This window comes from Sceloporus occidentalis, unplaced genomic scaffold (genome assembly GCF_023333645.1).
Source record: "Sceloporus occidentalis isolate IW3139 unplaced genomic scaffold, rSceOcc1.0.p SCAF_333, whole genome shotgun sequence".
Classification (NCBI taxonomy): domain Eukaryota; kingdom Metazoa; phylum Chordata; class Lepidosauria; order Squamata; family Phrynosomatidae; genus Sceloporus; species Sceloporus occidentalis.
In genome coordinates this window covers 452,168-596,346 of record NW_028317313.1, presented here as the reverse complement: position 1 = coordinate 596,346, position 144,179 = coordinate 452,168, and the positions used below count along the sequence as shown (strand labels likewise).

Sequence of the window (144,179 nt, the reverse complement as noted above, 5' to 3'; positions counted from 1 at the left end):
AGGGTGCTTGATTTTGAGAACCCTGCATCATTCAGCAGGCATGGAGTGTTCTCAGCTAAAGAGCCAACAGGTACAAAATCAATCTCTAAATCACGAGGTAATGTGTTACTTTCCAACAATGGCATTGGAACATCTTGTTCACAAACAGACCCTAGGGCACCTCTGTCGGGTGGAAATTCCAAACTTGGAAAAGAGCACAAAGACTCACCTTCACTCCACACATCTATATCATCCTCTCCAAACCCATTTTCCTCTAAACATGGTTTATACCAAAATCCGTCTTTGGCATTTTGATCGGTAACAGTTTCAGGATCTTGGACTTGACGATTTGCCTGTCCAACCGTTTTATGAGGACTGATAGTTTGTCGTCGAAGAGACACTACAGGCTCTTTTCTTAGTTTACAGCACTGGCCGTCACGTGGACTCTGGAAACGGGAGCAATCGTTACACCTTCTGTAATTATGGAGGACGATACGCACATCTTTCAAAAGAGTCCCCTCTGGCACTGCTACCTTCATTGGCAAAACTGGATTTATGCCACTAGAGGGCGAGTACCTCAATGAATTAACATAATAAGTTTGGGAACGAGGAAAAACAGGCGAGGACCCAAGTCTTAGAAAAAGAGCTGTGTTTCTGCTGTTTGTTGGACTCTTTTTCAGGCTGGGTGATCGCCTTGTTTTGGAGCCTGGAAAACAAACATAAATTTCAAATACTTATGTGTAGAATTCAAGAAGCAGACAGTACGCAACACAAGAGACATCATAGATATAGTCAAATAAATAAAATAAATACATTTACAGTAATTTCTATTTGCTATTAAAAAGGCCTAATAAAACAAGAATATATTAAGAATGCACACTGTACAAGAGTGACAGAAAACTTAATATTTAAGACGAGCATCTTTCATTGCATAAGGGGCAGATGGTGGTAGACTGAGGGAGAGATTTGAGAACATTCTGCTTTATAGAAAGGGTATATACTGTGAATAGACTTTCCAGTCATAGAAGTACAAAAAAAAAAACACCACTGTAACTAAGGTGATAGAAATTTACAGAGTAAAAAGGGTAAGCAATTGCCTAAAGACTTGCTACTGCACAAGAAGTTATGCTGGCAATTATCAAGAGAGCCCCATCAGCATGAAATGTAGACAAAGGAAAACAACAATAAATATTCCATTAGGATAGATAACAGAAGTGGTGGACAACAATGCTAAATCAAGTTGCTATATACACACACACAAAAATAAAACAAATGAAAAAAGCCTGTGAACTAACCGTGGTGGCTCTTTTGTCGCCCAGCACCATGTAGATTTGGTTTGCAATTGCACTTTCTCAACCTTTGCAAACGGCCATCAGTCTCTCTGAACTGGTATTTCTCCAATGAGGTAGATTCAGGCTGATTTTTCTGCAACTTAAAAGCCCCCTCACCTTTTCTGCAAGAAAAACATTCCAAGACCAATATAAATAAGTCTGAACACACAAGTGGAGGCAACCGTGACATTTATACATTCAAACCAGCAGATGTTTCAAGTGTACATTTCCCTCATGAGCTACTGTGAACAATGGGATCGCCCTCTAAAAATTCACACACATGAGGTTAAAGGGTCACATTAAAGATTGCGTCCCATGTAAAATATTCTGCTTCACCATATAATATAGTAAATGTAGCTTTGTATCAACAAAATGTCCCTTTAAGTGCAGAACAGCAGCACACAAATGGTTAACCCAGAGGAAGACTCACCTCTCACATGTGCAGCATTCACACAATTCATTCTTTTCTCCAAAAAAGCTGTCTCCATAGAAGCATGTAATTTCTTCATCTGGCTTAATGTCCCTGAGAACTTTCACGCAAGCAGTGTTTCGCTCTGTTGGCACAAACTAAACAGAAAGTTTAGCTCCTGTTTTCGTCCAGAAACCCAACAGTTTCTTAAATGGACATTCCAGCATACGATAGTCGAGAGGTCTCGAAATTTACATAGTGTTCCCCTTGCAAATGCATGTTGCCAGAAACCTCATACATTTGCACCTTTTACACACACACACTTCTTTTCAGGAGTTGTGTTCAGGCCAAAAAACACCCATAGTGCACATGCACAAGAAGCACGCCAATTGATTCAAAAGGGAGCTCTTTCACACCACTGATTGGTGGACGATACTGCTTGGAGCAGCCAAAGATAGCTTTTACAGTGGGGTTGCTCATGATCAGAAGATCTCCATAACAACCCATGATCCCAACTCCACCAAAATCAGAACACATCGGAGGTATGCATAAACATGGTGTACAGGGCTGTACAAGGTAGTATTTTGGAAAGCATCCCCAAGGGGAATTGTCCCAAGAGACGTATCCATCAACAAAAGGTGCAAGGTGTTATAAAACATTAACTACATCAATGAAAAATTAAGGCTGACAAGATAAAACCTACTCAGAGAATCACACAAGTCTATTATATATAAGGCATTGGAAAAAGTATGGGTTACCTTGCAGTTCGGCCGACAGTCTTCAGTGATCCATAACAAATGGAAAGCCAAATAAAATAGAAAGGGAAAAATAGAATGTAAATGCTTTTAATAAAGGGAAAGTCAGCTATTTTTGAGCAGATTGAATGTAAATTCATAATATATTTAGCACAGTTTGTTTGATCAAAACAGTACCATATTTGCTCGATACAACAAGGTTTGTTTTAAGCAAATGCTCTAAAATATATTCCTTGTCTTATATTCAAGGTCAGCTTATAATCAGACCTAAAATAGAGGTCTGACTATAAGAAGACTAAGATCCAGATCCCGTGCAGTGCTGCAGGGGACCTCGATCCTTCCCTCTAGCAGCCAGTGGAGATATGCAACCTCCGCTGCTGCCGGCACTTCCTCTGGGGCTTCGATGAGGGGGTTAAAAGGCTTATAGGGGGTGTATAAAGCATATCTGGGGCAGAGTGGCAAATAGGGGGTTAAAGAGCATATCTGTGAGGCAGAGTAGCATATAGGGGGCTATAAGGCATTTCTATGGGGCACACTGCATAATGGGGGGGGGGCAGGTTGACAAAAGTTTTTATTAAATATGAAAATAGTTAACATGTGAATATTTTGCCTAAATATTCACCTTTGGGGGGGGGGGTCATCTTATAATTGAGCAAATACGGTATATATATATATATATATATATATATATATACACATACACACAGCACGTGTAGAAGACAGATGGTAGTAAGATGATGGAGCTTGAGTGCTGTAGTCAGTTAGAGTAGGTTCTACCATGTATGGGCAATATTGGAATATTCCTAGTCATATCAGACCATTCATGTAATATACTACCATTCGAAAGATGATCCTCTTACAGTTGTCACGTGATCAGAAACACATCCTATTCCTAGTACTCAGGCCTAACGTGAGTATATGTATAGGGAACAAAACAAAACATGGATTTCTTACTAAACCTATTAGTTTTTTGTGATCACTTACCATGATTGATGAAAGCAGCAGGCCCTAACCAGAGCTGTGCGCATCTCTTTCGAGTGGAGTACATGACACTGAAGTCATTATCACCAAAACGAAGGAGGCTTTCATCTGCTTTGGGTAGTTCGGCAATACACCCAACAAGCAGTTCAATTTTTTCATTCTTTGTCCTAAAGAAAAACAAAGTGAAAGAAACCCCTACGGTCAAAAAGGGCTTTCGACAAATTCACTGACAGGCTCCAACTTGTAGTGACAAACAAGTCAGGCGTGACAACCTCACAAGATGTACATTTTGCTTATGGAAATACATAACATGACAAAATTAGAATATAAAGACAGCAAACAGAGCTCAAACAGCCAAAAGTTTGGTTTCACCCCTTCGTGACAATGGTTGATTTCATTTTTGGTACCCTTCGTGACAAAGGCCATTTTAACATTCCTGCGGTGCTCATGTTTAGCTGTGATTTTCATCTCATATTTACTGAACCCTGGTTTTGTTTGTTTGTTTTAAGGACAAGACATTTTTTGCTTTTTCCACACACACACACACAACCATTTTACTTCATGTATGAATTTATAACTCCTGGTATATGCCACTGTCACACAGCACCCCAATATGTGTTTAGCAACATCCCCCCCCCCCCAGTACAGTGAAACCATGCATAGGTTTGCCTAGCTATTTGGGAGCAAAAGGGACCCATTTGGGGCATGTGCATTTTTACAATCGGATTTTAGACCTATGGTCATCCTTGCTTGTGTGAATTCCTGTTCTAGCCAGGATCCACATCAAAAGCAACCAGGACATGTTCTAGAGTATCATCCTCTCTAGACAAAGTAGACTGAGTGGATCAATATCTGACAAGAAATAAAAAATATAAAAAAAACACCAAAGGTATATAACAGATTTACCATGACTTTGTAGATACTACTTTGCCTCCATTGCTTTCCTGTGAATAACGATTACAGGAAAGTATCATAAAGCCACTTTCCGGGAGGAACATCCGCAGATAGCGGAATATCTGAAAATGAAACAAAAACACTTGATGAGAAGGAAGTAGCTAGTTCATTTCCAAAAAGGTATTTGCAACTTGTGTTATGTCACACTTTATAGTTGGATTCTAGTGACAAAAAGATACAATTCCTGAAAAGGCTTATTTGCCCAGGAGAATGCCAGAGGCGCCCATCAACACAGCTGAGGTTGCACGTATCAAAGGGCTTCGGCCCACGTCCAGCACCAGGAGAGAATATATACACAGATAAAATAAAAACTAAAAAACCCCAACAGCGCAACATTGCAAGGAGTAGGTCAGGACACGTAAGAGACGCACCGCAGCAGCAGCCAGCAAAACCCTGTGATAAAGTAAATAAAGATAAACAAAATAAAAACAAAACAAACAACAAAGTAGCTCACATGAGCCACACGACCTGCATGGCGAGAGTAGCAAAGTCCCCCAAGGTGCAGGGCACCATAGCGGCGACTGCAGCTATCGAAAAAAGGCAGGCACGTAGGCATACAAGCTGAAGCGGTCGGGTCGAGGAGGCACGGTGCTCGACAGTTAATCCTCCCGCCGTGAGTTCCGGGCGTGCTCCGCTGCGTCACGGCCCTCGGTCGACGGTCTCCACGCTGGGGCAGCCCCAGGCCCGGGTCCCTGTCAAAACAGTCCTCCGCTTCGACAGACGGTAAATCCAGTGCGTGCAGAAAAGGTGCAACATCAGCAGGAGTCCGGACCGTGGCGGTAGCGGCACCTCCGCGCGCCGTCAAGGTAAACGGAAATCCCCATCTGTAGGCGATCTGGTGGTCTTGTAGGATCGCAGCAACTGGTCGAAGCGCCCGTCAAGCCTGGAGCGTAAACCGAGAAAGTTCCTGGAAAAGGGAAACCTGGTGTCCCTCAAAGGACCAGGACCGACGGGCTCGTGCCGCCCGCATGATTTCCTCCTTGAGAGCAAAACTGTGCAGACAGCAGATGATGTCCCAAGGAGGGCCACCCGGTATCGTAGGGCCCTGTGAGCCCAGTCAAGCTTGATGGGTTTTCTCCCAGCATCAGCGAGAACAGGCGGTCCAGTAGGCCCTTGAGATCTTCAGGGTGCTCGCCCTCGGGCATACCCCGCACGCGGATGTTAGAACGTCAACCCCTGTTATCCAAGTCCTCCAGGTGGTAGAACAGAGTGGCGAGCTGGGAGGAACAGGAGCGTTGAACTGTGGAGAGTTGGCGATCCACCTCGCGAACCCTGGTTTCGGCAGAGGTGACCCTCGCGTCCAGTCTCGAGAGATCCGCCCGCAGCGCCGTGACCTCAGCCCGGACGGTTTCCTTTACCTCAGTCACGAGGAGGCTAAAGTCATCCTTGGTTGGGAGCGAAGACGCCAGTCCCTGGCGGAGGGCTCGGGGCACTTTTGAGATAAGCCCTCGTCTGAGGCCTGTGAGCACGTGGAGGCCCACGCCATTTCTGGTTCCTCTGGCTGCGAGTGTAGCAGGGCCAGGGTGTGGAAATATTCCCAGAGGGACGCCGCAGGAGGCTTGCTGCTGGTCCCTGGGGTACCAGGGTCCAACGGGGTCTTTTTATTTCTGCCCATATCAGGCTTAGCAGGTGCAATGCGCAGATGTAAAGACCGGGTGGTGAGGAGCTCACAAATTAAGCAGCCATCTTCCTTGGCAGGCTAACCACGCCCCCTTAAAGTAGCTTTCAGTTGTAATATGAAAGACATTTTTAAAATGCGCCATCATTTCTGTAATAAAGCAGGGCTGTCAGGGTTACTTCGGTGAGAACACCTGCTTGTTACTGGTTTTCTTAAGCATTAAAAACAGAGCTTCTTAACATTTGCATAGCGTATTTATCTGACCCTTACAGACCTTATGCTGTCAGGTAACATTCCCCTTACACTATATTAGCTGCTCTGGTGCAAAAGTTGTAGGACATAAAATGGCAAATTGGTTCTAATTTTGAAAAATGACTACTCCCTTAGCAGGTCACCTGCGTGGTATTGCACCTAGGGGGTTATACTTATTGGCTAATACAATGACTAGTTAAGTGTGTAATTCTATATCAAAATAGATTTGATGGAACAGAGAAAAGATCCTACACAGTGAAGTAGCTTACATGCGTCTTAAGTGCGAGTTCTTGCTGTTTTGTACGGTTGTGGAAGTATTGTTTGGCCCAATCTCCCATCGTAAGCAGTCGAAATGCTTCATCCAGGTCCTTTTTCTTACGGAATGTTTGGAGTGCTTCACGCAAATGATGTTGCCTCCTTATAGAAGGCATTGGACTGCAAAAGTGAGAAGCACAAATGGCAAGGATTACAACAAATACAAAATAAAACAAAACAAAAAATGCATCCACGAAGCAAGCGCTACATACACTTTAATCCTAACAGCAGACAGATTTTTGCCTCCTGGGGTTTTCTGGTTATGAAAGTGGGACACTGGAATTAGCCCGTTAATGTAATTGACAATAACCCAGCCACTTCTGCAGATTATGTTTACTTTCTCATTAAAAAGCACCAACGGTTTTTTCCGGGGGTTTGAAGAATTTTTTCGGTAAAATATGCATTGCAGTAAACCAATCACAGTGAGTTTCTCCTGAAGATGATGATTTGGCCTTAAATAACGGATGGTTAAGGAGAGGAGGTTATGTTCAAAAAACCTTATTAACTATGCATTGTGTTTCCATGCCGCGGCCGTGCACCGGGGTATGAAATGGTATCCTGGAACTCTGCCCTAAAACACGATGTGGCTCGAGCAAGAAAGCACTGGTAGTGCTCTAGCCAGAATTTAAACATATAAGGTTTTAAAATGCATGTATGGTATTTCTTCTCCAGCTTCCAACATAACCATCTAATAACAGGACAGCCTCAGTGGAGTCCTGCTAAAAGCGTATGTTCTTTAAAAGAACCTTAAAGGGGAACTCCCACAACATGCTATTAGTAGTTATAATTTCAAAAATATTGTGATGTTTACTAGTTTTGAATAATTTTGTTTTCAGACAGCCACAAGTTAACAATTTAGGCATACGCTAGAATAATGGACTTTCACCCAGCTGGATACGCTAAATAATAAAAGTTTATGGAGGAACAGACTTCATTAGCATTGCCATGAAGAATCAGCTCAGTGTCATGTTCGAGCAAGGAAATTCACCCAAAATGACTGACAGTGGTCTGCAGATGAAGGAGGTTTACTGGATCAAAATGAGATCAAAGCAAGTCTTTTTTTTTTTTATACAGCACTGTATATTTTATGCTAAATGAGAAAAATGTATGTTTTCCATAGGATTGTTGCATTAAATTGTAGAGCACCTGAAATACGCCTCCCTGGTTCATATCTGACACGGGGAACTCGTGGCCGACGTCTACAAAAACCAGCAACACACTTTTGCACATACACAGGGAAAGAAACTCACCTAATTTTCATTTTGTGGGTTCTGAACCCCAAATATGGGTCAAGCACCAAACTAGTCGCCAAATCGTCATTTTCACAGAGCTCGATTGCCGTCACTCGATTGAAACTCATAGTATTATCAAGCCTTGTTTCATACTGTTCTCGCCTAAACAAAATGGAACAACAAATATTATAATATTCAGAAGTATTACAATAATTATGTACCATAACAAACCAGGGTTGTCCAAGTTTTCTGCAGTGGGCCACTTCAGCAGAATTGTATATGTGCGAGGGCCACACTCATTTTTCACTGTGAGAAAATATGGCCTTTAATAAGAAGATATGCAGATTAAAAAAGTAAATGAAACAAAACCTTTACTTTTCCTCTCACTGATTTCTGGCCCTAGAAAGGTTTGTGACTACAAATTCAGGATAATTAAAAATGAAATACTTCAATTTATTCTAGGGATGCACCAAAATGAACATTCTGGACCAAAACATTCACGGTTCACTTAGCCAAAACCGAAAGACCCCCCACCTTTAAAAATTAAAAAAAACCTCACATTTTTAATAAAAGTAGGTAACACCACAATTGGACAAAAAAAATTAGCAATATGACTTGGCATGATAGGAGTGTGATTGCTGTTAGCAATCACACTCCTATCATACCCAGGCAGCCAGTAAATGCTGGTACAGGGTCGCTGTAAGTGATGCATAGACCCCATACTGCTGGCAGCATCAATACACAAGGGGGGCAGCTAGCTAGGTTTCAGCATGTACTGGATGACTTGGTATGATAGGAGTGTGATTGCTAACAGCAATCAGTCCCATCATGCCTAGGTTCCAGCACTTACACATCCATGCTATCACACACTCATTCACAGATTAATTCCCTCAATCACGCATACTCATTCAAACACCCTCCCCACCCCCTTACCTGCACTGCAGCTCCTCGATACCACTCAGACTTCAGCAGAGGGCGCGGCCTCCCTCTGCGTTCTCTGGTACTGCACAGAGGAAGCAGGACTGGAGCAGAGTCATGTGATGTCACCTGGACTCTGCTAGGTTCCGCTTCCTCTATGCAGTACAGAAGACCCTCCCACAGGTAAGTAGCAGGGCTCGAGGTGCGGCCCGCGCATGATCGGTTGCCCTGGCTGCCGATCTTATGCGGGCCGCACCTCGAGGGCCACATTTGGCCCGTGGGCCGCATGTTGGACGCCCCTGACAAACTTAACAAAATTGCAGCACAAACTCTTATAGGTCACAGTTTTATGCAATATCTTCATCTTGGTTAGCCTAACTCCACCATTTTTTATTTCTAGGATCAGATAAAAAATACATTTTCAATACTATAATGTTTTCAGACAACCACGTATTCTCCTCCTTTGCGATCTTAGCCCATTCTACTAGACAAACATCATACTGACTGTGGGAAACAGAACGGCTCTGTTTTAACCCCTTCAGGACCGGCGTTTGTCTTCAACCGTCAGCTGAAGACCGCAGTTTTTATTTTTAATATCTTAATTCCGTGCTCGTGATTCGCTTCAACGCAATCGAGGGGGGGGGGGGGGGGGGCGGCTGCTACGGATCAGTAGCAGCCGCCCCTCGCGATCCCAGCTTTCATAACGACGCTGGATCGCGCATCATCGATGACGTACCTGGTACGTCCCAGTCTGGCAGTGACCTTTGACCAGGAAGTACCAGGTACGTCCGGGTCTTGAAGGGGTTAATCACCCTGGTGAACACTGACTCATAGTCTATAGAGGAAAGGACTTCATTAGCATTGGCAAAGAATCTGCTCAGAACGATGGTGTAGGAAAAGTCACCCAAAATGTCACATGACTGACAACGGCAGCCTCCAGGCCAGCAGATAAAAAGGTTTATTGGAACAAAAGGAGAAAACCAGGTTTTGGTCAATGCCGACCAATACTATACCATAACATATCCAGCACTGGCAGTTATGCTCAAGGAGAAAATTATTTTCCCACGGGACTCCCACTTTAGGATTAAATACAGATTCCTCCTCAGTATCAATTCCCAAAGCTATACCAACAGGGCACAGTGTGCTCAACAGCTATTCTAAATCATTTCTTCACCACAAACCCACCTCAGAATGGAACCTTAAGAATTTAATGTTAAAATCCTTGCAGAAATTAACTAACCGTTGCTAATATCCTAATGAATAAGCAAAGTAAGCAAAGTAAGTGTCTTAAGACAAATGGTTTCAGAAATTTATACCAACACCAGCCTAACAGCTGAAGAAACTAATCAATGTCTGGAGAGCCCTTTGCAACCTTGGAACACACTTACCCTTTACTGAATTTCACACGTTTGTGTAAAACATTGTTTCGGCGTTGCTTATAAGTAGCGACAGATATACGTAGATTTAGTTGTATCCATTTACGTGTAACATTAAAAACACCTACACTGACAACCGCCGACCCACCCAAGCCTTGTTGGATGTTTGTCTGCTGCCTTTCACCTACAGAATCATGTATGCTCTTATACTCTGGGGCCTGAATTAAAGATACTCACTACACACAGCTCATTAGAAATAGCACTATGGGCTACTATGCCATGTTTACACCTGCTGCTGCAGCGGGCTTCTCCAGGGATGAAGTCAGAGGTCTACACAGGAAACGGTTTACACCTTAATGCTGGAAAGCCTTGTTCAGTGAACTTGGGCTCATTTGCATTGTTATCGAGTAGCATTAGCTGGCACCTAGAATATCAAACTAATGTAAAATTGCCTGTGGGGTTGTGTATGTATGTGTAATATATATATTTCTGTAGTAGCTGACTGTGTATGTGTGATATATATATATATATATAATGAGACACACACACACCAATGACTGGGTCTCCAGCATCTTCAGTAAGCCTTTGCACTGGGAATTCACTTGGTCACTGTTTGAAAAGCGCAACCGGTGATCTCCTAGAAAGGTTGTTGCACATGTAAGGTCGCCCACATCAACTACAACTTTCAACCAATATTACCTGTAGCGACCAGTGTCAGGCAGCTGCTGCTAAGGCAAATAAAATCATGGGGTGCATCAAAAGGGGCATAGATGCCCACGACAAGGAAATAATTCTACCACTGTACAAGTCACTAGTCAGACCACACATGGAATACTGTGTACAGTACTGGGCACCAGTGTACAAGAAAGATATAGTGGAGCTGGAGAGGGTTCAAAGACGGGCAACCAGAGTAATAAGGGGAATGGGAGGACTACAGTACCCAGAAAGATTATCAAAATTAGGGTTATTTAGTTTGGAAGAAAAAAAACCCAAAAAACTGGTGGGGGACTTAATAACTATGTATAAATATATAAGGGGGCAGTACAGAGATCACTCCCAGGACTGTATCTATAACAAGGGGACATCCTCTACGGTTGGAGGAAAGAAGGTTTCTACACCAGCACAGACGGGGGTTCTTTACAGTAAGAGCGGTGAGATTATGGAACTCTCTGCCAGAGGAAGTGGTAATGGTAAACTCAATAAAAGAGTTCAAAAGGAGCCTGGACGTGTTTCTTGAAAGCAATAATATTACAAGTTATGGATATTAGATTAATAGGGACAGAACGTTGATCCAGGGATTTATTCTGATTGCCATATTTGGAAGGAATTTTCCCCCTGGTATGGGGCAATTGGCATCTGCTTCAAAAGGGTTTTTTGCCTTCCTCTGGATCAACACAGTAGGGACACAATATGTATATAGGTTGAACTTAATGGACTTTGGTCTTTTTTCAACCTTATGAACTATGTTACTATGTTACATGAAAACAAAACACAGTATTTTTGCTACACAATGTGGACATGTTGCAGATATCCTGAGATAAGCACACACACACACACACACACACACACATTATTTTTAAACAAATACCGGGACCCACCTATGCACCTCTGAATTTGATGGCAGATCAGACCCATTCAGCCATCTAGTCTGCCCGTCTTCCCAGCGTAAAGACTCAGACCCTAATCAGTCCTTGGTCTTTGATTCAGGATAGCTTTACACCTATCCCATGCACATCTAAAACCTCACTGTTGGCCTTTACCACACACACTGGGAGACTCTTCCACTTATCCACCACCCTCTCAGTAGAGTAAAATTAGATTAAGAGGACTGTTCAACATGATAGCTTTGGGGGTATAAATTTGTACATCTAACAAGGTCTGACCAGATTTACAATGGGATTTACATGAGATTTGTGAATACACAAGCTGCTTTCCTAACACTATTAACCCTTTAACACAAAAGGTCTTAACTAATGCTTCTGCAAATAAAAAAACCCAAATCACCATAACTACCAAAAAATGCTATAAACAGAATGTAACTACGGATGGGGAAGAGGGACATTTGAATAAAGGGGTTCAGTGCATAGTGCATGTTTTTAATTCATGCCACAGAAAAGCAGTACAGTGCTACAGAATACGTTGGTGCTATATAAATCAATACATAATTCTAGCATCTCAGATTACTGCTAAATTAGCAACACCAGACTCATTAGGAGCCTACTATACAATTTATTACTTATCCAACTATTTCAAAAAGCTCATCAATGAGATTGCCTATAGAATACTTTAAATATTAGAAATGAACACTCATTCATAAAACACATGTATTAAGATAGACAAAAAAAAAAGCCCTTCACCACACACACACACACACACAGTGTATTTGTAATTACAACATACACACAATCTAGGAGGAGCGACACCACAGTGTATAAGGCCTGGAAAACGAGCTCATTTACATAGACGGGCAACAAACACGCACATAAAGTGACTTATTAAGCCACAGGAAGCAGGCGATTTAAAATAAGAATTTTAGAGCCGTAAAGTAAACACCTTATATACGCGGTGACGGTTGAGAGGATTTGTGAGGGGAAAGGCCTTTTCCAAAGGGAAATATGAATATATTACGAAAATCCCACCTTTTAAACAGCTCCTTTATGGGGGTTCCGCTAAAGAACAAACCATAATGGCGGCCGCACGATAACCCGACTGGAAGTGCTGGTGACATCAAGACTCACGTGGGAATATTAGCCAATCCGAGCGGAGCTGCTAACAGCCAATGGCAGGCGTAACCAAAGCAGGCCGAGACGTTCCATTGGGCGGGGTCAGTTTGCCGGACAGCAACAGAGTTTAGGTAGCAAAGCAAGCGCCGGAAGTGCTTGCAGTTACATTAAAGAGGTAATATATTGCAGTCTGCGAGATGTAATTATAATATATATACACATATTTATATTTATTTTGAGATAAATATGGATAATAAGAGGATTCTGGTGCCAAGAAAAAGTGGTGTTATCCCCATAACTACTGCCACTTTACATTAGTTACCATTTCAATCTATGCACCAGCAATTACTTTTTTGACACACATTTCCTATAGTTGCATTCAGTGCAGAAAAACTATATGGGTAGGAAGAATGTATAGACCAAATTTGTCTGTTATTCTGATAAAACAGTATGCCTTATGTCTCTGCTCCCCGGATGCCCCAGTTCAGAAAGTATAAGTGTATCGCGGGGTTCTCCAGCTCTAAAATGTACAGCAATGCATATGTAAACAAGGTTAGAAAGAATAACTATAATTCTATGTAGTTTTTTTTTTTTAATGTATTGTGTAAATAAAATAAAGTATTCCTCTAAATGCAATAGTCTGTTACATAAATACCTATCACAAATGGAAGCCCTGCACAAGATCTCAAAGGAATTACAAGAAATTTTGCACACTGATGAAAAACTTGAAATGTATAGTGAAGAGCACCATTCACAGGCCAACTGCAAATGGCACCTCTCCCTGCCAACGAAAGAGATGCGAGACCCGAGTACACATCCGTCCCACAGATGAAATACAGATACCAAGCTCACACTTACACCACAGAATCAATGGCTGCTTTATGTGCAAATCATCTAATGTGGCGTACCTCATCATGTGTGCTAGATGCCCCACAGTGATGTACGTGGGGGAAACAGGCCAAGCATTACACAAACTGTTTAATTCCCACATACATACCATCAAACAGAAATAAACAGATACACCTGTTGGAGAACATTTCTGTCAGCCTGGACACAACATTCGGGATGTGAAACTGTCAGTACTGACAGGGAGAGAAAAATATGGGAGGTCAAACTAATATACAGTTTCAATACCCTACTCACTGGCCTCAATAGAGACAGATAATTCATCTCCCATTATAACATTACAAACCATTAATCCTCTTTGTTAACGTGTGAATTGTGCTTTTGTATTTAGAAAAGTCTGCGTTGCTTCATTAATGCCCGAGGAAGGGTCCTAACAACTTGATCTCGAAAGCTCGCAATTAAACTCTCAGCCAATAAATGGTATCATTTTAACTATACTTTTCTCATAAATACCCATCAACAGCATAGGGACCAAGAAGATCAGTCTTTCCTGCTAACATCAGCTATGGAGGGAAAGAACGGGCTGCATATCCCAATTGGATGAGCATGCAGCCTCAGACCGGCATGCCGGGCAAACGCAGATCTGCTATTCTAGCGTGAAGATACAAACATAGCATGCAACTGCACACTGCACATATACAGCAACAAAAGAAAAACCTTGCCTGTCCGGCACTTACTATACAAAGGATGTCCCTCACTACCAGCGGGAGAGCTTCTCTCTGCCAACTTAACATAATATGTCCAGCAACCTTTACTCACATGTCTCCCCCACAGACAGGCTTTCTGTGTCCTCAGCCAGAGAACTACCTGCCCTCCTGGCTTCCCTTTTATATCCGCCCTCTCATTCACCTAAATTAATCACCTAGCAGGTGGAAGACTCAGGTGTTACTTCACATAGGAAAGGAATCTAGGAGAAACATACCTCCCTTCCACCACCAATCCTACCTGAATGTCACACATTTTAGACATAAAGCTATCCTCACTATGGGAACAGACCAAGGACAGAGAGTGGTTTTAACCCCTTACATCGGGAATCTGCTGTCAAATTCTATGTTTCTATCAGGAGAAAAAAGGAACACAACTCTATATAAAGCTGAGTGACAACCTAATAAGATGTGACCTGGTACCTTTTTTCTAGTTGTGAATAAAGTGACCTAAAACATAAATAAAGCCAATAACACTGAAATTGACAATTTTGTTGTTGGTAGATGTTCATTTTTTTAAATTTAATAGATTAATCAAAGGTATCAAGAAACTTAATTATAAATTGCCACTTAGAAGCCATAGTTATTAATCATTTATCTTAACATCGGGATAAAAGGCCTTTTTTCATACACTGTAACATGCCGGTTACATAACATAGCGCCAGTTGCCAGGGCAACATCATCTACCCAAAATGTCATGTGCTATTCTGACATGCATAACAAATCAATAGGCCTGCTTGTTGTGTTTCATGTTCAATGATGAATTAACCAATAAAGTAAATATTAATAATAGGTAGATGTATCACACAATTTTGTACAATTAAATGTGTACAGATATGGGCAGTAGATGCTTATACGTGTCCTATATATATATAATATATGTACACAAGCATCTGACAATCCTAAATCAAACATCCTATTGAGCAGTTTAATTAATAAACCAGTGTAATGTGCTTATAATTTAAAATAAGCATTATGGGTTGGTTAAGTAGAAGTGAGATGATTAAATAGAAGTGAGATGAGCAGAAAATGTTTGTCACCATCTACCATAAATCTAATCCTTAACTTTTAAACTAACTGTGAGCATGTATAACATAAAAATGATGGGCTGTGAAACATGGAAGGTGGAGAGGTCAGTTCTTTTATGTAATGCTTACCAGTAGTTAGTAGTAGTAGTAGTACTAGTAGTATCGTTTATTTATTTTGATAGTTTAAGGGGACACTCTAGTGTCACAAACAGCCTCCTAAACAATGAATGCTATTAAAGTGTAAGCTGCAGAGCTGCGGTGGAATCCCTTATCCTTGCTCTGACATTTTGTGCCGGGGATTGGTGTGGGAGGTGCGATATAATAAAGAAAGGGTTAAAGAAAAACTCGGATGTCCACCATTGTATGCTGACTCTTGAAATGTTAAATGGATTAACTGCCAATGAGACCTAAATTTGAAAAGTACTGGACAGCCTCCAGGTACTTGATGGGAAAGTGTATAATTCAATGTAGTATAGTACACAGAAAATTACCTATAATATATTGAAAATAAACTGACCCTTCATCAATAAACAATAATGAATTAAGCTTATAGAAAAATGGGGGTTCAACAATTCATGAATGTGAGTCAAGTTATTGTGAATAACCCAATACAGACATTAAAGTTCAGCACCATGGAGAGAGGATTCTGTTACTTACTGTGAGTCAGAACTACGTGGACGTTAATTCACTTGAGAATGACTTAAATAACACAGTAAGGACTTGTTAAATTTGGATTTACATATTACCAAATCCTCACAAAGTTTCCAAAAGCCCATTCAACTTACTTCGTACCACATGTGTTAGCCGTACGGATTTCCACGAGCCATTCTCAAAACGATAGATATTGTGCCTTACCTTCCACAGCTCCCCCAATAAACTGCCATCATAAGCACAAGACTCATCTGCAATTTGGGACTTTTGGTTACGGACATTATGCACTTTTTGATGAATCCAAAGTCTAGGTGTTTGTGAATTGAGAAGGCTTCATGTTTGTGAACATACTACATCCAATAGAATCATTGCTTATCATATTCTAAATCTTTGGTCTTTCATAGAACTTTGTATTTACTAGACTTGGGCACCAGGGGGCTCTTCGTGTTCGTCTTCGTCTTCGGGGGGAAAAAAACCTTCGTATTCCGTGAATATTCGCCCGTTCCTGTCTTCTCTTCGGCCGAATATTCGCGGACATTCTTTGTGCTCGTTTAATCTTCGTTTCCTTCCCGGTTGCCTAGCAGGGGTTAATACGGGGTTAACAACACATCGGAGCAGCAGCAGCTGCCGTGAAGGAACGTGTGTGCAACTCTATTGGTCGTTTCGGCAGGGGGCTGGTCTGGCATCAACTAGTGAATTGCAGAACGCACTTCATTCGTTAATGGCAGGCCAGCCCCCTGCCGAAACGACCAATAGAGTTGCACACACGTACTGAGGTGTACTGTACACAAAATGACCTAGAGACAAATGCTCCAAGGAACTTGGCCTCCGTTTATCATACACAGTCACACATCCATAGATGTTTAATAAAAGAATAGGGATTATTTTACATTTTTAAATTGATTTTGGACCACTTGTAATACATGCCTAACATTTGCTACCTATTCACAATGGCATACTTTGCAACAACCCAACTTTTACTGGACAGGACTGGAAAAAAGCAGGACTGTCCACCAAAATCTTGGGTGTGTTGGCAGGTATGCGGATGGAAAAATGTTGGACAAGAACTAAAAAATAGCTTAGGGTTAATGTACGGTTATGTTTAAGATTAGTAGCAGTGCACTGGTTTGGTTAAAGATGTATTATGTCTAAATAATAATTTAATTTTAATTTTAATGGGTTTTAAAAAATTAAGGGGTTTATTTAAATGTATTTTAAAGTTAGATTTATTATTTAGTACTTTATTATATTTATTTAATGTTTATACTAGTGCTACCTACCGAGCTATAACTACCAACGTGTATTTGCATACCTAGATAGCTAAATTAGATGGGACAGGACTGGAAAAAAGCAGGACTGTCCCTGAAAAAGTTGGGTCTGTTGGCAGGTATGTGGATGGAAAAATGTTATAGTATGAAGTGTGAGTTATAGCGTTAATGCTAGTGAGTGTAGAAGTGAAGGCCAGGACAAATAACAAGAGGAAAGGTCCTTGTGATTTGTGCATTGTACGTGTATGTGTTATGTGTGTTATGTGTGTTGTCACTGTGTGTTATATGTGTTGTGTGTTATGTGTTATGTCACTGTGTTATTTGTGTTATTGTGTGTGTTATGTTTGGTTGGTTGGTTGTGTATCAGAAGGAAAATAATGAAATGGAAATGGAAAAGGAAATGGAAAAGGCGAATGAGTGGGCAATTGGCGACCCACTCACCTGTTTCACCCCAGAGCAAAGCATCCAAACACTGTCAGTCCTAGACGTTTGGCAGCGGACTTCCAGAGCTCAGACACAAGGCCCTAGCGTAAGCTGGCCACTCCGGCGGAGGTAGCAGGTGTTGCCACACCGCAAACAGACGCAGCCAGGGGGGAGAAACTGCCCTTACCATTAGGGACATTTGAGGCATGACACTAGCCAGGAAGCAAACTGGCATTGAAGAGACGCTGGCACCACCAGCAGCAGCAGCAGAATTGGGAAAGGCGAATGAGTGGGCAATTGGCGACCCACTCACCTGTTTCACCCCAGGGCAAAGCACCCAAGCACTGTCAGTCTTAGACGTTTGGCAGCAGACTTCCAGAGCTCAGACACAAGGCCCTAGCGTAAGCTGGCTACACTGGCGGAGGTAGCAGGCGTTGCCACACCGCAGCAAGTGCAACCAGGCGGGAGAAACTGCCCTTACCATTAGGGACATTTGAGGCATGACACTAGCCAGGAAGCGAACTGGCAAAAGATACTGGCACCACCACCAGCAGCAGCGTTGGAAACGGAAAAAGGTGAATGAGTGGGCAATTGACGACCCGCTCACCTGTTTCACCCCAGGGCAAAGCATCCGAAGACTGTCAGTCCTTGGCGTTTGGGAGCGGACTTCCAGAACTCAGACACTAGGCCCTAGCGGAAATTGGCTATACCGGCGGAGGTAGCAGGCATTGCCACACCGCAGCAAGTGCAACCAGGGGGAGAAACTACCCTCTCCATTAGGGACATTTGAGGCATGATTTCAGCCAGGAAGCGAACTGGCAAAAGATACTGGCACCACCACCAGCAGCAGCGTTGGAAACGGAAAAAGGTGAATGAGTGGGCAATTGACGACCCGCTCACCTGTTTCACCCCAGGGCAAAGCATCCGAAGACTGTCAGTCCTTGGCGTTTGGGAGCGGACTTCCAGAACTCAGACACTAGGCCCTAGCGGAAATTGGCTATACCGGCGGAGGTAGCAGGCATTGCCACACCGCAGCAAGTGCAACCAGGGGGAGAAACTACCCTCTCCATTAGGGACATTTGAGGCATGATTTCAGCCAGGAAGCAAACTGGCAAAAGATACTGGCACCACCACCAGCAGCAGCGTTGGAAACGGAAAAAGGTGAATGAGTGGGCAATTGACGACCCGCTCACCTGTTTCACCCCAGGGCAAAGCATCCGAAGACTGTCAGTCCTTGGCGTTTGGGAGCGGACTTCCAGAACTCAGACACTAGGCCCTAGCGTAAATTGGCTACACCGGCGGAGGTAGCAGGCATTGCCACACCGCAGCAAGTGCAACCAGGGGGAGAAACTACCCTCTCCATTATGGACATTTGAGGCATGATTTCAGCCAGGAAGCGAACTGGCAAAAGATGCTGGCACCACCACCAGCAGCAGCGTTGGAAAAGGAAAAAGGTGAATGAGTGGGCAATTGACGACCCGCTCACCTGTTTCACCCCAGGGCAAAGCATGAAAGTCTGTCAGTCCACGGCGTTTGGGAGCGGACTTCCAGAACTCAGACACTAGGCCCTAGCGTAAATTGGCTACACCGGCGGAGGTAGCAGACGTTGCCACACCACAAACACGTGCAACCAGGGGGAGAAACTACCTTAAACATTACAGAGAAAAAAAATTAACTTTCCAAGCTAAGAGCTGGGTAACCCAACTTGGGCAGATTGAATTTAAGAAAGGCAATCTCCTCCATCAGATGAGGTGCCATGCGTGAGCGCTGTGGACTCAGTATGTTTCCAGTCATAGAAAACACGCGCTCACTTTGAACAGTGGTTGGCGGACATGATAGTAGCTGCTGCGCAACCCATGAGAGTGCAGGCCACACACTCTTCTTTTCATCCCAGTAGCTAAGAGGATCAACATTAGGCGCAGAAGGAACTTCACAGAGGTAAAGTTTGACCATTTCAGCAGCACTACTCTCCTTTCTGCTGCTAGCTCTGTCAGATGGTCCAACTATACTCCCAAGTGCCTCTTCCCAAAACGCAGCTGCTCCACTCAGCTGTGTTGTGCTGCTTGTGGCACTGCTGATGATGCTGCTGCTAGGAGTAGCAGACCACATCATCTCTTCCTCCTCCTGCACCTCTCCCTCCTCGGACAGCATTCCCATTTTACGCTGCCAGTCACGCACCTTGTTGACCAATTGCTCCCGGTAGCTACTGAGAACATTAAATTTCAAAGCTAGCTTTCCCTTAGTTCTTGGATCGCAAAGGCACGCTAGCATCATTTCGGGACTCTCTTCCATTCGTTTGCGAAGGTGTACTTTTAGCAGATCCTTCAGCTTCCTGGCTATGGCTGCTACGTCAGGATGTAGAGTGCCACCTTGAACAGCCTCACGGTTTCCAAGGAACACATCCATCTTGCTGCCTAGATGGGAGAACACTGGGATTACCTGGGCCAGACTGGCAGTGTTTGAGCTTAAATTTTCTGTGGCATCCCTGAATGGTTTAAGGACTGCCACTAGCTGGGCGATCACTGTCCAATCCTCCCTATTCAATGGAGAGGTAATCCCAATATTGTGCTCTGAGGCAAGATTATGGATTGCCCTCTGCTGCTCCAAAATCCCCTCCAGCATGTCTAACGTGGAGTTCCACCGTGTACTGACATCCTGGCGTAGGCAGTGTACGGGAAGACCTGACCTCTCTTGCTCTTCCCTCAAAAGTTGGCTAGCCTTAACACTATGGTGAAAGTGCCCAGCGATCTTTCTGCAGCGGGACAGAACTACTGCTGCCACATTAGTTCCTTCTGACATTGCTGCCTTCACTACAAGATGGATGATGTGGGCTGCACAGCGCACACCAACAATATGACCATCTCGCAGCGCTTTCACCATATTGGCACCTCCGTCAGTTACCACAAAACCAACTTCAACATTGGTGCCCGCCTCTGCTCCCACCCAAAGGCTAAACATTTTCCTCATTGCATGCAGAATATTTTGGGAAGTGTGCTTTTCATCCATCACTTCTGCATGGAGAAGGAAAGATCGGTAGCCTGCTGCAGCAGCTTCCTTAGACACACCGGGCTGCCACCAGTGTGCTGTCAAAGAAAGAAAGGCATGCTGGCCGCTAGGTGCACTCCACAAATCTGTAGTGAAATGAACAGACTGACCAGCAGCCTTGGAAAGCTCCTCTTTCACTGCTGCAACACAGGACCGATACAACGAGGGGACAATGTTCCTGCTGAAAGTGGAACGTGACGGAACTGTATATTGTGGAGCCACAGCCGCCATCAATTGTTTGAAAGGCTCCCCTTCGATCATAGAGAAGGATGCCCCTCCAACAGCAATGAACTGACCAATCAGTCGCGTTACTTTATTGGCCTGCTGTTTGGGCATTGACCTTTTGGATTGGAATGCCACAAATTGTTCCAGGGTGGGCTGGACATGCAGTGCTCCAACCTGCCTTGGTCTCTGGCTGCCAGCACTAGCTGCTGCTGCTGCTGCTGCTATTGACTCAGAAGAAGAAGCTGTTGGGGTTTTTCCACGGCCACCAGCTATGCTGCCTGCACTAAGTTTTACTTCTGCATCTTTCCCCAATAGCACAGCGTTGTGTTGAGTGCTGAGGTGATGCTTCATGCTAGCACTGGTAAAATGGCCAGACACTTTCCCTCTGCTTATTAGCTTCCCACAATGTTTGCACTTTCCATAGCACCCTTCTTCAACATTTTCAAAGTGCTCCCAAATTGGGGCGCGCATAGCCTTGGAGTGTGCCTTGGGTGCTGCTCCTACTGCTCGGGGTGGATGAACAGATGCAGAACTAGTGGTGGTGGGACTGGTGGTAACAGTACTGGCCATAGTGGGACTGCTAAATGCTTTAGATTTGCTAGGTTTTGCTGCTGTATTTCCCTACAAAGGAATGAGATCGCTTTTGTTTGGGACCCCTCTGAGTCTTGCTGCTAATTTGGCTCTGCTTGGTACCTTGCATGCTGCTTGTGGATGGGGAAGATGCTGCTTGGGGCAAAAGGCACTTCTTTTTAGTCACTGGGCTGGTACTACTTGTGCTACCCTTTAACTTTGAACGTGCTTCTGGTGCTTTAGGCTTTCCGTAAAAAACCATAGAGCTTGTGGGCCTAGCCGCACTACTACTGCCTGCTTTTGGTGCCTTTCCTTTACTTGATGATCCTTCAAGCAATGCTTCCCCAAATGATAAGCGAGAGCTTGGCCTACTTGGCCGACTAGACTGACGCAAAGGCTGCATCTTAGAACTGGTGGTGGTGCTGGTGGTGGTGGTGGTGGTAGATGGAGCTTGTCCCTCCTTAGTCCCAAAAGGAGGATCCATTTCAAATTTTGTGTTGTGTGTGTAGTGTAGTGTTTAAAAAAACTATAAAAAAAAAAAAAAAAAAGGAAAAACAAATTAAAGACAAAAAAATTAGAGGAAGTTCTCTTCAGTGCTACTGCTTAAAAAGTAAAACTATGCACTACTGCACTGTGCTGTTGTGTGCAATCTGGCAAAGTGCTAAAGTTATTTAAATTATTAACTCAAGATTAACTATTTAATAACTAGCAGTATTTTATTTTTAATTTGAATTTACACGGGCCTAAGAGCTTAGCCTACTACTATGCTAGCCTAAAGCTATATTTCCTTACTATAAGTCTACCTCTAGGCAGACGCTCTCAAACCCACTAAGCTAAAGTGAGGTTAAATCAGATTCAGTATGATTTATTAATTAATATATTTTATTTTAATTAATATATTATATAATATTAATAGATTAGAAATAATTTACTTATATATTATGTATTATAGATAGAAGAATATAGATTATGAATTAGAATTTAGAATTAGAATTACTTATATTATAGATTATGAATTAGAATTTATATTGTTATATATTATTTATAATATATTATAGATTAAGATTAAAGAAGATTAGAATTATTTGAGTACTACAGCTAGTAGCTTGAAGTTTTGCTTAGTACAGCTCGTCACAGTCAATTTTTCTTGAAAAGAATTAGAAATAAAATAAAATGTCACAGCAAAACAGTTAGCTTCACTGCTTGCTGAACAAAAACACACATTACTTATGCGGCTGCACTCACTAGCCCAACAAGTTCACGTCACTGATGGACTGAGGTGAGCAAAACACTAAGGGTACTTTTAATAAAATTGAAATAAAATGTAAAATAAATGAGAAAATCTTTGCAAAACAGTTAATGTCACTGCTTGCTGATCAAAAAAAACCACAGCACTTATGCGGCTGCACTCACTAGCCCAACAAGTTCACTTCACTGATGGACTGAGGTGAGCAAAACAAATGAAATAAAATGAAAGATTATTAATTAAGAAAAATTGACTTGGTCTCTTGCTGTTGCTAAAACAAAGCACTATAGAGCTGCAGCACCAGTACTAATAAGATTAGCTAAACTATACGCTAGTAGTAATTAATTAATATTATTACTTTTATTTAAAGCTAATTTAATTAACTATTAAGATAAGAAAGAATTATAGAATTATTGATATTACTGATTTTAGATTAGACACTAGTAGATGTCTTGAATGTCTACAGTACACTCTACACTAGTATACTATTACATAACTGACAAATATATATATAATTTTATAATGAATTCAATTATTAATTATATTAATTAATATTACTGATTTTAAATTAGACACTAGTAGATGAATGTCTACAGTACACTCTACACTAGTATACTATAGTATATATATATATATGACTGACAAATATATATATATATAATATTATAATGAACTATTAAATTATAGACTCTATTAAATTATTATTTATAAATTCTATTTAATTTATTTAAGCAGGACAGGCAGTAGGCACTAGTGCCAGCCCAGGGCAAGGGCACCCCAGTGCCACTGAGACACTGGGTGCACTGTCAACTCAACAGCACTTACACTACAGTTGATGACAAATTAAATAAAATAAAATAAAAATTAATCAAATTATTATTATTAATTATATTAAGTAGCACTGAAGTGAGGATGAAGTACACTGTGAGAAATGGCAGGCTAAGGCTTACCAGTCTCACACAGAACAGAACAATCTCTCTCTGTAACGCTCGGATGCAGCACAGCAGTGTTGCCAAAGCAGTCACAGCGAAAAATCAATGGATCTCTCAGGCAAGCTCTGGTCTTATAAAGGCGCCTTCAGAATTCAAAAAACAGCAGCACAGGCATTGGACGAGACCCTTAGCGTGACGTCACAAGAGTGAGCTGATTGGACAGATGAGATCAGCTCACTCCTGTTTGAAATTTTGGCGGCTGCGCGGCAAAAACGAAGACGATCACGAAGAATCTTCGATTCTTCGTGGCTGTGAGTCTTCTTCTTCGCCTACGTTTTGCCGGCACTGTATTCTCTTCGGCGTGTCTTCGGAACGAACAAAAAAACGGCCTCTTCGTGCTCCTTTTCATGTTCGCCCGAAGACGAATGCGCAAGTCTAGTATTTACCCTTATCCAAAGAACTGTAATTTGGGCTATTTGACAATTGATTAGATGACACACATAAATACATGATTGGATTACTTCAGAGGATTGTAAAATTACTGAGTTAATTAAGGACTATGCTATTTTTGTCTCAGCAACTTTTCATTCACTCCAGATGGAACAATCATAGGATATAGATCTATTTCCCAAGTGAGATTCCTAACAAATAACCCTAATAATTAGTTTGTAACAATCATCAACATGTGCTTCTGAACAACCATCCCCAAGCCTCCCAAAAGCACAGAACAATACCAGGAAATTGTACAAGATATACCAATGCTGTCTATACCATAATACTGCCTCATCAGATCAAGCATGAATACATGCTTTTGGCTAAGATCAAGTGAGTACCTGTGAGAGAGGCAAAGCTCTGGCCTTAAGGCTGGGAATAGCATCAGAAATCGGGGGGTGTTATAGCAGCCCCTAGCATGGATTTGCTGGGGCACACGGCACTGTGATGGGTGTGCAGGGGTGCACTTTTGTATCACTTTGCATGGGTTGGTAAGCATGTTGCACTTTTTATATACCCACCCTTAAATTGCCCTGGCTTATGGCTGGTGGTGGAGGGTGAATTTTTTAACTTACCAGCCATTGGCACCAACACCTTTCAGTTTTTTTCAGATTCAGAGCACATATGATTTCAGGTTTCGGACGAGTTAAGCATCATTGGGTCGGCTGAAGCTACATTGAAGCTGAGCCCCCGAAGACTCAGTCCAGTTTTGGTAGGGGGAAGGGTGAGTGCCTCCTGGCCCCCACTCCATTTTGTACGGGAGGACGGGAAGACTTCAGTGGATCTCCTCTCGGAGATAGCCTAGAAGATTTGGCCTACCCAAGGCTTCTGTCTGGGTGGGAAGGAAGGGGCTGCATATCCCTTTGGGGAGTGCAGCTTCAGAAGACGAAGATTGGGAACTCGGGTCCACTGTGGCTTCACAGTTTGGATCACCGTATCACCTTCTTCACTTTGATTTGTGCACCGTTGTAGAAGACAGAAGAGCATGACCTCAGGCTCTCATAAAAAAAATAAAAAAATAAAAAGGAATACATAATAAAGCCACAAAGCGAGCTCACTATTGGATCGTCACTGTCAAGCACTGGCAGGCGAGGATGTGGGAACATGTTTCCGACACAGTTTGCAGCTGTACTGTCTTAGACTGGCTTTAGAATGAAGAAGGTAGGCAGGAGAAGTCAGCATCAGAATGTGAGTGACGGTTCTTGACCTAGATAGACCATAAGAGAATGATTATTATGTAAACCATATTTTTTTAGAAGTGAGTTTCAGATCACCATTTATTTACACGCAAAAAGAAAAAGCAACTTTGCCGGCCTTTTAAGCATGCTTTCTGCATACGCTCTGGGGTGCCGACATTAAAGTCAAAAGTCAAACCTTGTGTAGAGCCCAGAAGACATATATAAATAAGTCTAACACACCATAGAAAATGGAAATTAGTACCTTGTATGGACTGTAACATTAAAAGCAGCCACAATGGTACTTAGATGTTAAATGATATGCCATCACATAAAAAGTTACATAGATTTATTTATTACTTCACTAGTCACCAATCAAATAGTTTCACTTTCCTCAAGAGAATTGACACATAAATGTAATTATGTTTTTAAAACTCAACAATATCGGTGGACACATTGTATTAGCTTCAAACAGGGCCGGACTGGGACTGAAAAGCAGCCCTGGAAAAATTTGGAGACCAGCCCCATATAGTTTATCTCACGGTGAAGCTCTTCTACCCACACGCACCCCTTATACATACCCGCGTCACACTATTCGCCATTCTTTTTATCTCATTATTTGTCACTCTGCATCCAGAAATGCCTTATACCCCTATATGCCACTCTGGCATATAGGGGGTTAAAAGGCATATCATGGGACAGAGTGGCATATAGGGGGGTATAAGGCATTTCAGGAGGCAGAGTGGAATAAAGGGGGTTAAAAGGCATATCATGGGGCACTCTGCCTCCAGAAAAGCCTTATACCCCCCTATATGCCACTCTGCCTCCCTGATATGCCTCAACCCTCCTATATGCCACTCTGTCCCATGATATGCCTTCTAACCCCCTATATGCCACTCTGCCATATAGGAGGTTAAAAGGCATATCATGGGACATTTTTGTTTACTTTATATGGCAAGCCGATCCAGCTTGCCATATTAAATAAAAAATAATATATGCCACTCTGTCCCATGATATGCCTTCTAACCCCCTATATGCCACTCTGCCATATAGGGGGTTAAAAGGCATATCATGGGACAGAGTGGCATATAGGGGGTATAAGGCATTTCTGGAGGCAGAGTGGCATGAAGGGGGTTAAAAGTCATATCATGGGGCACTCTGCCTCCAGAAAAGCCTTATGTCCCCTATATGCCACTCTGCCTCCCCGATATGCTTTATACCCTCCTATATGCTCCTCTGCCCCATGATATACCTTTTAACCCCCTTTATGCCACTCTGCATCCAGAAATGCCTTATACCCCTATATGCCACTCTGGCATATAGGGGGTTAAAAGGCATATCATGGGACAGAGTGGCATATAGGGGGGTATAAGGCATTTCTAGAGGCAGAGGAGCATATAGGGGGACACACTTACATGCACACACATGCCGATTTTTTTTGTTTTTAACAAATACAAAAAACATTATACAGTACAAAAAATACATTATTTTACTCACCTTCTACTTCTCTTGACTTCCTGGTAGCTGCACACTGTTCTCCTCTATGCTGACAGGATGCCACTGACCTGACATCCGGTGCTGCAGCAGTCTGAGTGCGAGGGGGCGGAGCTTCCACCTCACGCTGCTCCCACACTATGCAGCCATCAGACTGCTGGGAATGTAATCTAAACGGCCGATGCGTGCTGATGCCGCCGGCCGGAGCTACTTTAACACTTTTTTTTTATTTATATGGTAAGCTGGATCGGCTTGCCATATAAAGTAAAAAAAAAGTATTGAAGCAGAGGCGGCCGGCGGCATCAGCACGCATCGGCCGTTTAGATTACATTCCCAGCAATCTGATGGCCGCATAGTGATGGGAGCAGAGTGAGGGGTGAAAGGTCAGTGCGAGGGGGCGGAGCTTTCACCCCTCACACTGCTCCCATCACTAGACGGCCATCGCACACAGCTGCTGGGTGCTGATGCCGGCCGGCCGCGTCAGCACCCAGCGGCCGCTTTGATTAGATTTCGGGCAGCCTGGGGGGCAATTGCCCCCCTGCCCAGCCCGCCCCTGGCACCGAGGGAGGCGTTCAATGCCATTTGCAGCCGCTCAGCGGCTGTCTTCATGGTTAGTCTGCGGCCGCCCAGCCCACGGACCTTCCGGCCCACCGGGAAATTTCCCGGTATCCCGGTGGGCCAGTCCGGCCCTGGCTTCAAAACATTATATATATATATATATATATATATATATATATATATATATATATTTAAAATAGAGACAAAGAGGCATTAGCAGAAACACCAGAAATCATAAAACTGTCGACACTAATGCCTCCATCACATTGGTTGCAATGAGCTTCATCTGTGGCAACAACCTGCACTAACATTAATTAGAGATTTTCATTTTATATAATCATATGCACAATAATTATAGGTGGGATTCTGCCCATTGTCTGCCCGTGTTTCCTGATGTAAAGACTCAAACCTAAATCGGCTCTTACATTAAGGAGCCATATGCCTATCCCACGCATGTTTAAAGTCTCTCACTGTATTAACCTCATGCTATGGGAGGATGTTCCACTTCTACCACCCCCTCAGTAAAGTAAAGCTGTGGTTACGACATACACTTGCTAAATGTATAGATGCATTTGAGAAGTTTGTGGTAATTTTCGGAGAATTTGTGACCCTGGCTTTTGAAAATATGATTTTAAAATATGATTTCAATGTGTGATCTTCGTTTTCAGAGAGGTCCGGGTTTTAGACATGTCATTGATTTGAGCCAAAGAGTGCGGCTGGTTAGACATTACATTATATTACATGACATAAAGACTATATAGCTTCCTACTTTATTAGGTGGGATGAATCTGCTCATGTGATCAGTGGCATATTCTGACCCAGGTCAGCTAGGTCATCAGTTCCAGGGCACAGCAGCCTCTCTGCCACATAACTGGGGGTGCAGATCACCCTATTGGTCAATCAGGCTTCCCAGCACACCACTGCTTGATGGGCTGTTTGGGCTTCCGTAGCAATGTTCGTCGGCGCACCATAAAGCACAACGGATGCAGAGCTACGTTATAGAGGGCTGGCCTGGGTCAGGCCTAGGAAAATCACTGTGCATGAATGAATACCGTAATGAATGTCCACACTGCTATAGCCATATAATGTAGCCATAAAAATTACTTTACTTCCAGCGACACCTAGTGGCCAAACAACTGAAGACTCACAGTCTAAGCATAGAAACCCAAACTTTGATGGTACATAAAAACTATTCGGCCCGTCTACTCTGCCTATTTTTCCTGATGTAGCGACTGAGACCTTAATCCATTGTTGGTCTTATTTTAGATTCAGGAGCTTGCTTCCAAATCTTGCATGTTTAAATTCCCTCACAGTTTTAGCCTCTACCACTTCTAAGGGGAAGTTGTTCCACCTCAGTAAAGTAAAAGTCTTAATAGTATCATAGATAACAAAGTAGATTCTGGTATGTTTTGTAGCATCTCTACTATGTATTCTACCCTTCTAGCGTCCCTGTAACACCACTAGGCCTCTGCAAGCTACGATCTCACTATTAAAATTTGTTTAAAAATGAAGTTTTGTACAAATCAGAATTCACAAGCTTATTTTACAGTCGTATGCATATAAACGCTTGCATCTGTTCTTACATGTTAAAACAAGTGATACATATGTAGTAAAATATGTATATACAAATGTATCATAACTTCCTGTCTTCAGGATATGCCTGATTATTCCTCCTCGTTATGCTATTATTATCTATTGTTAAGTTGCTGATTGTTGTTGATTGGTTTAGACAGACTTTGTAAAGTTGGGAAAGGATAGAGGACAGGAAATTGATTAGATAATGCAAACCCTGGCACTAGTCTCAGCATCCACGAGGTTAACATCCCCTGAACAATTACACTGATTGACCTGATTGACCTAAAAAAAGGGACAAGCAATAGATTTAATTAATTACTTTTGTTATGCTAAACGCAGTGACTGCAACCATTCCTATTTAATGAGATTCCCCTGTCGTCATTTAGGTGTTTGCCATTATCGTCACTCGCTATTGTTTTCATGTGCTGTTATTGTAACTTCCCTACTATTGTTGTGGTTGTGCTGTATTATTTGATTACCCCGTCTAGCTTCCTATATGCCCCTAATTGTCCATCATCTCCCCTCCCCCCCCTAGTAATTTTACTACATAATATGTGCAAAGTTTGACTTTTTATTGTTTTGTCTGTATTATTGGAAGGAGCTTTGTTGGGGAGCCTTGTCTTCTGCTCTGCTTGCTTGCAGAGAGGACCTCTTGGTGAGAAGTAGTCAATAGAGGGACACGACTGACAGGTAACTCATAGTATTTCGATGAAGCATCTGGATATTGAATGAAGAGTAGTCTTAAAACTCAATGACACCATTTTTCCTCTACAAGAATGATTAAACTAACAATATTCTGCCTTTAAACAAGATTAAGCAACAACTTTGGGATGATACTGATGAAGGTCCCATCAGAATGGATAAAAACTTGCGGTTGTGTCACGGTTTATTATAATTGCACAGCAGCAGAACTAAACATTATTGTCAACAGATAGGAACCATGCAGACCATCTAGACCACAGCTTCTTCTATTTGTATTTCTTCCTGTTTTAACTATACTCCCCTCCTAACCTTCTCGCAATCCCATTTAAACTTCTCTTTCACATGTCCCTTTTCTTAAATCTTAAGCTAGAAATTATGAAGCTCTTTTAGTCCATTTTTATTTTTGTCCCGCGATCGATGTCCAATTTAGGCTGCTGCTCACTGCGCCCTTTGCAGAATACGTATATTCTTTTTGCCTGCAGTACTGTACTAATTCTTTTGGAAAGGTTAGATCTCATTCCTTAGTGTGTGTAGCTGGTTCCATTGCGCATAAAATGTGACGAGAGATAAGACCCATCCATGCCATCTAGTCGGCCCATTTTCCCTGCTGTAAACGCTCAGATCTAAATCAGTCGTTGGCCTCGTCTTAGATTCAGGAGCCATATGCCTTTCCCCTGTATGTTTAAATCCCCTCATTGTATTACTGCTAAAGATGCGCCCTCTAAATATTTTTACTTAGAAACCCTAATAACCTACATCTTCCCCTGCTTCTGCTTAAACAGTAATTGCTTCTGATTTGATGGCGGTTGTGAGTAGACCAGAATTCATGTAGTAAACCAGTCTGTGTCTGCATTGCAACTGCCTAATCCAATATCTATCTCAGCAATATATTTGCATTGCAATGTATAGATCAAGTGTATTATATGTACAATAATGTATATGTACACTGTCGGGCAATACTCCATAATGTTATTATGAATATGAATTATGGATGTTAAATGAATACAGTGTAAGTGAGTGTGTAAGTTAAGAAACAATGTTTTTCATCCTTTGTTCAACTATATGAGTCTATAACTAAATTTCCCATCCAGCGACCCCAGTAAGTACCCCCTATTCACATTCCTACCAAACACAATTAAAATTGGGTGACAAAGTATAACAGCCTTTTGCGATTGTGCTGTATCTTTTGAATACGCTACTCTAGCTTTCTATAAGAGGCTAATACAGTGAAAGAATTTAAAAATGCCTTGGATAGGCATGAAGCTAAGGCAAACTGATCAAGGTCAGAATAGAGTCTGAAAAGACAGGCAGACTAAATGGGCTGAATGGTTCCTACCTGCCATCAAATTCTATGTTTATACTTGGAATTTAAAGTAAATTAGGCACTGGAAGGTGTGCATGTACCACCAGCTGAGGAACACCGGACTATACTATACCTTTCTGTGCCATGAAGTTCGTGTGGAATATATGAGTTTGAACCCACATTACTTGTTCCGGAACTTCCTACTGTGCGGCTGTATAGTAAATACACACGGTGGACTTTTTACCTTTACGTAAGTCGTTGGAAGGAGTGGCCGGGACCGGCTCTAATGAAAGGTAGAAACAGTATCCTGTGCCGGTGTTAAGAAAGCCTTGAGAATACAAACGATCTGTTTCCAAGACATTGAAGGAAAATATTAGAAGGACACCTCATCAAAGGTGAGTTAGAAAACCGCAAGGGCAAAATCCTATTCAGTAAGGAGCTTGTGAGTCATTTAATCCCAGTATATAAATACTACAACAAAAATGAAATAACTAAACATGAAACAAAATACACAACTAGGAATCGGTGAAGCTTGGGGCAGTATTGTCACAATACTAGCATTGTAGCGGTTTTATGACACCGTATTGTTGGAAAGTCTATTTGAAATAAATATGAAATAATAAAGCTGGTCGGATGAGACGTTGGTAGGAAGCTGATCAGATGTTTGTTGACTGTACAAGTAAGAGAATGCATTACAAGTCTGGGTTCTTTCACTTTCCTTTGAAAGGAATTTAAACCAGCGATTTTGTAAAGAAATTGGTATTTTTTTTAATAAATGCCAATTTTCTATATTATGTGATTTTATTTTGTGTATATTATCACTATAACCTACTAGTCATATTATCCTTAAAACATATATACGTGTGTGTATATAGATATATATATATATATATGTGTGTATATATATATGTGTATATATATATATATATATATGTGTATATATATATATATATATATATGTATATATATATATATATATGTATATATATATATATATATATATATATCTCTATATATAAAATCTTAAATTATCCTTATCATATATATCTGCTACCATGTCCTTCACAATAACATGAAATGGATCACAGATCCAATGCAGACGCTGGATTATTGTAGCTGGAAACGGATATGTATATATTTACAGGTGTACATAGACCCTTTATCACTCCCATCACTCCTGTGTTCCAAAGGCACGTTGTGTTTGCTGATCCAAGCTTAAGTTTAAAAAGCTAATTGATCGTTGGAAAACCCAATTATGTTACAGCTAGAAATGTCCTGTTTTGCTTGTTGTGTAGTTATGTGACCCAAGAATACCAAGCTATTTTGCCATTTTTCATGTTTGTTCAACCATGATTTCCCTTTCCTCTGAATAGTGTACCCATTATAATTATTATTATTTATTGTTTTACATAGTGCCATCAAATTCCGTAGCGCTGTACCCATGAAAACTATATATTGTTTGTTCAAGGAGATCTAGATGTTTAGTTGAACAATCAGTATGAATAATTTATTAAAAACTATAGAGAAAAATAGAAAAACACAATTTTCATAGATTTCTTATGTACACCCCTAAATTTAACAATTCAGGTGTCCTGGTTTTGTAAATGCCCCAGTTGCATGTGTTTTGTATGGTTTCTTAGATGTTGTTAGTTGTGTAAGATTTGATGTGCCAATTCTAAATACCCCCAAATTTCCCCTTTATTTAATGACTGCGCCTCAGCAGTTAAGAAAAAAAGAGAATAATATATATTTAAAAAAATAAAAATTCAAATTCTCCATGACAAGGCTTCCCAACCAAATTAAGAAATAGGCAAAGGGGTCACGGCATTCAACATTAGTAAGAATGAGGTTTCCAATGCCACATTTAGTTACTAAAGTGTTAAATTCAGCAGAACATCTCCTCCAAGTTGAGTAAAACTCACCAACGAGATGAAAGAAAAGGTACAAAGATGTTGATTACAGCAGTTGGCTAAAATCCCAGATTTTTTATGGGAACTCCGTCGGCTCTTTCTTGGTATGTATAAGTTATCATAGAGCGGTTAATGGCGGCACGCTTGGTTTGTACTCAGTTGCCCGGCGAATTGATGAGTAAGAGAAACCGTTACGTTCCTGATAAACATATTTCTAAACCACGTCTCGTTTAACATGTGCGTGAGATATCTATGTACAACCGCATGTAAATACATCACATAATAATTATTCCTAAAAATAGAAACCCGATAGTAGAAAGAAAGATAAGGGAATGACGTCTTGTACTTTGCCTTATCTCCGGCAGCAATGACAAACACTGGGCGATATTGAATAATTTAATGTCATAAAAAGAGGGTGTATTGTTGCGTAACCAGGTTATTAGCGGCTTTAATCAATGGGTAAGATTCATAAATCCAAAAGACTGAAGAAAGGAATAAACTAATGCTTAATAGCACACCAAAAAAAAAAAAATATTGTATATATTGTATATATGTTCACATTTGTATTTTGATCTATGATTTGAGTTTAGTTTGTATTTAGTGATGTGTTACTTGTTTTGCTTTGATCAATGATGACGGGTTGCGATAACTAATATGAACTAATTCATATTTCAGTCGAGGAGATAATATCTCACACTGAACAACGTATTACGCAGGATTGAGAAACTTGCACTGCGTTTTATGTCGTGAAAGGGGTATGAGATAGAATCGGAACTCGTTGAAAGCCCCGGTTTAGCAAATAATCCCTCTGTGTTTCTTTAATTACAGGTTTTTTTCATAATGTGGGCATGGGCTCTACTTCCTATTTGCCTGAGCATCTGGGCCATTGTAGGCACATGGGTTGTGTAAGTATCTAGGTGGCAGAACACAATCGCTAATACGTGGGTTGGTTAATTGGACATTTCAAGGCATGAGCAATGAACCATGTTGTAATTAATCTGGTAAGATCCAAGAAATCTCAAAGATTTAACAATATCGTATGCAGAGCACATAAAGTGTTGTCTCTTATGATGTTGTTAACGTTCAATGCTACGAATGTAATATCAACAAGATTAAATAAATATTAATAATTAATATGAAATATTAAATAAAGCAATACTTGGCTCCTTTCATAAAGGCCAATGATGTTCCCCTAATTATAAAGATATGCAGCTCCCTTCACTACGCTTAAAGATAGTTTGAGGGGTAACAAGAGAGAACTATTCTTGCAGTGATTTCGTTTCTTACTTCCAGTCAACGTCATAATGACAGATGGAAAGCATCAGACTGGCCAATATCTAGCGGGGATGGTGCTGTCACCTAACCTGGTTATATCAATTATATCAATAATCTCTATTAGAAAAAAAGAAATCACTTTAAGAGTATTCTTGTGATAAAACAACAAACAATAAGTCTACTGGTCCAATATTAATGTTTTACCAGGCCGTAATGGTATGTAGAAGATACAAAATAGGGTCCCTATGAGAGGACACTTAAGCTATATTGGCAATGCTTGCTGTGACCTATGTAAGGGCCTCTTATATTCATCTCATTCCTTTATAGGTATGTAATAGCTGTGAACAATGGCTCAGTGAACATCACAGAACAGTTTCCTTACATCAGGTAAGAACACTAATGTGTTGGCGTTCCACAATTAAACACATGAACGTGCATCTTAGAGAAAGAAGGGATTATCAGTGGAAAAGAATAAAATTTAATAAAGCAAATTACCAGTAGTTTTTTTTTTAAATTCAATTTTAATTCTTCTCTATTCATCCTACCTTAGTCTTCCCTATTTACTACAGCTAAATCCCACTGGTCATGCTCAGATGTTTTCCGCAGAGGTTAGCATGCTGGAGCAATACATATATATATATATATATATATATATATATATATATATATATATATATATATATATATATATATATATATATAAAATAGACTTGGAATTTGTGTTTCCTGAAAAAATTATGACACAAAATCAAAGAATTTCACAATATATACACTATATTAAATACAATATTAGATAATTGGGCAAGCATAGGCCAGCAGAAATATACTGTAGAGTATGTTACCGTAATACTTATGGCAAAATATAAAAATTGTCTCCTGTTTTTTTTGCCTGTAGAATCTATGTAAAAATCAGCAGAAACTTTTATTTTATTTTCTCATAAACAAAGAAACTTCCCTAACCTAATCAGGTAATTTCTAAACAGCGAAAATATACATTTTTTTCCCCAAGTAATAAGATTATGATCTCACACTTCTTCTTCTTTGACATAAACTTCCCTCCTGTACTTTGTTAAATCACCTTGAGTATTTAAATGTTTCTATCACATCTTCTCTTTCTTTTCTTTCCTTCATGCTAAACATATTGGGATCCCGTAGTCTTTCACTAGACCGGACAGTACAGGTAGAAGATTTGAGTATACTCCGATATATATGTAAACACTCGGGCGTAATGGTCTTCTAAACACAGACTGGTCTGAAATAACAGACTATCTTTCCATGTTATGTTACTTTGAATTCTAAGAGGGTTTGAAATGTTCAATGAATAACTGGATCTTCTTCTTTTGGACAGTACATGCGGATCATACCCTCCTCAGAGCTGCATATTTGCACAAGTTCTTAATGTGGGTGCAATGCTAGGTAAGCGTCGGTTGGCTTATAGAAATATTATAGTGAGAAATATGTACCCCCCCAATAAGTATTATTATTTCAAAGACATATTGTGAGATCGAGGGATTACAGGTCTCTGTCCGTGAGAAGTTCATGGAGACAGATGATCTCACGGCACGTCTAAAGATAAATATGGCTCTCAGAAAGTTCCTATTCTGGTTTTACGTGAAGAACACATCTCTGCATACACTCTTTAAACACATCAAAAATATGGTTTCATATTGATATTTCATATGATAATCTAATTATGTACATTGAGGAATAAACACGTAAAGAAACAAATCACCAGTATCCTCCTAATAGCTTGTTCAAATTGCTGAATGAAAAATTAACATTTCCACTTTTTCTGCCATCTTTCATTAGCTGTATGGATCTCTGCCATGAGGTTTCAGCAGATCCGAGACCGTGGTTTCCACTCTCATTTGAACTCTGTAAGTCTAGCAATGGGACTTCTTACAGCTCTGGGGACTTCCATTGTCGCAAATTTTCAGGTGAGCCCAAGTCAAAATGTAAACAGGCACCATATTAATGACCTTGTTTGACAAAATCATCCATACTTGGATGAGGTATTGGACCAGAAAAGTGAGGCTACCTAACATGTGGAATTAACGTTGTATTTCCCAGCAATCCAATCAGCTTAATTAACGCACTTAATAGGAGCTTTCCTAGCCTTCTTCGTTGGCACCATCTACTTCTGGACACAGACAGTTTTGACCTTCCAGATGAAGCCAAGAGGTTCTGAGCGTATTGTTGGAATCCTGAGATTTTGCTTCAGTATTCTTTGCACTGCACTTATTGCGATGAGTATCCTTTACAGCCAAAGTTTTACAGCTGAACAAGTCAGCAGCTTTATAGTGAAAAGACACAGGGTAACAAAACATATGCAAAATACAGAAGGTAAAATGCCAGAACAACATAGCGAAGAACAAATAGTCTTCACTACTGACACAATTTATCCACTTATTCTTTTGTCAATAACTTGTGTTTATATTGATTGATGGACACGGTCAGAGAGACAGATTAGTAGAAACCATTTTTCTACTTTGTTCAGGCATAGTACATACTACCTTAATACTTATAAAAGTATATAAAATTATATAAGTATAAAAAAGAAATGGGGTACTAGAGCAGATTATGGAATTGGTAAATATATATATTACAGGTCTTGTTTTTGTGTTAAAATGTAGATCACTTTACATATTTTCATTTCAATTTGGATTTTTTTTAATTAAAAAAGAGGGGTTTCTGTGGCACTTAAATATTAGGAAGTGAAGGCACTTGCTTCCCTGCATACTGTTAATTAGATTGGAAAAGGGCAAAGGTTGATTGCCCTGAAAAAAACTAAGTTTTAGCCCTATCGTTCCTTAACTCAATCCAACAGTGATCGCCTTCTTTGCAAAGCGCATGCCATCGGAGGCTGCCATATGTGAGTGGATCGCTGCTATGATTTTATTTCTTCTTTACGGATTGTTCTCCTTTGAATTTTACTCTTTTGATGGACATTTCGTTCATGTCATGAAACGGCGGATCACAATACCCAATGAAATGCAAGTATCCACTATCACCCTGACAACATAGGATTTGAACACCAAATCTGGTGCAATGGCCATAGAATGACACATCCTTTTCACGGGCTCGTGGATCTTGAATATCTGTACCAGAATGTTGTGGGACAAAGACAGAAGCACAAGCAAGTGTTACCAAAAGACTAAAGATAATATTTTCTTGGACAGTCCGGTCTAGATTTTATTTATAAATGATCTTTAATGGCATTGACATATTTCCTTACAATATATCACCGAAAGAGATAAAGAAATGTTTCTCTCCAGGATCCAAGATTCTTAATGTAATGAACTTGTTATTTCTGGGGGTTCCTCTGTGATCCACCAGCCTAGAGGCTGGTCTGTGTAGCTTAGATATCCACCATCCAGACTCTTGAGTCTGCCCATTCATGCATTTTTGTGAAGGCCATGTAGACCTGAATACTTAACTAGAGAACTATATCCTTAAGGTTTGTATAAAGGTTTGCCAATGCTCAACTCAAACGCCCAAGCCATGTTGCTCGCCAACCAGGGGTGCGCTAAGGTGCGTGTGTTGCACATGCGGCAGGTGGTAGAGTGAGTGTTGTTAGTAAATGGTGTTAGCATATCTGTGTGCGTGTTACTGAATGGTGTTTGAATGTGTTTGGTGTCAGCATGTGTGTATGGTGCTAGCGTGAGTGTGTGTCAGTATATGGTGCTAGTTTGAGAGAGAGAGAGAGGATAGTGGGTCCTCTTATTTTAATATCTTGGGTGACTACCAGACGTCTTTGTTTTTTTGGTGTGTTGTACTTGCAGTTCCAGACACTGGTAATAGATGTCTAGAATAAAGAGTTTATGCAGTATATACACACCATGTCAGGATCATTGTTGTGCTACTTTCTATACAGTCTTTTTTATCAATTTGTGTTGGACAGTTATGAACAATGTACATTAAGCGTGTTGCTTGCCATATGTGTTTTTGGGGCACATGGCCGCCTATACCAGATGCTAAAACTCAGTGTATTGTTTTCTGCTCATAAGCACACAGTGTTGTTCTTGATGTAAAAAAAAAAAAAAATCAGTGTTCTATTTAAAGATTAATATGACCCGGTCAGCATTTATGTTTTTTTGTGAAAATGTTTCTTTGTGCTAGCAGGAACACTGTGAATGCTGTTGTCTCATTGTCCACACAGATGAACCTTTGGGAGCCTGAGACTGCAAGATAAATAACTTAATATAGGGGTTTGATTTACACGCCAACCCCTGAATTATAGATGATTGAAAGAAGCTAATTAGCAAATTAGCACCCATGTTTTCTACCGGTGCTCCGGCGCAATGAAAAAGTGCTTCTCAAGGCAAGATAGCAATTCCTCCTCCACCTGAATATATGATGGTTTTTAATGCTCAGAATCTTAAAAATAAATTTAGGTAATCATATTAATCAATTTTAGACCTGAACTGCTACATTAAGCCTTTTAGTGGTGATTCTCAATCAATCAAATGGATTTCATAAGTTTGTATTTTACAGGCTGCTTGGATAGCCTCAAAAGTTAGCTGTTTATTTTGTTAGGGTTCAATTAGGCTTTTAGTAACTGTTGACTGCACAGTATACTATTGCCAAAGCCTGTTTGCCTCATTGATGCTTGGGGGAAAAAATAGGGCATTATTTTCTCCAATTTAGGCTTTGCTCTTTAAAATATGTATATTTTACTATAGTGTAGGCTTGGCCTGGCAGGTTACGGGGTACGAGTGTGAGCTGGAGTCAGGCCAAAAGGTGGACCTAGCTAAAGCACCTTGCAGTCACATTGATTCACGTGGCGGCCCATGTATAGGAATAGTTGTTGGTTCGGCTAATGGGTTCACAGTTCACTGGTTGGAGTCTGGGTTGGCTACTCGCTCACCTCTAACGTTCAATTAACATGGGATTCTAGACGTTAGAACCAAACCTCCTACGTTCTTTTTTGTGTGCATTATACCCAACCATGGATAGGTTGTAAAAACAGATTTGTGTTAACAAGTTTGTATATATATATATATATATATGTATATATATTAAGGGGGTAGCAGACGCATTATTAAACACTAATCCACACACACCAGCCACAACTGCAAGGGGTATATATATATATATATAAGTGTGCAAATGCATCCATTGGTTTAGTACCAGCTGTGGCAGAAAACACGTACATTCATGATACAATTAGTATTGCCTTGAAATTCAGTCTTGTGTTCCTAAACATTTCTTCTTAAACTGCTTGAAGTATCAGAGTATCAGATTAACAGTATTAAATATATATATGTGTGTGTATTAAAATGCAAATAAATATGAAACTTCCTATATTAATGTGTGTTTTGTTTTTATCATTCTTGTATGTAATGTTTTTTATGGGAGATTACACCACTGGGAATAAACTTTAATATACATTGAAAAGGCCAAGGATATCAGTCATATTGTATATAATTAAAAAGGCCAAGGATTTTTTTTTTCGGGGCACAAATTTCTACTTGTACACCTGTAAATTGTTTCATGAACACGTGCCTTTATCTGAATGTCCTCAGGTAGTGAGGAAGCAAGACTTGGAATTGCTATATGGCGACCAGGTGGACCATGTGCACTCACACCAAGCTACAGGTAGCATTCTGTAACAAAATGGAAAGGGTTACGGATGTAGAGTGTCTAAAAGGTGTCTGTTTTAACCAGCATTTTGGGCATTTTTAGTTAGCCGTAGCTAGAGACCTCCTCATATAACTTGATGATGGTTGCCTAAGTAATAGTGTGACAATGGGCCTGCAAAAAGCTTCACGCCAGGGAACCGGGCCATATATTCAACAATACGCATACAAAGGTATTTTGTAAGAATTTTAATTTGTATTCTTAAAGCCCGGGAAAGGCACATGGCTCCTGAATCTAAGACGAGACCAACGACTGATGAAGCTTCAAGTCTTTACATCAGGAAAAAAGGTGCCGACTTTGATGTAAAAACTAATACTTATGATCCTGACGTTTTCTCCGGACATCAGGCAGGTGTTGATAACGCCGCTTGCAGTGGTTGTTAAAGAGATTTTCATACAGTAGCCTGGATTGCATTTTGCAAGTTGTTATATTGTAACCGGTCCAAAGTTAGTTTAGAAATAGAGTTCAACTGATCATCTAAAAATAGCTACTGATTACTGGTCTAATGACCTCGTTAATCACACCTTTTATCACACAAACATATTCAACCTGAGACTGCGGAGTTAAAAGGTATGTGTGGCCTTTGCACATATTGTTCGGTTCTTTCTTATCAATATATTCATATACAGTCTGAGTACAGGACCATTTCTTTCAGGTCACCAGGATCATCACTGGTCTATGCCGTGCTGTTAAACTGGTGACTGCAAACATACTGTTTCTACTGCGTGAATGGCTGCTTTTATGTTACATTGCACACTTTTGATCATGGCTGGGGAGATATTAATCAATTATCCTGGTTGACTATTTCTGTGTTTCCCAACCTTTCATTGATCTACACCTGAGATGACCAGAAAGGTCCTTTGTGAACCCATTGCAATTATGTTTTTTATTTAAAAACAATGTAATTAGTAATGTTTGGATGGCAAGTGGTTTAAAAGTAATTGTGAAAAAAAATGGGTACTTTAGCGGAGGACATTTGAGTGAACTGGTTATTAAAAAGTCCAACTAGCAAAGTCACTAAAGCTAAATTCGCATTAGCACTCGCAATAATTAATTATCAATTTGTAATTTAGGGATAACATAAAAAAATATTTTAAAAATACCCCACCCCACACTTCTACTAACCCTGTAGGATGATATATAGGCTCAAGTTCAAGGGCATTATTTTCAAGAGCTCAGTTATTAAAAGAAATAAAAACTGAGGCCAGGCAAACAAAATGGCCGCACATTAACTGGGCTCCGCCTTATTGGGGACAAAAATGCTTATTGGGCTATTAGGAAAGCTGTTGGAATTCCTGCAGTTGCTCTATAATTAGCATCTCAATGGTACAAGAGAGCAGCAGCAAAACTCTGTTCATAGTTTGCTCCGAAGCAGAAATCAACGGACTTACCTGGTGGATATGAGCTTGGCACCATTGGAGGTGGACTGTCTTGGGTGATGTGGAGGCTGACAAAGTAAGGGCTTTCTCTGAAACATCAGCTTCTGTAGAACAGAAGGAAACCATGATGAAAGACCCACTGACCCATCTTGGAGACCAATCTCTATATATATGGAATGTTAGGACGGACACAAGATAAATAGGCACTGGGGAAACTCGGTAATTCTATTAAAAACAGTAAACTGCCAGACTGCCAGGAGAAGCATTTCTCACCCCATCTCAACTGTCACTCTACCTACTAGAAAAATAATTCTAGATCACTCCCATCGCTATCCTAAATCCAAAAAACTTAAAAGAGATGCCTAGGAGAAATCATAACCTGAATAAATGTTTACAGAGAGTCCACCCAAACACTCACCTACCATGGAAATCTGTGAACCTCCAACTTTCAGGATCAGGAAAGGTTTCAGGAACTTTCTCCTTATACTATAGAAAATTAAAAGGCATATAGCAAAATACAGCCAACCACAAGAACCTACTGGTGTGGTTTTCAGGTAAAGGTAATCATAAATTGAATTTAGGTCATGAAGATTATTGAACCCATGGATGAGGGTCACCAATTGCTATCTATTTGTAGCCTGGTGTCCACCAAGGCCCCTCCACCCAATTCTACTGAAAATAAAAAAGTAAACCAGTTACCAGGAAAGAGCAGCACACATTGGAAAGTCAGCGTTCCATCCACCAAATCCTTACTTGAAATTCTCCATTACTGAGGGGATCATAGAGCTCAATGCCAGAAATGTTCCTTTATTTATATTGCAGGTCACCATGTCCACTTGTCAGCATACTGTCTCAGGCCACACATTACAGTTTAAGATTGAGGCTATACCGTCCTTTGGCTAGAGCTCCTGTTCCATGGTGAAGGAGCTGAAGTGTGTCATTGGTTTATAATGGAATACAGAGTGCGCCTGATTACATTGAACCTCAGAAGGAGAAGTCCTGTTATCCCGGGAGGAGTACTTGCATACAATGGAACCATTTTTCTGCTCCAACATGATGGATTCAAAATGGTGGAATACTTAAAGTAATACTGTTACTTATCCCATGAGATAGCATGTTCTACCTATTGGTTGTACTGGAAACCAAATGCATGGAGCACTTGTGCTGCTTTTACTAACACTTCATATCATAGTAATTTGTGTAAAGGAGAAAGTAATCTATGTGAATACCTCTACAGAACATGACCAACAAGGATTTATTCCATCATTAGTATAAAGTTATAATCACACTTTACTTTGCTATAATCCAACAGACTGGAATTTCTGTGGCAACCTGAGATACTTAACCCCTTAAGGGCAACAGGTCGTCCTTAAACCTATTAATGACAATGCATTGTGAGCCCGTACATGTACCGGCTTTGTTGTGAAGGGGTTTTAAGCAAGGTTTTCTACATTATTGTGAATCTTCCCGGGTTTTGGTTTGTGAAGAAGACTAAATGTGTTAAAAATTATACGGTACAAGAGCTTTATGATGTCTGGAGGCATCATTAATCCACAATTTTCAATTCCCCCCCTTTTTTGCTCTTTTTTCGTTTCTCTCTTCCTCCTTTTTTCTCTTCCCTACTACTATGATTTTTATTTCCTGTGTTATAAAAAAATAATTATTTAATTAATTTTATGTACTCAATTTCTTTAGCATCTTATATTTTTGGGATTTTCTTATGGAAATAGCTATTATTCATAGTTAATGAAAAATGCAAAACAGATAATGAAGAGGGTCTTAAAGTAATCCTAGGGAAATACAATGAATATATTTTCTAGATATTAAGGCTAGTGGGCCTTAAAGATTTATGGATAGTTGCATGAGTGAGACCATCGATTTAAACCTGAAAGTGAGCAGCTGAGTAGATAATGACCTAATCATAATGTGCAAAGATTAACTGATGTACAATATTTACATTACAAAATCCATGCAAACAAATATATTTATTAGATGTGATTTTTTTTTCTTTTTTTTTACATCAGCATATATTTATTTGTCAATAAAAAAAAAGGAAAGAAAGAAAAGTACCAGTAAACCGGTTTTATTCATTGTTGGTTTTTTTTTTGTTTCTTTTTTTTTTTTTCATTTTCTCATTTGCAACTGGTTTTAGAGCATAGTTCGAACTAAGAGAAAAAATGCAATTTAAATAAAACAGGTAAATAAAAATAAATGTAGCACAATAAATCATTTGGTAAAGCATAAAAAGATGAGGGAGGAGGCTGGAAAATAAATTTTAATGGATTGTTATACAAATATTTCTATTAAACTGTCATAAAGTCAGAATTTATGGAGGAGGAGGGCAAATGTGCAGGAGAAGAGTGTGATTAGAGTCTGTAATTTATTTCTTAAACATCACATTCTTCATAATCAGAACATTCTGAGAATAGGGCAGATAAAAGGGGCATAGTCTGTGGATGGAAGACAGAGAGGGGCAATTTACATACAGAAAAGCAACACGTTATGTTGCGTGCCCCTTATGGTCTTTAAAGGGTTAAATCTTTTGTCTGAATCAAGGTGACATCTTACATCAGCACATGTTACATTTCTTTTCATCTGCTAAAATCAAATGAAATACAAAGCAAAGGTAATGTGTTATGTTGTTCAATAAAAAAATCAAAAGAAAACATACATTGTTGATAAAATTACATTTGGATTATATAAGTGCAACATTCTCTTTAGTTTTACCAAAATCTTGTTTTGTTGGGGGTTTTTTTGCCACCGGTGCCCTACTGAATATCCATTTCTCACAATCGCTTGAGTAGATACATTGGGGATTTCATCGAATAAAGAACATTTTAAAAATTGCTATTTTTTTTTTTTACCTTCAGATTTTTCAGAATTCCCATTTGGAAATCAACATTGCACATTGGACCAAAACATCATAGGACACATGGATTTATTTTTCTATAGCAGCCTGGGCAATGATATATTGATATTTTATAGATAGAGATATAAAAGGTGGGAGGATATTATCATCATCATCACAAAAAGAACCTAGTATGCATTTTACAGAATTGATAAATATAGGTATTTTTTAATAATTCTGATGCATGGTTTCAGCCACTTAAGCCATCACATCCATAGCTTGCAATGCTAGTTTTAAATGATTAGAATAGGCCGACATATGCTATTTGTCTTGTATTAAAAATCTATTCCCATGTGCTTTCAGCCAAAAAAAACAATTTTATTTGCATTCTCATCCCCAAGTAATATTACTTTATTTTAAATATGTACTGACGGGGAAAATGTATCAAGTTCTGCTTTAATTCCCTGATACAGCTCTATCCACCCAATCCCAACAAGCAATCGCCAGATGGATCGTCGAGTTCAATGCCAGCAATGTTCCTTTCTATTGGCCAACAGGCTTTTTGCTCATATATATGATTTCATATCTAATTGTGATTTCAAGTACTGATTGGACATTCATTTTTTTTGAGAGCAGTGACATCTAGTGACCACTCTATGAACTACATGTCTTAAAGGGAAATTATAGATGGGGAAAAAAAGTCAAGATAACCATTAAAAACCTTTTTGTAATTTAAAATGCAGTTTATTAAAAAGGATAACATTAAAATGTTCCAAAATGTTGGAGATTTTATTTTATTGTATTTTGCTGTAAGTTTTTTTTACCTTTTTTTTGGCTGTTATTTTATTTAATAACATTTTTATTGACAATTTCCCCAAATTTTAAAGAAATTTAGTTATTACCATTGGCCATACCCAAATAAGCCAAGCTTTATGAGAGAACAAGATGGTCGTACCTATACCCTGAGCCTTTGTTTGGTTATTTTATGTACAAAACAAAACAAAACATACAGAGTTAAATGGTTTCTTGCGGTCAATGAATCTTAACTTATTTTCTGGATATAATTTCCCAGTAAAAACCGTCTGCAGTAAGGGTGACTTACTTGGCCAGCTGAACAAAAATGCAAGAGCTTTAAAATGCATATATTGTATATTTTACATGCAAGCAGTCTAATTCTATTACAGGTAAGAATGATTAGATATTGGCTTTAAAACATGCCATGTTTGCACTGTTATCGTAGCTGCCTATCGCAGATGTAAAACATCTGTCCTGCAGTGTACATTATAAGAATAAATCACATAAATACAAATACTGCTCGATATCAGTATGCTGCTGCCTCGCAAGTCTCCGCAAGTCAACAATGGCTGCTCGCAAAGCAAGGAAACCCCAAATGTTAATTCATCTGGTTAATCCAAAGAGAATGATGTACTCAGTACGACAGACGAGAGCGACCCAACCCTGGGGGGGGGGGGGGAATTTGCATAAATGGCTGCAGGATAGTGAGGTGGTCCGAGTGGGAGAAAAAGTAAACTATCGCTATGTTCATACAGGTGTCAGTGGGTAAGGCAGACACGAAGAATCCATGGGCCTTGAAGATGAAAGGGCTTCTGTACATGCTTCTGTGCCTTTAGCTTACTCGGCACATCTGGCTGAGCGCTTTTGATCGGTCTTGATGAAATTGTATGGATGCAAGATGGGTAAACCCTCGAGAAAAAATAGAGAAATACTTTGCTTTGGGGGCAATATATATATATATATAATTTGAATGGCAGACCCCTGGGGTCGATGTTCCGCCAGCAGCCTTCCAGCTTATCTTGGCAACACCTCCCACCATCCTCACCCAACGTACGGTTATCGTCCTGCTTCGGTTAGCTGAGGGTGATTGGAGATATTGTAAAAAGAAAAATAAACATAGCTGGTGGTCACAGGTCGCCCACGTGTTTTATTCCAAAAGAGTCATTACAGGAACAAAATGATGCATGTATAGATATAGTATGCCAAGAGGCGCAACTAAAATGACCTTAATACAAACACATGGCTGCATACGTAATAATACCCTTAAGGTCAGTGTAAGGTAGCTAGTGTGACATAGTTATGATGTGGCACCACGTGGGATTAGAATGCTATTTGAAATCCCACTCTATATGTGCCTTATTGCCATAGTTATTATGTTGTAGCAGCTAATTGAAAAGAAAAAAAATATATATTCATGTAAAAATTAGGCTAACCAAAAGGGACTGGTAGCAGACGCTTATCCTTTTTGAGAGCTTGTATTATTCTTGGACCTTCGCATATGAAAAGGGATCAATTGGCCCCATAAAAAAAAACAAAAAACGGCTATTCTTTTGCCGCTGCAACATATCACACACGAAGACAACATACGTATTGTACGTATGAACAGGTAAGGAGAACATGTATTGTAAACAGTTGGAAATAAGACATTTAGGAAATCACCAAGACAAACAAAGTAGAGGATGTGTCTGCTGTTACAGATTGTTGTTGTCGAAGAAGAATAAATCGGTGGGTTCTGCGCATATTATGGCACTTTTCCGTTTGCACATACAGGTCATTCATTATAGAAACAAGCCTTTTGATATTAGGGCTTATAAGGTAGATAGAGGTTCAGATGGTTGAGCTAATGTTAAGCCCTACTTCTTGGCCTTCAGGATCGCCACCCAACCATGGAGCTTTAGGCACATGAATAGTTGGGTGAATAGAACGTCTCTGTTCCTGACTCCTGCCATAAGATATTGCAACTACATACATGTGCAAATAAGTGCTGCAGTTACACCGAAGGATTAAATTCACATGAAGGGGGTGAAGTTAATACGCCCTGTAATAAGGGACACCACTTTGGGATGTGCTAGAATAGGCCAGGTCTTTTGGCATCTTCTGCTGCTGAAAAAAACACACAAAATAAAAATACAGAAAGTAAAGGAAATCATAATGCCCCACTCCCAGACATTTGCAAATAAATTAATAAATAAATATAAAAAAATATTAACTTAGAATTTCAGTTTTGTCATAAATGTGTTTCCTTTCCGGTTTCTTCCCTTGTTTCCATTTGCTGTTTACAATTTTTTTTTTTGTCATTTTTGATTTTTTGGAAATATTTACATCTTCACAGTAACGCCAACATTTAGTTCCTTTTGCTCTCTTTTCTTGTTCTTCTTCATATGTGCTCTTTTTGCTCGTGCACTTGTACATGTCTGTGTATCAATGACTTTGTATATCTTCAGGCGTTGATTTTGTTTGAAATCCTCATATGCATGGGTGGGGTGCATGTGTACATCTGAAGTAGAATGTATGCATGTGTGTGCCTAATCATGTATGTAGATATATCCACATGAAATTTCTCCCGGACGTCAGGTGCTGCTGCGTTCTCTTGCGCTGTTTTGTACTGGTTGTCCATTGATGTGCCAGATCCATTCTCTGGTTCTTAACATTTTTTTCTTAGGTCATGGCTGTGTTTGTGTTCCGTTGGAAGCCAAAAGTTTCTTGTCCTTAGAAGACCCTCTCCGGTGATGTTCTGCCATGTCAGGCTCCGAGCGCCGTGAGTTCTGGCAACTTCTTGTTGGAGTGCCTGGAGGTCGGCTTTGCTGTCCATTCTTCTCATCTGGTGGCAAGAAGAGAAGGTGATCCAGGGAACACTCCATCTGGGTTCTTGTTGTAACATTTGCTCCTAAATGGAATCATCAATTGCACTTATCTCTGACATAAGCCACACTCACTTCAATTCCTTGTATTTTAACACATAACCAGAGACATGCTATACACAAAAAACAAACCTGAGCTCTCTTTAGAGTGTAGATCTGTGTTGAGCTGTAAATGGATTCTAAAATGTGACTACTTGGTAATAATAATAAGTTTGCAAATAGATAACTCAACAAATTTACTTCCCACCTAAATGATCACAGCTCTGCTGAGTTGATTTACTGTCAACTCCAACTGATCAAGAGACTCAATGGCTAAAAGTTTCATTATTAAATTATTTAATAATTAATTGCTACTAAACATCAACGGATTGGCTGGCAAACCTAGGTATACTTTCTATAAATTCTATGCATAGAATGTGATCAGTGGGCTATATATTTTACTAATTATACACCAGCCTCTATATGATTTAATAGATTTTACGTACTTGCCCCCTGATTACCGCAAGTTTTAAAATAACTTATAAATGGCTTGAAAACCAAATAAACGGCAGCCAGTCGGTGTGTTCAAAACACTCAAGACACGTTTACTCACCCGCTAGGGCCTGAACCGAGGGCTGGTCATGTGTGCTCAGCAGTTGTGCCTGAATAGTTTCTACGACTCTTTTAAACCTGCGGCTGGGACCTGGTAAAAAAATTAAGATAACGATACTTGAGAAGATGTTTTGTTTCCCAGCATTCTCTCATTGCAATTAGCACTTAAATTGTAATTGGTGGCCACAGAGAGAAAAACTTGCGGGAACTCAATAATAAATCCACAACAAAAGCAATAATTAATTAAGAAGCATTAGTACCAAGGCACAAACAGACAGAAATGGAAAAATACCACTTTCTGCCCATCAAAAACTCGTCTCCACGGTCATTTGCGTCACAAGCACCGAGATGTCAATGGCACAGGACTGCTTTTGAAGTTTCAGGGAGCATTGGGTGCTTTTAGTGGGTGGAAACTGGCAGTTTTTGCACTCTTTAATGTTTAAGCAGGAGCCACTGAACAAGCAGTCAAAAAACAAGATGTTTCCATGGTAACTTCTGCGGCAACATTTCTTCAACTTTTTCTCCCAGCTCTGAACACTAAAGTTCATCTGCTGCACCAAGACGCTTCCTATGGGAAGCATGAATTTTCATGCTTTGGCCTAAATACGGCACTAAAGCCTCATAATTATTATTATTATAATTATTGTACATTCATTATTGTGCCGTTTGTTTTTTGCACTTAAATATCTAGTCCATGGGTGATCAGTCAATGTTTCTAATCTGGTGGCAGGGCCGGCCCGACAATGGAGCCGAGTGGGGAAACTGCTCCAGGCGGCACTTTTGAAGCCCCAAGCCCCCCCCCTTTTTTTTTTTAAAGCGACAGAGAGAGAAAGGGGCGCCGAGTGGTTTTCGCTTACCAAGCTGTCAGTACCCACTCGGCGCCCCTCTCTCCTCTGCGGCGAGTCTCCCTGTTCGGTCTCGGTGCCGGCTTGTAATGCTGAGTGCCGGAAGATTATCTCATTTCCGGCGCTCAGCATTACAAGCCGGCAACGAGACCAAACAGGGAGACTCGCCGCAGGACTGCTGAAAGGGAAGTACAAGGCGGGGGGGGGGGGTAAGGGTAGATAATAGGGAGGGAGGGGACGGAGGGAGAGGAAGGGTAGATAAGGGGGGGGGGGCGGCATTTTAAAATTCGCCCCAGGCGCCATTTTGTCTTGAGCCGGCCCTGTCTGGTGGTGACACCTAACATGACTCTCCCCCTGTTTCAAATTACCAAAGAGGGACACATTTGTATCATGGGCTTGGCAACAGCTTTTCTATTCACTAAAAGACAAGATGCCATTGAGCTGAGTTTTGTCGGGCTTGAAACTTTTGAGGCTCCAGTAGATTCACACTATTGAACTCAACCTCTGTCGAGTTTCTGTCAAGCATCAGCTGTCAAGTCGGCTGGTGGAGAATTACTCAACCCTACTCGCTATGCTTTCCACTGTATTGGGATCTCCACTGACTTGAGATGTGGTTGAGTTACGGCTTGAATTTACTTAGGGGCTTGAGTGTTACATCAAAGCGTCTAGTAGAGTTGGCCTCAGCAACTTGAATCACCTTCTACCGTAACAATTAATGATATCAAGCATCGACCTGCAACCAGAAGCTACTAATATAAAAAATTAAATATGTATTAAACATATATATTTGTAATGTGTGTATGTAATTATGTTGGAATGCATGTGTTTCTTAAGGGGCGCCGTATCCATGTATGTGTCCGAATTTAGGCATATTCATCATGTCTTTGAGTGTCTATGAACAGTTTATCAGCTTTGCAGCACACTGAAGGAGGCAGAATCTCGGCTGCTATGACATGTGCAAAGAAGAGTGTTGTTTCGCATGATGGCCGCATAGCTTTGATTGCGGCGTGCTTGGTGTAACCTTACATATGATTGCTGAGTAGATAACTGGCTGGGAATTTCCAATGCCAGGCTGAATTGGATTATTAAAAAGAATCCCACCAGAACTTGCTAATACAACTGACCCTGTTTTCCTCCCCGATTAGTATGTTTTGACCTTTAGATCGTGAATACCTGATATTAGAGTGAAGGTCACAGAGTAGATTCCGTTCTCCTTCTGTGCCTCGGCTCCCTCTGAGTAACTGATGTCCACCTGAAATTTCACGGGTTTCTGAAAGACCGCTGGGCCCCCTGACGACTTATACTCTGCTCGAAAGCTGGTCTGAGATATCACACTGTGACTTAAGCTTGGAATCTGGGGGAGGACAAAAAATGCATATATTAAAAAAAACATCCACAACTATGTAGAAAAAAAATAACAATTCCATATACTGTTACAAGAAAATATAGGTATCACCTTTCATGAATACTATATTAAATATTGTATATGTATATTAAGTACACTTTTTGCTATTTATTTATTTATTTTTGTCTTTGTGCAACTTTCCCCGTGGATCTTCATTGAGAATCACAAATGATGTGGCTGGAAGCCTCCAGGTTTTACAATGTTAGTCTGTAATCAGTACCTACCGAAAGGAACGCATGGACAATGTCAGCTTTAATGGAGCTAAGAGGCTTGTCTTTAATGACCACAAATATTTGTTCTTCTTTGTCGAGGTTGATGAAATTCCCAAACCAAGACTTTTTTGCAAGCCTGCGATGGAGAGAAGAAAATGAAGATTCTCAAAATCATGTATCAGTACACCCTCGACATGTTTCATGACATCAGCCAACTTTTTTCTGTGTTTAACTGTCCAAATGAATTCCCAACATCCTTAAAAAAAAAAGTCCTTTTGGATCAGTGGACAATCTAGAACAACTCAAGTTCTTGAGAGGTGGAATTCAATGTATCCTTCTCTGAAGACAAGTAGTTTACTGAATTTTAACTAAGGTGCCTCTACTGGGAATCAGAAAACTTGTGGCTTTAGAGTACTGGGATTGTGTAGCCCTGGTTTAGAATATACCATTAACGTGTTTATTTCTCTTGCATCATACAAAGAGCTGGAGGTCTTGACGTGACTAAGTCTATAAGCCAATACCACATTTTATGATGTCCCTCTATGATCCCATCTATCAAGATAATTCTTCAAGGAGACATTTTCTTTAAGGAGATCTCCTCTTTTTTAAGGAGACGGTCTTTGATGAAAAATTCCAAAACAATGAAGGTTTAATTTCCTATCTATATCAGTGGGGCCTACCACAATAGGTAATATGATCATTCATTTAAGGAGATAAAATAGGCAATGCTGTCTATGAAGTGGCAATTAATGCCACTAAGCTTGCTACTGCACAAATTCCAATTGTCAATCTTAGTTCAATATTTGTTAATATCTTTTTTATTAACACCTTCAAACACTTTATTTAACTCCTTTATTATATTCCATTTATATTTTATTAGAATTTGCTATTTTCCATACATATATATATTAGACTTGGGCACCAGGGGGCTCTTCGTGTTTGTCTTCGTGCTCGTCTTTGGGGGAAAAAAAATCTTCGTGTTCCGCGAATATTCGCCTGGTCCGGTCTTCTCTTCGGGTGAATATTCGTGTTCCTTCTTCGTGTTCGGTTTTTCTTTGTTTTTTCCGGTTAAGTGGTTAATACGGGGTTAACGCAGCTCTGGCGCCAGGAGTTTAAATGTACGTATGAGCAACTCTATTGGTCATCAGCAGGGGGCTCGTCTGCCATTGGTTGATAACAGACGAGCCCCCTGCTGGCGACCTAGGGTCGCTCGTACAGACTGTTAAACTCCTGGTGCCATAACTTACCCTGCAGATCCCACTGGCCCCCCTGTTCTATCAGTTAAATGTCCGTACGAGCGACCAATAAAGTCGCTCGTACGGACATTTAACTAATTGAACAGGGAGGGAGACCAGTGGCATCTGCAGGGTAAGTTGCAGCATTGGGGTTTTAAAAGTCTGTACGAGCGACTCTGTTGGTCGCTCGTACAGACTTTTAAAACCCCAATGCTGCAACTTACCCTGCAGATCCCACTGGCCTCCCTGTTCTATCAGTTAAATGTCCGTACGAGCGAACAATAAAGTCGCTTGTACGGACATTTAACTGATAGAACAGGGAGACCAATGGGATCTGCCGGGTAAGTTGCAGCATTGTGGTTAACTTTTTAACTTTTATTAGGGGTTAAGGGGCGGTGCGAGTGAGCCTATTGGTCACCTGCAGGGTCTTCCTCTGAGGAGGAGGTCCCTGTAGGTGACCAATAGGCTCATTCGCACTGCCCTGTAACCCGTGACGGCGAACCTGCGGATTTCCACTTCCGTGAACTGCCGCGATGCCAAGGTAATTTTGGAGGTGGGGGGGGGAATGGTAGACAAAGACGAGGACGATCACGAAGATCTTCGTGGTGTGTGTCTTCGTCTTCGCCTACGTTTTACCGCCGCTGTCTTCTCTTCGGCGTGTCTTTGGAACGAACACAAAAACGCACTCTTCGTGTTCGTTTTCATGTTCGCCCGAAGACGAATGCACAAGTCTAATATATATATATATATATATATATATATATATATATATATATTACTAGAATTTACTATATTCCATATATATTTTACTAGAATTTCCCATGTTCCATGTATATTTTACTAGAATTTACTATATTATATATTTTTTTTACTAGAATTTACTATGTTCCATATATATTTTACTAAAATTTACTATATTCTCTATATATTTTACTAGAATTTACTATATTCCAGCGAGTGCCTTGTATCTTTATACAGTTCTGTAAAGGGTAGTCAAGATCTTTTGTGATTCTTGACAAATCCTAAAGAAGTACTCACTCTGGAGAGGATTCTGGTGTAAGACTTGACATTTCTTCAGGAGTCGGTACTGTATGGGAATAATAAATAGATTTTTTAGAAAAACAAATTCGAGTACTTCACTTAAAAAAGACAAATGTAGCTGGAAAGTCATCAATAATTCATAAGTGATGAAACATAATGTGTATTACTTTTAATAAATAGATGGACGTTCATTAACACTGGAAAAGGTTAAGGTGACGATCAGGTGGAATTCCTCCCACGTTTTCTTATTACCAGTGTTAGTGATATGTTTTTAAAGAATATTGGGATGTTTTCTTTATTCCTGTTTTCAGACAGATGAATGTTAGCCATTTGTATGTTTTGTTGCTTTATTATCTTATCCAAATCTACTAAAGAAAGACCCTGACTCCCTTTCAGACTGCTTTGTGGGTGAATGGCTCAGTTTTAATCACCCAGCAGGACACTGACTATTGAAAGTATATGGAGGAACAGACTTCATTAGTATTGCCTTAAAAAATCAGATCAGTGTGGTGCTGCAGGGAAAGTCACCCCAAATATCACACGACTGACAACAATTGTGGCATCAAGGTCTACAGATGACCTATATCACTGTATACAGAAGTAGATGTCATGCTCCAGGTGAAAATATAGGAATATATGGGAATATAGGACAATATGGAAAATCTGAAGAACAGGCAGTGATGTGCTTCAAATTAACTTCTTCTATTATCAGGTTTCATTACTGGCTTAGTGTTCCACAGTTCCAAAAGACGGGGACGTGTGACAATTAGCACATCATAGAAAGTATGTAATAGAGAGAAGAGGGGTTCTTTTAGGTATAAAATGATCAGACACCCACAGGACCTTGCGATCATGTTGTTGACTGCTCATTTTGGCCTTTGTGACATGTGAATATAAATCCAACATGTGCATGTTCATCCAATACATACTGTAAATGTCATGTTGAGACTCTTGTGGGTTGTATTTGTATTTAAAGAAACATTGGGTATTATAAAGATCAATAGTGTTCAAAAGTGGAGCAATTTTAACATTCAATTAGTTGCTATAGTTTATGTACAATTTCCACGAGCATCACCTCATGACTTGTATATGTATGATGTACCCCCCTCAACACGATCCCTTTCTTTAGAAACATTTACTTGCAACCTCATAGTATTGACATATCCACACAGAAGAATGATCCTGCTGAACTCTTTCTTGCACTAACAAGTTGGAATATCACTTGCAGTCTCATTTTCAACCACTAGATGGAAACCTTCTCCGTAAGAGACTTTACCTTGTAATTTCCGACGGTGGAAACGAGGGGATCCAAGAAAACTATTCTTGATAGAGTTGAGCCGTGTCTTCCAAGCTACTCCACCAACACCAGGACTTGAGGGAGGGGTGCCACTGGGCGTCCCAGTCGGGCTGTCCTTGGGCGTATGCACTGGGGTGCCCAGCGGGGTAGGGAGGGGGCTACCTCGGGGAGAAGGGTGAGGGGTCACCTGCGATAAAGGGATAGATTTGGTGGTGGATTTAGTACCAGGGAAAAAACGAGCAGGCAGTGAGGAGGGGAAAAAAGGAGGGGATAAGGGGGAACGATGGGGTGAAGATGAGGATTCATGCGGTGGGGAGGAAGCAGTCATGGTAATGGGTAAAGGATTGGATTTAATGGTTTGGAGGGGCTTCTCTCCCAGGCTGGTCTTAGCCGGCAGTGTTTGGGTCTTCGGGTCAGGCTGGCGGTGAGCAGCTTTGGATTGCCAGATAGCACGGGGGTCCTCCCCATCAGCAGCCTCCAACGGTGTGGGGGAGAAAGTGAAAACGGGACTCTGGCAAGGGGGGACAGAAAAGTGCCCAATGGGCATTGATGTTTGACAATGAGATGAAAAAACGTGGAAGGGCATGGTGTTTTGTAGTGTGGAATGTTGTTCTTTACAAGTAAAACCAACGTGAGCATTCTCAATTCTACAACTCAACATAAGCATTGCAAAAGCACTACAATTCTATCCACAATGCTACTGGTCTACACTTAAGCAAAATAGTTCTTATTTCCTCAGCCATGGTAGGGGGTGTGATGGAGAAGCTGCAGTTTTCTCACCTCTGTTGCCACACCAGGTGCCAAATATTGGCACAAAATTATACTACACAAAGACTATCAAGAGTCCTAACTGAAATTAGAACGGACCCTCACAAACCATCCGCATTTGTATCGTGCTTTCCAAATCTAATAAAGCCTACTGAGGCTGAAGTACGTAAAGCATGCTTCAAATAAAACCTTTAGGAAGAAGGCCTGTCTGTATGGCAATCCTTTTTTTGGCTTCCTGTACAATAACCACTTAATTATAAGGTTTTCCCCTAAACTCTTAAATAGAATGTGGCTAATGGGATTAAATAAAAACGTCTTAACTAAGGTCAGAACAACATTGTGGGTTTCCGAGAATTTCCAAGGTTACAGGGCAAGGTCAAACATGTCTTCAAAGAACATACACAACATGTTTCGGGAACAGATGCTTTTTATAGTAATTTCATTTCTCATTTCCTTTCCACCACTGTTTGAGCTGTTTAAGCTTAGTGAGCTATGCTACACAAAAGGATGTGTCTTCCAGGATAAGACATGTATGTGCATATTGACAAAATATATTTCATCAGCTACAAGAGTGTGGCATTCACTAAGCCTCAGAAACTACATAAAAGAGAATGGTAGAAAACCATATGAAATAAATGACAATTTACGTTTGTTCAATCCAATCAGAACCACCGACGTGACCTAAACCCAACTTTACACTGAATGATACTGAATGGTTTTCTAATGTGCGGTGTAAGAAGGTGATAATGTGTGCTGTGATGTTGTGTTGGCAATGATTGTAGGGGCTTTGCTCCAGTGCCGCATCGGTTATTTCATCTGTAGAAATCAAAGAGGCTCTCAAAAATACTTACCCTTGGACTGCTAAGGGGACTCGATGAAAGGCCAGTTGATGCGCCACTCACGGATCTCGACCTAAGAAAAAAAAATTAAAAATCAGAAAACATATATTAAAGGAATAGTATAAATTCTTAACGACAATGTTTATCCATGCGTAACTATAATACACATATGTTAATATTAATATTCTGGTTGTATTCTTTACATTTTTAAGCTCTCCCTTTTCATGCTTATCTATCTGAACAGAGGGCATGAATAACTGGCTGGCCATTGTCCTTGGTGTTCTTGTGGTTGAGGAAGGAAACCTGAGCTTTGAGCTCTGAACACCAACCTTTTGTGGCTTGCTACATCAACATTCCACATCTGCAGACACAGACCGTCTGAATCTGGTGCTTATTCTCTGTATTTGCCCTTGTGAGGGATGAGACGCACATCCCCTGCACCACTATTAGACCTCCAGGCATCAAACTCGTACAAGTACCAATGTACTGCCAAAAAGTGTCCAGGCCTTTAAGTCACTTTTCTGCATAATAAAGAACCATCCCCAAATGAATCATTAAGGCTAGACCCACCTTTGACTGTGCTGTGCCATTTCAATTGCTCGTCGAGCAGGAACAGGGGAGCCCCCATCGGTCACACTTAGGACTTCCATAGATTTTCGTTCAGGTCTGCGCTTTCCATGCCGGTTGAGCATTGGAGAATCCACCCTCTTGCGTGGAGGATCTTTTGGGAAAAGAACATGTAAGAGTTCATAAAGAACTATGAGGGTCGAATTAAATATGTATTCAGATTTAAGCGTTACATACAGAGATGCTTACAATGGTATGAATGTCAGAATGAAAAAGGGCATGGGCTCTAATGGGAAAAACAAAGACTGTGTTGAAGACTTTAGGCATTTAAACCCCACCTTCCAAAGCTATAACCCTGCAAATTATGGAGGACACCATCAAGCTTTTTGATAGATAGATAGATAGATAGATAGATAGATAGATAGATAGATGACTTGAGTATGTGACATGATGATAGACAGGGAATCCTGTCCAGGATACTTAGCCACGTTTACCTTTACCTATGTCATTTCTGGGTGGAAGGTCTTCATCCTCACAGCTGGGGTATCTCTCTTTGCGATCCAGAAGAAGGTAGTAAATCATCTTCTCTTGATTTTCCCTGCAAGAATTAAAGAATTTTTGTGAGGACAAGGCAAATCAACCAGTTTACTAAGTTTAAAGCACTTTATAACTAACGATCGTGTACACATCAAAAATGGCATTTCCCCAGTGAAAAGCTGGGTGTTATTCTTATGGCATGTTCATCAAATATTGGGTTTCAAAGAAAACTAGTTAAAAATACACTGGACACTATCAGGATTCAGTATAGCTCAATGATTTCATTTTTATGACCCAGGCCTGTTGTATCCTGTACAGATTACTTGGGTTTATATTGTATTCTATTCAAATTTGTTTAGTTTAAATGTACGACATCACCAAATACCGTCTGATATACAATCCCCAAACTGTGTATTCTCTGCCTCTTGAGAGCACATGCTGCTAACAACAAATAGGTGTTAAACCGAACAACATGTAGGGGTGTGAGATAAGACCTCACACCTACTGGACCAGGAATAAGCTTTGGAGAAATGTCAGACGGGAGAAGCAGGGAGAAAAAAATCAAAGATGAACTATTTGAGATTTTGAAATTAAACTTAAGCTATAATAATAACAATAATTCAATAATGCCCTATAATAATAACAATAATTCAATAATGCACTTTTCCGGCCACCGATATATCGGTGCATCCCTAAATATACACAGACACACAAACTTCCTGGCCCTTTATCATACTTCCTGCTGTAAACAATAGAATGGCTCAGTCTTAATCAATCATCCAGACGCTCTGGCTGATGAAAGTCTATGGAGGAACAGACTTGATTAGCATTGCCATAAATAATCAGCTTAGTGGGGAGTTTGAGGAACGAAAATCACCCAAAGTATCACGTAACTAACAACAATGGCAGCTTCCAGGTCTTTACTATACTATATCCGGCAGGATCTTACATTAATTTTAGCCCATTTTTAATAAAATATTGTATAGTTGTTGCAATTATCTTAATGGTAGCTCCACTGACTTGCCCTATACTCAGAACACTTCTCATACATCTAGAGCCTCAAAAGGGGTAATCTTTCTCTATTTTAGAGCATGGGGGTACCAGAGGTATTTTATGATTAACTCAGCCTTCTTTATTAAATTCATTGATGTTTGTTGCTGTTCTATCTCTATTATACAAAATGATCTAGTAAAATTTCAAAGGATAAGCTTTTGTACTTGGTAATTACAGCGTTCAGGACAGTAATAACGATAATTTGTACATAGGCTCCTTTCATTACTATTATTAGCGACAACACCAAATTGGGTAATTAAATCTTCAAGTCTTCCCAATGTGCTTATAAGACGTTATTTAGAAATTTTCATTGTTTCTTTTCTGTTGCCTGCACCTTGGACATTTTTAGTTGTGCATCTGGTTCTTAGATTTCTTTTTTTATAGAAAGTTATTAATCAAAGCAGCTTCTAAGACGTAAAAAAATTGACAAAATATGATTCATTGTTTCAAAGTCCTGCATCCAGTGCCCTCTATTTCCTCCGACTTATGCAGCCCAAATCTCAAAGGATGTTACAGAAAAAGTCACAGATGCTCAGTTACCGACTTAAAAATCCTATGTAAGCATATTGTCACAAAGTCATTTTTGTAGCCTCTGGTTGTTCTTTGACTTCTATTTCCTTGCCATTTTCCTTCTTTTTCTACTGACGCCATTTCTACCACATACCAGAAGCACCATCAGCATTTCCATAACACCCATTCTCCATTCACTGTTTTCAAAGCATTCACACGTCTCTCAGTACATTCACCCTTCATTCTGCAGCATTTTAATTATAATCTTTTTTGTTAATTCTCTGCATATTCATTCCTTCACACTACATTCTTACACCTGTCGACATTCCGTCCTCCTCTATCACACAAATGTGGCAGATGCACTCTGCCTATAATACACTGATGTGGCACGACGCCCAGTCAAGTTCTTCCTATGAATGCCATAGTCCTACTGACTATTTTGGCATAAGTAATGTATTTTTCCTGCGCATGGCATTATTACAACACAAGCCCAGTCCCAGTTAGAAGACCATACGGAGATACTTGTTTTGTGAATTCCGCTATGCACACTAATGTTTGAAAGGGATTGAGGAAAGAGGAGGGATTAAATGTTGTACCTTCGACGGTTCAAACAGTTAGTTGTGTAGCATAGGCCTCTGCAGGACCCGTAGTACACGGGACCCAGGTATTAGGATGCTCTAAGGCTACTTGATGCACACGTGGACCTTTAGAAGCTGCCACTAATGACTTCATTGATTATTTATTACCAGGATTGCTTGCTATTTATTACCAAGGCGTTTGTTATCACTGAATTATTTTTGTTCCAAATGGTCATATTACTTTATTTTCACTGTAATATAATAGCATTTAGGTGAGCACCAAATTTACACATGATGGGGTGCTCTTTCGGGTAACATTTCCATCACTTGCTCACACTAATTCCATGTGTGGCAATATTCTAATCTACACCATCTCTACATTCTGCCAATTCGGTCACACATTCTCTATAGAGCAACATTAGAGCAGCCCACGTTTGAGCTTATTTTCAGCATACTTACTCTTCATTCTGTAACTCTTGTTTCAATTTGGTTTTATCTCTGAAGCAGCCCAAGGAATGCATGCTATCTAGGACATCCGGGTCAAATTCGCTTACTGAGTGGATCCTCCTGATGGATACTTTCCGAGGTGTAGGTTGTTCAGGCTCTGGTTCATTTTTGCCGCCCCTGTAGAAACATTAGATAACATTAATTATCTACATGAGCACCCGAAACAGCCACACAAGGATATCACATGTACAGGGTGCAGAAGTACATTTTCTCTTCTAATCCTGGGTTATCTAACTGGTAGCCACCAAACCTCCATGCCTGGTTGAGAAGAATATATTGTATGTATCTATCTAACTTCAAGCAAAGACTATATATACAGAAACACAAATAACATGTTTAAGATACATCACTAATCCTTGAAATTCCTTTTTCCAATTAATTGTGGCAGTAATCCTAATTTTCTAATAAATAGAAGGATCCGTTAATAAAAGAACGTTTGAAGACCCCTGTTTTTTCCATCCAAAGATCTTAATGCATATCTTCATCACTCATCAGTCTTACTAAGGCCACAATCATATTGATTATAATTTGAAATCTAACTTAAATAAGTGATAGGAAGGAACGTTTTTTTTCCCGTCTGTGAAATATCAGCCACATCCAGATGTTCATTTCAGGTATACAATGTTTTTTAGTAGAAGCAAGATACTTACATGGTTTTTATAGTCTGTCTACTGTACAGAATGTTAAAGAAATACATTGGATAAAATCACAACCGCACAGACCGTTTGCAAAACAATATGTAGTTCAGCAACAGTTTCAATCAATATTGAGGATAATAATGGATTTTCCTCTTTCTTTTCTTAAGCCAAATCATTCTAAAAGTAGGAGCCCACCAAGGACGACTAACAACATAATGGTTTACAGCCCTGGAAGGCGGTTCTCATAATATTCTGCCGTCACTCAATATTTAAACAGATGCTAATGAAAGCAATCTGCTGACAGCACAAGAATGGCGCTCAAGTCACGTTAACTCTTTCAAACCCAACGATTGTTTTCCCAAAGGCAATTAGCCAATATGAACAGATTTTGCAATAATAAACTCCATAGTCAGTTGTTATTGACCCGTAATTACACAGCTTGATTGAGCTGCTCAGAATATCACTCAAATGCACCAAAAAGCATCGTTGCCTAATAATTATACTCTTCCAAGTGTCTTATTGAAGCAATAACTTGTAGCGAAATAGATGAGGCTGTTATTGGAAAAAGAATGAAGCAAAGTGATGAAAGGAGATCCATTTATTTCAGCTTCATAACCTAGTTCTTAAATCAAAACACAGAATACCGAACTCAATACGACCACTAAATGTATCTGGCTTTGGATGAGATGACCGGGGAAAGCTCTGCTAATTTTATTGCAGAGTGTTGGTTATTATGCCAATAAATACTCTTCTGTCCTATTCATTCTACAAATGGATTCTCTGTTTCTCTATCATCCCAACAATAGCAAAGTATCCAATGAAAGGGGTCTTTACAAGGAAACACAATTCTGATGAGCAGCAGATTTTCTCTAAAAGCTTTAAGCAACATTAACAAAATAAAATTATATTATATATATATATATATATTTATATATATACTCATTCAGAATCGTTGCTTGTGATGAATTTAGATTTTTTTACATTAAAAAGAAATACGCCGTTCATTGGTGAGTTGAGCTGTAATCAGGTCTAGAACATGGGGCAACATTCCACCGATAACAAAGTCTTTATGGGGTGGAAGAATAGGGGCTTATAATGTATATGCATATACATTGTGCAATGGCACAACTGTAAACCCTCTGTGTTTGCCCCGGAGTCTCAGGGTTTTTGCCCCAGTCTCAGGGTCTCGGGGCAGATTCTCAGTGTCACACAGTCTCAAGCTGACTCCTTCCTATTCTACACGGCTAAGTAATCATATAATGTGCCTTCCATACAAGGCCCCCCAGGCAACAAAATTACATGAATATAAAAAGATTGCGATTATCAAAAAAGGGAAGATATGAAAATCCTCTTATTCTTTCTCCAGGGACTTAAAATTACATTTTTTCTTAATGAGGTTAAAACGTCTTTATATATTCTGTGCTTATACTCGTCGGCTTGGTTTAATGATTACTTATGTTTTTAAACTTGTTTTACAGTATAAAGTATTGTCGATGATAAGATGCTTTTGTTCCATTACGTGACAGCTAATGCAGAATTTCAGAGAATAGGACATAATGCAAACCCCCGTTGCCATGATTATGTGCAGGGCTGACAAGGGTTAAAGGCAATGAGGTCAGGCAGCTGCGTGTTTGGCCAGACATGATCGTTATGGTCTCCCGAATTCCGTGCCAAAAGCCTAAAATCGCCAAAAAAACAAACAGCAGAGGGGATTCTGCGCATATGGCGCTAATTAAGCGTTAACATTTTAAATGTCTGTTATTTAAACAATTTTATTCCCTAATTAGTTTATTCCAGATTCTTTCTGCAAATATTGTGCAATGGCAGGGAATAGCCATATATATACATAATGCCTTTACTTTAATATGTTTATTGCTGGAGGGCCCATTATGTATCACTGCGGAATAATATCAGAGTGTTTTTGCTGTGGGCAGGAAGGGATCGGTATGGCTGCGACAATTATTTAGCCTAATTCAAATGATAACTTCAGGCTGCTTGTAATTTTATTGCATTAAATATTCTTTGTAGCATATTCTGCCCTAGGCCACATCGGCTTAAGCCTAGGGTGGCAGGTCCTAGCCGAAACCGGCTCAGGAGCGCTCTGAACCCGGTGCCACGCGTCCCTCAGACGGCAGCCAGTGGCCGTGGAGCTGAGCCCAAGAGGTGGTTAGGGCCCTGCTCTAGGTAAGGCCTAAGGCCCAGCTCAACTTAAATACATCGCTGAGTATTCTATGTTTTTTTTTCCCAGGAAAGGAGTAAAGAGAGAGAGAGAGACAGAGAGAGAGAGAGAGAGAGAGAGACAGAGAGAGAGAGAGAGAGAGAGAGAGAGAGAGAGATAGTAATGTAATAATAGGGTACTTACAAATACCACGAGTGTTTCTGGATCTGTTCTAACTGCAACAATAAGAGATACGTTTGAGAGGTGGCCATTTTATTATTCTGATAAACAGTCAGGAAGGGGCAGGAGGGCATTGGCAGAAAAAAAAAAAGATCAGGGGAAAGGGGAATGGGAAGTAAAAGCAGGGGAAGGGAAGCAACGTCATGATAAACAGACAAAAAGAGACATGCGAGTGTGGAAAGAGTCGAAGCGGAGGGTAATAAGGGTATAGAGATGTGGCAAGCAACTCCAGTATTTGCACACCTCTGACGGCCATATTGAATCTCGATAAACAAGGGCCGGTCGCTACGGTTTCATTGCTGAAATCAATGAAGTAGGTACGGTGTGAAAACTGGAGCTGCCTATTATTAGACAGATGGAAAATGTTAAACTAACACTGAGTCTCTTCTCTGGTTCCACCTCGATCATGCCCCTCAGCAGGTTCTGACAATCCGGAGGAATAAAATGAGGCATGTGGAACACCCCCCGTTTCACCTTCTCTAGAAGTTGCCGCAAGTTATCGTCATCGAAGGGCAATGCTCCCTGGAAAACAACAAGCGTTTTAAACACTCACACTTATTGACAGAGTTGTTGGGTGATCGAGACTATTTACATTTATTCACAACACTAAGAAAAAGCACGTCTATGTAGAGTAGAAGCATGGGTCTTACCACAAGGAGTGCAAACAATATGACTCCACAGCTCCATACATCAGCCCGACGTCCATCGTACTTCTCCCCCTTTAAGAAAAGAAGAAGCGATTGCCTCAGTAGGTTCTCTATTTGTGTGTTAAAGTTTTCTCGCATATCTTTATATAAATAGGGATATTCTACGAGGCTCAGACCAGATCTGCTGAAGGAAACACAATGCAAACACTCCACGTATTGCAACTGCATGATCACACGCAAGGTAATGCTTCCAACCAGCCTCTTCTGTGGTGGGCACAGTGAGCACTCGGATAAAGGGCATCTCAATTAGGTTTTGCCTCTTCTACTTAAGGTCTATTCCAGAGACCTCTTAGTTAAAGTAGTAGTTTGGAATCTTTCACCGCAACCATCCGTGATTTTGGAGCTATTCTACGCCACGTGCTACGTACAGAGCAATTGCCAAGAAAACTCATTTCTCCACATTTAGAAATGTGTCTGTTTACCAGGTTTGCCTGATAAACAAAGTATCATGAACTCAAGAACTGGACACACTGGGGCTACTGAAGCATGTTCTAAGGGCAGAGCTATTAATATTATTTACATTCAAAAGTGTCTATCTGTAGAGAACATATCCATGACCATGACATGAACACGTAGAGAACACATTAAGTGAACATGTTGGAGGAAATTCTGCTTTTATGGTACCAGTCATGGATACCACAAAGAAACATGTTTACTTATGAGCTCTGCGTGTTGTGTGACTCCTGCAAGAAGGGATGTGCTGGCCCTGTATAATGCACAGTTTAATACTGTTTGCACTAAATGTTCACTGGGGTTAGACCTTCATAATGCATCATTAAGTTGCCGAGTTAAAACCGCAACTCCTGTTTTAGTGAATATTGTTAACAAAACTAGCAAGGATGGGAGTGGCATATAGTAACAGCTGTAGACTCTTAGCAATTAAATGAAATGTATATACACACAGAGTATGAGCATCATAAAAGTGTCCTTAAAAAATAATAAATGGCATATGATATAGTCTGATATCCCATTCCCTATTGCACCTACTCCCGGGGCACTTCAATATCTGCTCTTGTCCTTTTTTTCCTGTGTGGGGGGGCATGAGATGCCCGTAATGGTCTAAAAAAAAAATAGCTAAGAATCATTTCTAAGAATTGTTTCATTGGGGTCCCTCCCAGATCTACAGACTTCCTCGTGCAGTTCGGCATCTTTATCATAAGCGGCGTCAATTCACATCAATTGATCTCATTCAAGATTAATGAAGCTGTCAGTGCAGAGGAAACCTAAGTGGAGCGAGTAAACCTGCTGCCTCTGAAGAAATATTGCAGAATTCACCGACGTATTGCAAGAATTCCTTCAGTGTGCTATATTTTTGTTAAGAAAGGGCAAAATATTAACTCCTTCCTGGTCTAAACAGCGCTAGAAGCATACAATGCTGAGATCAATAATTTGATGTATGAAGTATTAATTCAAACATGATTACCCTACACGGGTAAATGCCAATCATTCCCTGGAATTACAAATGAAAGCATTTGATTGGAGCTCCATATTTAGGGTAAAATGAGTGAGCCTTTTAGGCTCCCGGCGACCTGGAGTCCCCCCTTTTACGGCCAGGACTACCTGCTGACGTTGCAGGCAGTCCCACTGACGGTGGGCAGTCCTAATGATGTCAGTGGGAGTTCCCTCCCACATCAGTGGTGCTGTGGATGATATTAAATTAAGGCTTTGATGCTTTATATACTTCAAGGTATACTGTTCATAAAATTATCAAACATTTTTGTCACCGGGAAAGTAGCATTACACATTATTTAAGTCTTTCAGACACATTTAAAATATCTCCCAAGATGTTTCTAAGATATCATATCTGTAAACTGCCATACAGAATAGGACTTCTATAAAGCATATCAGAATGAAATATGGAACACAGACCTGCTGTCCATTTTGGCACACGTACAAACGTATGTCAGATCTGGCGCAAGTAAAAATGAATCAGGGGGACCTCCTCTGGCATCCTTAGCTTGACACAATGGCTCTGCTTCCTGGGCACCATGTATTCACTTTTGATTACCTGCATAAACATGTCACACGCCTGCAGCTGTTGTGTAAGGCCACGGTGTCCCTGCGTGTCATATCAATGTTACCATCATACCATGCCGTGTCACTTTGTATGACACTGCAGAAAGCTTGATATCTCTTTTACTCTGTATCATTAACTGCTGGGAACAAGGTGTACTAAATGCCGTGGTTGTAAATCATTCAGACATTTACTCGAGACCAGAAGCAGACATCGTGGGCCATCTCCAACTCTTGACGAACTACAACGACCGACCGCAGTCAAGGACCAGGAGGGCTGTAGCTCATTATCAGGTGGACACCTGTAGTTTGCCTACCCTAGTGCAAGATTATCCAAATACTTGTACGGATAATAATACTGTACTGTAAATTATAGCAGTTATTGGTCTCAATGGCCTTCTAATCAGCCAAGTGTCAATAAAAATAAAAAAACAGCCATATACTGTATAAATGAAACATATGGAACCATGAAGCTTTAATAAGATGTAGAAGTATATACAGAGGATGAAATAACATAGCCCCAAAAGTTTAAAAACATCTAAGACTTACCTTGATCACCTCTGGACATGCATAGTGAGGAGACCTGACGATGAATGTTTAATACGAAAAAAAAAGCAACAGGAAGAAGAAAGAAAGAAAGAAAGAAAGAAGAAAGATGTTAGCCACAGGAAGGAATTTGAGAATGTGTTAATTAGTTGAGTTAAAGTAAAGACTTCGGTAGAAACATGGTAATGTGTTCAAGTCAGATCATACACAACAAAATTATTGTTTTTATTAAGTAACAAATATTTATTTTACGTTTTCAAGAAGTGTATTTCAAAATTTGTTTGAGAAATCTTAAAAAAAAACAATATTTTGAACATTCCATTAATATATTTTAATTAATTAATCGAAAATGAGTTATGTGCATGTTTAGAACAGAATCAAAATCAGCCCTTCCTCTGTTAAGGTTTTTTTTTTTTAGATTGCTGGTTTGTCACGATTGTGGACCAAATTCACAATACGACAATATGATTATTTTATAAAAGTGTAAAGGTTCTACATATATACATAGATATAGTAGATATGTAGCTGATGTATGGTTCAGGGCTTCCATGATAATCCTACTGAAAACTAAATTTGCCTATACGGACACAAAAATATATGTAGGCTTTCTGTGAAATATGAAGGTCCAGCTCATCGTAAAGCGGTACGATAGCCCTTTCCTTTCTCTAGAGCATTGTAGGCTTGAGAGAAACCATTTACTACAATGTTATGTATGTTTTTATACATTTTGGGTTTTTTTCACTCCATTATAATAAGATTGTGGATTGTGAGGTGGATGATTGTGGATTATGATTGTGGATTTCCAAAGGAATAAACATATTATTTACCAAGAGCTCTAGAATGAAGACCTAAATCTTAACTTTAGAACACAGATGCCAACTTGCCACCAAAACCATTATACCTTCTTACTAGGGGGTTTAATAGGACCTGGGCAGGTCTATGATTCACTAGGAGTCCAGGAAAAACAAGAGAGACCTCAAGGAGAACACGTTCATACCGTTCCACATACTGAGAAGCCCCTAGAACGATCAGCCTTCCAGATTAATTCTAGCTGCTTTACTGACCCAGCCAGCTCTATACTCCAGAAAGCACAAAAAATGCACAAAATTCTGGTACGTTTTACATTTTAGTCCACGTTCGTCATTACAAGATTGTGCCGTTGTGTAAGAATTATAATCACACAAAAAATATCACTAGGGAGATGCATGTGGTGCAAGAAAAGTAATTTGTTTGGACTACTTCCAGGTTGCCGTCGCAGCAAAATCACAGAAAGTAATGCAGTTTTTCTTGGAAGCCCAGCAGTGCAGCGTGGTATGGATAAAGTTATTACTCTGGCACAGGGCTGTCAGTAAAAGGATCATTGATCACTGCTTGAATGCTCAAGCAGAAATGTAATTGTAATCTATGCAGATACTCGCATGAACCTTGATGAATGACTAGACAAGAGGGTATTACTGGTATCTGCATAATACCCCTTGTTTTTACCCCACTAGGTTGCCTCCTTCCAAAATTAATTCACAGTATCTTTCAAGAATCTTATATTTTAGTCTTGCTTGATTTGGGAGAATTGAATCTCTATCCTGCTCTCCCTGGTCAATGATCCGCCCATGTGGACAATACAATAGTAACCTAAAGACTAAGACAGGAGAAGACCTTGTGTTTGTTCAAACCAAGTTTGGAGAGGGGTGCAAATGTTAATAAATTCAGTAGAAGAAAGCAAATGACCTGCATATACAGGTCTTCTATAAACTGTATACATAAAGTGAATGTTTTGGTCAACACAGACTTTCACCATGATAAATTTACCAACAGTTGCATGGAAATCCAACAATCTTAAACACGTGCTTTCACCAAAGTGAGCTTTGACCCGTCTGTGTAATTGGGATCTCTGACTACATCTCAGACCTTCTGAGTTTGACTTCATGTCCATAGAGGTTTGCACCTGCTACATTTATGTTCTTGCTGTGTTCAGCAATAAAAATGGAACCTAAAGAAACTGAGCGCTTGGTATAATCTTTCCTGGTTCTGAATAAACCTTGATATTCTTTAGAATATTAACGCACTTGTCTCATGAACTTTCTATGTAGTGTATCTCCAGTTGCTGGCTGGACCTAATGGCGGTCCTCATTGAAATGCTTCCTCCTTAAGAGTTTTGAAACTAATTTAATTGAGTTAACCAAAAGAAAGAGAGATTTTCAAGCATGGTATATTTGTAAGGCAAAGTACCAAGCAGGAGTCTCGACTACTATTAAGTTAGTTCTGAAATCCGAGGAGGGAAGGGCATACAGTGAACTTGAGACTTGAGTAAAAATCTCTAGACCAGAAAAAAAAAATCCCATAGAATTACTGGGTTTGAATGTACAGTAAAACCCGATATCTCTGACTGATGCCTTTGACGTAAATCCCATCAGAACTTTTGTTACATTCCAAGGTTTGTTTATAATGTATCTCTTATATAATATACTTTTTGTACATGTCAGATAATTCTGTACTCACCCACAGCTGGTCTCTAGTAAACTGTCGCCGACCTGCAGTGACGCCATTCCAAAATCTGCTATTCGTATGTTGTTTTTTTCATCTAACAATAAGTTTTCGGGCTTCAGGTCTCTGTGGCTGCCCACGGTCAAAAGAAAGAAAGAAAAAAAAAACATATTTTGAAGATTAAGACGGGCAGGTCTATAATAAGACTAAGGTTTTATATTTGGCTTTTTTAATTGGGTTTGGTTACCAGACTTGGAAACTTTCCTGGAGCTCTCCCTCTTTTATAGTGGTTTCAGGAAAGGGGTGTGGTTAGCCACGCATAGGGCGGGGCTAGTGCGTTACTGTCTTTGGTAGGAGGGGATTGGGTAGGTAGTAGGAGGGGATTGGGTAGGGAGTAGGAGGGGATTGGGTGGGGAGTAGGAGGGGATTGGGTAGGGAGTAGGAGGGGATTGGGTAGGGAGTAGGTGGGAATGGGCATGGCCAAAAAAAATCCCCTGCCAGGAGAAAGCAGAAACTGACCTAAAGACAAACCATGGAGCAGAAGTAGGTCTATGGAATTAAAAATATGTTTTAAAAGCCATGATTGGGCAACTGCAGCTTTTCTGCTGTTGTAATATATCCCCTATCATCCTTGACTAATTGTGCTATATTTGTATTTAATTACACTGAATTGTAATAATTGTAATAATCCAAATTGAAAAAAAGAAACCTATTTTTTCTTTAGAAATAACATTTATTGGAGCACTTAGACATAACTACGTTTTGAGTCTCTGGGTGAAATGCTCCGGGTGAATGTCAAACTCTGAGTGGAAAAGCAATATTTGGTGAAAAAAAACCCAGCCATGGGAAGTTCCTAGGGATGTGAAAAATGTGAACTTCCACACGCTTATTGGTTACTTTAATCCTTAAACAAGAATACTTCCATTTATTCAGCGTAAAGAACACTGAAATATAGGATTCTAAACACTGACATACATGCTATAAAGTACCTGTTTTCTCATACTGAATGTGAATTAAACATTAAACAATTTTTTTTTAAATCATGCAGCGTATATATAATATTCAATATAAAAATTGAATATAGCGCTTTTCCCATATAAACAGAGACACTTTAAAATACACTTAAGAAGGTTGGACTTTAACCTAAAAATGAAAATACGGCAAGGATTAAATGGAGTTGAAAGCTTTAAGTCAAGCAGGAAACCCGTAGATTAGGTGAGCTAAAATCATTTTGATCTGCCATCAATTCCTGCTTTTCTGTTCCTGCTCATCCGAGCAAATCTTTTTTCCTTTGTTCATCTGGCCTTTAATAATTTTTTTCCTCTATTCTCATAGATTTTTTTTTCAGGTTCATAGGCTGAATTGTAACACTGGGTTATTTTTAGTGTTTTTTTCAGCATCCACAGTAAATAAAATAAAAATAAAAAATCAAACATACCATATGGAGTAACTGTGACAGAAATCAAGAGCGGATATGATTTGTCGGAAGAATTTTCGAGCCTCTTTTGGAGTTAGCCGGCCCTTTTTTACCAAGTAGTCAAAAAGTTCTCCGCCGGAAACATGTTCAAGCACCAGATATCTGAAAAAAATATAATACAATACTAAAAAACAAAATATTACTCAATTTAATTACAAGCAAAACCATTTTCGACTGTGATTTAAAAAGAAAAAAAAAGCATAATTATTATATCACAGACAACAGGAGAGATATATAAAAGGAAAGCTGTAGTTTAATAAAAACGATAATGCTGAATTAAATTGATCAAAGTTGTGCAATCACTATAGCAACCAAGCAATGTTTTTGCCTCCTCTTGAAAACTAGAATTATTTTAATATGAATTTAATTTTTTTTAAAAGTGCATTATTTTTCAAGATTCCATGCTTCCTTCTGATTAATATTTTCCACCAAAGTGTGTTATATCAGCTGGAAAGCAAAGCAACCGTTTTGTAAAAAAATGGACTTTTTGATGCAGTTCCACTTTTTGGGTACATTGGGCACTTGAGATAATTTGCAGGTAAATCAATATGTAAGTTTAGCTTTTTAATGTCTCGAAACGTTCGTGTTCTCCTGGTTTTTGGATTGGCGAATTCCAGTATGATGGTCGACACAGACTGGTGGTGCTTGGTATATCGTTTTTTTTTAACCTGGGCTACTTCACTTGGCTGGCTTGTTGGGCTGAAGGATGCCAGCCTGCTCTTGGTTTAAAAGAAAGGCCACAATGGCGATTTTTCACATTCACAAATACAAAATACATTCAGGCATTACACGTCTATACGGTACAGAATTCACAATTCACTTGTGCCACGCGTAGAGGGAAACATTACCAGTGTGACAGCTGCAAGAAATTAGAAAACCGAGCTAAAAAGTTGGTGTTTCTCATGTAAAGTGGAGCTGTTATCTACAGATGACAGATGTGCTTTGCCCAGAAAAAAAAAAAAAAAAGCTAAGCGCCGTGTCAGCAAAAAACGACGAGATTTAAAAAAAGATTTAAATGTAAATGTTTAATTTTCTGGTCAGAATCTAGCGACTGATTAGATCAAATTATATTGAGAGGAAATGCATTTTCCTTGACCTTGGTAGGAAAGGACTTCATAATACCAGCGTGGGGCCATGGGGAATGCATTATGGTTGCGTGCATCTCGGAGGTGGGTAGGTCTTTGTTTTACCCTAAAATCTCGGGTATCACTTTACAACGAAAGTTTCTCAGGAAAAAAATGAAGCACCCATCAGATCATATCATTGGCTGTCTGATGTTTGGTGAAACTGATCAATAATCAATGACATATAGAGTCATCAATCTATGATCAGACAACAATGTATTAGATTTAAAGCAAAATAAATTATTGTAAAATAAAAAAAAATGTTGCCACTATCGGGTCACTTGTATATATATTTGTAATAATCTATTTTTATTAATAATATGTGTGTTTTTATATTTTGTGACTTGGAGGACCCATCTCTCCGACTCCTACTGATGGGAGGGAGAGCGTATCCGACCTGGAAGCACCTTTGACTTCCACTGTTCAGCACTGTTGGAATATTATTGTTATTATTATTATTTAACATTGATTACAACTTGGTCCTCAAAAGTGTTTACCGATTAAATGCTGCGACCGCATCATCTTATCATTGTGGAACTGCACAGTTGCTCTCATGAGCAATTATGCAGCATAGGCAAATTTGTACTCCTGTATCCGATGCACCCGCCTTTTCACGACACTTGAAAATTTGGTAATATACCTGAGATTTTGCAAGAGTCTAAATTTACGATATGTCTAATCCAGCACGACACTGCTTGACAATACAGACTTGAACAGCAGCTTTTCTATTCACTAAAGATGATGTCGAGTGGAGTGGAGTGGAGATGAATTTTCGAGTTGTGACTTCTGGCTGTTAAGCATTGTTGAGATTCTAGAGTTTTTGTTGGGTTGGCTTTTTGAGTTTTCAGTCAATTTGACAAATGTCATTTATCGAGAGCTCGAACAGCTGTGGGAAAACTAACTTTCTCCTGAACTAACTTTTGTTTTGGATTTTGTGGAACTTGGACTGCCAACTTGACTCAATTCAACTTTCTTTATATAAATCAGACCCTTTTCCTAGTTACTTGTTCGTGGCCAGCAGAGTTGCACTAATTTAAGTAAATCCGTCAACTGCTACATTTAAATCATTTGTGGCCACCTCTGTTGCTTTTCTACTTTCTCTGAGTATAACATTTCAGTATTTCCAATGTTTTCCAGTGATTAATTACCCCCCCTAACTAAACCTTGCCTTTAATTGTTGTTATTGATTTTATATATATATATATTTTTTTTTTATTATTATTATTATTTTTATATATTTTAGATATTTTATATATATATTATTATATTTATATTATTATATTTTTTTAAAATTAATACTATTATTATTTTTTTCCAATCGTATTAATGGGAAAAAAGGCGCTTAAGCACAACAAATAAATTATGATGTAGCAGATCAGAGTTTTAAATCAGGATACGTTTGAGGATTCTGTACGAAAGAGAATATGTAACAGTTTCCAGATCCTGTATAAATGAGAATAATCAATTAAACTGCAAGTGAAATGTATCATTTATGGACTTACGACATATTACTCTGTGAGAAATGGTGATGTCCTGACAATTAAATAGACTTCATTAAACAAGAAAGACCCTTTTGACCTGACGCCTATTCAAAGTTTTCACAGAAAGGTTAACAGCGATAACGGCGGCTTTCCTAATGTGTGGAATGAAATTAATCACGCTGACCTTCCTTTATTATTAGGGGCAACCAAAGACATTTTAATTACGAAAGACAAATAGGTGGAGCGGTAACACTGATTCAATTACCTGTCTTGACATAGAAGAAAAATAAAAACTATGTTCTGCATTTTTAAGAAATATCTGCAAAGAGTGATATTAAAAGATTGGATTATTATATAGCATCTCTTCCTGGCGCTAAGGTGTTCAACAAGAACATCATTGTTTGGTAACAATAAATTGTTCGGTGAAAGGCTTGGCCCATGTTCTGCAGGAGATTCCAGTCTCATTTGATGATGAATTCATTTGGATCACATCTGGACTAGCGGTAAAACACACAAAGAAAATTCATAGAGTTCACCCAATCTAGGAATGCCTAGATCCGCAAGAAACAATGGCTAGAATTCTGAGACTGAGCTTTACTCCCATCTCACAGGCATATGAACAGCAAACAGGGGATTCCACAAATGCCCCTAGATGGGTCGAACCAGAGCGCACTTGAGTTCTAGTTGTGTTTTACTTTCGGTGGCTACATTTCAGATCTCTAAGTTGGGAGCTTCAACCTAGGGCTTAGTAAATGCACTTGGAAACTTGGGTATGATGGGCCAGATGTGTTCAGTCTGTCTCCATTAGAAGTTTGGTTTATGGTTGTGTTTAGGTACCTGGCATACGTGAAGATCCGACCGTCCCATCCTACGCATACAACTACTCAAGATGGAAAACAGCAATGCCGCGGCAAGTGCACATCGGTAACAGAAAAATCAGTATAGCCCCCAAAATAGTCGGAGCTCTTATACCCCATGCATATTGCATCCCCACAACCGTCCACAGGCTAGAGTTCTCCTCACACTCCTCTAAACTAATGTTTTCATGTCAAAAAAGTGACACATCCCGTTCTATCGGTGAAGCTTTTGTTGCCAAGCACCTGTTATGTCGCAGGGACGCCTTGACATGCAATTACAGTTTTTACAAATGTGCGCGTCACAAGTTAATGGGAAAACGGAACCGTCTGGCTCAGAGTATTCATATCAAATGTAGCAATCCTCGGAAACGTGGCAGTTAAGATGCGCTTATACTGATGTTTCAATATAACCTCTTCTCATTATAGAGCTGTCCGCTGTACGGCTTAGAGCCGAGATCCTTCTCATTATGGGACTCTCTCAGGACAGAGAACGCTCATTACGGATCTTTCATGCCAGGTACTTTACTCAAGAACACCCTCATTGCCCACTTTGTTTTTAAACAAAATGAGAACACTTAGAGCATTTAACAAGTAGACACTGGCAGTAATGGGGTTAAATGGTTACATAGCTATTTTTTTAAGTTTTCTGCTGTGATCTTCTACCTCTGACCTCACCTATATGCTTTATTCTATGTTTAATATAAGCAAAAAAAAAATATTCATAGAAACATAGACCCATTCGTCCCGTCTACTCTGCCCAGTTTTCCGACTTAATCCGTTGTTGGTCTCATTGTAGATTCTAGATAGCCATATGCCTATCCAATGTATTAAGTGTATACCACATCTGCTGGGAGGCCATTCCACTTATTTGCCATCCTCTCATTAAAGCAAAACGTCCTTAGGTTAGGCCCCTAAGCCCCTGACCCTCTAGCTTTTAGATTATGACCTCCTGTACTTTTGAACATTTCTCCTCTATAATAGGCCTGGAACTATTTTTTAGTAGGGTCTTAGCCACCAGCTACAATGGATTAGCGTTTAAAGGATCAACTATAAAAATGTAATTAAAAAAGCATTATATTTTATACTAAAATACAGATTGTGGTGTAACATTGTGAATATTGGAGAACGTTTGCAAAATATATCATTTTGGGCTTTTCCCCCCCAAAAAAACATCTAATGTATACTGCTTTAACAAATTCATAATTCACCTCAATTTACCCAGGAGTCCAAAAAAAAAAAAAGATTGATTACATTTTGGATGTTTTAAGCATTTCAACCAACGGCAGAGTAAATGACCTGCACAAAGACCACTGTGTTCTTGCTTTGGAAGGAGGGTCTACACAACCAAGCTGTCTCCTTGCCCTCCCTGCAGCTTTGTTCATTAAATTGGAATCGAGCATGTCAGCTTAGACACGCCGGGACAATATACCATATTTGCTCGATTATAAGACGACCCTGATTCTAAGACGACCCCCCAAATCTTAATATTAATTTAGGAAAAAAAGAAAAAGCCTTAATATAAGACGACCCTATAGGAAAAAAAGTTTTACAAGTAAATGTTAATTCATTTAAACAATTTTTTTAATAAAAGCTATGATTGAGTCTACACGCTGCCCCAGCTACATGACAGCTGCACACCGGGGACTCTGAAGTAACGGTAAGTGGGGCGGGGGGGGGGGGGACAGGAGGATCCAGGTCCCCTGCAGCTGCGGGGGATCTGGATCTTAGTCGTCTCATAGTCAGACTTTGAGGTCTGATTATAAGACGACCCCGATTATAAGACGAGGGGTATTTTTCAGAGCATTTCCTCTGAAAAAAACCTCGTCTTATAATCGAGCAAATACGGTAATTACCCACCTACTCTGACAGCCTAATTGCTGGATGTACATAACGATACTTTTCTATAGAAGTTGTCACCGAGAGTCTTCTAACTTTATTTTCCTTAATAATTCATCATGAACATTCTACTGACGTGATCTACAAATGGTGGCAAACAAACGACTCTAGTAATGGTCGGGGGTTAAAGATACTTTGAATGAAGTCACCGGTACACGTCATTGCTTTATCTGCATGAGATGTTCGGGTGTAATTCAACCACAGTGGAATAAGACAAAGTCATTTCCAGACTATGTGACCTTGAGAATCTGTCAATTCACCTGGAGACTTTGAGACTGGTGTAAAAAATCCTAAAATTCAGGAGACAAATCCACGGGTTCCCAGGTGTATGAACGTATGTTAATGCATTTTGTTTCAAGATAAAAAATAAAATCAAAGGATCATCTCTTTGAGGTTCTTGTAGAACTCTTTATTCAAATTATTTTATGTAAATATTTAGGCGAAAGAAAAAGATAAAGTAGGGGGATTTCATTTTTAAAGCAATGTCTTTAAAACTGTATTTTTATTTATTTAGTCCCCATTGATTTATTTAGATTCCAATGCATTTACAGCAATCACGTTAGAGCATGTATTGTTTAATTACTGGTGTCATAATATAAGACTTCTTGTGCATTGTAGCCGCTGAAGTCACTAAAGCGGCATCTAATAGCACGTATGTTAGCAAAACATCATATATGATTGGCTACTGCTATTCCCATTGCTTTCAATGGAGTTCTACTGAGCATGTGCAAGAGGCATACTGAGGTATGCGCCCTACTTTCCGTATAGGCAGCTGGGGGAGGAGTTTTGAAATGAATTACATCCACTCAATATCAACTTCTATATGCATCTAAAATAGGGCTTAACAGCCATTTCATCACATGAAGAACCATAGAAATACTTTAATAAAAACTATAATTATTAAACTTTGATATTTTCACTAATCAATATAGGGGTCATAAGGGTTTCTATGTGTTTAAGGAATTATTTATCTCTTTGTTGTTCAGCATGAATATTTTGGCACTTTTTTAATGTTAATAATAATTACAATAAACATATTTGTATTCACTTTTTTTTCTCTTTTGTCCAAAATGTCAATGTATATATTGGTTAAAAAAAAACAAAACTGTTGTAACATAAAAAGTTTTACTTCTGATTGATTTCTAAAATTACGATCCAATTTCAAATTTGGCACAAAACTTGGTTAGCAGCTGGTCTAAAATTATAATGATTATGAGCTCTAAAATTTTACACACAGCCAAAAGGGAAATAGCTATATAACAACAAATATGTGTAACAATTACATTTGTGCTTAATTGCATTATCCTCTTCTCATAAAAACGCATCTCTCTGGGGACTGTCCTCAAACATCTGACCCTTAAGGGATTGGCCCAACCAACCGAACCTATGTTTACACCATGTTACGCACCAAGCCTAGCTTTCTAATGAACGAAAAAGAGGAGCCAGATGGGGTAGATAGAATATTTCAGTATGTGTGATAGACAGGTAATTAACTGGTATTAACTATGTTAAGAGCCGGTACCAGCATCACCAAACTGTCATCTTGGTACTTAATCGCAGGTTTGTATCAGCTTTGGATATTTTGGTTATGACTAGCTGGATATTTTTGAGGAACCCTTTGCTTAACTACACCCCAGAAGGGGGAGAGATCCGGGTATCCTGCCCCGGGAAGTTCCCAGGTATGGCTACAATGTCTCCGAAATATGTTAGCTGGGCTATTGTGGGGGCAGAAGACAATCATTCTTCCCCACTTAATTTTCAAATGAATGTGTATTTGTGGGTATAAATGGCTTTGTGTATGCATATAAGTGGGTACATGGACATTCCTGTATATAGAAGAGAGCATGGAAATGTATACATGTGTGTGGATGTGTGGATAAAAATATGTGAAGGATTATGAATGTATAAATGCTCATATGTGTACATGAATAAGTATGTGTGTGTATGAATGAGTAATTGTGTTGCATAAATGAGTGATCATCTATGACTGTGGCACCAAGGCGTGTGTGTATTTATATCCTCTATATATATCATTAATACAGGCAGTTATGGTTATCATAGTGTTAATGTAAGCAGCTATCCACAGTTGATAGACCCAATTAGACACGGTGCTCTTGCCCCTGGCAATTACGTACCCCCTACTCGAAGGGTCCTACGGGACAGGTCCACAATTCTACACGTTATCGAGTTTCCTAACAAATATTTAAATTGTATTCTCATCCAAAACTGGCAATGTATGTGTCCTCCCTCCTTGTTCTTACAAACTGCCGTGTAAACACTGAGTTATGTTAATCAGGCGCAATGTTCGGTAATCTATTGCCGTCTGCAAAACGCTTTTGAACATTTCATGTAAGCCTAAAACCGGAGAACAAACACTTCACATCTGTCTTTATACCTGATCAGTAACCCAGATAAACATGAAAGGCAGGACGTCTGCGATTTACATAATATCCCCATTACTAGGCAAGTCTAGAATCTGCTGCCCGCAGCACGTACAATGTATGCAACCGTCATGCCAATGCACACTGATACCCAAAGCTCGTCAGGTTGGCAGAAGCAAGGTAATGTCTATAAATACCTACAAATATTTCTTATTCTCATAGACATCATGCAGCTTGAGGACGTGGGGGTGTTCAATCAGCTTCAGGATAGCGATTTCTCTTTCCACCTGCAAAAATAGAGGATTTCAGCAAAAAAGAAAAAAAATCAGTACAAATTAAAAGCATAGTTTAAAAAAAGTTAACATTTGGCTCGCTGGGATATTTCTCTACTTCTTTCTTATGTATCAATCGGTAAACGGATAAAAAAAAAATCGTAATAAGCAAAAAGAAAAAAAAAAAAAAAGAAAAATAATATACAGATTAAAATGCAGAAATACAACATATGGCAGCAATCAAAATCTCTATCTGGAATTCCATACGTTGTGCGTACGGAATATTTTGTATACACATTGTTGTATATTGTATTATAGGGCAGTCGATCACTAGAATACACTTGTGTCCACCAGACACCCTGAGCTCCTAGAAAAGAGGGACACAGGAATTGGGTCCTCAATAGGGTGAACTGCCATTAGTAAAGTGGCCCAGGGGCTTCTTCCACTTTGGACGTGTCTCTCTAGGGAAAAAAAAAACGCCGGTGCCCATCGTACCCCAAGATCCAGGCACCCCAGGAGCTAAGACCGGCCCTGGGTATGTTTCAACTGTATTTGTCCTGCCCGACACATCTTCTGGAAGGATGGTCAACGTTACATCATTCCCATGTAAATAGTACATTCGCAAGCGAGCCATTAACTTCCTTACAGATTCATGTTAATTCATGACTATTTATTTGCCGAGAATAGTGCCAAACTTAATAAGGCCAAGGGGGAATTGTTCTTAAAATAAGCACAATAACCTAAATGTGTTTTATCTCCTGCCGCCAGTCAGTCATTACAATACGCGATTCCGCAAAACACTGATATTTAGGATTAATAGCGACAGAACGGCATTTGTTATGTTATACAAACGAGAATCTCAGTCATACATCACTTTACAGCTAAGATAAACTGTCCCTGTAGACTTATTTTTATCAGACTAAGCCTATATGCATATAAATATTTGTCAACAGAGGTATTTTTACTAGTTAATGGAAGCCCTACCTGTTGGGTAGGGGACATATCATTTAGCGTTTTAAAGAAGAAACATGTTAAATATGGTGATGGGGCCCCACCGAAACATTTCTTCACATACACCCGACTGAGCGTAACCATTTATATATTATTTGCGGTGCTTTAGTTCCATCCTGAAGATAAGGAACTCCTACCAGCTGGATGACCATCTTGACCAGACCTGGCACTTTAAGGACAGCGGTCACCAATTTATGTATGTATGGCAACCACATATTATACTTTTATACTCTTGCAGTGTGTTGCTGCGTGTACAGCCGGCGGCCGGATTCACCAGATCTGCCAAAACAAGCAATGCTCTCAGCAACCAGACATTTGCCCAGATGGCCAGTCCAGGCCTAGTGGGAGTTATAATCAAATTGTGAGCCTATTTAGGTAAGCTGCTGATCTAAAGCAAGCTCTGTTTTAACTTGAGTCTGGGGAGCTGGCATTTTTGGGGGTAGTTTAACAACTCCTTTTTTAACAACCAGCATCACCCATGCTTAAAAAAATAATCATTCCTGGTCTTCTTGTTCACTTAAACCAAATATGTCACGAAAAAAGGACCTTGGCTATTTTGCTTGGACAATGTATTTACTGCATGCAAATTGGTGCATGAACTTCCGTCTCATTCCTCTCCTCCCCTGGCTGTCTCTACTAAAATCAGGAAGCATACTTAAGTACACTCCATGCACATGCACTGAAGTATTCATATGGAAGACAGACAGCTGCAGCAGCCAATCACATATATGCTTACTGAGCACTGCAGCTGTCTGCCGCTACTCCCATGCTAGCCTATGTGCGATTGGCTGCCCCTACTTCAATGGAAATGCTACAGAGGGGCTTGTTTACTAAACGGAGAGTTATCAGTAGAATTTGCAGGATAGTTGTGGTTTCAACTTTACTGCGCATTATAAAGAGCCGATCCCAGTCTCGGTGGCCCTGTATAATGTATAGTTTAATCAGTGAGAGTTCTTTAAGATTTCTCTTTACCCGCTGAATTATGCATTATGCAGGGGCAGATTAGTCCTTCCTGCTGGAGAAACTACAGTGAAGTGAGGGAGCTGAAACCACTCGTGACAATACTCCAGTTAGTGAATAAACCCCAAAGCTTCCTGCCCTCGGAAAATATAACAGGAGTAATGCCTGCGCCAATATGAATTCAGATGATCTCTCACTTATTAACGCTGCTAATTTACAACAAATTCTCTTTTGTACAATCGAGAATGTTGGTTTTGGCAGAATAATGTACCCAATGATTATTTACAGACATTAAATGGTTAAAATCACTCAAGTACTAATACTGATATTTTTCCTTTTAAGTACAGGAGGTTTGGCGTTTATAAACGGACTAGCCCCGAAGGGAAGGGATTTAAGCCAACGCTGAAACTGATGTGCCAGATGTCAAGTATGACCTTATAATCCAGAATTCATCTCTTCAATCTCCCAGCTGCTCACAATGCTTGCCTGCATCACCAGTGTGCAACTGGCTTGACTGGACACATTTTTTTTTCGATCTGATTTCTTTTGTATCTTCAGTTGCTATTCTCCGAAGCTTTAACGTTTTCCAGCCTCATCAGGGCCGGAGTTGCCATCTGGCATAACGGGCAAGTGCCTGGCGTGCTGCTGACCAACAACGCCGCGGCATATCCAGCCGTTAGCTGTTCTTATGTCATCAGACGGCAGGGCCTTCTAGTTCTAGATCTGTCCACCCAGATTTTCTGTTCGTGCAAGGTTATAAAAACTTATAACCTATACTAAGATTTGAAAGGCTGTATGCTGTATTCCTTCACTAATTGTATTCCTCACCCCGCAGTTTGGGGTGGAAGAACTTGATCGGCCACACGGAGCCCTGACCTCAACCCCATCCAACACCCTTAGGATGAACTGAAACGGAGATTGCAAGCCGGGCGTCTCGTCCAACATCAGCGTCTGACCTCACAAACGCTCTACTGGATAAACGGGCTAAAATTCCCATAGAAACACTCCCAACATCTTGTGGAAATCCTTCCCAGAAGAGTGGAAGCTGTCATAGCTGCAAAGGGGGGGGGGGCAATTACATATTCATATCTATGTATTTAGAGTGTGATGTCATAAAAGTTGGTGTCATGGTCAAGTGTCCCAATACTTTTGTCCATATAGTGTATCTGCCTCTACATCTATAGAATTCATAGTATAAAACACCTCTCTGAAGAAGGGACCTCTGAGGTCCCGAAAGCTTATATATATATAATGTTACATCTTTGTCTATGTTGCTTAAATAAAAGGTATCAACTTCAACTGAAGACTCCAAGACACACAGACACGTAACAGCCCCTTATGAGGAAGGACAGGGAGTTTAATAATCCCCATGCCTTCGGAAAAGGACACATTATAGCTATGAATGGTCTATTCTCTTTTTTATTGTATATAATCCGTTTTCTTTTTCAATCGAGGGCTGAAAACAGGACTGGTCTTGAGTTAGTGTCAAACTGAAAGAAACCTTGTAGACAGATATGTTGTTTTTTTTCTGACCGTCAATGTATTGTGTTCATTTATTTCCAATGGCGCCAGCACGGAACAGGGATAAAAAAAATAAAAACTCATACTTTTTATCACGCTTTGGCTGGCACAACGTACCAATCATTTCAAAAGGTGATTAGTCTTTAATTAACCTCGAAGATAACTCATCTGGAAAATTGGCTGCTTTGGTGAACATCCATGATTTGCTCATTTAGTAGGGCTTTGAACCCTGACTATAACTGTCAACACCTTTAAAGAGCCAATGGCCGGCTCGGTGAAGATAATGGGAGTTGTAGTCCCACAACAGCTGTATAGACAGCTGCATAATCCACTTATACACCACCGATATGGTGATATATTTTCTGAATTGTCTACATTTTGTTATTTTCATTGAGTCTCATTAAAAGACTTTATTGAAGAACCTCCTGTTTGTGACTTTTTTCCCCCATATTTGTCCTTGGCTATGTACAAACATAGAATTTGATGGCAGTTTAGACCTATTCCGTCCATCGAATCTGCTCGCTTTACCTGCTGTAAAGACTCAAGCCTAAACCAGCCCTTGGTCTCGTCTTCAATTCACGATAGCTATACGCCTATCCCATGCATGCTTAAATTCCTACGTATCCTAAACGGTATTTGGAATTTTTGTTATATTGTTATCAACCAAACCACAAAGGACAGAGGTTGGTTAATACACCCAAGGAGGCATTGGGCACATAACCTAAGTGCTGAGCTTCCCAGCTCTAGTAGACATACACTCGATGAACAGTACGTTGGTGATGAAGTCATTGGTCCACGTGTAGGGCCAGCTTCATGGTTTCTGGCAAGGTTAGTTTGTTTCTACAGCAGGAACGTACCCAAAAGCAGGCAGAAACTGATTATCCACCTTGGCCCCGGCTCTAGTTTCTCGCACCCAAGGCACACAGATATTTCTGGCAACACATACTGGTTACTAATGGCGGTACTGGAAACAAGAGCTCACTCACCTTCATTAATACAGACTCTGAGAGCTTTTCTCGGTTTACAATCTTTATCGCCACTTTCTGTCCTGTTATACAATGGACTCCAAGCTTAACCAGTCCTGTATCAGAAAAAAAAAATAGTTAATCACCCAAAAAAACTTTTTTGGTACAGATGATATAAACACTGGGACTCGATGTTCCTCCTGCCCATCTCCTGATGTCCCGGGACTTTTCGTCTATACACCCACCATTGTCCTTCCTATTAGCTGGTTTCCGAAACTAAACGCAACGCGCCCAGACATACTAACAAGATTACATTATATTTACACATGGATCAGAAGCCAATTCCATATCACTATTACAGTAGGAGGATAGAGAAAATTAACAATAATGCTAAAGATCATACGGGTACAGAAGGGCAAGAGGACCCGGTTCTCACAACTTAAGAATTTACTGGGCAAAAAAGGACATAAGCCAAAACCTTATTAAACTAAGCAAAATAATTGTGTAAACTTTTTCAGATCGTTTAGTAAAGTCTCTGTTGAGTACTCACTGACCTTATAAAAGAATAGGTTCTCTTAAACTTCACACTATTTGTTGTAAAGCTTTGGCTAAGCATCAAACCCCAAAAATGGTGATCCCCTGTGTATTCACAAAAATCTCTTCCATTGATTTCAGTTGACTGGCTGCTTAAGCAATCAGTGGCTTGAAAGTGGCGCCATGAAGAGGATAGTGTGTTACAGCTCTTGAGCTGCAGCTTCTACCAAAGGCCAGTAATGTAATGCTTAGTAAAGTACTTACATGGGGCTGCATGGGGCACTGGGCATTACAAGTTTTGTGCATTTAGTGTTGGACTGATGTATTGGAATTACAGTTGAATATCACAGGGAAAATTATTATAATAGAATACAGAAAATATTATTTCAGTGTGAATTATTTATTAGTGAATCTATTGGACTTCTAAGTTCTACTCCTTAGAAGCAGGGGACTTAACCACCAACTCACAATCCAAGAAGTGCATTCTTTTTCTAGCTTCCAATCACATCAGCTGCTCTAAAAAGGCACTTAGAAAGCACTCCAATCTTTGTTATTTTAGGGGTTTTTTTGTACTTCCAGCAGGATTCCCCCCTAGTTGTCATTATTATTTGCTCGTTACAATATTCAATGTGACCTAACAGCCACCTGTCACCTGTATACATGTATAGAATCCAATGCTCTGATCATCTGCGCTGTCTTTTGGATGCCTTATCTACAGCAGGTAAACTAGAATTCACTGAGGTTTCTCTACCGTTTGTCTTTTAGTAAATTGGAACAGGATTCAGGAGATGAACCCTTAGGTATTAAAACAAAAACTCTTTGAAGGCGCATAACAGAAAGACTCTGACTGAAGCGTTAACACAAAGGTCGCTTATGAAAGACGCAGCTAATTTTCTTTGGGGGATTTACCAACGAAAATTACCATTTTGCGATCTGTGAGAATATTAAACATCTCTATACACAGAGTATTTCATTTTATCATAAGACAACATGACAGATTAGCCAAAAGCAGACTTTTTATTTTTGATGTACCGATATTGCGAAAACGTCTTCCAGCCCCCTTGAAGCCCAAACAATCCTAAATTGTGGTCGTTGAGGGGACCTGAAATTAAAATCTTTTCTTGATGGATCTTACATCTTAATTTCTTATATGACTGTGTCTAGATATTGTTTTTAACCTTGATATCTTGTTGGCTCCAGCAGTTACATAGACCTAGGTCTACCCATGTCAACTGGAAGATGATCTTGCTGGGCTTCCATCTAACCATGGGCAAAAGCTCTATATGATAGAATTCTGCATAAGCTTCCACTACAAAAAATATATCTCTATTGACCTAAGAGCTCTTCTTTGGTCAATATTTTAGAGATACTTTTTAATTTTTTGTAGTTGAATAAAATAATAAAATATTGACCTAAGAATTTACGGATGGTCTTCTTTGGTCAGCCCGACTCCCTCATTATGTCCTCAATTCCCTCAGCTGACCTACACTATACCCGCACCGAATGTTTTTGGGAGTAGGTAGGCTGACCAACTGAAGGTCTTCGGGTCACAGTCCATCCAGTTCTAAGATGCCAGAGAAATAATATTTATAATATAATATAATAAGAGCATCTGTGGATCTAACGATCCAGAAAATTTGTCTTCATGAGCCAACTGCAGAGATCACCTGGCAAGCATGTTTGTAACCATATTATAGTAATAAAGTAAAGTAACATAGTAATAAGTACTACAGACCTCATATCATTGGTGACTTAATGTTAAGAAAGGAATATGAGAAGAAATACAATATACTGAAATTATGCATAAACATGATGGTTACTGAGCGCGGGTCCTTGAACCAATGTGTTAGCATTATGGTTTAATATTACTGGGTAAGTTATTGCCACAAAATACTGAAAATCTGTCACGCTACCGACAGGGAGATCCTCCGGTTCCCCCGGCCCGCAACGGCAGCCGGCGCGAGGTAGGGGGAGACCCCCCGCTTCGGTCCGGCAGCCGCAGCTGCCGCAAAGAAGAGGGAGACCCCCCGCTTCAGCACGGCAACCACAGCCGCAGCCACCGCGCAGAAGGGGGAGACCCCCCGCTTCTGCACACCAGACGCAGCCGCCGCGAAGAAGGGGGAGACCCCCGCTTCTGCACAGCAGACGCAGCCGCCGCGAGGAAGGGGGAGACCGCTGCAACTTGAAGGAGGACTTACCTCATCCACGCCGGGTTCCCAGCAGCTTCAGCCGGAGTACAGGTCCGGCGCTGGTGTCCGGACACGTTCTTCTTCACGCCACCTAGTGGCGCCGGCAGATACTACATCGACCTATATTGGGAGATTACGTGAACGCCACACACAAGATGGTCGCGCAGGAAGTGACGTATCGGCAGTTTGAAAAGTTGGCGGGAAATCCCTAATTAGTGCCCTAACTCCCGGGCCTATTTAAGAGACGATCTAACACTCAGACTTTGCCTTCTGATGGTCATGCCTATCTCGGTAGTGCCTTCCCAGTACGCGTTCCTGTTGTTTCCTGTTATTTGACCTTGGCTTATTCCACGACTATCCTGCTCTCCGGTATCCTGACCTCGGCTATTCCTACGACGATCCTGCTCTCCGGTATCCTGACCTCGGCTATTCCTACGACGATCCTGCTCTCCGGTATCCTGACCTCTGCTCTCTGGACCATCCTTTGCCAGTCCTACCTGACTTCGGTGTCTCCTCTGTACGCTGTGTCGTGACAAAATCTAATTATTTTGCAAATTAAATTTTTAGTTAATCTATTGCACCAACCAAAAACGGAGACTTTGGGAAGAACAATCAGCTATTTATTATATAGACAGCATGACGTTAAACCAAGCAGGCTCATTTATTAAAATGTCTTACATTTTGCTTTCCCAAGGACATTTTAAGAATAAGTAAGAACATCAAAGGAGGAAGACAAGGAACAAAACCAGAAAGAGAAGAGGGAAGCCTGGAAATTGGCAACACGTAAACTGGCATCGCTGCAAAACAATCCCATTCCCAACGGGGTAATCATTCACTCGCCGAAAAGAACACTGAGCCTGCGTGTAGGAAGCAGTCATGACCTTGAGGATTCCAGTTTCTTATGTGCGCATTTGGCTATAGCAGAGTGATACCAGATCTACAGCCTCCATCGAGAAAGGGACAGGTTCTAAGAGACCGTACCTGGACAAGAAACGAAATCATGACGCTAAGCCTGTCCGACGTTCCTCGTGCCGGACATTTGGGACGCAAAGGACAGAGATAATGAGACACGATACCGCTTTACAGGATGCTCTACGGACATGGAATCTCCGAGAGATCACAGAGGAGGCATTCCCTGAGCCTGGTGTATTAAACTGTGAAAATAATCATATTTCTAATTTAATTACAAACACCTAATATAATCTGCATTGTTGTATAAATATCATTGGAAGTCTTTATTGATATAATGATATTAGTGGAAGAATGTCTCATGTAGAGCTTAAGAATGTGAATAAACATAGTTTAAAGCGGATGCATATAAATCAGTGTGTAGATATACAGTCGAGCCCTCGGATGCCGATGTTTTTTTTTTTGGTTCTCTTTTTAAATTGTGGAGAGATTAAATTCAGCCAATAGGAGAGCAGGAAATCACCAAACCGGAATTTGTAGGAAGCACAAATACAATGGGGCCGATCCACGCCGCTTGTGTTTCTGTTGCTTTTACGTCCCATCCCATAGCCAATAAGAAGCAGAGTGGGATTAATGGCTACATTAAATGATAACCCCCAGCACACAGTGGATGGGAGCATTCCCCCTTTTCAGGTTTCCCTCTTAACTCCAGGGCCTGACTGGCGATGGCGGGGTAGCCCTGGCACTTTATGACTCTGGCCGCACGCTGTGTCGCCCGATCTGCTGCTAGAATAGCATATTTGGCGAGTACGTGGCTTTGTCAGCCAGCGGTCCTCCGGGCATTTGCCGGTGTGCCAGATGGCCACTCTGGGCCTGCAAAACATACAGCATGGTGTACGTAGTATAACAGCTACCTAGACTCTGAAAAGTGTCACGGGAGAATAAATGAGCCTAGTATAAGCTCTGTTTAGTAGATAATGAACACTCACAAGCAGGACACTAACACAATTTAAGCTCCGTGTAAGCTCCGGGTTATTTTAACTGATGATGTCACTAAGACTAAACACATCTCGTAGCACGTGATATACTTACCGTCACCCAGCTCCAGCTCGACATACGTCATGGGGGGGAATTAACAAGACCCCCTCATGCACGTGCGCCAAGCACTTTAAAGCACTTTAATATGCCTTGATTATTTAATGGACTGCCCTGGACCCTGGCGTTTCTCATTATTGGAAAGTGCTGAGCGTGTGACTGCTAGAGGTAGACTATGGGTTAATCACCTGCATTGCAATTTGCAAGACGTTCACATTCTCTATGCAGACAAAACCAATTCAGCTCATTATAATGTAATTAGCAGATAGAACATAGCTGAGGGTGTTGTATATAAACAGCGTATACATAATGCATTCCGATAGACCTGATATTATTCATGCGGCAGGTAACATGGGGCTCTCTAACTGCATTTCCCAAAGGGCTCAACAGATCCGGCTGTGACGATACACAGCTTTCCACAGATGGTATCAGTCAAAATGAATGAGGGAGCGTTTGCAACACCTGTGGGAAAGCAGGGATATTCCTAAATGAATATTAATTAATAATAAATGTTAAAAGGAAAACAGTGATTTGCAAGTATTTTCATTATTTGGATAATTGGTCAGCGGGGGAGATGCCTTAAGAGTATGAATAAGGAAAATTTGCAATTACGATGTAACAGTGTGTCTAAAACTAAATGATCTAACTTTATACGTGTCAGGGATGAGATAGCCCTGGCTCTATAGGCAAGTGACCACCCGATGACCATACCTAGGAACTCTCTGGCTCCAGCTACCCGGAGTCCACCCTTGCTGGATGCGGGGAGGAGGTCTCTTTGGCTTTGGTGGGCGGACCCAATGATGTCGCTGGACACACGCCATTTTTGGGGGGAAGTGAGGCGTGTCGCAACACCGCTTCTGGGACCTGGAGTTTCGTCGCAGTGACCTGGAGAAGTGGGCTTCAACTGGAGTCTTGGGGCAAAACCCGGAGACTTCATATGTAACCTAATGAAGTGCAGCCGATGGCTGGATAGGCGCGGCTGCACGCTATATTTTTGTACTCACATAGTGCCAGCACTGAAGTGGCAGATTTGGTGAGTGTGTGGCTCCGTTGGACAGTGGCCCATCGGGCATTTGCCTGGTTTGCCAGATGGCCAGTCCAGGCCTGCCTAGATTAATATAAATATATTTTCCCCTGAGTTCCCCGGGCCAAACCTGGAGAGTTCCCAGGCATGGCCATAAGGCAGGGTCCTCAATTTCTGTTACATAGTACATGAGGTTGAAAAAAGACCTAAGTCCATCAAGTTCTACCCTTCTACCTAACCTTCCTACTCATGATCCAAAAGAAGACAAAAAACCCTAATTAAGTTACTTCAAATTCTGCCATCAGGAAGAAAAATTCCTTCTCAACTCCAAAAGGCAATCGGATTTCTCCTTGAATCAAGAAGCTCTAAAATATTAATTCTATTTAAATCCCTGTATGTAATGCTCTTCTAAAAAATATCCAGACCCCTTTTGAAGGCATCTAATGTATTGGATAACACCACCTCCCTTGGCAGTGAATTCCATACCTTTATTGTCCTCACTGTAAAGAATCCCTTCCTTTGTCGTCTATGAAATCTCCGCTCTTCCAGTCTCAGAGGGTGACCTCTTGTTCTTTGTACATTTCTGTTAATGGACAGGTCACTGAAGAGCTCTTTATATTGGCCCTGCATATATTTATATAATGTTATCATATCCCCTCTTAGACGATGTTTGTCAAGTGTATATAATTTTAACTTTTTTACTCTCTCTTCTTAACTAGTATCTCCCAATCCCCTTATTAATTTTGTAGCCTTCCTTTGCACTTTTGCTAGTTCCATAATGTCCTTTTTAATTGTACCGTATATTCAAAGTGAGATCTCACCATTGACCTATAAAGAAGCAAGATAATATCCTCCTCCCGTGAATCAATACCTCGTTTTGTATGTGCTGCAAAATACGTGCGCCATAAGTGTTAATAATAGTTCACATATAGGTATGTAACATATGATGACAACATACCTCTTTCTACATCACAAATCTACATGCCTACCCCAAGGCTAATATGTTGAATACTAGCATACCTGGGAACTTCCAGGCTCTGGCTCCCCGGAGCACTGACTCTTCAGGTAATGTGGGTGCGTAGGGGCCAACATCATCGGTGGGCAGAACAGATGCTATTTGTGGGTTATCCCCAACCACTTAATATTTCTATGGGTATGGAAAATGGTCATGGCTGGGAGGTGGGTATAGATATTGGGTGTATGTATGGCTCCCAACAATGAAGAATTTTAAAGCCGACTGTACATACTTTTGCTATACTGTATGAAGTAACTGTAGGAGTCGATACTGAATAAAGGAATTTCTATTACTTCAGGAACAATGCTCTTACTGAATTATTGATGATTTTGTGAATCAATGTGTCTCTGACATCTTAAACATACCATATTCCAATTCAGCCATCCCTTTTCTGAAACTGAATGGAAACAGGTCAAATTTTAACAATGGTTTAACTCTACTGTGTCAAAACAGTATTTTCATTCAAGAGGTTAAGCGCACTGATTTTTTATTTTACAATTTTTTGTGGATGTTATTTTTTCAGTAGAAGAGGCAAACATTTATCGGTGGATTTCATGACACGTTTCGGCCATACCTTGTAAGAGGTTATATGTATACCTGGGAACTCTCCAGGTTTCACCTGGAGTCTATGGGTGGGGTGCTTCTTCTCCAAGTCACTTTGTCTCCAGGTTGTGGGAGCGGAGTTTAGGAACACACACTCCCCGCCCTTTTCTGCTCCCACTCCCATACAGCCCTGCCCTTTTAGACTGTAATCCCCACCCCCTCACATGGCTGACCCCTCCCCTTTATAAGCCACCTCCCCTCATGAGGAAGGACTCTGGATAGCCTAAGCCGGGAAGTTCCTTGGCATGTCTATATGTTCCTCGTGCAGCAGCTCTCCCTTTGGTGTGCAATGGCCTGCTGGATACACGCAGCAAGAGTGTAAGAACATGGCGACAAAGCCACTGGCCTTAAAGAGCCAAGGCTGATTTGAATTCCTAGTCTGGCTCTGCAACCACAGGTATGCATCACACCATACACCACCATACATCCAAAAGAGATAGAGATACTAATATTACAGATCTAAACCTTTTCTTATTTTTATTTTTTTTATTTTAGGTTATATGTTGCAATTTTTTAAAGATCATGACAGTGGTTGTATTATTTCGATATAATGACTGATGTAACCCTTTCATTTCCAGATGGGCTAGCAGCGCATTGAAAATACCATCTGTAACCCGAGTAGAGGCTCATGGTCTTGAGGTAGGGAAGCACTGAGTGTCAGAGGAATGTGCATCTCCTTGCAAGTTAATGTATTAAATCTGAGAGAAACGCTCAGTTGGAGGGCATGATTTCCATTTTATACTTGGAAAAGTTAGATTTATCAGTTGCGGGAACGTGGAGGATGATGTCGCATTGAATGTTTCTTTAATAGGACTGCTCCGTAACCTCCACATAACACAGCATGTGTCTGAAAACATTATCTTGTTAAATTGTATCTGTTTGCGTTATGAGCAGAGCCAGCGAGATATGGTCAGGGATAACCTAAGGCTGTATTTCTGAAAGCGTATCATGCCATCATCATTTATTAAGAACGTGCATGTAAGGGTTAAGTTTTCACTACATAAGAGTGAAGATCGATGGCGAGGAAGAGGACGAAGAACCTTGTCGTCCTGAAACTGATTCATTCCCAGTAGATGCTCCAACCGTCAAACTTATACAGGCAGAGCCTTTAAAGGAGCTGTTCCACTTAATCAAAATATAACTGCACTAGTAATAATAATATAGCGTGTTAAGCAGATAATCTTTTTTTTGAAGGTTTAATAACATAGAACAGAAATGTTTAAGACGCTTGGAAATAACCAATCCATGTCTGCTTTTGTGTCACATGACAATTAAGAATTATCTGCCAAAATTATGAATTATACAAAAATTCACTTGTTTAAAGAATTATCTTGTCACATTTAGTTCTAAAAATGTGTTAAATTCAGCAGAGAAGGTGGAACAGAACCTTTAACTCTGTATTATGCAAATATGCTGGCATGTTTAGCTAAGGACACATGAGTGGAAAGCATCACCTGTAGGAGGGACTCAAAAGGCAGTTCCCAAGTATAAAAATGCCAAAGCCAAGATGGTAGACACATCATTACGGTAAGATTTCACTTAGATAGATTTATAATTCTTCGCTAAACCCCATGCTTAAAAAGACAATAACCCCATTGGATATTTGCTAGGTGCTAGGTTTCTTTGGACACTAAACTCAGTAGGGTAACTCTGTACCTGGGACTTTGCAAAGATCAGTATAAGACACATCAATAACCAACCTTGCAGCACAAATTAGGCTGAAATCACCTAAAACGTAGGTCCAGCTTGGTTACCAAATCATAAAGTGATCCATCAAAGCAACCAAAGAGTAAAGAGATTTAGAAACAAATTACGAAGTAACAGTAGTATGTAATGGAAAGACAGTTCCAGATTTTAAAGGTGCTAATTATGTTTCTTAACATATTGCAATCCATTGTGACACTTGACAGATGCATCATGTCATATCTATCAGGTCACTGTCCCAAGCTTCACAGCTAGAAGAAGGAAACATAGCAGGCATGTCAATCTGGAACCAGAAACGATCTGGAGAGATTAGGTCTGTGTATGAGATGGAAGTCAGAATTCATATATCAACCAAGCTAGGTCCTGTTGAAATATCCAAAGAAACTTCTATAGTAGACATGATATACGTGCTTCTACTGACTAAAGGGAGAACACAGTGAATATGTATTGTCTATCTTCCAAAAATTCTAACTTCAAAATCAGCACTCTAATGTGCCTTTATTAAACATTTTGCGACCGAAACACTGAATTTATCGTGGATTCTGGAAGATCGTGGATATAGAGAAATATGTAGGTTGGTCATGTATCAAATAATTTCTTCATGTGACATGTATGGGATGTGAGAGTCTTTTGTATGTGTGAGAGGGTTATTCATATAGAGCAATTCAAGTTCAGAGACCTACATGAGACCTACAAGTGACCCTACATCATTTTCTGTGTTGGTCCAATAAATGATATCACCTTTGACCAAAGACTCCATCTTTTGAACGTAGCAACCAAGAGAATATGTATGCAACTGGGTGATTCAATATGCTACTATGGTGATCAGGCCACTTTTTCTACCAGAATTGCTTTTTATAGGGAACCCTTGTGGCTTTTGAGTCTAGTGTGTATACAACATGTACAGTAAGGGTTGTAAACTTTCTGCAGAAGATTAGTACAGCCTCACCCTCCAGAATTTTTGTAGACCTACCAAAAAAACACAGCGTGCTTTACCTTTGAAACTTGCTTTGAAACTCTTATTGTCCTACAAAATAGTTTAAGCGTACTGTTGCCCCAGTTAGAAGGAGAACTGTATTGTTGTCCAACTATTTAAGTATCAAGGACACTGATATATTTAATTAAGACTATCATGTTAAAGTATTTATTGTGATCACATCTATTGAAGAAACAGAGAACTCTCAAAGCATTAGTTGGACTTCAACAGAAAATTTACAGAAATGTTTCACAAAGCAACGTAGCCTGTGTTGATAATCAACGACTCTGTTCTATGTTTCCCGTTTCTGGTGAAAGCTTAAATGTCCCCAGAATTAATTCTGCATTCATGATTTTAGCTCATTCATAATTTTTGCCATGAACACTTTATTGTCATGTGACACAAAGGCAGCCAGTGATAGGGTATTTCCATGGGCCGGGGGGCAGGGGGGCAATTGCCCCCCAGGCCCCCCAAAATCTAATCTAAACGTCCGCTGGGTGCTGATGCCGCCGGCCGGCGCTACTTTAATACTTTTTTTAAAATTTAATATGGCAAGCCGGATCGGCTATTAAATGAAAAAAAAAAATAGTATTAAAGCAGCGCCGGCCGGCGGCATCAGCACCCAGCGGCCGTATGCGATGGCCGCCAAGTGATGGGAGCAGCGTGAGGGGTGAAAGCTCCGCCCCCTCGCACTCACCTTTCACCCCTCACGCTGCTCCCATCACTATGCGGCCATCAGATTGTTGGAAATCGAATCTAAACGGCCGCTGGGTGCGGATGCTGCCGGCCGGCGCTACTTTAATACTTTATTTATTTATTTTTAATATGGCAAGCCGATCCGGCATATTAAATAAATAAAAAAAAGGATTAAAGTAGTTCCAGCCGGTGGCATCAGCACCCAGTGGCCGTTTAGATCAGTTTTCCAGCAGTCTGATGGCCGCATAGTGATGGGAGCAGCGTGAGGGGTGAAAGGTGAGTGCGAGGGGGCGGAGCCACTTCACTTGACTTGCCCCCCCAGGCCTTAGGCTGCCAGCCCTCCCCTGGGTATTGCCATAGAACCTGAAAATGTCTATAAAAAAAATTAATTAATGGGTCTGCTTATGTTTATTTGCTTAGCATACTAGAGAGAGAAACTAGTTATTTTTCCAAGTGGGGCAGACCCCTTAATTGCTAGAAACAAGTTTAGTGTTATTGAGAATAACATTTCATTTGACTTAGAGGAACAATATAAAGGCAAAAGCATACGGGTCATAGTTTGTTATCCCACCTATGGATAAGGGGGATCTTTATCAAACTCTATACTCCGAAACAGTAAAATGTGAAGAATTTTGTATGAAAGGAAGCCCAATAACTGTATATTCTGCCCTGGATTTTCCATGCTGCTCCAGGAGACGTATTTGGCTAACAGCGGCCATCGTTCACGATACGTTCTGCATGCTTCCACAATATTTGACAAGTCTTGTATCAGGAAGATTCTCAATTATGGGGCAACACAACTGTGTAATTTGTCACTGTCTGAACGTAACATATTCTAGCAGAAAACAAATAAACATCCTTCCTTTAATACCGGGCTGATCATGCAATCCATTTTGCCCCCTAGGAATAAGATCGGTGCTTGTTGGCGGATACCATTTATTTCCTGCAAAGAATATATATGTCCATTAATACTGTGCAGGACGCAATATTTAATGCAACGTGCCAGTGAGTTTGTTGCGCTTTCCTTAAAAGACCAACATAGAAATGCGCTAAAAACACACATATATTCTAAATGGAAAAGCTGCTCTTTTGCACCATGTGCCCATTTTATTATTTAAAGATTTCTAAACATATATGTGTATATTGCACCGTTTGCCTCCTTTTTTATAGTTGAATTGTTACTTTTTTTTTTAAAACAACATTTTTCTTTATTTTAAGCACCTGCAAATTGACTTGGCCTCTGCACAAAATTGTAATAAATACCCAGGGCCAGATTAAGATATTTGGGACCCTGGAACAGTTAGACAAAAAACCTCCCCCCTGTTACCCCCCCCCCCCGCCACTTGGTACTTACCACATCCCACGAGCGCCTCCCAGACATCTCTCGTGGCCAGAAGCTCCCTCGCTGCTCTGCGCGCCCGGAAATGACATCACTTCCTGTCGCACAGTGTCAGTGAGGGGGCATCGTTGCAAGAGCTGGGTTTAAGAAGAGCACATGGCGGGACCCAATCAGCTAATTTAAAAATCTAGTGGGGAAAAGGCAGATTTTTTGTTTTTTAATGTCCATCATATTCTTTTTGTTGTGCCGCTGGTTTATTAGACTGTTTATGGTTACTATCAATGTCGCCTATAGATCTAATATCACACAGCATTCCGGGCGCAGAATAATTAATATGTCGTAATGGTGAATGCGGGTACTTGAGGCATCATTAATTGGGTTTATAATGCATATAAATAATATGTATAGCGCTAGGGCTATAGCAACTGTTAGTCATTTAGGGTAAGGAAACTAAACATTTAGCTATGGGGACTGATCAGTATGGACATTAGAGATAATGCGAGAATGTTGTACTTTCCTGGGAGGGTGCTAGATAAATGGTAAGATAAGAGTCTCTCGATTGCAGTGGGGAGGCTGGAGAGCGCAAATAATCCTCCCATTTAAGTAATATAAACATTAAAGTGTGAACCCCTATTAACTGACCCCCACCGGACTGCATCCGTGCAGCTGCTTAATAAAATGCTCTCCTAAAAGTGCCTGTTCCGCCCACTCCTATCAAGGTTTCCATGGAAACTGAAAAGCAAAAAATAGCTCTTCTTATGCCTGATATTCTGTACATGTTCACGACAATCCAGCCTTTCCTTGGAAAGAGGAGAGAAGTGGGGACAGGAGGGGGGGAAAGGCAGCGAAGAAATAAGAGCGGTATGAAACGCGGGAGTCAGCACCATCATATGTAACGAGGGCAATGCATTGAAGAATACGGATAGGGGTGAGGCTCGGCAAGGCGAGGTTGTCCTTTTGGCTGAGCGTCCTGGGAGTTGTACAACAGGGTCGAAAATGCTGCTCCATGTAAGATTTTCAGCTGGGTCCCACCAGGTTCCTTTAAGTACCAGACGGTCAAGGGTTGTAGGTATCAGGCGTATGGGCCATCACTGAGCAATCGAAGAGTTAAGTCTGCCCAACACCGAAAGATGGAACAACATGAAGTGACCTGGTATCTTTAATTTTAGAAAATCTTGCCATTAAAGTAGAAATTCAATGGGAAAAATATTATTCTCCTTGAGCATAATGTACAGTGATGTAGGTTATCGTCAAAAAATATTTCCTTTTGTTCAGATAAACTTTCTTTACCCGCGGACCCACGGAGGCCGCCATTGTTGTCAGTCATGTGATATTTTGGGTGTCTTTCCCTGCTCAAACACCACACTGACCTAATGCTTTATGGCAATGCTAATGAAGTCCGTTTCTGCAAAGATTTTCATTGGTGACTGCAATAAAGTCATTCTATTGTTTCCCACAGGCAGTATGAGAAGGCGTTGGGGGGTTTGTCAAGTAGATCACAGATAACAGAGCGATAACTCATACAAATGATTAATATGAAGCTTCCCGAAAACATTATATTATAGAAAAACTATTAAAAAGAAAAAAGGCAGTTCCTCTTTAGGAATTCTTCATTATAAAAAAAGTCATTTTGCTTTTTGGAGAGAGAAGAACAGGCTCCCAACTAATCCAGAAAACCACTTTTAAAACTACTTCACCGATAAACTGCACACCTAACAGAAAACCCAGAACCGGACGAGACATTATTAGAGAATAAATTATTATTGGTAAAATAAAAAATATTAAAAAAAAGGAATCAGGCAATTAAATAATATGTTTAATCAACAGTACAGTGGGCAATACAAAATATGGGTAGTAGCCAAACGAAGAATGAAAAATAAATTTATAAAATAATGGGAAGCCAGAGATATGGAGACGGGAAATGAGGTGTACAATGCAGAAAAATTCCAGTAGTCAGCAAAGTAAAATACATCGGGTAGGAATATGCGGCTTCCTGTAACTGATATCTGTAACTCTTTCTATGCTTTAGATACATTGTCACAAAACAAATAAATTTGGAGCCAAATGATCTTAGCCAAATAATATATTTTTAAAGTTAAAAATCTAAGTTTTTTTTCAACCCCCCCCCCCTTTTTTTTTTTTTAAACGAGGATATACATATGCCCCCATCCCAGTGCTGGTCGTGATTCACCCCAAACATGTTTTGGGGTGCTACACCAGGAACAACGTATCTGCAAAGAGTTAACGGCTAAAGATTCGAGAGAAGCAGCATTAGGGATTTAATGAAAGACCTTTTGGACTTGTTTTCACGTATCTAGATATCAAATTCCGACACGGTAACCAAAATCTCCAGTTCGGAATGTTAGCTACGCTGCTTTGGGACAAAAAAAGGTTATGAACTCAATTTATTTCCTGTACACCTGACTGGCCAGACATCTTGTGCGGCCCCCCTAGGGTTTTCCTGGTCATTTTCCATAGAATCAATGCACACGTCTCATGCAGCATCCTCATTAATAAACACATGCAGGGCTATTAATGCACCAAAAAAGGAGGTCTTTTCTACTGCCCCTAAGAAGCGAAGGTATAATATCTTAATTAGATCCTTACGTAATTTAAAACTAGACATTTGCCTTCATGAGATGTTGAAAGGAAGACACCGAAGAAAATGGGCTTAGTGTGTTACTAAATCTAATTAACTCCACCGCTCTTAGCGATTTGCTCATTCATGTAACATATCAATACCGTTTTCACTGGAAAGCTAAGCCGCACCATATAATCTGTAGTGAGTACAGAGCAGGGTTTGATAAATTTATGTTGAATTAAGAAGCCAATCGGTTTCTTTTTGGTAGGCGCTAAGGGAAAAAATGAGAGCCGTGTACTTTCAAGATAAAATAGTTTTACAAATCGGCGCCACCAGTGGGGGTTGAGGAAAAACACCCCCAACGTCTCATATGTACTAACCTTAGGATGCCAAAGAAATCTTCATTAAGGGAAGGCTGGGACATTCTAGCCCAGGGCAGGTAACATACAGACTCACACACTCACTCTAACACAGACTCAAAGAAGTATCTTGGCTAGGCGCTGCCCTAGGCCTGACCCTGACCAGCACTCCAGCCGACCCCTACCATTTACCTCTGTGGGCGCTTTCTGCTATGCAATGTCATATTGTGGCAGAGTGAATGGGCGACATGGAGGAAGGTCAATGTGGAGACTGTGCCAGTCTCTGAGATCTGTCATCTCCCCAACCCAACCAAAGATAAGTGGCATGCCAGGGAGCCTGAAAACCCAATACAGCAATCAGGCACCCAGTTATACCTAGTCAGCCTAGGCAAGAATACACCACTACACACACTCACATTAACACAAACAGTTACACATACATGCTCACATTAACACATGCACTAACGCACATATACATACTAACCTCTAACACACAAACTTACATTAAAGCATCCTCACCCCATCATACCCCATTCTATCAATCACATATCACGCTATTACTGCCAAGTCACGTTACCTGATCCCCACCTCTGTGAATAGGTCAAGATGGGCCTCCTGCCTCCGAGTCCAGCCCACCCCAATGGAGGGATTTTAGGAAATAAGATATGCCGCCTGTCCCTGAAATATAAATCTAACTTAAAAGTTGAGCAGTAAATACAATTAGTGATAATAAAAGTGATAGCTTATAGTCTGGATTCAATAATGGTTGTAGTTCCAATTTAGCTTAAAAGTAGAATTTCCTCTTAAATATACTGAGCACCGTCCTCTCTCCAATATAGATGATTTTGTTTTGCACAAAATAGGTAATTTTTCTAACTAAAAACATGAAACATTATATGATATCTCCCTTTCACAAAACTCACAGGGGTGTATTCGCAAAAGCGGGAGTTAGAAGGAGATTCGTGGTTTCAACCCACAAACGTACCTATACCTTACGATGGCTTCTGCTGCAAGAGTTTGTTGCCCCTGTACAATGCAGAAAATTCACCTTACAGAATGAACTATGCATTATACAGGGTACTTCATCCCTTCTTGCCTGAGAACCTTGCCAGGTATGGCCGCTCAGTAATTCAGTAGGAACTGTCTTTCAATAGTGGAACATGGCCAACTGACCCCAGTGCTGGTAATAAATTGTCAACCTTCCTTACCACATACACAAATTACCATATCTGAGACTGCAAGACCACCCTTATTCTGCTTCCCATAGCTAATGGCAAAACCAAGGGTCCCTCCCAAAGACCGTCATACAGCCACCGGCACACAATATTTCATTGTAAAGAGGATAGAGGTTGTGGTTCGAATCATAATCTATTTCTAACCTTTAAGGTCTGCAGGTGAGTGAATGTCCATTTTTGTCACCCTTACCCATGAATATCGTTATCTCTGAAGCTCCATACGTTATCAATAGTGTTGTGGATACAGAGACATACACCAGACAATCATTATGAAATAATCTATTATCTTGACTCTGCCAGCAGTCAGAGATTAAAAATTGTTTGAACAGAATAACAGCATTTGAGTGGTACCGCCGCATCGCCAGCGTTACTAAAATTGAATTACAACTCAAAAAGTCACGTAAAGAACAAACAATCCTATTACAAATGGTCTGTGTTTTTGGGCGGCAGTAACTAAAGAAGTCTGAACTCCCTTGATTCCTGAGCTGAATTATTTAAACAAGCAAAATGTCAGGTGAATCAAGTTTGCCTAAATCACTTTACATTTCATTTACAGAGATCTAGCAAATTCCACTATTAAAAAGGATAAAAAATTACCAATAACATTGACATCGAGAATATACAAATTTAACAATTCTATCAAGATCCCATTAAGACATACTGGTAAAGGAGAAGAAGGCCCCGCTCTTATGAGCATTTATGAGTATAACAACAGCATTTTGGATAGCCTGCAGATGAGGGAGTCAAGACAGAGAAATGCCAACAAGAAGCGTGTTGCAATAGTCCAGGCTGGAAATGATAAGGGAATGAGCCAGGGTTTTTGTGGCTTCTTGGGTGAGGGATGGGCGAGAGATGATTTTTAAAAAAGGATTCAGTAATCTGTACCTCCCATCGGTGTCAGCCACTAAAAGGCTAGACACACAGATCGCTGCTTTGGTTATACAGGCATGATCCGTAGTATCTAATCAAAGCACAAACATGATTCCGTACTCTTAACAGGCTGTGACTTAAAGGTTGGTCTTCCCTGAGGATAAGGTTGTATGAATCACCACTGAGGCTTCATCAGCGTTGAACATTTTTTAAAGACAAACTATTTGAATTATGTTATCTTGGACCAAAACCCAAAAAACCTAGTAATGAGCTAACCCTAAAATATTTTGATTAACAATACAGTTTTTAGTATAATTATTTTTATGTAGCATAATTACTTGAGGTTTGGCACAAACACCATCAGGAACATACTACCTCTCCATGTAGCCAACAGGCAATTGCTACAGGCATCTAGAGCTATTTTTTATGGTACCAGTCGCTTAATTTTGGTTTAATATTCAACATTTTGAGAGCCTTGGGTTCTTTGCCTGGTCACTCATATACTACGTATAATCATTCTGGTGAATGTGGAGGATGATGTACCCCACACCACCCTCGCCTTCTACATCATTCTTTTTCAATTCCAAAGCTATTTCATTCAAGAATTAATACAATCTTAACACCGTAATACGGATATAATATTTAAGGATGCCCCACTCTTAAACTTATTCAATTATTCTTGAAAGCCATCTTTCAAGTCAAGTATGTTGCTACTTCACTGCATTAGTGTGTTCTACGTGATGGAAGGTCAGCTTTTTGTGTTGAGAACATTATCGCCTCTTTAATTTTATATTTTTTTAAGTAGGTCTTAGCATCACAGAAAATTCTTCAATACTTCATATATGATATGTATCATTTGTGGTTTATTCATAAGATGGCACCAAAAATATCTGCATAGGGAGATTTTAATTACGCTTCTGTGACACGTGATGCTTATCAAGAATTACATTAGGATACACGGCATGTCTGTTTTTTAATAATGTTATGCAGAACCATATTTAAGAATCGCATACTCTAATGCATTGAATGATAAAGCACAGAAGCACAATTGAGGTGTCAGACAAGAATGGGAAAAGGCAGAAGCAATGAGACGTGTCTTTGTTTTTTCTAGATGTAACTAGAAGAGGCATACGATCACTTGTGCATAGTGTAGTATCCATCAGTATTACTACAGAACTCCTGCCTGCAAAAATCCATATATGTGATATCCATACCTGGGAACTTCCCAAGTTAAGTTATCTAGAGCTCTCCTTCTTCAGGGCGAGTGGCTTTGTGAGTGACAGGGCTGGCCGTATATGAAGGTGAGGCTAGCCGGATGCGTGGCAGAGATAGCCGCACGTAAGCCCCAGGCAGCCTTAAGTGGGAAGGGAGTGGCAACCAAACATGATTCCTCTACCTGGAGAAAGAGGAAACAAGATGACCCAAGGAAGCTCTGGGTCAAACTTGGAGAGTTCTCAGGTATGGTAATATCATGACCTTGTTGACAAAATCCCAGAGTTGGTTGTCCTAGCTTCCTTTCTCCTGTGGATTTGGCAGGGTGAAGTTTGGACTACTCTTCTAACTGAACACATAGTTACAAAAGTATCAAAAAATCAACTGATAAACTGTGGTATGTTGCTTGCTTCTCATAAGGCATCCAGCCAAGACAAGCGCTAACAGTAGAAGATTGCATAAACCATTCCATCTGATACATAAACCAGAACGAGGTATACTAGAACATTAATAATCTAATATAGCACAACGCACAATTTTAGGAGAATACAAACATACCTACAATCACATAAGGCCCATGGGCCACAGCTTGGGCAATAAATTGCCCAACCATGCAAATTTAAGTGTCTCAAGCAGCATTGTGTTTTGCTTGTGCATGTTAAACGCGGTACCGTTTATATCATGAGAAAAATCGTAAAATCCGACCGTATCAAATCAAGTTAGCCGAGGCTGTTTAATTGCCGTATCAACTTCAAAGCTCAACCAATTAGTAAGAATCCATTTCGAAAAAGACCAAAGAACTTCATGCATATAATCCCTGAGCAAACTAATATTCTCTAGTTACGTCTGGGCTTTTTACAAGGTTTTACAGGCAAAGAATTAAGAACAATGAAGAGGAAATTAGTTCTTGGATTAAAATGCACACCATTCATATCACACGCTTATACTGCATGCGTCTCACACTGTAAAACACATTTCAATTCCGTTCATTTCCATATTTCCTTTTTTATATATATATAGGGAAGTAATTTGGTGTAAAAAGAAAGAAATGACCAGGCATGAGTATAAGAGTTTTGAATATTACGTTTTGCAAGAAAAAATGGAAGTAATTATAGAGCCTCGGCGTAAGCAATGGACCACAATATCTGGACAAATAAGACAAATGGCCAATAATTCCAGCTATAGGAAATTCTATATAGGAATCAAGAAAAGGGATATATTTTTAAATGCAAATATGTTGTGCATTTTTTACTGGTTAGGGTTTTAAAATAATAATAATAATCATTTTCAGCAGAAATTAAGTGGAGAACCCTCATTAGCAGAAGAAAAAGGATTCCTGTTATTCTGTTCCAGGAAAAAATAGCTAATAATTTGGCCCAGAGTTCCCCAGAATTATCCAATTAGTGAATTTCATAAAATTATGTTTCCACAGCTTTTGTTGTTTTGAAGCTCTACATTTTCATTTAAAAAAAATATGGATTACACGGGAAACAGATTCTTTTTTTTTTTTTTTTACTAATTTTGTTGTTATTGGTTCAAATTATGGAACTACAAGTAAATAATCAATGGTATAAAAAAAAATAAAGTATGGTATAAATAAGAAGGGCCAAAAAAAAAAAACTAAGAAATGTTGGGTTTGGTTTTTTTTTTCAAAAAATTAATTTGCAAAACTGCAAATTTTATAGCCTGTAAAATCCCTAGCAGCCATATAATCTACAAAACGTGAGCCCTGTAACATAAGTTAACATGTCGTATGAAACGAGCGAGCGCCTTTTCTGTGGTTCCTAAGTGTTAATTAAAGTAAAATGCATCAAGGAAATGTTACGGGTTCAACCTTACACGTGGCAGAGGGCAAAAACCCCATTAGTTTTTCATTAATGTCGTACATGACATCACCCAGTGTTATGGGGAATTAATTATATCACAGGAGGATATAATCGGGAGGATTCCAGAACGCAATCTGTGCTTTCGGCACCGACTGGCTTTTTAGATTAAACTGTTCACTGGTTCAATTACCAGAGGCTTACACTGAGAAGCACACACTCAATTTACACATATGAAGATCTGCTGGGTAAATTAGCCGCCATTTTTTTTTTAATAGAATTTAGACAATTTTATGATAATTCTTAAAATAAAAATTATTTTCTTTTTCTGTAGTTGTGCACGGAAACGCTTTTGGGTTTGTTCATTGAACCCTAGTACCATGTTATTTTTAGGACACCTTAAGGTCACATAAGGTACGGAAGCCTGCAGAGCTTATCAAAAAATAGGCAAGGTATAGGCAAAATTGGGGCGTAGCATAAGTATGGACGAAAAGCTGGGTGGAACAGAGCCTGCTCTGATTTTCAAATAGCCTTTTTAAAGAACGATTGAAAGTGGTTTAATGCAATGATACATTAAAAAGAAAAAACAGTGGCACTCCCCCTTTACTGAAGTTACTGATTAGCCTAAAAAAGTAACAGGACTAAAAAGCTATTTTTATAAACTTATCGCACATTCATACAACAGCTAAATGTAAACCAATGCAAATATTTGGTGACTGTAATTAAATATGAGCCGAAACAAAAATTACTGGTATACAATATTCCCTTATTAGATTGTCTTATTATATAAACTATGTATATAGAACAAGAGGTTAGAGTAGAACCTTGCAAAACAATTGCAAGAAATACTGTCATCTTCTAGGTTTTCCGTGCGTCGTTTGGGTGGGTGGGTGGGTGGGTGATAAACTTATTTTTAATCTGTAAGCAGATGATGAATATTTGACAGACATGGACTCCATTAGGCCAGTGCAGAAAAGCCAGCCTCGTTTGCTTAATCAAACTGTATCAGTCAGCTGTGACGTGACCTCTCCGTTCATTCATCAGCCGATCACCGGTCCATCTGGTGTCTGGCCCCCCGACATGAAAGTTTTACTAAAAGCAGCCCTTCTCCACTCACTCCACCAGTCCACATCTTCACAGCTGTTGTCCCAATTTGACTCTTTCGGAGTAACTGCTGTGGGTCCCATTTTAATATATAATGTGGGATAAGAAAACAATGATACGGATGTAGGCCAGCTAATGCGAAAGGTCTGTACAACACACCAGAACCTTGAAGGAGAGAGGAGGCTTTTAGAGAAAAGGTAATACACATGTGATCCTTCAAAAGTGACATGGTGGGAGTAGCATCAAGGTGGATGTCATTCCACCTGACATTAGTGTTTAGTGATGCCCTTACAAATACAATGCAGACCCCTTAATTTCTATAAGAGGTCCCTATTGGACAGTGAGGTAAAGTTGTCCATTCTCTGGAACTGGAACGTCCTGCCCTTGGTAGAACGTTTATTTGGTGGTTGAATGAAAATGACTTTCCCAAACCCATTTGGTGAATACCGAAAATATCCCCAGATTATGTCTCATGCTGCTTATCATGTAACTCATCATGTGGAATTTGCGAAAGAAGTATATGGGGGTAAAGTCTGTGAGTGGGGACGTCTGTTATGGAACAGAGATGTAGAAGTAATGTAATGTGGTGGCACCATCATTATTCATATATTCATGGCATCAGAAAAGCAATACATGCGATTGACCACTGCTGACTAATCACCGTAAGTAAAGCTTTGAACTGGATGAAAGGAGAGAAGTACGGGGCATTCTCTATGTACTTTATGGATGCTGATACTTGCCGTTATGGGATATTTGTCATTAATTACAGTGAATGTTATATGATAGCCTCAGCTAACCTAACAGACGAGTGAACGTTATTTCCAAGACTACCTGCAATACAAAGTCATGCCATCCTTCCCTCGCCTATCATCGTTTGAATTACGGTGGTGACCACCTTCCCTGCTCTTTGACTATTTCAATTTTTATAAAATAACAGTATATGAATGATTTATTCAGACCTGATCAATGAGCATTGCTCCAGTTTGACACAGAAATATTGATCCATTCCAGTAAATCTATTAACGATTGGTGAAAGAAATGTGGTTGCTCTTCACCATGTTATGCATGTAAATCATATCCACGTGTGATAGACAAGTGTCCCAAGCCTTACAGTGGTGAATGTGCATGGTGATATGTACCGGATGCATGAATATTATTATTATATATTCATTTAATAAGCATACCTGGGGCGAGTCTACAGAATCTCCAAAAAGCACACAACGGAAATTTAAAGCGACCTCTCAACTATCATAAGCACTGAAGTCCATCTGATGGCTGGAGTGTCCATTTAAATGGTGTAGGAACCATCACAATGAGTTTCCAGCAAGTTCAGAGGAAAATCCGCCTTAGGTCAATCCGCCTTAGGTCAAACTCAAGCATAACAGCTTGAGTTTTCCCTTTAAAAATGGAAGTGTGCTTCACGTCAACTTGACAGTAGCTAAATGCCAATGGTCTCCTACACTTGTTCACCTGAAGTCATGTTTCTGCCACTGATAGCATAAAGCATAGGCTCACTCTTTGTATAGGGTTAACTGGATATTTTCTTGGTGATGGAAACAAGATGACGAAGGCCCGTTCTAGATCATCAGTAATACACAATAGCTATCAACATAATTTCAAAAATATTGTGCTCAACTTGGTTATATTGGTTTACGAATTATGGTGAATTATTAAAAAGATCATCAGTAAAAATGTGTTTTTCTATTTTAGTTAGCCTCTGTAAACTGTAAAGGGGACAGATTAAGTGGCAGGGCCAAACACCACAGACCCAACGTGGAGTCCTAGTTATCTCCTGTGATACCTGGAACGTCTGGGGCAAAATCAGAGGTCCAAATATGTACACAAGGTACTCAACTTGTTACATGGATAACATGTCTCTACGGTGCCTCATACTGTAACATTGTCTTATATAAAGGCATGATGATTCTTAGTGTTGGGTACAAATATTTAAATTGGCTCAAAATGTTATTGGCAGAAACAATGGAAAGCTTCTGAGATCAAGACTGATTTATAAAATAAATAAATAACAGCATTCCTGAACACAACTTTGCTTTTGATTATACCAACAATTACAATTTTTCGGAAAGCGACACTCCAGCCATTTGCACTTTAATGCATAGCTGCGTGGCCCTTGCAATGAGAAAAATAATTATCTATTTATAAAGGTTTGTTTGTAGTATTTAATTTACTGACAAAGTACCCAAACCGTTCTTCAGCACTGTATCTTCCTATTTTATGATGATTTTAATTTTTATATATATATATATACCGTATTGGCTCGAAAATAGGCCGCACTTTCCCCCCCCACTTTAAGTCTTTAAAGTGGGGGTGCGGCCTCCGGGGAGGATAGTGGCAGCATATCTCGGGGGGAGGAGGAGGAGGACAGTGGCAGCATATCTCGGGGGGAGGAGGAGGAGGACAGTGGCAGCATATCTCGGGGGGGAGGACAGTGGCAGCATATCTCGGGGGGGACAGTGGCAGCATATCTCGGGGGGGGACAGTGGCAGCATATCTCGGGGGGAGGAGGAGGAGGACAGTGGCAGCATATCTCGGGGGGAGGAGGAGGAGGACAGTGGCAGCATATCTCGGGGGGGAGGACAGTGGCAGCATATCTCGGGGGGAGGAGGAGGAGGACAGTGGCAGCATATCTCGGGGGGGAGGACAGTGGCAGCATATCTCGGGGGGGACAGTGGCAGCATATCTCGGGGGGGGACAGTGGCAGCATATCTCGGGGGGGACAGAGTGGCAGCATATCTCGGGTGGGGGAGAGTGGCAGCATATCTCGGGGGGGGGAGACAGAGTGGCAGCATGTCTATTAAAAAAAAAAATTCTTTAAAAAAGCACCAAACTTTTAGGGTGCGGCCTATACACGGGGGCGGCCTATATCCGAGCGAATACGGTATATAATAATTTTCATGGGGGGTGTGTATATATATATATATATATACACTACCATTCAAAAGTTTGGGTTTGGGGTCACTTAGCTGTTTTCATGGAAAATAAGGAAATTTCTAGCTGTGCTGACATAATTGCAAAAGGGTTTTCTAATGATCCATTAGATTTAATTTTTAAATAAAAAAAAAATATGTACGTGTGTAGCTGGTAAAATAAATTGCATTTCTAAGAGTACAATAAGTTATTTATGTATTATTGAGAATTTTAAAATGTTGGCACTTTAATATGTCAAGCTTATGTAATTTTTACCAAGATTAATATAAAATGAAATAATAATTATACTATGTTAGATAGAAATATCAAATGTACTGTTAATATTTAAATATTCTTTGTAGATTTGTGTGGTGCGGCATTTTGTGTTCTGTGAAGCAAAAGAACAATGCAGTTTATTTCAACCATTTATCACCTTTCTACCCGACACAACAATATAGCTCAGAGGCTGTAAATTTGTTAAAGTGCTGCAATACAAATTGATTTTTTTAATAAGACTGCAACAGGAATTCCATTCTAGTATAAAATCTTTCAGTGAAATATATATAGATTTGAAAGGAAATTGCAATTTTAGAGTTATATGTACATATTTCATATACCAATAACAATAAGATAAATAATTATTTAATAAATATATAAATATATATAACTGTTAGCAGCATGTTCCTCTCTCTGTTTAAAGGTGCCTTTTTACCAATTTTTCGGACTTTTTTTGACTAAATACAGCATTGGAAAAAAAATACCTAGTGCTGTGAAATTCCCAAAACCATTTCCAGAAAACAAAAATCATATAAATATATATAAAGGTGTTTTGCGCAGAATACTACATATTAAAATTAAAGTTGTGTTCAAGAGGAACCACATCTTTAAATGTTAGCGACAACGATGGTGCTGGGACGCGTTACGTTGAAAATAAAACCATTAGTTAAACTGAGTTTGTACATTGGACAGCTACTGTATAAATCCAATGGAAATCTCACATATTTTCCATACATGAATGTTCTTCATACGTTCCCTACAAAAAAAAAAAATCATTTTTGGAAAACCTTATAGCTTTTCATATCAGCTGGGACGTATAGACCCGAACACCTAATTAAAATATGGCTATAAATAAAACTAGGTCATAATCAATCACTCCGATTACAAAAAGTTGTAAAGAGAACAAAAATTAAAATATATACCGTATTGGCTCGAATATAGGCCGCACTTTTCCCCCCCACTTTAAGTCTTTAAAGTGGGGGTGCGGCCTATATTCGGGGTCTAGCGCCCGACGCCCAGGACATGCAGTCCCGGGCACCGGGCAGGGTTAGGATACAGATCCCCCGCAGCGGTGCAGGGGACCTGCATCCTACTCCCCGATACGCTCAGACAGCCTCCCCTGCCAGCACTTTCCACGGGGGGGGGGGTGCCGCACGGGAGGTTGTCTAAGCTTTACCTCTGCCCCCAAGACTTACCAGAGGAGACTCCCGGGTGTCTTGCGGGGCCGGCGGGGGACATCTACACAATACGCGTACACAACTTCCGGTGCCGGCACATCAGCTGAGTGCCGTCACTGGAAGTTGTGTACGCGTATTGCGTAGATGTCCCCCGCCAGCCCCGCAAGACACCCAGGAGTCTCCTCGGGTAAGTCGGGGGGGGGCAGAGTGGCAGCAAATCTCGGGGGGGGGGGACAGTGGCAGCATATCTCGGGGGGGGGGACAGTGGCAGCATATCTCGAGGGGGGAGGAGGACAGTGGCAGCATATCTCGAGGGGGGAGGAGGACAGTGGCAGCATATCTCAGGGGGGGGGAGAGACAGAGTGGCAGCATATCTCGGGGGGGGGAGACAGAGTGGCAGCATGTTTTTTTGGTGCTTTTTTAAAGAAAAACTTCTTTAAAAAAGCACCAAACTTTTAGGGTGCGGCCTATATACGGGGGCGGCCTATATCCGAGCCAATACGGTATATAAAAAATATATTTTTGTGAGCAAGTCCTAAAATTAGCATGTTAAAATACTGGCATATTAAATGCCCATGGGGTGTCTACTTTTAAAAAATGTATGATTTGATGGGGTAAATTGAATTGGCCGGGTTCAACAAGGTCCCAATTAACACGGGGGGAAGGATGGCCACACATCTAATTTCCAATTAGAAAAAATTGGCCTTTTAGTTCCCCCAAAAAATGACAAACCCATGCATGTGGGGTATCACTGTACTCAGGAGATGTTGCTGAACACATATTGGGGTGTCTTGTGACAGCGGCATATACCAGAAGCTGTAAATTCATACATAACATAGGTGTATGGGGGAAAAATACACACAAAAGAATACTACTGCAGACTTTGAAAAAATTCTGGTGGTAAAATGTGTGCATGCAAAGAGCCAGGCAAAATCATTCATGTGAGGTATCGCTGTACTCAGGAGATGTTGCTAAACACATATTGGGGTGTTTTGTGATAGTGACATATACCAGAACCTGTTTATTCATACCTGAAGTAAAATGTGTGTGAAAAAACAAATGCAAAAAAAATTACTACCATAAAGTTTGCTAAAGGCTGATGGTAGAATTAGTGCTAGGAAAGGGTTAAAATACTAGCATTTGGAATACCCTGGGCTGTCTAGTTTTCAAAAATATATGACTTGATGCGGTAAATTGCATTGGCCGGCTTCAAAGATACCCGAAATGGCACATGGGGGTTAGAATTACCAGATTTGGAAAAAATGGCTTTGAAATAGCAAAACGCTACCTGTACATATTGCCCCATAATGTGTAGAAAAAAGCAAAAAAACATAAAAACATTGGGTATTTCTAAACTCAGGAAAAATAGTAGAATCTATAGAATTACCTTTTATAGATGAGTAAAAGATTTTTCAACTAAAAGTTAGAAAGTCATTTTTTTCTAAATTTTTCACCATATTTTATACTTTTTTTAATAGTAAATAATATGATACAATCAAAACTGTGTCATCTAAAGAAAGCCCTTCTTGTCCTGAAAAAAAACCAATATATAATGTGTGTGGGTTCAGTAAACGGGAAAGAAGAAAATTACAGCTAAACACGAGTAGCGCAGAAATGTTAAAACGGCCATTGTCTCGAAGGGTACAAAGAGTAAAATCAGCCTTTGTCACGAAGGGGTTAAATGATATCTGAGCCTCCCATTTGATGCTTTTCTCACCGGAATATCACAGCTGGGGACCTTATTTAAAGGCAGGGTATTAATTTAAGAACATCTTTACCGCCTTTCAACTCATTTACAGATTTCTTGATTGATACTATTAGAGTGTTACTACAATAAGATCTTGTTATGGACTATTATAGGGTTAATATTTGAAATGTCTCAGTGTCAGTTTATTAAGAATGTTCCCAGGTATGACACAGTTCCACCATTACTCTTCTTCAAAAAACTCTAAAAACACCCCAAATTATTGAATCTTATTGATGATCATTGTGTTATTACAGGAACCATTTTAAAAGAAAAATATGGGCAACAACGGAAAAAAGTTACCTAAATATAAAGTTTACGAAAACCTAGTTATTATAGGGTTAATATTTGATGTATGTCAGTGTCAATTTTACTGAGAAAGGTCCCAGTTATCACTATGAAGCTTACAGACACTAAAATACTTACTCTGCCGAGCGTTTGGGTAACTGGTATAATAGCCGTAAAACATTTTGGGTAAAAAGAGTGTTGGGTAAAGGATTTCAACAAATGGGTTTATCCAAAACAAATCCCCTTGGTCCCTGTCTCTCTCTTGTCTCGTGTTTTGCTGGGGGTTATTACTGTATACAATGCTGGGGTTATTACTGTATACAGTGCTGGGGGTTATCAATGTATACAGTACTGGGGGGGTTGCTACGGCATACAGTGCTGAGGGTTATCACTGTATACCGCCCTGGGGGTTATTACTGTAGAAAGCTCTAGGGGCTATTACTGTATACAGCACTGGGGGGTTATTACTGCATACAGTGCTGAGGGGTTATTACTGTATACAGTGCTGGGGATTACACTTAAGGAGACCAACATTTGCCCGTTTATAGTGCTCTATTTCATAATTGTTCATAAGGTTACAACATTTTTACACTAATATATACATTTAACAACATCACCCGTCTTATACAAGCAACTTGTAACTTAAAATAAGGTTCCATCTAACGACAACAATTTAAAGACAAATAACATCCATTTAGTTATTTTTATGCATGTAGCGTGTATTTTATTATGCCCTCGCTTGCTTTCAGATTTATTTACGACCTCCTGGGGGGATTTGCTTGGCATCCCTGGAAAGGTCTCATCTGTTTTATAGAACAGTGAAAGCATAATGATCTGGATACGTGAGCAACTAGATCAAAATGTAATCTTTTGGTGAACTGCTTTGTGAACAGGAGAAAGAGAGAGACAGGGAGAAAGAGAGAGAGAGAGAGAGAGAAAAGAGAGAGAAGAGAGACAACAGTATCTGTACCGGATAAAATGACATAGTCTTTTAAGAAATGAAATTTTGCTAAAATATATTTTTTCAATCTATTGTGCAATTTTCCAGTTGTTGTTCTATAATTCTCATATTTTTCAGCCAAATTTACGAAACAAGAATATGTCAATAAGATGGCATATGTGTAGCATCCTTAAAGACGATGGGGAGGGTACTTATGTTTGACCCTAAAGCAATTATGATAGTGTTTGGATGCCAGTAGTCTATGTGCATAACTGGGAACTTTCTAAATGAGCTCTGAGACCCCTGAAATGTTAACCCTTTAATAGCCTATAGAGAAGATTCTGCAACTAGTGAAATTGGGGCAAAAAGTTCCAAGGTATGTCTATGGGACTTCGGAAACCTTGGCTTCAGATCCACCCCCTGATGCCCCGCTTCTCTAGTAGATCAGAACGGGTCCCAAAAGTCACAATAATGTGTAAAGAAAGACACACCTCCCAACATTTCCAATGGCCAAAGGGGGTGGGGTTATGGGTACAGCTAGGTATGTGGGTGTGGCTAAAGGGGCACGGTTTCAACAAAGTATTTTTCCGCGACTACGTGACCTCCTGTTTAAATAACCGAGCGAGGCATTTAAAAGAAGAATAATGTATTTTACTTACACAATTTGATTTATAAACACATTTCTGCTGTTCTATGCACATTATTGTGTCTTTTAGGGAAGGTTTCTAATTGAAATTGTGTAAACAAAAAACAATATATACATATATATATATATATATATATCACTATGAGCTCACGCATAATATGTGAAGGAAAAATACCCTACATGCTCTTTGTGTGGCACCTGCGTTGTGGTGTTTCTGTTTCAATATTTGTAATCGTCTTCTGGCATTTTTCCTTGTAAACAAAGGGAGCTGGAGGTTAGGTGGCTTCTCCTATTATCTTAGTAGGATATAAATAGCTGCAATTAAGCCTGTCAGCAGCATGCCGCTCCAAGCCACCTAACACTTTTATCATTGCAGCCTGATGGATTAGCAAAATCTTGCTAATCCTGGGGATATGAAAAGCACACAAACTACATTTCCCAGCATGCCTCTCGGTTTAATGAGCACTGGCTGAACAGAGGGGGGTTGAATGAGAGAGCCGTACACAAACAGTGCAAAAGGCCATCCCTCGGTTCGCGTGCAGAAAGTCGCAGCCCTGGGCTAACTATCTGGTACCCAGCGTGACAGCTCACAATGGCGCCCACCACCTACGAAACCATTAACTAAATCTATAGCCCATGGAGTATCAAAGCCAGAACAAGTAAATTGGGGATACAAGACGAGGAAGCACAGAGCATCAGGGCGTTAAAATACTCCCAAACACTTCAGGTGTCCACTTCGGGTCTCAGAACTGTGTGTTATAAAAACTAATAAGGTGGTACTGAGCTTAATAGTTATCACTGTGTTATATCTAGCGGTTTTCTTTTACTTCTACTGCCCTTTAATTTAAACATTTAAATGTAAATGTTCCATCTGATTGCTCAACTTTTACAGCACTGTTTTAGTATCACTCCATATCCTAGACTTGTGCACACAGACCAAAAAAGATTTCCGCTAATATTTTGTTATGTTTTTGGTCCATTACTTTTTTAGACAATGAATTAAATTTTTTATCCGCTGCGTTATGTAGGCCTCCGGGAGCACTTCCGCAAAAGGGACGGAGCCATGGCGTGCACCACCGGGACAGCCTCTCCCCAATTCCAACCAGGGGTGAGGTTGTCCCCATGGTGTGCGCCAAAGCTCCGCCCTGTTGCGGGATCGCTCCAGGAGCCCGAGTTAATAGAGCTTATAGTGGAGAAAAGTAGATCAAGACAGAAGAACAAGAAGAGGCAAGACAAAAAGCGGAGACAGGGACGCGGAAGCAGTTGGCGGAGAAGATAGAGAGACACTGAAAGAGAGTGTGAGCATGAGTAAGAGTGAGTGAGTAAAATTTGAAATTGGCAAATCCATTACAGGGATAACGGATGATATTGTTCCCACCATAGATTTTTTATTAATTTATCCTACATAGAACAGTATACTTCTTGTTCAACGCATTACGACTACACACGGTGTACGGTGACCTTGTTTTCCGAGGACAGCTCCTTTGAGCATGCTCTTCCCTCTGCTCAATTTAACACTTTTGTAATTAAGCGCTAGAAACACAATTCCTGGTACCGTTGAAGGCCCAGGTCTTTCATAGAAATAATTCTTGTAAAAAATGTTGTCTCGTTTATAATTTTTTGCCAGGAACACTTAATTGTCATGTGACACTGTACAAAAAAAATCCTAAAAAATTTATTAAATATGATTAAGAAGATTAGAAGATCATCTTTAAGCCTGAATTTACCAGGCATTAAAAAAATCACATCCAGCTAATTTAAATCATTGAGCACCGCCATTAAAAATAAAACCGGTGATGTTGAAGGTGATAAAATTCTTTGATTAACAAAATGTCCCCATAATTCATTTTAAAAATCTGCTGTGTCCCTTCCATTCCATTAATATTAATCTTTCTGTAGATACAGCTTGAAATGTAACATTCAAGTATGTATGAGGCCAAAATGAAGACAATCCATGCGCTATTCAGCTGCGTGTCCCCCTGATCAAGATGGCGTGATGAAATATAAATGAACTTAATATCCCGGCAAGCACTTCTTTCATGTTACGCTGCACAACTACCCCGTATCCCAGGTGCGTTTGCTTAGTCAATGTCAATTGAAAATCAAAGGACGCGCCACTGCGATTCCCCTGGGAAATATATCGGCTCTGATGCGTGGTGCTCCAGCTGAAGGTCATTTTGTTTTCACTAAGTATGTCCGTACAAACGCCTGCTTTTTATTGATAATACATTTAAAATGAAAATATTTAAAAGATATTTAAAAATAAATATTGTCGACATATTGAAACAGACGGCAGTATAGAGAGCACAATAATCAGAGGAAGTGCTCCAGAAGCAACAATGTGCATGAGGTCCAGCCATTGACGTATTCAGGCCAAGGGCAACTAGGCCCAGGCCTAGGGTGGCAAGTTCATGGGCAAAAAAACGAGTGACAGGTTGCTCTCTTGGGCGATCAGGCCCTCTTTGTTCCTTTACTGCATGGAACGTTTACAAGGAAGATCTCGTTTCCAGCACATCATCTGCACATTGCTTCAAAAGGCACTGCACTTAGAAGATGGCGACCATGGAGGGGGCAGCTGTGGGCACTGTCATGGATTAGTCCTAGGGCATGTCCCTGGGTAAATAAGTCACTGGGTCCATCTACATTACCACCCCTGAGGTCCTTTTCCACACTGGAGATACAGAGCTCTGTGATCTCGTCCACGCAGTAGGACCGGAATGGAAACGAGGAAGAAAGGACAAAACCACAATTCAAGAGAAAACAATCCCCCTCAACAATAAGCTTTATGAGTCATTTAGTAAAACGCTCAATAAATCGGCCAATAGAGTACAAACGCTCGCCTCTCTGGATTCATTATTTTGATGACACTAATGAGACGCTTCTTGTAATGTTTAACAAGGTTGTGGCTCCTCTTAGTGATTTTTGGTCTATTCGCCCAGAGAAAAGCCTTCTAACACCATTAAATTTCTTGATTTTGAATAAATAGCTGAAAACCACAAATGTTCGATTGAGCTGAGGTTTGGAGATTGTCACAATCAGTGAAGAACATTGACTTTAAGGATAATTTGAAGGCACCTTTTTTTTTTCGAGGCTCAAAGAGTAAAGTACCAGATTTCTGGCCAAGATACTTAGAAATATTTGGATTCATTGTTTCTTTATAGTAAATAAATTTACTTCACAGAAAACCAATCCATCAATTGTTTTCAATAGGAGTATAGAGTTCGCTAAAGAAAAAAACGGCAGGAGGGTTTGTACGAGAACTATGGTTTCAACTCCCTAAATTCAATATGTATTATAAAGGGCCATACATGCCAAAGTTCTCTGCAAGAAGGGCTGAGCTGGCCCTGTGTAATGCATAGTTCAAGCAGTCGAGAAATCCTACTGATTTAAATATCTTTATGGGGCATCCAAGCTCTTCTTGGAGCTGAAGCTTACTTTGGCTGGCCCTTCATAATGTGATGTGAAGTTAGTGAGATGAAACTGCAGCTCTCCTGCAAGCTCCCTAGTGAATAAAACCCCAAATCATTCCAACTGATTGGGGTGTAGTTAGTCAAACTGGTACTTTTTCTGTTGAGTCACGAGAGGGTGATTTATAGCTATATACCGGTATATAACTTCTTAGATGTTAGGCATCAACAAGTTAAAGGACTCCTTTTTCTCAACATAGACCTGTTCACTGTGGCTGAAGGACTCAGACCAACGTGTTTCACACGTGTTTTACACGGATGTGCCCCAGTAATATATATAATCTGTTATAAATGCTCTATCGTAGATAGGGGGGGCTACAAAATGATAGCCTAAATCTAACCCCGAAAGCTTCCGTGGGAATTGAAAACCACATTAGATGGCGAGCCGAGGTTGTATACCTCAACTGTGCGCCTCAATGTAATAATAAACATTTAGGCACATTACCATTAATAAACAGAACTGGTGTTTTATCCATAAAATGCAACGGGGAAAAGAGAGCCTGGGTTATTGCGCAATACCATTTCTGTTTCTTCACACTTACATTAAAGATTTTGCAACAACCCTCGATACTCGGAGAGTGAAAAATCCGCTTTCCTCTTGTGGAGTGCTTTATTTATAATGACCGGACGTCTGAAGCTGATGGAGTCAGCGAGCAATCCTTAATAAATTCTGCTGCATTCAATTAGCTAACTGTATGCAGCAGAGCTTCGAGAGACCATCGGCTAGCTGAATGCATTGCAGAGGGATTTTAGGGACTCACAGCGAGCAGTTCATAAAACAGACTGCTGCAATCGGCTAGCTGTGTCACCGTGAAATGCTGCCGCATTAGCTTCATTTCTCGAGCCGCTTGTATTATGCACGACACATCTGTATGAAAACCTCCAGGCTAACGGAAACTAAGAGCAAGATCTACACTGTGTGTATGTACTAATGCGCTTTACAGCGAACCCACCATTACGGTGACCACATTTCACAACTTAGATTCAGGAGAATGGAGCGTTACATCAACATGTCAATTAAGGTCCTGAAAAAGGGCTGTCGGGTCACAGGGCGGCTCTTTTCATTTAGGGACCTTCTGGGCATTTCTGGATTTTGCCTGGAGACTCTGGGTGAAGCATTGGTTCTCTGGGTCTCCGGGTCATTACAAGGAATCTCCAGGTCATTGGGACCACATTGTGGCATGCCCCACTCCCTGCCCTAATTGCGACGTCGGCGGGACCTCCTATGCACATCCCGCAAGGGTGGGTGCCGTATTGCTGGAGCCAGAAGGTTCCCATGTTGTCTGGGGCAATCCAGGACACGTGGCCACCATACGTTCAGATGAAAGGGTTTATTAATTAAATAATGATTTGGAAGCAAGTTATGGTAATTGTGTCACAGCGACTATGCATTCCTGTCTTCAGTCGCTTCCTGATAAACACACAGGGAGAGGTAATTTAAGCGCCCCGTTGTACCCTCCGGTTGCATATTTGCCAACCTTGGGGTTCCCTTCACTAGGACTCCCAAAAAGGCTGAACACAAGCGGTTTTGCCAGCACTGTGTGATTGGAAGCGTCCAATCAAATTACCGTTTAGCATTGTTACAGAAGAGGGGTATTAAGTCATGACATGCTCCACACATAAAATATCCTGTGTCCGTCACTTAGTATCTATACCAGAACACAATTTGGGACTGCATTGACCAAATCTGGGCTGTCGGTCACTGTGTCATCATTGCCAACCTCTATTAAGAATCTCTTGTTATGACATCATTATATTGTTTTTATAGGTGTATCTAGTAATTTCGGGGAGATCTTTTTTTCAGGTACCCTTTACTTCAACTAGGTAAATATAAATTAAGCTTGGACGCTGTAACCGAAAAATGATTATTTCCTTAATAATTACTAATAATTAATTTCTTGCCCTACACCAGTTGAACAACTCTGACTTAACCATTCATCTCATCCTGGGCTAGATTCTATACATTGTGATAATAATATTGCTGGTTTTTAATCTTAATATTCTATTTAGGTTTAAATCCAATCAAAAAAAATCTCAGAAATGTCAGCCCTGTAGGAAAGGTTAATGATCTGATAACCCCAGATTTATCAAAGAATAAAAGTAAGTGAATGACTTCCATCTACCAAACCACAATGAATGTTCACTTTGTTTATTAACAGTGATATTTTTTCCTTGTCTCTTCTTCCCTTTCATCGAATGCAAATCAGCCACCGACGACGATGCCAGGATTCAACGCCGTTCTGGAAACAGTGCTATCCCCGGTGTATAACTGTACACTAATCGGCGTATGAAGTGGCAACACACACACTAACAGCTTACTATTTTTAAACTAGTGAGACACAATATTACGATGAAGTGATACGCGTTGTGTTGGGTGACTTAGGTGGCGCCATAGGAACTATTATTAAAATAGGACCCACTTTTATCCGGTTATGAGAGTTACATTTGCATATCTGACATAATGAATAGAACCCAAGTATAAAAAACACAGATGTTTAGTCTTTCGAGGAATGGGACGCAATTATGGCATCTTTGGTAGCATCTCAGAGCTTCTGTACTTCATGTAAAGCTCTGATCTAAGCCTGCGGTGAACAAATGTATGCCAACCACCAAAGGTCTAACCATCATAAGCACAATATGTAAGTCACTTCTACCTGCCCTTGGCACCAGTAATAGCCATAGAGTTTCTAATGCCCTGGTGGAATTGTTTTTACTGCTGCCTACTACTCCACGCACTTTCTAACATGGAAAGAAACCTTATGGTGGTGCCCCCTTCCATATCAACACCATATATGCTACTTGGCTCATGCCTGATTAGACATCCAGAGATTTATAGACGATGTATCAGGTTTTACAGTACCTGGACACACTGGCTACTTACACTTAAGTAGGTGACTACAGATCGAGTTTATTGAACAAAACCACTCAGCCGTGGTAGTAATTTATGACTAGCAATGGCTGGATTTATAACTAAACCTTGTTTCGTACTGCCCTAAAATTCAGTTCAAACAACTGTTAAGCGTGTGTTTGGTTTATGGTTTATGGTGATGTCTCCAGGGCAAGTCGTGTGCATCAAGCTGGGGGATAAACAACGTTTCAGATAGACTTTTCATCAGAAAATGGTCCAACACTGTGTTCTTCAAACTTTTCCCCCCAAGACCCAAGAGCAGTAGCATCATAGCATAGGTAGCATAGGAAAAAAGCATTACTGCCCCATTAGAATGTCACCCCAAGTGTTCTGGGCAATTATGAATCTTGGAAGAACATGCCAGTCTCATACCTCTCAACTGACCTGGCTTTTGTAAGACAATCCTGATTGTCGATCGTTGATCACTAGCCCTTCGCAGCTAGGGTGCAATATTTTCATTCCCTGGCACCCAAGATATAAGAATGATGGTGTTACAAGATGTCTCTGGGTTACAGAAGTCATTAGTAGAAAAATGTCCACAAGTACTCCATGAAGCCTTGAGTAGGTAGGGTGACCACAATTGGCCATTGTGTTCAGATACATATACATTTTACGTGTTGTTGAGCACTACTAAGGAAAGTGTGATCTATCATGCCACGGAAGGGAATGAATTACTTACTCATTCTGCCCACTTACTGCAGGGCCGCACGGTCTGCACCGAAACGTATGAAATGTCTGTGTGGAAAAATGGCAGATGGGGTCTTCGTCACACTATCTTGGGAGGCATTCTATGACGTATTCCCCTTTGGTTTGCCATATTGGCCTTTTCTCCAGAACACTACAGATTTGTATATGTTGTTGACCTCCACCTATAGTGCTGCCCTGCAGTGTGTGTGATGTATAAGCTCACAGAAAGGAATTGATTGCCTAATCAAGCTGTAGTGATTGCGTACTATAATGAACCGGTCTAAACTGCTACAGCGTTTAAAGCGATATGTCGGAGAAACAGAGGCTGCTCACCAGATCGCAAACCTGCCAAATCAAGCGCATTTCAGAATGCGCTTTGGCCCCGCTCCTCCCAATCTTTCTTCTTCAGCGAGTTAATGGCTTTTCATTGATTTTTTGGCCTCTGACAAACAGTGCATCTAGATAGAAGCGCTATCACCTGACCCAGGTCTGACAGCAGTGCTACGTTGTATTAATTCATCAACCTCGTTACTATAAAGATTAAAAGAACTCTGTTAATTAGTTGGCGTGCAAAGATCTGCAGAACCCCATTCCTTCTTCTACCTAGTGTATGATAGATTTTACTTTTTCTGTAAAATTGTAGAAAAAATATCAATATATTTTTCATATTTTTTTTTTTCCCGCAGAAACGGTATCTTCCTGGTGGAGCATAACTAAAACTAAATAAACTTAAGATTTCATAAATACATTTATCTTAAAATGTTGATTGCAGTACATCAGAATTCTGGGTTTTTACACTTATAGCGGATAAGCTATACAGACCACGCTATTAATTTGTGAGGTCCAAGTTCGCGTCTCACACCCAAAACACACTATTCGCATGGTGTGGTTCACAGTTGATCATCAGTGACACATGTTAAAATTATTAAATCTAAAGGGGGGAAAAAGCATAAAAGTGCAGTCTGATGAGGACTTGTAATAGTGCTTTTTTTTTTACACACGTGAATAATTGAGTGGTCTATTTTTTTTTGTTTTTTATTTTTTTCAACTGGAGGAGTGTTTCTTTTGTGCAGTTTGTTTCAGTTGAGGACATACGACTTGGGATTCAAATCACATGCCCTTACCTGAAACGCACAACATTTTAAGACAACATGCCCATACCTGGGAACTCTCTGGGACTGACCTAGAGTCTCCAGGTGAAGCCCTGTCTTCTCCAGTCTCCATGTCAGCCTTTTCTTTCTCCAGACTGGGGAGTGGCGTTTGGTTATGTCCAAACCCAGCCCACATTACGCCTACTTTCTGCCCACCTTCTGCTACTCCCCCCCGTCACCCCTGGCTAGCACCACTCCTTCATAAAGCCACTCCCACAAAAGAGGGTGAGCTTCGGGTATCCTACCCTGAGAGGTTCTGGGTATGCACCTTTGCGCACACTAGCGAGGCTTGGCAACCTTTTAACTCAACTGACCACTAGACTTCTTAGTGAATAGACCCCAAAAAGATACAAAAAATACAGATGTCTTAATTAGATATGAACACATCTGCCTTAATCTGAACATCACACAATAAGAAATGTAGGTAGATTTGGGGATTATTAATGGAGTCCGTAGTAGCACATGTGTCGTGGATATCACTAAAGGTTTTCCTTCTAATACAGAATATCTCCCCATTTTTACTGTTCATTACGGTGCATTTTTTCCACAGATACTTTTAGATAATTGAAACTTATTTTTTCAGTGATGGTACAAGCCGATTTTAAAAATAGATTCCATTCTCCTTGAAAAATTGGAAATTAACTTCTCTTTATCTGAATTCACTCTTGAATCATTGATGGCGTTTTTACAGAATTTCATATCAGAACTGAAAAGGAAAAATTAGCCCTCAGAGATAAAGTGCAGATCAATCACACAAATCAGAAATACACATTGCTGCAAGATAATAACTGCTAGCAGGTAGAAGAAAATGAGTTAACCGGTCCCCGCTCTACCACCCTCTTCCATGCTGTGCCCAAATGGACAGTCCTGATCTCCACCGGCCACCCGAGCAGAAGACAAGCAGAAGAAGCAGATCCCGCACGCAGATGGTAATGGGAATACACGCTAGCAAGCAATGGACTCAAAGTGAGAAAGTGTATGTTGCCCTGTAGCCATCGACTGGAAAGAGAGGACTCGACTGATGACCTGCCAAACATACATATGGGCCAATGGAGAAAAAAGAACACCGAGATTCCTCTGAAGACATCATTTCCACACTGCACGTGCCACTGTTACTATAGAAACAATAATTTCCCATGACTTATCTTGATGGGCTCCTCATTCTAGATAGAGGCATTTTACATCAAGGCACCTGAATGCAATGATGAGTCATGCTTCATGCCACCTTTTTTAGACCTGATCCCAAGTTACATCACAGGAGACTCAGACTTACATCATATTGCCGTCTGATGCGTTATGCAATGCCCTGTGCTTTAAATAATATACTGTTCTGTTCTAGGAACCCCGTACCCTTTATACCGTTCATATAATCATAAAAACATCATATACATGGTTATTTCTAAACCATCGATCTTTGGTCAGTAACTTAAAGTCATTTCCATAATATCCTTGTAAAAATCAAACCTGACTTCCACCACCGTCCCTGGACGATAACCCGATTTTAATGTGAGGACCACCTGTGCTTCTCAATAAAGTATAGACCTCCCCTGTGAGTTCATATTGAGCTAGGGCTACAATGACGACAGCATGTTCCTTTTCATCCATGAGCCCAAGGGTTGACCGATTCCGAGGACCGAGGTAAAGAAAACCCGGCATCATAACGCACTTATTTTTTTTTTGATACTGGGAAATGTTGACCATCTGCTGACCTGTAGCTTGTTTTTTACCGTCTCCACAGTCCATAAAAAAACCTGATTAATTGGAACAGCTACCAGCTGAGCTCTCCGCGCAGCCACCGTCTTAATTCTCCATCTGGAGACAACTTTATTTTTCATGCTTGGAACTGGTTATTCTGAGAAACCCAGAAGCTCTCTGAATAGCTCCGGTACTGTAATACACCTTATGCTTGTTGTTGTGTGTTTTTTCAAAGATAAATGATACTGAATATTTTATCCTAAATTAAAGTGGGAGCTGCTACTGAGCTTCCTGGGCTGTCAAAAATCCCTCTTTCCCTACATTCACATCCTCCCTCATCGTAAACAGCAATTATTGTAGACAAAGTCATAAAGGGTTCCTATAAAGTACAAGAGGGACACATATTTCAAAGGAGGAGAGATATGAGGATAAAAGAGTCCAGAATTAATGGGTCAGAAGTTTAGAGGTAATCTAAGGACGATTTAATCTGAACAGGGATGGTATATAGGTAGAAGCAGCTCCCATCTGATGTGGTAGAGGTTAATAAAGTGAGGGAATGTAAACATGCATGGGATAGAGAAACATCTTGAACGTGAGACACGACCAAGGACTGAACGAGATCGGAGGTTTTGATGAGCCAAATGATCTGTCATTAAATCACTAATGGGGTCTATTCACTAAAGAGAAAGTCTGCTAAACATTTCAATGTATTGGCCAATCCATGCCCACCCAAAAGTGACTGCATTGGCCATTGATAGAGCATGGAAAGAATCCAGTCTTTGTGGAAAACCACACTTCTATCCCTTCACCGTGTGTTTGTCCAGGAGGAAAAATCGTCATACATATTAATAAAATGTTTTATAATGTAACAAGGATAACGAGGCAGCCATGGCCAGTGGCCAACTAATTACGAGATTGGGTGACATGCGTGAAAAAATAATGGCGCAAAATTCTACATATAATTTAAAGAATTTCTTTTTTATTTCATAAAATGTGCAAAAACCCAGGTTATGATTGGACAATAAACCTTCCATGGTTCTTTATTGAAAATACTAAATTCCTAATGAATGGTACCGGTTTAGCACAAAAATCTCGCTCTGATCTCTAAGTATGTAACACGCAGTATAGAGAACAATGAATAATTATAGGCAAACATGCTCTGCCTTTCATTCTCCATCTGCCTCCTCCCCCACACCGGGTTCTGTTTAATTAAATAATGGAGACCTAGCAAGTGATTTTTTATTTTTTTTTAAGAGTTCCGAGAATGCCAGGTCCAAGATGTAGCTGTCGATAGGAAAGAAGCATCAGCGGATATTTCTGATACACAGACGGCAAAATGGAACGTCTGGAACGTTAGCGGCATGGCTTTTAAATGGCACTTTCATCCAGCTATGGCGGGTACTTTTCTGAGCTATACACGCTGGATCTATAAGCACAGATAGATATGTGGAATGCAGATCTTTTAAACATGTATTTTATTTTTAAATTTCTCAGCTTAGAGAGAAGCTGCAGCTCCAGATCTTCTGCATAACACCCCCTCTATAGTAGAATGATGGGGGCTTGAAGCAGCCAATCAGTGGCAGGAAAGTGATGAACTCACTAACAGTGTCTTCTGCATTTTCCTAATAATTCCCCGGAGCGCTCGCCAAGCCGGTGCTGGTGCTGGCCGGTGATCGGTATACCATATGTCAGGAGATGTGTTCGGCCAAACACATGTCCTGCATGGGTAATAGCTGGGGGATGGGGGTGAATGCATATAGGGGGTCTGCATGGATTTCCAAAGGGGACACCACAAACATTTAAAGCGCATATGATGGCTGGAATGTCCTTTTAAATATAAAAATCAAATGAGTGTGGGGGGCTGGTATTTTTTAATCAGGGCTGGGGTACAACAGGATTGAGATGGTTACATCTCTTCGTGGCCTGCAAGGGGGACGGAGGGAACAATGACCCCTGGGCTGCTCTAATCTAAAGATTTAAGGCCACTAGGGCTGCAACAACTAATCGATAAAATCGATAATAATCGATAATGAAATTCGTTGCCAACGAATTTCATTATCGATTAGTTGAATCGATTATTATCGATTATAAAATGAGGGTTTTTCAGAGCAAACGCTCTGAAAAATACCCCTCATTATATAATCCGTTTAGTCTGACTCACAGCAGCAGCTCCTACTTACCAGCCCCTCCCTGTAATCACTGTGACAACTGGCCCCGCCCCTTCCTTCTCCCAGAAGGCCAGAACCACATGGCTGTGACACTCATCTAACTGTAAGTATAAAATTAATATTTGGGCTGCTGAAAGTTAGGGGAGGTGGGGTTTAATTTAGGGGCAGTTATGGTTAATGGGGTGTTTAGGGGCAGCTATGGTTAATGGGGTGTTTAGGGTTAATTTAGGGGCAGTTATGGTTAATGGGGTGTTTAGGGTTAATTTAGGGGCAGTTATGGTTAATGGGGTGTTTAGGGGCAGCTATGGTTAATGGTGTGTTTAGGGTTAATTTGGGGGCTGTTGTGGTTGACAGGGTCTTTAGGGTTAATTTAGGGGATGCTGTGGTTAATGGGGTGTTTAGGGTTAATTTAGGGGCAGTTATGGTTAATGGGGTGTTTAGGGTTAATTTAGGGTAGTTGTTTTGATGGGGTATTTAGAGTTAATTTAGGGGTAGTTATGGTTAATGGGGTGTTTAGGGTTAATTTAATGATGAGGACTGAGGGTTAATTTGATTAATTTAATAAAGTTAACTTAAGGTGCAGTTAGAGATAAAGGGGGGGTAGACTAAGGGGAGTCTAAATCCTGGGGGCAGTGAAGATTAACCCAGTACTTATTTATAAAAGTATGGTGTCAGTGTGCTGTGAACGGGTCTGTGACTCGATGAGGGGACTATGAGATATCTGGGGGGTATATGGCATATCAGGGGAGGACGGAGTGACATATCTGGGGGTATAAGGCATATACATTATATAAGGCATATGTGGGGAGGGCAGTGTGGCATGTCTGGGGAGGACGGAGTGGTGTATCAGGGTATATAAAGCATATCTGGGGCCACAGTGGCATATCTGGGGGTAGAGTGGAGTGGCATATGTGGGGAGGGCAGCGTGGCATGTCTGGGAGGTAGTGTGGCATGTCCGGGGAGGATGGAGTGGTGTATCAGGGGGTATAAGGCGTATCAGGCACAGTGGCATATGTGGGGGTGGAGTGGTATATGTGGGAGGCAGCGTGGTATGTCTGGGAGGCAGCGTGGCAAGCCTGGGCTCAAATGTGCATCAATTGGGGGGGCTGGTTGGGAAATAAAGACAAGAAATGTATTTTATCAAAGTTTTTTTTTATTCTGCTGTTTGTATTTAACATCATTTGTTTATTAAATTATTTTAAATAAATGAAAAATTTACATTCATTTTTTTTATCCAATTAATCGATTAATCGACAAAATAATCGGCCAACTAATCGATTATGAAAATAACCGTTAGTTGCAGCCCTAAAGGCCACTATCTGAACCATGTTTCTCTTATTTTATTGGATCTACTTTGTAATTTAACATTTGCCCCCAAGGTGCCTAGAACATCGAGGATCTCAGGCATCATCTTCACTCTTTTCTATGGGTCTTTGGAAACCCTGGGCTCTTATTTTGTCCACCTAGCCTTAGAATGTATATCCTCCAGAATAATTTCACATCCACCATCATCTAACTACATAAGTTCTCCGTTTCCTCATTAAATGCTTCTTCGTTTCCAATGGTAGTCTTTTTTTTTACCACCCTCTGAAGCCTAAATGATATATGACTCCTTCTTCGCCTTGCATGCATTAATAAAAATGCAAAACCATTCCCCCCGATGAGCCATAAAACAAAAACCTCTGATTGAGCTGGGAAAAAAAAACATGGGAGGAAACAAATCTGTTAAAACACATTCAAAAACCCATGATTGGTAAATTTTCCAAAATCACTTCCATTCATCAGAAAAAAGACACTGAGGCACAATTAAAAACTGTATAGGATCCAGCAGTCGGGTTTAGGGTAAATATGGCTCTCAGCGAAATAACTATTTTGGGCATCGTGTAGACTTCACATTTACTGAGGGGGAATAATAATAGAACCCGAACGTCAAGGATAATAATACTAAATTAATGAATTAAAAGTTCTTAAAAAAGGTCTTCTTCGGCAGCATTGGTTTTCAAACTACGTCAATGTTACTGTTTGACGTTTGTTTTTAAAGGGACACCTCAGTTGGCAATTTAATGCATTTCATTTGGGTTTGACCCAGGAGAACTTCTGGTCCACACGCGAATCATCCGGGTCGTGGGAGCGGGATCTTGGCACGCCCCATTCCTCACCTATTTCCTCTTTAAATGGGGTGTTTCCTGCGATGTGAGCGGGAACGCCCACTGACATCAGCAGGAACGCCCCTGGCGTCACTGGGAACGCCCCCAGCATCAGGCGGACGCCCACTGACATCAGCAGGAACGCCCCTGGCGTCACTGGGAACGCCCCCGGCATCAGGCGGACGCCCACTGACATCAGCGGGTAGTGCTGGCTGCATCCCGCAGGTGCAGGCTCCGGGTAGCTGGAGCCCAGAAGTTCCCAGGTATGTGCATGGTCCCTTTAAATGTTAATGTGGTCAGTTATGCAAATGGGGGGGTTTCTGCAGAATCCTCCCAAACGCATTTGCCCCTTGATTTCAAAGAAAAACACTTGCCTGCCACCTTATTAAGTACCTATTAATATCCATTCTTCTATAGTGAGAGTGTTGGGGACATTAAACTGCCCCTTTAATGTCCATTTTGTAATTGATCATTTTTACTGTCCCTGTATTGTGTTGGTGCTGCGGTAAATAAATGACGTTTAAGGTAAAGAAAGCATTCAGAAAAATCCAGCTACATTTTCTACGAAGCAACGCGGATATATTCGTGGCCCATCTTAGAACTAATGAGCCTCAATGCATCAGTAACCCCATCTATAAATTAAAATGTATGCAATTTGCCATAATTCAATCTAGTTCTATAGATTTGCACAGGTCCATAATTTCAATATCTTCAGTGGATGAAGTAATGTGATACTGCGTCGGGAACTGAGTCGGACTCCTTAACTACTTACTAATCAGTAATGGAGCCCCCATTCTGAAAGCAGAATGTTTGTTAAAACGATTAATGATTTTTATTAATATTACTTTATTGATATATCAAGGGGAATCATTATTTGGACAAAAGGACGGTTCAGATCCATAACATGCTATTTTTATAGTGTTCTGCTGGGATATTGGGAATATATTATCTTTGGAATTGGATATGGTGGGGAAAACGCTGTGTAATGTATTCATTGTATATAATTGTTTGAGTGTAGAGACACGCTATTAAGCACATTCCCTAACTTAAAATCTGTAATATCTAATACAAAATAAAAATTTAAAAAATGTGCATTGATATGAAAAGTAATGCAGACGCGTTAACGGAGCTGATACTGGGGAGAGCGGACAAAGAAAGAAGACAGAAGAACAAGAAGAGGCAAGAGAAGAAGTGAAGCTGCAGAAAAAGAGACATGGACATGGAAGTGGTCTGCGGAGAAGGAACGGAGGCAAGAGAAACATTTAAATTGCAAAAGTTAAAGTTGACGAAACAAAAGGCACAAGTCTATCACATATATCACACATATCAATCTGATCTCACCCATAACGGCAGTCCAGAACCAAAAACAGAAGGTAAATATGATTTCTACCAGGGAACCAACTAGCCCCGACGTACATTTATGCCTTCATGGGCCTAGTCTTCCACTCTGAAGACCAAGTTCACCTGCACCTCATCATCTTTAACACAGCCATCATCTTAGAGGCTAGAACCATAGGATCTACTTTTTCAGATACATTATATTGTTATAGATGTCTACAACAATAAGACTACTATGGACTTCCTAACACTGATGAGACAGTTTCCTCCCCCTTATGTTTTAGCCCCTTTTTCATTCAACAGTCATCATTTCTGTATTAAATTTACATAAGACTGAGTTGAGATAACTAGCCTTCAAAGAGCAGATTAGCAAGCGTTGTTCCTACAGCACAAACATTTCAGCTCATGGTTATCTATTGATTAAAATTGCAGTTAGCGGCAGACAATTACGACTGGGATCTATTCACCTGGCCTTGTAGGTTTTAAAGTCTCTGGGGTGTCATTGAGAGTTTTGTTTGAGCAGCTGGTGCCCCACAGTCTGGGGGCTCTTCATGGTGACAGTTCTTCTAAAGGGTTGACATTTTGCAGAAACCCCCTTTGAGAGTTAATTATTTCAATAGCGATTCTATGTATCAAAATCAGAGTTGAATTATTTAAAAGTTTCCATATAAACATTTAATCTTTCAAAACGTATTTCATTGATACAAATTAGGACAATAAGGGTGACAAAAAGCTATTGTATTTAACTTTTTGAAAGAACAATACATATTCCAAGATGTAGCAGTGAAATCTGTGGATTAAAGATGCTGTTCCACATGATGCCTGATAACAAGTCATGAGATATCACTTACAATTTGACCCCGTGACCCTGAGCATCACCCGGACATGACCTAGTTCCTAATGTATAAACTGCAATTTTTTTGCTAAATATGTTCTAATGCGCTATTAAGAATTTATCAAACAACATCATGGTCTTCAAGACTAGAAATCTACTATGTACCAATTAAGTAACGTTTACTTACATTTTCAGAAAACTGATAAGGTCAAATTATCACATTAATTGTTGTGGACACTATGGTATTGCCTACATAAGAATTTGCTGTCATCAGCTATAAACATGACCTACTGAGTAAAATTGATTAGACGATCTGGTTAATCTTCCTATGTTTGTTCATTCCATTTACTATTGGCTCTGTTTACGAATTAATTTTAGTGAAATACACCTGGAATGTATTTAGGGAGCTCCTGAAGATAATTCTACAATAATGTGAATATCCTTGTATCGGATAATATCACCATAAAACTTCCTGTATGGCATATGATGTCTGGTAGACTTGTGCATTTGTATTCAGGCGAACATGAAAACGAACACAAAGGGTGCGCTTTCGTTGTTCAGCCTGAATACCGAACATGGCGGCGGCAAAACACAGACGAAGACACACAACATGAAGAATCTTCATGTTCGTCTTCGTTTACTAATCTCCCTGGTCCCTTCCCCATCTAGCCTACCTTATCTATGTAGCCTCGCAGGGGTTAACGGGAGCGGAAATCCATAGGTTCGCTGTCAGGAGTTAAAGGCCCGTGCGAACGACTCTATTGGTCGCCTGCTGGGGCCTCCAATATTGGCATTGGTTGACCAACAGACTCACTCGCACGGACCTTTAACTCCTGACAGCGCAATCCAGAATGTACTGGCTGCCTGGGCATGATAGGAGCCTGATTGTTGTTGGCAATCATATATATATATATATATATATATATATATATATATATATATATATATATATATATATAATATTGTTATTGGTTCTTTGTCCAATTTTGGTGTGCTCACCGCACTTTTATTCAAAGTAAGTTAACAGCAATCACGTGCCTATCATGCCTGGGCAACCAGTACATGCTGGAATCTGGGTATGCTGTTTGGTGTGTTGCTTACTTTTAATAAAAGTGTGGTTATTTATTTTTTTTTTAAAGGTGTGGGGGGGTGATTTTCGGTTTTGGCCAAGTGAATGCTGAATTTTCGGTTTCGGGACAGAATTTTCATTTCGGTGCATCCCAATATATATATATATATATATATATTTATATATATATATATTGTGATCCTGCACCCACACAGGGTACCAAACAGCACGGTCCTCTAGGGTATTAACGCCACATCTCAGGTAATCACCAACGATTTATTTGTAGTCCACGTATGAAGATATTTACAGGATTACATAGAACACAAATTCGCTACAAACAAAAGCCTAGCTCGTCTGAGCGCTTACTAACATATAACTCCCTCACTACTAAGGGTCTAAACCAACACAAAACATAATCCCACCAACCTCTTTGATGGTCTCTTTTGGGCATAGCAAGCCCTGCTGCTTCCAAACAAACTCTCTTCTCTCCCTCTGTCCAACAGGTCAGGTTATATTGCAGTCGGTGCAGCTAATTACCTGCAGCTGACCAGTGCATTGGAGTCAGCTTAAACTCCCGGCCTGGAACCCGTGTCAGTCCAGGTGCATGTAAACTGCGGGGTGGAGCACCAGCCTGCCCTATATGTCGTATAAAACCCTGCAAAATCGAGGGGGAATGTATACCCCGTCCACAACAACAACCTGCACCTTGCTACAATATATATATATATATATATATATATGTAACCAAAGAAAAATGGGCACTCACGGGTCTTTGTAGCAAAGTGCATTAAACACTAGTTTATTTCAATCAGCACGGCCAACGTTTCGGACCACCTCCGGTCCTTTCTCAAGACACGGACCGGAGGTGGTCCGAAACGGCCGTGCTGATTGAAATAAACTAGTGTTTAATGCACTTTGCTACAAAGACCCGTGAGTGCCCATTTTTCTTTGGTTACATGTGTCTGGCTATTTTTGGAGCACCCGGGCAAATAAAAGCCTGTGTATATTAACAATATTTCTGAGTGTGCATATATAGTGTTTTATTTGTGAATGGTTTATTATTTTTAAAATGATTAGTATGGTAACAGAGTTACACAATAGTGAGATGATATTATAGTTAAAATTGATAATAAAAACAATAATATACAGAATATCTGATTACCAATCCATTCCAAAAGTACCTACTAAGTAGATTTTTCCTGAGTTTGATTGTAAGCTCTTAAAATCAGTCCACCTGTCGTGCTATAAAATCAATAATAATAATAAATAATATATGCCTTAGCTTGTGGAAAAGTTTGCCATTATTGTCAATGACGGTATTGTTTATGATATCATCTCGTTCACTAGCATGGTTAGAACCCTTCTGATCTCCAAGAGAGTCCTGTCTTTTCAGTTTACAGTAGAATGAACAAAATATTGCCACTTTTAGGAAACGGAGAACGAAAAAACAATGTTCCCTGCATCAATTTTCCTCCAAATTACCCTTGTTATTACACCCCGTGGTTCATTCAGGTCTGCCACATTATTTGTACACAGGAGGTGGTTGTGGGAACACCGGCAAATCGTGTATGCTAGACTTGTTCTTTCACGTTTACAGGTGCAATTTAGAAAATCTTGCTAAACGAAGTAACTGTTATGTTGTGAAACTGGTGGCCAAAAACAGAATGTCAAATAATACAATTTGAAATCTCTCGCCTGCTCCTCTAAAGATCAAAGTTAAAACAGACAAATTGATTATTTGTTTTACTCCATATATTATTCATATATTTACAATAAATAAAATCTATCTACATTTCCTTCCTCGTCTGCAACAATTATGTATCCCAGCATGAAACCGACTACACCCTTCTTGTTGGCTTTTTAATAGTTTTTTTAATCTTTTAAAGTCATTTTATCACTGGCTCGGAGAACAGTACATTACAGGAGGTATAGGTAAATGCTGAAACTGCCCAAATAGGCTCAGATCATTTAGTGTTAATAAAACATGATTAATAAAAAATATAACCTAGGTGACAATCTTCTTATCGTCTTGAATTTTGAAAACCTCTGAATTTTGGGCAATAAATATTCTCTACAGTTCTGTTACTGCTTTGCCTACAAGTAACAGGAATAGATTATGGAAGCTCTTGGTCAACAATAGCTGGATACCCAAGGAAAGGCACGCTTTGCCACTTAAGAGATTGGAGAAGCCAACTGCTATCATCATACTGTAAAGAATCATGAGACTTTATGGTCCATGCCAACTGAAGAGTAAAAGGTTGCCTGTTCCTTACAATTAGTCTACAGAATGGAGTCCAGTGCAACAGTTGAACGTCCACCTGTGTTTTTTTTTCTCCTTTAAGCAGGGTAGGCAACTGGCCATCTGATGAATTGGGCAAGGAAAGTAGGCAACTGGCCATCTGACAAATTGGGCCAGTGCCCTATGTTGCCGGTCATTTACCTTTACAGCTGCTCGTGTGGCAGATCCAGTCCTTTAGCTGGAGCCGCCCACTGTATCCAGCCAGTGGCTGCATGTATACCATTTATCAGCCGCTGGCCTTAAAGTGCCAGGGCCCATTTTAATCCCCAGTCACAGTGGTGAATTCCCAATAAAGGCTTAGATAATTCTGCATGTATAGGTAAATCAGTGAGGTGAAATCATGCATTTTGTAGAGAAGGTGATGTTTTTCTTGAACGATAAGTTATTTGGTTTTTCCCCTTTTTATTGCATGGTGACAACAGGGAGCTGACATATTAAGACCCCCTGCATACACTTTGTTTATTGAATATGCCCCATAGTCCAATGTAGCTGAACCTCCAGAGCTTGCTTATACTACCTTCCTTCAAAAGTATTAATCCTGTCCACCAAGTCAATGCTGCCAATATATATATATATATATATATATATATATATATATATATATATATATATATATGTGCAACTATGTACAATAGTTTTTATGCCAGTTATAAAAAAAAAAAAAAAAAGTCATTATAACTGCATACCCCCAATATTTTAAATAGCTAAAGAGGGATACCCCCAACTGATATATATATATATACACTATATATTAATTATACCACAAATCTAGTTTTACAAAATTACTCCATATACACTATTATTTTATGTTTTATTGATAAAGGTATGAATGAAATATCTCTATGAAGGTAAATAAATTGTGCTAAAGTGCACTACATGCTGGCTTCCTATACTATACTCCTCTTCAGAGGGAGGATCAAGCACGCTGGGATAATAATTTGGAAGAAAGATTGCAGGAAATTCCATTTCTTAATGTGACCTTTCTCTACAGGGTCGCAGCTTCCACTCTATTTATCCTCATGTCGCAGTTTGACCTACAATTATCTCTTGTGTGTGGCCTGCTAATGGAGTACCGTACCATATTTACCCGCTTCATAAGCCCAGGGTGATGTCAAATTACCTGCGTTTTCTTCTTTAGAGATATGCTCACTGGATGACCTTCTAGATGCCACCATTGTTGATGTTTGTGTCCACCGATGGCCATTACATGAGGTGACCCCTGGTTGCCCCATTCTTCATGCCTGTTTTGGGCATGACATCTGTTAATTCCTCCCTTGATATTTGTATTTGGTGTCACCTTTAATTATCCCTCCCTTATCTCTGCAGCGTTGGGGACCTGAACATCAGACTATGTGTTTGTTGGGCTCCATAGTAGACATGTCCTCTAAAATTACCTCCATCAGGCCTCAAAAAGAATCATGGCTACCTTCTTTTGCTAGCCCAGTATTTGGCGGGCCTTCTGCTTATCTCATACAATAGCTTATTAAATATAGAATTCAATGTATAGTATGTCCATGCATAATTAGAACTGTGCCCTCAGCTCACTTCTTAGTTTTATCCGGCTGAGCCAACCTAGAAGTGCTTTACCCAGCAAGCTCGTGCAGAAAAGGAGGTAATTATTCAACTCCTTCTACATATCCTCCCCTCCATTCCATGCACGGCCAATACTGCTTATCACACAGAACCCTTTTCTATTCTATTCCCAGTAGCAATAAAATACAAAATGACAAATACACATATTTATTCTGAAACATTATATATTCATGGCGAGATTTCTGCCAAATAGTCATTACAGCTGCTATGTTTTATTGTCTCCTTTTATAAAGTCACTGGTAATCTAGTGAAAATATCACACGCATAAATAGGAAGGTAACGCTTCTCTCCTTCCCCGCAGCAAAAAAAAAAGTCTAATTTTATGTATACACTCCCTCCGGAGGAATGACATGAAGTCTATGGAAGGGAAACCTCATAGTCAGACGGCCTGGTGGAGAGAGAGAGGGGTTGTTCTAGCGAGTTGCTGATGATTGGAAATTATGAGATGTCAACGGAGCTGGGGGGTTAACCAAAGGCCCTATCTGTGTCAATAGGAGCTTTTTTATCATATCTGATCGTTTCATCAAAGAAACCTTTATAATGCAATCGCTACTGCAGATAGATAGGAATATAACGTAGGTCTCTGGAGCCCAACGTTGTTGTATAATGCAGGCGCCTAGAGGAGAAAGCAATATATGTATATAATGCAGGGCCATATAGCAGAGAGCCTAATAAATAATGCATGCCAATGAAGAAGACATAACCCTATATAATAATATAAAGTCCACTAAAAATTGATTTGGTAAAACAACCACACACTCTTCTCTATACAAGAAAGGGCTGAACGGTATACAATACACAAAAATTATATACTTTGCAAGAGAACATACAGCCAGGACAGCAATATTATCGGACTCTTCAGAGGGTAGAAATGTGATTTTATGTATGCAATAAGGATCACCCTGTCTAAAAACAGATCAATCCAGGGTAGTAATATTGAAGTCAGTTGGTTTATTTCACAAGAAAGGACTCATCTGTATCAATGTGTGCATCACAGAGCAGAACCATGACATCATAGAACAGAACCTTTACATTCCTGAACAGAACAGTTCCTAAAAAAATATTATTCTAAAAAAAAATAAAAAATAACTGAATCTCAAAATCATTGAACATAATTGATAACATTAGGGTCAAGGAATTGTAAAATCACAGAAGAGAATTCTAAAATCGTAGAACCTTTAAATCACAGAGGAGGACATTTCAACCACAGATTGGAGCTCTGACATCACAGAACCTCTTCATCGGGAAATAGCATCTTGACATCTAAGGCTTAATGCTAGGTTACATAAAGAACACCTAACCAGTAACTATCCCTGGAACACATCATCTGCAGGTCTTTAAATAAGAACTTTACAGAATTACAGTATCAAATACTATCAAGAACAAAAATGTTCCACTAAGACAGATAAGACCCAGGACAATATGATCCATGATTAGCACAGCAGAGAAAAACCCTGCTAGCAGAAAATGAACGGAGGTTTGATGCTCACCTACTTTTTGCTAACACAGGGTATTAGAAACACACAAGAGACCCTCCTAGGAAACATCTACCTGAGGTTTCCCACAATTGCCTCATCTACCAACCAGACAGCTTTTCTACCTTAACATCATTTTTCCTCCTGTTCCTTTCTCCATAAATCCCCCATAAAATACTTACCCTCTTCTGTATCTCCACCAGTTGGTCCTTTTTGCACGAATACAATCCAAGGAGACATCATGCAAACATCTAAAAGCACTCATAGAATAAAACAAGCCAGAGATATAAGATAGAGAGGAGGCCCACCTGTCTGTCCTTTGCCAAGGGTTTTCTCCAGTCTGTAGGGTCCAACATACTGGGCATGTTGCTGTTGCTGGTAAGGATGAATTCCACCTGCCTCCTTGCCACTTGACATGATGTCTACCTTTGCTTTTTCCCCTCTTTTTTAAAAGGCCTGTCCTTTCCTCCCAGGCTAGAACAATAGAAAAGGAGGAGAGAGATAGACAGTGCAGTGATTGTCCTCTCTTGTTCTCCTACCCTCACTTCTTGTAGGTCCCCCCTTTGTATTTAGTTTTTTTTCTTGTATTTTTTTTTTTACTATGGGGTTGATTATTTTTTGTTAATGGGGGGTGCAAGGGGGAAATTGATCTGTGCTCTTCTTTGCTGATGCATCCAAGGGGGAGGGGGGAGTGGGGAGAGAGAGGAAGGGGGAGGGTGGAGGGAATGCTACACTCCTGGTACCAGCATCATCAGGAGGCATGCAGCCTTGGATACTGCTGGATGCAGATCGGATCTGGATGCTGTACTGCTGCTGCTTCTGCTGGTGTATCCTTGCCCCCTCCTCTCAGGCTTTTCTTCAGTAATCTCTCTCTCCTTGCTACCTCCTCTGCAATGTGCAGGCTTTTCTCCTTCTCTCTTCTCTCTCTCTTCTCTCTCTCTCTCCTTCTCTCCTTACATCAGCATCCGGGGATTCAGTGACAGCTACAATTAGTTTAACCCTTTCCCATGCAGCTATTCCCCAGCCCAACAACCTACCTCCACCCACATGCACACACACACGCTCACTCCCTGCAGCCTGCTGGGGAGGCACCAGCTGTAGTCACACAACAGCCAGTACAGTGAAAGGGGATGACAATTTGGGGGAGGGGCAAAGACCTCTGAAATTAGTTTAGGTTATTAGCCATTCACAATCTCAAAACCAGCTGGGAATTTGTGACTCACTAATGGCACAGAAGGATGGCTAGCAAAAAAATAATAATCATCAGGCTATAGAACACAGAAGAAAGTGGAAAAGGAGCATTGAGTATATTTATTATTGAACATGGGTTTGTGTAATAATAAAAATAGATACATTGTAACCAAAATAAAATATGTTTCATCGCATTCTTCCGAGTCCTGTGTTTTGGTAATCATCTTGTTACTTCATGTCTCATTGTGGGGATTTTGATTGATGGTGTTAATTACTTTGATGTTCCTAATGAAACTTACCAATGTTTAAAATGACATTTTTCTAATAATGAATTATTTCGACGGAGAACGGGTGATTATCAGCTACGCCAATAAGATTTTAAAAATCCGGATAATATATCAAAATTATTTGGATTGCGCCCTTGTGGTCTCTTCGCTCGTCAAACTATACATATGCTTACATTTTTACATTTAGGCTGTGAATGTTGTTTTTTTTACCTATCATTAAATAATTATTAATTATAATTATTTAATGTAATCAAAATAATTGTATTCTACTTTCTACAAAAAATGAATAATCAAATATTCACATATTTTATTCACAAATGCAGAATAAAATAAAAAGGTGATATATTTTTGTCGTACTATGCCAGTAATGCATGGATACATATAAAATTCATAGTGGGTCCATTAACTGGCGCAGGGTGACCCCCCAGTTCCCAGTTGAGTCTCTGGAACCTGTGGCTGTAGGGATAGACTAGCAAGTCATCAATCCAGGTAGCCAGAGGTCAATGTAAGGACAAGCCAAGAGAGATAAAACCTCTGGAAGATAAATGCAAAGATGTCTGATCCTCTTCTAAGGGTTAAAAAAGGAAACCTACCTATGCTCTTAACAACCTTCTACATGTATGTATTATAAACGTGTAACTTGCGGTAAGGCGTAATAGACTTTGTGAACAGTCATATGGATTTTTTATTTTTTTCTATTGTTTTTTTACTTAAATATTGAGCCCCCCCCCTCACCATTTTTCTGTAGGAAAACATAGTGTTTCTATGACACACACTACCCCTTTCATAGCATGTTGTAAAGCTTTTTCTAGCATGCGCTGCTGGAGTCAACCACAAGGTGGAAATACTCCGGGACTATGTGACGTCAAGAGGCAGCCACTGAGTAACCAAGCAGATTTTCAGAGTGAAACACTGTTAAGATGTGAGAGAGATCCGTAAATAAACGGGAGCGTGAATACAGACTTCCCACCATCTTTATGTTCATGTCCGGACAGTTTTATTCCGATGCTCCATGTTCAAGAGTAATTTTCCTCCTTCTCATTTAAGTACCCACCTAAACTATATATTGGTATTGATATTATATATTATTGGTATTTTCTTAGAAACCATGGTCCTATGTACGTAATACATATTTATAAAGTATTTACGTATTTGTATTTATAAACAAATGAAGAAAATAACATTAATTTCCTTGTATTGCCTTGTCTTGTCTATACTAGTTGTGAAATTTATTATGATGGGACTGTAGCTTTAATGCGACTGGACTGAGGGAACAAAGAAGTTCTTGATGCTGGCCAGAGTCCCGTAGATCACAGTTGTGCAGCCCTTTTTTCTCGGGCCTAGATATAGAAGTGTAAAAAAGAAAAAAGAAAAGAACAAAGAATAAAACTCCATGTAAAAAAATTGTGCTCATTAGTGTTGTTTATGTCTAATTATTTCTGTTACCACCATACCGGAGAACTTCCCATGGTAGGCTGGATCATCTGGGAGAGCAGCTTCATGAAGGGGCGTGGTTTTCCACCTTTGGAGGTGGAGCCATAGAAGCAAAGGGGCGGGGCAAGAAGAAATTAGCCCAGAGGACCTGGGGAAGCAGTTCTTCACTCAGAGACTCCGAGTCAAACCCAGAAAGATATATTTATTCATTATGTTAGAGATCAAACCCCACTAAATACCTAGAACTGCACCTGTTGGGCTGGATGTGATCCTTCAGAGCATTTTCACCGATATTATGAACGAAAGTCGTACGCGATGCTACGACTAAGCATTTAAATTGCAGTAAGGTATATTTTATTGTAGGTCAAAAGCATCATGAAAAGTTGATAAAGCAATTAGGAGAAACGTAAAGGCTGTAACAATATAATCAACAATGCCAAAAGCGGCCGAGAGAATGCGCTGAGGGAGGGACTGGGTTAACGGAGAAGTCTTCAAGACTTAACTTACTTGGTAAAATGACTAGCTGTGATAAACAATACTGACACATAAGGAGAAAATAGTAATCAGACAGAAAATGCCAGGGGCAACTACATACCAGTATTAAATAAAGTAATCTGTCAAGTGATTTAAAAAGAAATTGGATAACATTGTTTACAATGTTATACATAATGCATGCATTTCTATAGTATTCTTGCTTTAGGTCATCGTTCTAATATTTTTAATAAATATCCAATATACACGTTTGCCCCTAATCCATACGATCAGTCAGCTCCTATTTGAGCTCAATTAATTCTTACATTTCAGCTAACAGAGAATTACTTGCCAAAAGAGGTTAGACAATAGCCATGGTTAGTTCTTTGTGTGTGAGATGACGTCTCAAATCAGATTTGGCAGATAATTATAACCAGAATATCATAAACCTGTTCCCCGGCTATTACCAGAGACTGGTAAAAGCAAAAGGCTAGAGCTTGGTGAGCCATGGAGAAGCACTTGTCAGAATATAACGGCGGGTGCTTAAGGCAACCCCCCAACATTTGGGGCCAAACCAGGGCACATTTGTTGTGCCAGGGGTGGGGAGAGTAGGGTCAGAAGGCAGGGAAGAGTAGGGTCAGAGGGCAGAGAGGGTAGAATGCAGACAGGACCAGGAGTTTGTGGCTTGGCTTGTGTGAAATATATAATATTAAATTAAGTGTTAATTATGAATCCACATGTGTGCTATTGAAAAAGTGCTAAATAAACACCACAATTTTAGAAATAATAGAATTATGTTTTAAAAATATTGAAATAAATTTGTCTTTTGTGATATCTATCTTTCCAACTTTCAAACTTTCTAAAGTTTTTATTTAATGATACAAAATATAGGGTAAAACAATCTTGTTCCTTACAGAATGTATGTTAAATACTCATAATTCCATGTTCTATTAAAAAAATCTGGATTGATCAATTTAATCAATTTCACATTCCAAATGTTTGCCTTAAAGGGTTAGGACAACAATTCCATGATCCATCTCATTTTATTAATATTCCACCTCCCCAATGCCTTTGGCTCTTTTTCGTCATCATACATTATGTCGCCTCAGGGTTTTTCTTATGTTTATCATTAATATACTTTATCTATTATGTTGATCATTAACATGGTCGTGTTATGTATAATAATGTACGCTTTTCTTGAATGATGTATATGTTAAATACGTGGAATCGTTTAGTGGTACATCCAGCATATTGGGAAACCTAAAGCTCTCCCTTTACTGTGGGGGAGTGGCTTGTTAGAGGGTGTGTCCAGTCATGTGTGGGGGTGTGGTTACTCATAAAGTACTTTAACATGCATTCTTCTTTGGTTAGGCTGCCAGATACAATAGAACCCATCACTGCAATGATTTTATTCTGTGATTTTATTTTGTGTTCAATTAAACCCATCTTGTTTTTTGGGCCCCCCTAAAGTCATTTCACGGAGGGCCTCTAAAACCTATGGTGAGAAAATGCGGCTATTCCGTGAGCGCCCTACCTTGTACCGTGAAACAAGATCACTTTATGAGCAAATAAATGTCCCTTGGAACTCTATACCTCAATAGTCAATTTGATCACTGTGGGAAGAAATTTGAGTTTATATTCTGGCAGGCCATATTGAAAAACAGAATAAAGAATGGTTATGAATACAAGGGTGAGATGGTGCTATTTTTGGGTGGTACTAAATATTGCCACCGATTAAAAAATAAGGGTATATGGATATTTGTATATTTTGTTTACTTAAAGATAAGCAAAATTACAAAATGACAAAATTTTTAAAAAAATCGCAAATATTGCTGCATGCTCAGGGGTTGATATATTCAAATACACTTTGTTGTACTATTATGTCTTTACATAAATTGATCTAATAGTTGTTAAGTTAGGGTTTGTTTGCCTTAATGCTGCGTTTGGACAACTTTTGGACATTTGGAATGTTAATATAGTGGTAATATATTTAAAGACGCTGTTCGACCTACTCTGCTACACTTTTCTAACAGAGGAACGAAAACACACAATATTTCACATTGTGTCATGCTTTATTCAACAAAAATAAAGCCAAAATAGAGAAGCCATGTGTGATAAAGGAAATGTTGTGGTGGGACCTTAAGAGAGCTGTGCATCAACAAATGCCCTCAAACCTCAAATGAACTGAAGCAATGTTGTAAAGAGTAGGCCAAAATTCCTCTACAACAATGCAAGAGACTGATAAAGTCATATAGAAAATGATTACTTCAGGTTACTACCGCTAAAGGTGGTTCTACAAGCTAATGAATCATAAGGTGTAGTTAGTTTTCCACACAGGGCTTCTCCATTTTGGCTTTATTTTTGTTGAATAAATTATGACATGATGTAATATGTTATGTGTTGTTGTTCATCTAAAGGTTGTATTTACCACATTTTTTGACCTGCTAAGGAACAGATGCCCTGATATGTAAAACCATAGAATTCAAAGAGGGTGTACTTTCTTCTTTCACACAACAGTTAATGAAGCATTACAAGCATAATTAATAGCACTGCTGCATGTCGACACCTTTCCCAGAAATAATTATTTAATCATATAAATATTTGCCTCATTCATATTTTGCAATGTGACACATAAGCAGGCACTAATAGGCGGTTGTCATAGCATCTGAAAAACCTCTTAAAATGTATTTGTGAACAAAATTAAATTACACGTCTGCTAGGATTTTTTTGGCTTAACATACCAGAGAGCTATCTTTAAGGATGGAGAAAATAATGTAAAGGCCTTTATTAGCACAGATCTCTCTCACATGTTTTTATTATACAACAAATACTAGATAATGTCCCCAAAAAACTTACTCCATGGAAACATATTAAGAATTCCATACACTATAAGCTCCCGTCCTTGCTTATTCTATTGTCCCGTATTCCTGATCATCCTTCCAGAATTGATGTCAGGAATTACCATTCTTCACCATTCAGATTCAGAAGATCTGAGCTATTAAATTCAACTGGACGTGTCTCTTCTACTCTAATATGGGGCAAATTACCCCACTGAATTTCAAGCAGTTTTCTTATGAATAAGCCCCACGTGTGAAAGCAGATACAGAGATGTCTTCAAAGCTACCATGGTCTGGTTGTGGTTGGCTTTGACATCAACCTAAATAGGCAACAGCATACAGATGGGTCAATATCAACACACTATTTAATTAACAAATTCATGTTGACGGCAGCAGTATTCATAAAAAACAACATATTTTATTTTTCGCTACTATCTCCAGCGAGGAAGGAATTGTGATGGAAAATTCATGGAGGTGTAAATTTTGTGGGTTTGTTGTTTATTTAGTGCATTCTCTTCCCTTATCAGTGTCAGACGGCGTTATATAGTGTTAGTCGTAAAATATAATGGGCGGAAGATATAATACACCCTTTGAAATTTATGACCTTAAGTTTTTAATGTCTCATATAAAACTACATATATCTTGTATCGGAATAGTAATGAGACCCATGACAATATTATTCTCACATTGACGTATACTTTGAACAGAACTGGTCATGGCAGAACGGATATTGTTCCTATACATTTACATTTAATCCAGCCGAGATTTCAAGTCGCAAATTTACATGAGGAAAGACGTGTTAGTCATCGATAAATTCTTTTCTTATTTTGCTTTTATGATAAATCTATTTTTTTTTTTCTGGTGTAATATCGTCAGAGTTCAGTTATGCTTTCAAAGTGATGAATTGTCTTTTCATTTCAATTTGGAATACAACACATCATCTGTCGCTAAATAATGGATTTATAGGAACCAGAAAAATGTGTTAAACTTACCGCCTTGATTTAAAAACACGATGCAGATAAAGAGATTTCTACTAGAACAGTTAGCGCAAATTTTAATATTAGTTATATTTATATGTATAGTTTTGTTTTCTAACGTTAATATTTTAATATGTGAGCATTTTCATAATGTAATAGAACACTGTGCTACGGAGTAATCAAAAGAATGATTGCACTAAGCAGTCTTAATACATCTTTGGTCCAACTGGAGTCCAAATCACTTCAGAGACCTTGGCAGATTCCCTATTCACTAAACACTCCAGCCTCCCCCACGTTCGCCATGAATCCCTGTTGCTTGGGAACATGGATTACAAACATGTTTTATTGATGTTGAACCCACGATGTGCCCTGAGTCAAGTCAAGTTAGATTCAACTTCATTTACTGAGAGTTAATCATTATTCACCCCAAAAAATGACCCATTATGTCAGCCATAAGACTACCTAGTACCCGCCCTCTGGATCCTTCTTCTGATAAGAGTGTATCTGGACCCCTTATACATGGATTTTTTACTATTTATTGATTTATCAAGCCCCATTTTATTCTTCAGCACTATGGGTAAACAGGACAAAACATGTAGAGTATTATATAATATTTTGGACCTACAGGAACAAGAGGCGAGGACAACCCAATTGTCCTGCAAACATTTTATATACAATAACATCACTGGAGATAAATACAGACTGGTCGCAGGAGTGAAGCGCTTAAAGGTGAGGCAGAGGTAGGTCAGTGAAGGGGAATTCGGTGTCAGTTCAGGTTTCCCTGAAGAAGTGGGTCTTACAGGATTTTTGAAGGACCGGAGACAAGAGCAGAGCGGAGTAAATTGGGTTAGGGTCAAAGTCTTCCATATGAGCATTAGTGTGTATTTGAAAATAAAGGAGGAGATGTGGGTGAGAAAACCGCTGGGAAGAGTTTTGTAGGTTAGAGTATTAAATCCAGAAATATGCAGGTAGTCAGTTAAGAGATTGATGGAGGGGAGAGGTCTTGGCATATATAAATATAAAAAGTTCAGAATATAAATAAGCTTTCATTCCTTTATACACACATTATTGTTTTAGCCCAGTAGAACACCCTGACACACTAATTCTTCTTCTTAGCTCAGAATAGGGACACAAGGAATTTAGTACCCAAGGTTTATTCTCCTCCTGTAGGGGTGCCCTTGGAAGATATAGCCATATATTGTTTAGCCGGCCACTACCTCAAAGTAAGTTTGGCGAGTCCTATCTAATTTTTCATGGTTATATTGCTTACCAAGGAGCTGAATCACTGGGACTGCACCTTAACCCAGTGTGACGCTCATGCAATTTAAAGACATTTCTGGACACCATTAATGGCCATATAGTTTGATGGAATCCCCAATATTTATGCCTTAGGTGTTTTTTGAATGGTATTCATTGGGTATGCGCTGAATTCTTGCTTGGTTTTGTACACTCAATATTTATAAAAAATACCCTATGGGGTAAGTGTCCTAATAGTGGCTAAAACCGCATCGATAATACAAAAGCTCTACTTAGAAAATTCTAGGGCGCAGGAATAGAAAAACGAAATATTGGTGCACTGTGCCTGTGTTTACTATGGCGGTACCTATGAGATTTACTGAATCATAAAATACAAAAACTTTGAGTTGTGACAAATTTAAAACTAAAAGAGACAGAAAACATTTAATAAAAGATAGCCATGCTTACAGCACCGGATTTAACATAAGCACACACCGCATCAAAGGTTGCAAAAAAACAACTTTTAAGAGCCCTGGCAACAATTTATCTTTATGTGTATTGCGTGGCACATCCGAGAGTAAAGCAGTTTGCAATCCATTTGAAGGGCTCGGGCCTCAAGATGCATTTCCTAGCAGGAGACGTGTGATTCATCTCTTTGAGGGCTGAATGAAACACACAGCCTTCAATCCACCAATTGATAAAACATCCTTCAGAAAGAAAACCCTGTAAGTTAGCAGTATGCTGTCCTTGGCATCAGTGGGTGGTTGGCTGCTTAGCAGAATGATTACTAATGCAGCCAGGTCATAACGCTTTAGGTGCCAGGAGACAAACAAACACATTATTATTATTATTTATTGTTTTATATAGCGCCATCATATTCCGTAGCGCTGTACAATGAGTGGACAGAACATACCATTTGCTCTCACACACACATGCTAACACCATACACTTACATACACGCCTATTCTCTCTCACCCCTCTTTCTCTCCTTATCTCCCACTCTCCAACCTCCAACTCTTGTCCTCTTCCACTTTCCTCGTTCGTCCCCTCAACCCTTCGATCTATCATAACCTGCGTTATACACA

At 40.0% G+C, this 144,179-nt stretch overlaps 2 protein-coding genes across 2 annotated transcripts in view; both read right to left on the bottom strand.

Moving 5' to 3' along the window:
• LOC149274409 (histone-lysine N-methyltransferase KMT5C-like) overlaps positions 1-7,954 on the bottom strand; it is an 8,705-nt gene extending 751 nt beyond the window's left edge. The window contains exons 1-8 of the mRNA XM_089505546.1: positions 7,845-7,954; positions 6,549-6,714; positions 4,362-4,471; positions 3,459-3,622; positions 2,478-2,497; positions 1,741-1,877; positions 1,275-1,432; positions 1-685 (exon numbers count right to left, since the gene is read on the bottom strand). The exon at positions 1-685 is cut by the window's left edge and continues 751 nt beyond it. Of these exons, the coding sequence (XP_089361672.1) occupies positions 1-685; positions 1,275-1,432; positions 1,741-1,877; positions 2,478-2,497; positions 3,459-3,622; positions 4,362-4,471; positions 6,549-6,714; positions 7,845-7,954 (1,550 nt within the window). The remainder of the gene's footprint in view (positions 686-1,274; positions 1,433-1,740; positions 1,878-2,477; positions 2,498-3,458; positions 3,623-4,361; positions 4,472-6,548; positions 6,715-7,844) is intronic.
• A 39,696-nt stretch (positions 7,955-47,650) lies between these two features.
• LOC149274408 (serine/threonine-protein kinase BRSK2-like) lies at positions 47,651-135,078 on the bottom strand. The gene is made up of 19 exons (XM_089505545.1): positions 134,970-135,078; positions 82,583-82,677; positions 78,034-78,119; positions 70,055-70,195; positions 68,632-68,748; positions 66,139-66,172; positions 63,520-63,588; positions 63,245-63,391; positions 62,834-62,865; positions 59,786-59,950; positions 57,149-57,246; positions 56,652-56,802; positions 56,094-56,154; positions 54,454-54,661; positions 53,175-53,223; positions 50,914-51,037; positions 50,458-50,638; positions 48,441-48,530; positions 47,651-47,808 (listed from the first exon to the last, which is right to left on the bottom strand). The coding sequence occupies exons 1-19, from the start codon at positions 135,076-135,078 to the stop codon at positions 47,651-47,653; spliced, it is 2,115 nt and encodes a 704-aa protein (XP_089361671.1).
• Between the last annotated feature and the right edge of the window lie 9,101 nt (positions 135,079-144,179).

Coding starts and splice junctions, on each gene's coding strand:
- LOC149274408 (XM_089505545.1), bottom strand. CDS start 135,078: ATGTCAAGTGGCAAGGAGGCAGGTGGAATTCATCCTTACCAGCAACAG. Junction 63,589..66,138: donor CATGTCCAGAGGTGATCAAG/GTAAGTCTTAGA, acceptor CTTTTCTTAAAG/GGGGAGAAGTACGATGGACG. Junction 51,038..53,174: donor ACACCAGAATCCTCTCCAGA/GTGAGTACTTCT, acceptor TCTCCATCGCAG/GCTTGCAAAAAAGTCTTGGT.